The 125,628-nt window shown below is 37.9% G+C and overlaps 3 protein-coding genes across 20 annotated transcripts; 1 reads left to right on the top strand and 2 right to left on the bottom strand.

Annotated features, from left to right (window-relative positions):
* Positions 1 to 2,575: 2,575 nt before the first annotated feature.
* On the bottom strand, positions 2,576 to 4,969 carry CXCL11 (C-X-C motif chemokine ligand 11). 2 transcript variants are annotated; one of them, XM_012447053.2, is made up of 4 exons: positions 4,777 to 4,960; positions 4,071 to 4,197; positions 3,900 to 3,972; positions 2,576 to 3,679 (listed from the first exon to the last, which is right to left on the bottom strand). In XM_012447053.2, exons 1-4 carry the CDS (start codon positions 4,835 to 4,837, stop codon positions 3,656 to 3,658), a joined length of 285 nt encoding a protein of 94 aa, XP_012302476.2. In that variant the 5' UTR covers positions 4,838 to 4,960; the 3' UTR covers positions 2,576 to 3,655. The 2 variants fall into 2 exon arrangements, with proteins under 2 accessions (XP_012302476.2, XP_064220565.1); XM_064364495.1 differs by having other exon boundaries at positions 2,730 to 3,675; positions 4,777 to 4,969.
* Positions 4,970 to 13,559: 8,590 nt separating this feature from the next.
* On the top strand, positions 13,560 to 78,301 carry ART3 (ADP-ribosyltransferase 3 (inactive)). 16 transcript variants are annotated; one of them, XM_064368057.1, is made up of 13 exons: positions 13,560 to 13,704; positions 14,416 to 14,508; positions 41,716 to 41,793; positions 46,732 to 47,443; positions 62,563 to 62,595; positions 63,845 to 63,877; positions 65,172 to 65,201; positions 65,367 to 65,396; positions 68,685 to 68,717; positions 69,344 to 69,376; positions 70,588 to 70,620; positions 72,834 to 72,866; positions 77,905 to 78,301. In XM_064368057.1, the coding sequence occupies exons 3-13, from the start codon at positions 41,725 to 41,727 to the stop codon at positions 78,033 to 78,035; spliced, it is 1,170 nt and encodes a 389-aa protein (XP_064224127.1). In that variant the 5' UTR covers positions 13,560 to 13,704; positions 14,416 to 14,508; positions 41,716 to 41,724; the 3' UTR covers positions 78,036 to 78,301. The 16 variants fall into 16 exon arrangements, with proteins under 16 accessions (XP_064224127.1, XP_012302458.2, XP_012302457.2 ...); XM_012447035.3 differs by lacking the exon at positions 14,416 to 14,508 and having other exon boundaries at positions 13,561 to 13,704; XM_012447034.3 differs by lacking the exons at positions 13,560 to 13,704; positions 14,416 to 14,508 and adding an exon at positions 40,417 to 40,528.
* A 7,441-nt stretch (positions 78,302 to 85,742) lies between these two features.
* On the bottom strand, positions 85,743 to 116,860 carry NUP54 (nucleoporin 54). Of its 2 annotated transcripts, XM_012447022.2 has the most exons (12): positions 116,709 to 116,856; positions 113,131 to 113,214; positions 112,886 to 113,032; positions 104,615 to 104,841; positions 102,612 to 102,799; positions 101,313 to 101,509; positions 100,018 to 100,072; positions 99,432 to 99,525; positions 94,521 to 94,628; positions 89,130 to 89,249; positions 88,735 to 88,845; positions 85,743 to 86,586 (listed from the first exon to the last, which is right to left on the bottom strand). In XM_012447022.2, the coding sequence occupies exons 1-12, from the start codon at positions 116,773 to 116,775 to the stop codon at positions 86,458 to 86,460; spliced, it is 1,527 nt and encodes a 508-aa protein (XP_012302445.2). In that variant the 5' UTR covers positions 116,776 to 116,856; the 3' UTR covers positions 85,743 to 86,457. The 2 variants fall into 2 exon arrangements, with proteins under 2 accessions (XP_012302445.2, XP_064224175.1); XM_064368105.1 differs by lacking the exon at positions 94,521 to 94,628 and having other exon boundaries at positions 116,709 to 116,860.
* Between the last annotated feature and the right edge of the window lie 8,768 nt (positions 116,861 to 125,628).

Below are 125,628 nucleotides of genomic sequence, written 5' to 3' on the forward strand. Positions count from 1 at the left end.
TTTGCCTACTCTAGATATTTCGTATAAAATGAAATCACACAATATGTGGTCTCTTGTGTCTGTCTTTTTTTACTTAGCATATTTTCAAGGTTCTTCCATGTTGTAGCATATATCAGTACTTCATTCCTTTTTATGGCTGCATAATCTATTGTGCTTATACCACGTTTTATCCATTCACTTGTTGATGGATATTTGGGTTGTTTCTGCTTTCTGGCTGTTGTGAATAATGCTGCTATGAGCATTGGTGTAACAGTTTTTGTTTAAAGAGTTGTTTCAGTTCTTTTGGGTATATACCTAGAAATGGAATCGCTGGATTATATAGTAATATGTAATTACTATAATTCTGTTTAACTTATTGCAGAGCTAGCCCTATTGCTTTTCACACCAGTATTTCCCAAAATGTGGGATACGACCATGTGCATTGATATTGACATTTAATGTCAGTGAATTATTCTCTTTTTAACTTCAATCCCTCTGATTGATTAAATCAGGGAGAATATTAGTATTTTTTCATTGTATTTTGTTTTGTCATTACATTTTATTTCCATGATATGTATTACCGATTTCACATGTACAGTAGTGAAAGTTTACTTTTCATGTAAATGTATATAAAATAAAGTGGTACACAGTTTGTAAAAATATAATGAAGATCAAACGAAATGTTTAAAAAAATTGATAAAGATGGTATGAGAATGCCTTGAAGCTTTGGAAATCCAGACCTGTGCTATTGCAGCTATTGCAGCAAATCCCAGCTGATTTTCCTTCTCCAGTCTTTCCCACTTTCAATCAACCATTCATGGCAATTCCCAGAATATGCAATGACTTGGATAGGGTCACTCTCTTCTTCACCAACATTTAATGAATCCCCATTTTGTACAGAGTAAAATTCAAGGTTGTTTATCTACATGTTTCATGTCTTTCATCCTTCCAACCAAACAAATCTAATTATGATTCCTAAAAATCACTTATACTTCCTACTGCTATACATTCCCTCATGTCATTCCTCTGCTGTAAATTCCTTTTCCCTTAGTTTATATTGCCATTCAATAGAGTCTGATATGTACCAGACACTGTACTGTTGGCCTGGACTACAATGACTTTCTTTTACACTTATGAGAGAGTAGGTATTAGGCACAGGAATAATCCATTAATTACAATTGCAGTAAGTAGTATGATGCAAACGTAGAGTGTGTTATGGAAATAAATAAACAGGGCACCTAATCTAGTTGAAGCTGAAGGGGTGGTTTCAAAGGCTTCTTGGAGAAAATGTCATTTAAGCTGAGACCTAAGTAATTAGGAGGCATTAGCTTAGTGAAGAAATGGGCAGAGAGAATAGTATGTACACAGGTACCAAGGTAGGGGGGATCTTGGCTTAAATATGTTAATTATTAATATTTCATATATTTATTTTGCTATAAAGAACTTTAGGTGTATGTTTTCTGCTCAATAATAATATACTGGCCTATAATATTTAATAAACTTACAAATACCAATTTATCACACAGCCTTAATTCTAAAATTGTTTTTTTGAGACAGGCTTTTGCCCAGGCTGGAGTGCAATGGTGTGATCATGGTTTACTGAAGCCTCAACCTCCCAGGCTCAAGTGATCCTTCCCAGCTAATTTTTGTATTTTTTGTGGAGATTAGTTTTTGCCATTGTTGCCCATGCTGGTCTTGAACTTGTAGGCTGAAGCCATTCATCTATGTCAGCCTCCCAAAGTGTTTGGATTAGAAGGTGTGAGCCACCACACCCAGCCAACTATGTGAATTAAAAAAAAAATCACTAAGTAGTCAAAGATTAGATTCCGGTCTTAAAACTATCCAGGGAATTTATATGGAAGTCCCAATCTCTACATACACATTTATTATAAATCTATATTATATCTATAACCTATATAATAATACAATATAGATATACCTGATTATAATCCTCTAATAAATATTTTTATTTTTCAAACATATGGGTGCCTATATAAAGAGTACTGCTGTCAGTCAAGGCTTTTGGTTACATGAAGAGAAACCAGCTCTGGCTCTTTTAAGGAGAAAAGGAATGTAGTTGGAGGTTGAAGAATGCACAGGACAATGGAGAATAAGGCTTGGAAAATGGACAAAGACCTAAGGGAGCTAGGTGATAGAAAGGACTAGCCAGAGTATGCTACGGGAACACACGTTGGGAAGCCACTACTGTAAGCCTTTCATTGTTGCTGCTGCTGCTGCTGCCAGGCTTTAAATAATTTTCTTACTAATAGTATCTCTGTGATGCCAGCTGGAGTTCAAAATCTAGGGTACAAACAGCTTGGCTGAGTCCTTGTTATGGCTACAGGAAAGGATCTTCTCTCTTTTGGCCTCCCATCAACCCTCACATAAGGGATTTTCCCCAAGTAAGAAGGGGGTTTGGACTATCAAGATCGCCCACCCAGCCAGCAAAACAACTATCTTTCCCATCTACCCATTAAAATATATTTCTAAACAGTTTTTCATGATGACAGATAGTTGTATGTTTTTTAAAATATAAGGCAAAATTGTTCAAGAAATCTCAAATGTCCTGGAAAGTATATAGTTGGGTTTTTTTTTCAAGAAAGGTTGTGGTAGTTTATTAGAGAAAAATGATTTTTATTCTTTAAGCTAATCTTGGGTATACCTAAATTTATATAGGCATGACCAAAGAAATTGATTAAATTATCTATTTTTCTAAGAGACAGAATCACAAAAAGTAAAGGTGATTGCCATATATATATATATGTTTATTTTCCAACATTTTTCTTTTGTAGAAAAAAATTTTATATTTCAAATGTATCCAAGATATTGCTAACATTTATACAGATAGATAAAACCAAAATGTACAGTAAACACACATATCGCTTCAAAACAATGAAAAAAAGTTGAAAAACATCAAATTAAGGCCAGTGCTACTAATTTGGTTATAAAATATGTGCACTCTTGCCAGTATCCCATAGCGTATAATTTTTTTCATAGTACATTTTATGAATTACATTTCATGAATTGGTTATAAAACAAAGCAAATGATGCATAAGAACTTTTTCCCTACATATTCATGTGCGACATGATATTTGGAGACAGAAATGTGAATTTGCATGAAAAAATATTTGAGGAACGTTTTATTACACATAGATGTTTTTGACTCATAAGGGCTTGACTCCGATAATAATGTCAATATCTCCACTGTAACCACAGATAGTAATATGGCATAAAGATCAATACAGACAGATGACTTCTAGAGATAGAAATGTTCTCATAATCACAACAGAATAGTTATAAGCATCAAATCTAGAAGATTCTCTAACCTAGAAATGCATGAATGTATAATGCAACAGGTAAGAATGTGAAAGCACTTTGTAAACCCAGACAGTAACCAGCCTTCTTAAAGTAGATTTTCCTAGAAATCGTTTTAATTGTTGGACTACTTTGGGCAGCGGAATTCTGATTGCCATTCATTCAGGAAGACTATGTTTCTGTTTTTGGTTCTTTCACCCACCTTCCATCCTTCACATAACAGTATAAAAGTTTATAGTCACAAAACTATGGAAAAATCTCAGTTTCCTACTGCAGAATTCTTGTCATTTCAGTAGTCACAATTAAACTTGCTCTAGGTTTTCAAATCCTCTTTTCCAGGACTTCATATGTTTTGTTATTTTTAAAAATTCTTTCTTTCAACTTTCTGGAATAAGAAAACAAGAATTTTACTTTCTTGGGCTTTCCCTCATGACATCTAAAAACATGTAGTAAGAAAGAGAAGCTGTTACAACCAAGGACCCCTTAACAATATTTCACACAGGATCATAGCAGAATCTATCTGTAGTTGTCCACTTTATTTTCTTTTTCAAAAGATCTGTCTTGGATAAAACAGATTATAACATGGGAATAATCTGGTAACTTACTTTGATTATAAGCTTTCCTTGCTTTGATTTGGGATTTAGGCATCGTTGTCCTTTATTTTCTTTCAGGGTAATACTGTTAAAAGAACATATAAAAGAGTCTTAAAGTTTAGATGCAAATACATAAACAAAACAGCCCGCACCATTGTCATCTTCAGCAAGTTCATTACTTACATCACTTCTATTTTGTCACAGTTGTTACTTGGGTAAATTATGGAGGCTTTCTCAATATCTGCCACTTTCACTGCTTTTACTCCAGAGCCTATGCACAGACAGCGTCCTCTGTTGAACATGGGGAAGCCTAGAATAGATCACAGCATTAGTTAGTAATGCATCTGATTGCAACAGATGGCTGTGATTTATAATCCTGGTGGTGAATGTGAGCAGAATATTCATTAAGGATAAAGATAATGATTCGTCAAATAGCACTTGACACAACTGTTACTGGGAAAAGGGTTAAGTAAGACGATGATTTTCTCTTTAAATTTGTAAGTGAATCACTATAACACTAGAAGCGTGAAAGAAGTTTATTGGAGATGAAGCTTCTTTTGCCCCTTGATTTTATCAAGTATTTTCCCAGGAAGCTTGTTAACATCGCTGTATAAAATCTTCTTAACAAACATGTAAAACTGTTGCTAAAGGCTTTTTGCCAGATGTTGTAGCCAAATAAAAAATTCCATGAAGTTCATCATTTCTAGTTTGAATAATCATCTCTAGTACCTTAAACATGTCCACCATTTCTTTGCCAATGCTGTAGTAACTTCTCATCTGTGAGATTAAATAAAACTTTATCATGTCTTTTACGATAAAAGTGGAAGAAAAGACATTTGAAACATTAGAAAAGGAACTTTTAGGTTGAGAAATAAAAAGTACTACATACCTTGAACAACCATAGCACCGAATATCACAGCCAAGGCTACAGCCATGCCCTTCACACTCATGTTTGTTTTTTGCTGCTGCTGCTGCTGTTGCTGCTACTTCAGGTTTGCTACTCTTCTTGGAAGGAGTAGAAATGCTGAACGTGAAAGGAAATTCAAAATTGGTATATATAGAGCATTTTATACACCAGTAACTTTTTTATGGCACAGGAATTTCCCTCTTTGAGTCATGTACCTTTCTTGCTTCCATGAGTTTCTGTTTTGTTCTTTTCTAAAGACTACTGTCCCTTCCTATTTGTAGTAGTGTTGAAAGTGGTAAGAATGTGAAAGCACTTTGTAAACCCAGATAGTAACCAGCCTTCTTAAGATAGCTTTTCCTAGAAATCCATTTAATTGTTGGACTACTTTGGGCAGCGGAATTCTGATTGCCATTCATTCAGGAAGACTGTGTTTCTGTTTTTCGTCCTTTCATCCACCCTTCATCCTTCACATAACTACAGAAAAAAAAATTCTGAAAAGTTTTTTTTTCTCACTTTTGCTTTTCAGTCCAAACTCATTATAGATAAGGCCTATATTATTTGACACGAGATGACCTTTATTTAATTTCATATTTTTGCCTATTAATGAGTGTCTAAAGAAGTTTTCCTGCATTTCTGTATTTATGTCCATATTGTTTTGCATTTTCATCAATTTTTTTTTGAGATGGAGTCTCTCTCTGTCACCCAGACTGGAGTGCAGTGGCACGATCTCGGCTCACTGCAACCTCTGCCTCCTGGGTTCAAGCAATTCCCTGCCTCAGCCTGCCAAGTAGCTGGGATTACAGGCCCCCGCCTAACTTTTGTATTTTTAGTAGAGATGGGGTTTCACCATCTTGGCCAGGCTGGTCTTGAACTCCTGACCTTGTGATCCACCTGCCTTGGCTTCCCAAAGTGCTGGGATTACAGGCATGAGTCACCGCACCCAGCCAACAATTTTTACTTTATATATTTTATTATTTATTTTATTTCGCTTTATTTTTAAATTAAATTGTATTATTTTATATTTATTCTGCAAAGTTTTTATTCTGGGCAGATGGCAGGGGGCTCAGTCCTTCTTGACGATTGCTTTCCTCATGGTGGCCAGGATGTTGCCCGCTCCTCCTGCCTTCTCTTGGCACAGATGTTTGTCCCCACCCTTGTCTTGATTAATTTGAGGGTGCGTTTGCCCTTGGAGACCATCAGTAACTTCATGCCACATACCTCTGGGATCATGTCCCGCACGAACTTAAGTGTGTTTGGTCAAGCGCCCACCGCGACTGTGCCTGGGCTTGCTCACGTTCTTGGTCACCTTGTCGAGGCCCACAGCTGTAAGATAGCGCAGAGTCATGGCTGCTGCCCTCAAATGGCGGCAGTGGTGGAAAACTATTTTATATATATTTTAGCACTGTTACTTAGTACATGAAGTTGTAGGAGTTGTGTTAGGGATCATAAAAAAAAGTGACCCTCTTTCTTCATGTGGTAATTTTACCTCTGAGATTCTACTTTGATGTAATTTCTATTTTTTTATCTTTATCTTTTCCTCTTAAGCTTCCTAAATCTTTGTCTTAAGTGTGTCACTTGTGAACACTTAAGAAAATCATATCCAAGGAGCTTTCTAATAAGTAAGCTTAATAAAAATAAAATATATTTATCGTATAACTGGTAATCTGTAATTTTTAAAATGATACCTTGCTGATTCTTTTTTATGTTTCTTTGATTTCTTTCTAAATTTAAATGTATTTTCTTTAACTTTTTGAAGCATTTGTTTTTTAATGAGATGGGTTGCACTCTGTTGCCAGTCTGGAGTCCAGTGACACAATCATAGCTCATTGCAGCCTCCTGTTTTCAAGCAATCCTCCTGTGTTGGTCTCCGAAAGTGCTAGAATTACTGGCATCAGCCAGGGTTCTTGGCCTTCCTTAAGTAATTTGAAATGAATTCATTGTTTTACTTTGATATTCTTAAATTTTTTTAAAAAAGTTTGTACCTGAATTTTTCTAATTATTTACATCAACTATCAATATTTTTTAGCTCCTGTCTTTGTAACATGAGAACACCACTAAATTTCTTTCAAACATTTCCTCTTATTTCCTAGTTTTACCAGCAAAAGTTGGTGTAATCTGGGAATTTGTAGCTGGTTTATTACTTTTAGATTATCATTTTATGTTATTCAGCTTCTTTTTTTGAGGAATATAATTTGCATTTTATCTTGAAATCATGTTTATTTAGATATAATCCTACATTTAAATTCTTTAACAACCATTACTAGTCTTTAAAACCTTTGAAAGTCTTTACAGTAGTACCCCATTAAATGAGAAATTCTAGAAATAATTCATAACTTTTAAATTGTGCACTTTTCTAAGTAGCATGATGAAATCGCACATCACCTTGCTCCATCACTTTATCCCATCACATAGACATTTTATCATCCCACAGCATCACTAGAATAGTGAGTAGAGTACAATTAGATATTTAAAGAGAGCGACTACACAATCACTTAACTTTTATTACAGAATATTATTGTAATATATTCTATATATTACTGTTGACGCCCTTACTGTGCCTAATTTATAAATTAAACTTTATTATAGGTATGTATGTATAGGAAAAAGCACAATATATACAGGGCTCAGTACTACCTGCAGTTTTAGGCATTCACTGGGGGTCTTGGAACAAATCCCCCAAGGATGGGGGGAGAGGGTGCTACTGTATTTTAATTAATTTCCAAATAGCTGGAATATTCTTTCCCTCTTTTCCATTCATTCATTTAATGTATGTAAGTAACATACTTACATATATTTTCCTATAGGAATATAGGAGAAAAAGAGACTAATTTTCCTGTAGGAATATAGGTAAAATAAAAGGAATATGTTCTTGGAGCTCATAAATCCTTATCCATTTTTTTTTTAATGTTGCTTTTAATTTTCTCAGCGTTAAACACATTAGAGCATAATTGTTAATAGGAAAGGCTCTGGAGTCAGCCTGTGTTCAAATCCACACTTGATTATTTATTTATTTATTTATTTAGAGATGCAATGCAATCTCGGCTCACCACAACCTCCGACTCCTGGATTCAAGCTATTCTCCTGCCTCAGCATCCTAAGTAGCTGGGATTACAGGTACTTGCCACCATGCCTGGCTAATTTTTATATTTTTACTAGAGACAGTGTTTGGTCATGTTGGCCAGGCTGGTCTTGAACTCCTGATCTCAGGTGATCCTGCTGCCTTGGCCTCCCAAAGTGCTGGGATTATAGGCGTGAGCCACTGTGCCAGGCCCTCATTCAATTATTTATGAGCAAGTTACCTCAACTTTTTGAGGCTGTTTTCTTATCTTTAGACTGGGGATAATAATAGTACCTTTTCTTTTTTTGAGACGAAGTCTCACTCTGTCACCCAGGCTGGAGTGCAGTGGCATGATCTTGGCTCACTGCAACCTCTGCCTCCTGGATTCAAGCAATTCTCCTGTCTCAGCCTCCCAAGCAGCTGGGATTATAGGCATGCATCACCACGCCTGGCTAATTTTTGTATTTTTAGTAGAGATGGGGTTTCGCCATGTTGGCCAGGCTGGTCTTGAATCGCTTTTTCATAGGGCTATTGTAAGCTAGGTATTAAAAGGTAATGCATATTAATCACTTAGAAAAATATGTGGCTCTCAAAAAGTATTAACTGTGGTTATTATTATCAGTGCTCTTTCCTAAACAGGCATACGACATCTAACTTGTTTTCAGCTGTTTTTCAGCATTAACACAAACACAACCACTTAATAAAAGATGAGTTGATATTGTTATAGCATACACAAATATTTTAAATTATAATAACCATGAATATAAAAATAGCACACTAATCATAAAAACCAGTTACAGAAAGTGCACGAAGGCAACAGCATAGTTCACTTCTTCAGGTGATAGATCCAAAATTATGCAAAGTAAGGAGAGGGATTGGTTTTGTGCTGTAACCTTTTTACTTCATCTCCTTGAACCACAAAATAAGCCTAATTAGGCTTTAGCAGGTGCTAATACAGATGTTCTCTTCTTTGATAACACTCTCTCCCCTCTTTACTGCTCTTCCTCCCAGTATTCCTGCCTTAGAGTTTCCTGGAAAGCACTACCCTTTTTTGTAGTAGTTCATTTGTTCATTTACTCATTCATTCAGCAAATGTTTATTTTAGCTGTCTGTCACATGTCTGGCACTCTTTTGGGTATTGGAGATACAACAGTGAACAAAACTCACCAAGTTCTTTCCATGTGTTGCAAATTTCACAACTTTCTGCCTTATTACAGAAGTTAGTCTGCCTGATTTCTGCTGGCTCTGTAGATGTGTGGGGTAAGATATGTTTTCAGGAGTATGACTTGTTCTGGCTGTATACTCTCTGACATCACATGAGGAAGATTACCTTCCTTCATAGCATCCCCCCCATCTGGTGAACCTGAGAGATCCCTGTCTTTCATATTTGTATACAAACATGGTTTTTTTAGCATGGAAATGCACTTTCTTCTCCTCTTTTGAATCCTTTCCTTCCTTTAAGTTTTGATATCTTCGTGAAGCCTTTTTCATTATATTGTGGTATCTTCTTGTCCCTTATACTTTGTAGAACTTACTGTCTTTTCTAACTTTATCCAGTAGAAATATAATGAAAGGCATGTACATAATTTTAAATATTTTGATAGCCACATTTAGAAAGTAAAAAGAAACAGATGAAATTAATTTTAATATATTTAATAAAGCATGAAAATATATTATTACAATATGTAATCAATGTGGATATGAAAACATTAAATGAAATATTTTACCTTTTTATTACTAAGTCTTCAAATTGAACCAGTCACATTTCAAATGCTTGATAAAGCATGTGTTTAGTGGCTACCATATTGGACAGTGAAAGTCTAGTTATTTATTTGGCATGTATTATATATGGACTCCATACATATTTTCAGCTAAAGCTGAGGTTGGAGAGGCAGAGAGATAACTGATTTTTTTTTAAACAAACTTCTGTAAGTTTCTTCTTTCTTTCTCTAAGTCATTATATCTCATTGTTCTTTTCCTTTGATTAAATGCAAAAAAGATCAGATACATTCTCTGTATTCTTAGTAGTGCTGGCCTTTTTTGTTGTTTCCAGAATTGGACTATTTTATTTTATTTTCCCAGGTTCACCAATTCAAATAAGTTTCCCTTTGAATTTAAAGACATGGGAGCATCCCAGGAAATGATGGAATCTGGTGTTCATAAGTAATCACCACAGTCTCTTTCAGCTTAAGGAGTCTGTAATCTGTGATTCATCTGAAATTTTATAAATGCTCCCAAATTAGCCAATTAATGTAGAATTTTAAAATGTTTCCAAGTTAGAAGAGATTAGGCTATTTAAAAATAATTTCCAACTCACCATTCACCAGGTCTCTGAATAATATATTGCCTGCCAAAAGAAAAAAAAGGTAATATCAAGGCTATTTTGTTTAGTCAAGTTAGTGAAAAGTAGGTTGGAAATGGAAACTAATGTTTCCATTTATTATAAATCAATATGACTTAAAAGAATCCTGTTTTGTGTGTTAGAGGGCAGATGACTCACTCCTAGGGAAGAGGCTGGCAGGCATGTAATAGACACCTAAAATAATGTAAATAGACTGAACAGATTGATGTAAAATCCTAAACTCTTAAACGGAACAGTAGTATAGTACCAGATGGTCTTTTATGCAGGGATTTAGATATGCCAGTGAATTTAGGGAGATGCCAGTGGATTTTTTGAGAGCTCTTAATAGAATACTACTGTGAATTTCACAAATTCTGCAGGCTATATTCAAGGCAGCCATTAGGCACTGGGTAAGACTCTATTTTTTTTTTTACCAAAAACTTGGAGTAAATTGTATGAACGACATTAAAGTCATTAAAACATTGAGGAATAGTGCATGTTTTATTGCCATTGAAAAGAGTTCCAAAGTGATGATGAATTTTTCTTTTTGAGACAGAGTATTGCTCCATTGCCCAAGCTGGAGTGCAGTGGCACGATCTCAGCTGACTATAGCATCTGCCTCTCAGGCTCAAATCATCTTCCCACTTCAGCCTCCAGAGTAGCTGGGAGTATAGGCATGCACTGCCACAGCCAGCTAATGTTTTTGTAATTTTAGTAGAGACGAGGTTTTGCCATGTTGCCCAGGCTGATTTCCAATTCCTGGGCTCAAGTGATCTTCCCACCTCAGCCTCCCAAAGTGCTGCGATTACTGGCATAAGCCTGTGCCTGGCTGAAAATTTTAAATAAGCATGTTTCTGAGTTTTTGTGCGGGCTCTCTCTCTCTCTCTCTCTCTCTTACATTCTCTCTCTCTCTCTTTTTGAGACAGAGTTTTGCTCTTGTTGCCCAGGCTGGAGGGCAATAATATGATCTCGGCTCACTGCAACCTCCACCTCCTGGGTTCAAGCGATTCTCCAACCTCAGCCTCCCAAGCTGGGATTAGGGGCGCCGCCACCACGCCTGGCTAATTTTTTTTGTATTTTTATTAGAGATGGGGTTTTGCCATGCTCACGCCTATAATCCCAGCACTTTGGGAGTCTGAGGTGGGTGGATCGCCTGAGGTCAGGAGTTTGAGGCCAGCCTGGCCAATATGCTTTATCTCTTTGTGAGACTTTGACATAAGAAGACATTTCCAAAGGTTGTATTCTGCTAATGTAGTCTGGTATTTGAGAATGAGATATACCAGAACTCACATTTTATAAGGATGACTTCATCCTTGATATGTGCTACCCCAAACATTGCAGTCTCAAGTGCATGCACAAAAGAAGGGCCAGTTTTCAGTGTCTACCCCATCAACATATGGACCTTCCCATGCTTGAGAGAACCACTAGTAGCTATCTGCCTTTCCTTCCTTGTCAGTATAAATTTGGGGGATACAAATACAATTTTGTTACATGGGTATATTGCCTAGTGGTGAAATTAGGGGTTTTAGTGTATCCATCACCAGAATAATGTACATCGTACCCATTAAGTAGTTTCTCATCATCCACCGACCCCAACCCTGCCAAGTCTCCATTGTCTATCATTCCACACTCTACGTCTATGTATACACACCATTTAGCTCTCACTTATAAGTGAGAACATGTGTGTATCCAATTTCTTTTTTTTCTTTTTTTTTTTTTAGGACAGTCTTGCTCTGTCACCCAGGGTGACATGATCACAGCTTGCTGCAACCCCTGCCTTCCAGATTCAAGCAATTCTCATGTCTCAGCCTCCCAAGTTGCTAGGATTACAGGCCTGTGCTACCACCCCAGGCTAATTTTTGTATTTTTGGTAGAGACAGGGTTTCACCATGTTGGCCAGGTTGGTCTCAAACCTCTGGTCTTAAGCCATCCACCTGCCTCAGTCTCCCAAAATGCTGGGATTATAGGCATGAGCCACTGTGCCCAGCTGGTATGTACCGAATTTCTGATGTTAAAGGAAAGGCAGTTATTTGTTCCCTGAAAGTTGAGCACAAAAAGAACTAAGCTTTTAGTTTTAGTTTCCAGTGATTAAGGATTTGAAAAATAGTTACTGGATAGTTCAATTTCCTTTGCTTTTTTTTTTTTGAGATGGAGTCTTGCCCTGTCCCCTGAGCTGGAGTGCGATGGTAAGATCTTGGCTCAATGCAATTTTCGCCTCCCAGATCCTAGCGATTCTCCTGCCTCAGCCTCCTGAGTAACCCAGCTAATTTTTGTATTTTTAGTGAGAAGGTTTCACCATGTTGGCCAGGCTGGTCTTGAACTCCTGACCTCAGGTGATCCACCTGCCTCGGTCTCCCAAAGTGCTGGGATTACAGGCATGAGCCTCCTCACCTGTCCCGTACTTTGCTTTTAACTATGCCTGTTCATGCTGATCACATACAGGTTATTTCTATCTTGTTACTGGAATCCAGATTTCTCATTGGCTTAATTAAATTTATTGCACAGGAGGAGGCTTCCTGAAACATTTAAGCTATACCTGATTTATTAAACTACAGCTCTTTCATTTTCTTATAAATCAATTAAGAATTTGATCTACCATTCCTCTTCTGAAAAGAAAACAGTATTTCTCTACCATTTTGGTAGAAGAGTTATTTAAAAAACAACTGTTATTTGTCTCTTTTTACAACCTGGCAAAGCACAGTGTGTAAATATTGTTTGTTTTATCTATAACCAAATTTAATTGTCTTGGAATATTACTTTTTGCCAAGTCTACTGCCAAGCTAATTTCATTAGGGTATAATTAACAGTTGTCAAAAAAAAAAAAAAACTGCTTGATTTGTTTCCACAGTAATTCAGAAAGAAAAAAAAACATGGATTTAAAATCAATTTTGCTTCCCTTTCAAATTGTAGGCAAAATTCAAAGTTGCATATGTTAAAATTTAGAACACAGAAGTAGAAATAATCAAGTTTTGTTAACCCATTGAATAGACTAACCCTCTTTTCTGTGTCTTCTATACCTCTGTCAGAATGTTTGCTGTCATTTGCATGTATTTGAGCCAGGAGCAACGGGTTGTACAAAACAACTTCAGCATCACCATAAACTTCAGAGCAATCGTTTTTCTCACAACAAAGGCAGTTCTGTGCATGGCCTTCAGTTGGCTGCCTGGAAAATGACTGCACTCGACAACTGCCAGGTCAATGTAGACGTTCATGTTAATTTTCCAAGTTGGGGAACAACATGCCTATTGTTAGGAGATAGAAACATGTGAGAGATTAGCAATGAGCAACTTCACAAACAACTAGCTGAAGGAAGCTTGATTCAATAAGAAAGGAGAAAACTGTACAGTAGCTTCACTTATTGCCTCTGCTACTCAGAGAAGCTGGAGGGGAGGAGAAAATAGATCTGGTTGATATTATTTCAGGGCTAGTTGGAAAGAGAGTAATGCACAAAAGGATATTGCTTGGAGAGATGACCCCTGCATGTGAATGTTAGAAGTGCTATGTCTGCAAGGTATGAAGCTGCATGGGATTTATTTGTATTTTTTAAAAATAGAATATAGTAAAATGGCCATTTATAAGGAGTAGTTCAGGACCCATGGTTTGCCAGTTTGAACTAAGTGTTACTAAACTTAATGTTTTAAGTAGATATAGTTGAGAGTGCAAATGTAAAAAAAAAAAAAAAAAAAACGGACGGGAAAGATATTTTTTGTTCTAGCTATTTTTTTATGTAATAATGATACTTTAAACAAATTATGTTCTTTTGGATTCAAAACAGAAACACTTGAAAAATATTTAGGCTGGGCTTGGTGGCTTATGCCTGCAATCCCAACACTTTGGGAGGCTAAAACAGGAGGATCACTTGAGCTTAGGAGTTCAAGATCAGCCTAAGCAACCATAGTGAGACCCCATCTCCACTAAAAATTTGAAAAATTAGCTGGTTGTGCTGGTGTGCATCTGTAATCCCAGCTGTGTAGGAGGCTGAGGCTGGAGGATCACTTGAGCCCCAGAGATCAAGGCTGAAATGAGCTATGATCATGCCACTGCACTCCAGCCTAGGCTATAGAGTGAAATACTGTCTCAAAAAATAAATAAATAAAAATTAAATATTTAGATAGGCTATGTTTTCTAAAATTTTGTACAGTATGCTGAATGCTGTTTTCCTTTTAAATAAAAAGCCAATAAAACATTTCTGTCAATTTTCTTGCTTTCTTTCTTTTTTTAGAGACAGAGTCTTGCTGTGTTGCTCAGGCTGGTCTCAAACTCCTGGCCTCAAGCAAATCTCCCACCTTGGCCTCCTAAAGTTCTGAGATTACAGGTGTGAGACACAATGCCTGGCCTCCTACCATTTTTCTATTTCTAAGACTTTCCTAACATCCTGGTTTCACCTTTGAACCTATAACCTAGCTTACTTTCTGTATTTCTTACTTCCCTGTTCTTTCAGTATGAGTAGTAAAAGGTGTGGTCAGAGAAATGTTGCTCACTCTTCAGCTCTGAGTGCCTACCTCTCACCTTGTATTTGTGCAGTTGATGGCTGGGTATGTGGTGGTAGATGGATGATGGATGGAGACCAGAATAATTGCCATCATTTGTTTAATGTCTGCCATGTGGCAGGTAATGTACATAGTGTCTCATTAGTCCTCACAATAATTCTGTAAGAAAGGGCACTATTATCCTCTTTTAGAGAAGAAGAAAATGGGCCTTTAATAGATTATATAACTCTCCCCCAAATCACTTAACACATTTAGTTAAGAAGTGGGATCAGGGGATAGCAGCAATGAAAAACACAAGAATTTTTTTCTGGGATGAAACAGGGGAATGAAAGGCAATATCAAAGGTCTGACAATGTAACTTCCAGACCCAAGCCTCCCTGAAAAATAGAAAATGCAAAAGAAGATCAGAGCAGAAGACGTAAGTGTGGAACAATTTGGGATAAATAGAATCTGAGAGTCCTGGTGAGAAAGCAATTAAGAAAGCTAGAGAAGGTTTACAGCCCCATTTAATTTACATTTCATTGAATAACAGGAGAATGATTATTGTGAGACTTGTTAAAACTTGCACTTTGTTGGTAAAGTTTATCCTCTATTTCCCCATCGTGATTAGTAACCCTCAGAAAATCTTAGAACAGCCAGTGTTTATTCCAGGGACTGGGTAAGAAGGGACAAGGCTGTGTTCTTTTCTGCATTTAGCTGTGATGAACAGAATCTCTGATGAGGCAGTAACTGATGTTAGTGCAATAGGTAGCTAGCAGGTCAACTCCTGTCCCTAAGGATTTATATAAGATGAAGGTCTTGTGACCTTCCAGAAGAAACAGGAGAGGATAGAGAAGGAGGCAAAGAAACTACTTTAAGACTTTGGTGACAGTGCTGCTCCGTCAGTGCCATCCCTCTATCCCACTACCTTTCTCCTTCTTCAGCTTTTGTTCTAAATCGTTTCTTAGAGTCCTAGTAACCCTAGGTGTTACCTCTCTCCTCATTCCAGGTCCCTTTCCTTCCAGAACCCTTGAAGTTTGAGTTTACATTCTTGGAAGGATGCCAGGGATTAGCTCAATTAGTAGATCAAGTTTGTAAGGGTTAAACTAGTAGAGGGAGACATTTTACCTGTACCTATGGGGTCTTCCCACAATCTGACAAATATGCAGAGCCCAAAGCTGAGTCTGGAAAGCCAGAGAGGCCTGTGAACATATTTTAAAACCAGGGCCTCCAAAGATAGGTTTCCAAAGCCAGGAATCAAGGGGAAGGGGAAGAGAAAAAGAGTTACAGGTTTAGAGCCAGGCCTGAAAATTGCCAAGAACCAGCATTATAGTTTAATAGCAGCAGAGTAATGGGAGAGTGTGTGTGGGGTGTGGAGGATGTGTGTGAAGAGACCAGGAAAGGGGCAAGTTCCTGTTGCCTATTAGGGTAGCGAGGAGGAAGAAATGTATTCCTGACATCTCATGTTGAGATTTAGAATACACTTCTCCCTAGAAAAACAATACATACGAGATTAGATTTCTAGGCTAGCCTGCTAAAATAGTTTCCTCATGATGAACTTGAAATACAGATTCTAAGTATCATGAGAAAAATCTTGGTAGAAAACAGTGGGTTATCAAATGAACTTTCAAATCAGGTTCCACTAATAAGAGAGAACCCACCTGTATATTAGAATTAAAGAAGAGTTAGCCATACTTTGATATTTTATCATGGCTTACACATATTCATTAAGATTATTTACTATTCTAAAAAAGTTTAAAAAATAATAGCGACACTTTTGAAGAGTATTGGTTAGTTATTTTATCAGATATCCCTCAATTTGTCTTATCCAATATTTTCTCATAATTAGAATGAGGTTTTGCATTTTTGGCACAGAAACTACAAAATTATGTTTTCAGTATGTTGTATCAGGGTTCGTAATATTGATATGTGTTATTATTAGTGATGTTTACTTTGATTATTTTATTACACTTGCCATCTACCAGGAAATACCTTACAGGTTGGAGGAGAGTAAGGAGAAATAACTAAATGTAATGTGGGTTCTGATAGGATCCTAGAAAAAGGACATTAGTGGCAAAATTGGTGAAATTAAAAGAAGGTCTGAAGTTTAGTTAACAATATTCCAGTGTTCCAATTGGTTCCAGTGTACCAACATTCATTTCCTATTCTGGATAATTGTACTGTGGTTTTAAAAGATGTTAACATTGGGGAGGAAGAGTGAAGGAATACGAGTACTCTCAAGGGTACTCTCTGTACTATTTTCTGTAAATCTAATATTAACTCAAAATAAAAAGTTAAAAAATAATACTATCTAACACTTACGTAGTGCTTCCTATTTGCTACATGTACTCTGCATCTATTAACTCTGGTTCCTGTCAACAACCCTGTGAGGGGAACTGCTATTATCCCCATTTGACATATGAGGAGACCTAGATATAGAGAGGTAAGAAGCATGTCCAATGTCACATGGTTGTGAATTGGTCACATAGTTAGAAAGTGGCTGAGTTGGGATTTAAACTGAGGCATTTTGGATCCAGAAATCGATTACAGCATACTGGCTTTCAATGTGCTATATATGCACATAGTTTAAAAAAAATCAGATATACTCTTCTCTGAAGCAATCTCTGTTACAAGTTTTTTGGCTTTTCTTTTAATCCTTCAAAGAAGAATTTACCCTTAAATATTGATAGCAAAGCAACTCACTTTGGTTTTTATTTGTAATATTCAAAGCTATGCTATGGCCATGTTTTGTTCTCTTTCAGTATCTTTTCATGGCATGCTAACAATTGTAGATAGCAGCTGTGTTGGAAACTAGGGAATTTCATCTAAGTTGGTCAGTGTCTGTGACTGATTGCTCATAACTACTGTGTTCAGTCTGTACAGTATGATTAAGTAGACTTAAACTTCATTCAGAATTTAACCAAATTCTGCAGTTGCTCTCATGAGTATTTTTATTAGTATGAGTGGCTTTTTCTTTTTACTATTGAAATTACATATTTGTTAACTCAACAACTGCCAGCTGTTGTAACAATGGCTTTGTTTGTAGTCTTTAAAATTGGAGAAAGAGTACAATGTGAATTACTATACATTGGACCTCTGGGAGTCTGAATGAATTGGTTGATTTTGGTCTGATTAGTATATCTCATGTAGAGACTGAACTTCCTTAATTTGCCAGAGGTAGAAAGTTTCACAAGGTACTGGTTACTCTAAAGGAAGACTGACTTTGAGTTAAATAGAAAGTTGATAAAATGCGTATATTGACAGTCACTGACTCAGTAATCATAATTCTAGGAATTAATCAGTGCTGATTCATATGTTTCGATATATTCATTTCTGTCTTTCTGTTTCTTAGGCCAAAAAATAAAAACCAATGTTTAAGAGGTGAGAAGAGTAACAAATTTCCTATTTGTACACCTGCCCACAAAACACAACAAGCCTTTAATCTTACTGCAGAAGCAGTTTGTCTTTCTTTTCAAAGTTAGGGCATTTTTTTTCTGTGTGTTGAATTAAAATTTGTAAACAGCAGGAATTGTGACTTGTTAAAAGAAAAACCTTAGACAAATTAAATTTAGCAGAGCTTAATTGAGCGAAGAATGATTTACGAATTAGGCAACCTCTGAACCAGAATAGAGAGGCTCCAGAGCAGCTGCGTGGTGAAAGAAGAGGACAGAAAAAGGCAAGTGATGTGGAGTAAATGGAAGTGAGGTACAGAAGCAGCTGGATTGATTACAGCTTGAAGTTTGCCTTATCTGAGCTTAGTTTGAACAGTTGGCTGCGCTTGATTGGCCAAAACTTGGTGATAGGCACAAGAGTAGGTCACATTCTGTTTATGTTTCCAGTTAGGTTATAGTTCACTGTGTATGGAGAAGCCTTTAGTTTATAGCTCACAATGTAGGGAGAAATCTTTAGACTGAAGTTAAAATATATAAAGTGACAGCTTTAGGCTAAACTTAATTTAGCAGACTTTTCTGTTGCTTTTGGATTGGTGGTACAGGGGAAGAATCTAATAGCAAATATTTACTTTGGAAGGTCCAAAGATCAATGTTACTTTTGTTTTCTTGCTGTCTTCTCCTTATTTTATCTTGTTTGTTTTTTTTTTTTTAATAATCTTTATTTGCATCTTTAGTCCTTTTCGCTATCCTTACTTTTTAATTGACTATAATATGAAATTGAATTTAAAAAAAAATAACTGAAGGCTGGGTACAGTGCCTCACACCTGTAATCCCAGCACTTTGGGAGGCCAAGGCTGGTGGATCACAAGGTCAGGAGTTCGAGACTAGCCTGGCCAATATAGTGAAACCCTGTCTCTACTAAAAAAATTACGAAACTAGCTGGGCATGGTGGTGGGCACCTGTAGTCCCAGCTACTCAGGAGGCTGAGGCAGGAGAATCGCTTGAACCCAGGAGGCGGAGGTTACAGTGAGCTGAGATTGCACCACTGCCTTCCAGCGTGGGCGATGCAGAGGGCGACTTTGTCTCAAAAAAAAAAAATCTGTAAAATTCATTTTTTAAAGTTTATTTCTTGGTCTTGCATTTAAAAGGCTGTGAGTTGAACCTTTCTTCTTTCTTTAACTAAAAAAAAAAAAAAAAAAAAAGGCAATTAAATGGCTTTTTGCTTAAATATATTCCCAACTGATTTTTCCCCTTGTAAGTACCTCAAAGGAAAAAGAAATGTCCTTCCAGTACTCTTATTATATATTCAGGCAATCCCAATTTGTATGGACAACTAAATTAAAGTAACAAGTAACTCTGACAATTTAGAGAAATGAAGTTAGTAAAGTTTAGTAGCATTAAGCACAGGAGAATTAAGAGATAAAGCAGCCAAACTTGTATGAGTTGGAGAACTATCAAGTTTGTACATGTCTGACAGAAATGAAGAATACAGAATAAACCACTGGCCAAACATGTTAGATACGTAACACTAACACATAAAATTGGCAAAGAGGATGTTGGTGGGTTTACATGGAATAAATTTGTTTGTGAGTCACTGGTTAGGAAATCAGAACCTACTTTTCTATACATGTTAAATGGTGAGAGCGATTGTTCAACCTAAGAGGTCCCTCCAGAGCAAAGAACCCTGGCTGATTCATCTTCCATCTCATCCTATTGCCTTGCATGAAGTAAGGCCTTAATAAACTCATTTCTGTAGTTCCTGGCTTATAAAGTCTAATTTATAAAATATTCCAGATTCAAGCCTTTATCCTATATTCTTCTTAACCTGCTGATGTTAGATATTTTTCTATTTTGGAACGTAATACTGTTGTAGAATATTGTGGAATCATAAGTTACTGATTAAGTTACTGATACTCGTAAGTACACTGGTAGTATATAATCAAGCCCAAATAATCCTTTTTATTTTATATCTAGTTTGATTTCTTTTGGCCTTTGACAAGCAACTGTTTTCTCTCTCATGAAAATCTCTCTTCTTGAAGCTTCTTATTCTCCTTCTTAATCTCCTTGAAATCTTGTCTCTCTGCACCTAAATGCCAGTGTTCTCTAGGGTATTGTGCAAGCCTGCACACCTATCAGCTAACATGGTAGGCAGAATAATTGTTCCCCAAAGATGTCCTTGCCCTAGTCCCTGGAATCTGTGACTATATTATATTACATGGCAAAAGGAACACTGGAGTTAGTTATGGGCCTCAAAATATGTGTGTGCACACACACACACACACACACACACACACATTGGGTGGACTCCATGTAATCACATGGCACTTAAAAGTGGAAGAGTAAGACAGTAAGTTATAGAGATGCTGTGGAAGAGCCAGGAGGTATTTGAATATGAGAGAGATTCCATTTCCTGTTGTTGGCTTTGAAGATGAAGGAAGAGGACCACAAACCGAGGAATGTGGGTGGCCTCTGGAGTCTGTGAATAGCCCTCAGCTGACAGTCAACAAGGAAACACAGGTCTCAATCTTAAGTCTTCAAGGAACTGGATTCTGCTAACGACCTGAATGAGCAAAGAAATCGATTCTCCTTTAGACCCTCAGAAAATAACTTAGCCCTGCCAACACCTTGATTTTAGCCTAGAGAGGCCTATGTTAGGCTTCTGATCTAGAAACTTTAAGATAAGAAATGTATATTATTTTAAGCCACTAAGTCATGATAATTTGCCACAGCAACAGTAACAAATGAATGCAGCTAATGGCTCTCAAATTTAACTTACTATCTCAGGTTTTTTTCTGAACTATAAAGTCAGTTGCCTGTTGGCATCTGGCTGGGACCTCAAACTTGTTACGGTGAGATAAAGCTCTTTTCCCTAGAACCTGCTCATATTTTTTATCTTGGTTATGTTGCTCCTAATCATTCAGACTCCTTAGCCAGAAATCTTGGGCTCAGTTTAAATTCCTTCTTTTCTCAAACGCTATTTCTCTATACATCCCTACCCTATATGATTGATAGCAAATCATTTTGCTTTGGGGTTTATTACCACTGATTTAGGTCAGGCTCCCACCACTTTTCACTTGGATTTATCAGGTAATGTCCCAACACATCTTCCTCCCTCTAGTTAAAATGTCTTGATAATTCTTCTGTTCTATGAAAGTGATCTTTTCAATCAGATTACGTTTCTCCCCTGCTTCATGGTTTCCCATTGCCATTTCAGTTAAGTTCCAGCTTGTAAACATTATACACAAGGCTCTTTATGATGTGGTTCCACTTTTCTCCCCAGCTTTAACTCTTTGTGTTCCGTAAAACATATCATGCTGTCTAGATGATACGTTTTACCGAACACAAGCAGTTCAAGTTCAAAAAAATGCAATGTATTATGTATGCCATTAGTGCCTTGTACATACTTTTTTATCTACCTGGACGGTTCTCCTTTCTTTGTCTCCTAACTGCACTTCTTCAGTCTTCAACTGAATTGTCACTTTAGTTAGGGGCTCAGTAAATGTTGGTTTAAAGAGTGAATGAGAAGAATGCCAAAGAATAAGGACTGTGAACCACTGAAGTGGATTTCTACATGAATTTCTAGAGTCTGTTTCCCTAAAGGACAATTTTAGATGGCAACGTTTCTGGAATAGTTTGAAGGTAGCCTTTTGTCAGTTTTATGTAAATGCTAAGAAGAAAGCATTTGAGTTTGATATTTGGAGGAGTAGATGGGAACTCACTGGAGAGTTACTTCAGAAGAGAAAGTCATTATGGATGATGGTCTCATGTAAGAAAGCTACCAGACCTACTCATGTAATCATCCACTGTTCTTATTTGCAAGAGGGATTACCCCTTTTAGTTTTGCTTCCCATTTTTTAAAAGCTAAGATTTCCTGTTCTAGAGGGTGTAAGCTTACATTAAAAAGCGTTAAGTATCTTTAGTTTTCTTTTAAATTTGACTGATGCTCTAATGATACTTACTTCGTGGGGGTTTCCAACCTTGGGAAAAAAGTTGATAACTAACTTTTTTTTAGGTTTATTATGAGGACTGTACAGTTTAATCAATATAAAATTGTACAGTGCTTTGTATGTAATTAAGTAGTCAATAAAGGCTAGCTATTAATAGTTACAAATTATCGTTATTGCTACACATTTAAAAATGATCCACCATTTTGCAGAGACTTAAACATCACCTATATGCAGAGTCCCTGCAATGGCATGTTAGGCCACATGTTGGAAAATGAATGGAAATGGCAATTAAGGAGGAGGCAAAGAAGAAGTTTCTATTTCCATTTAGTTGGAGGAAGCTTATTAGGGGAGAATCTTTGCAGCTCTTAAGGACAGAAGATATATAAATTGGTAGCCTTTGTGGAGACAAAGTAGAAAGAGACGAATTCACAAAGATGAGGAGGTGAATAATGGAGGAAATGAAAGGTAAGAGGTTTACTTTTGAGGAAAAGAAAGGTGGATAGTGGAGACAGAAAAATAGTCAGATAGGCCAGCATGGTGGCTCATGCCTATAATCCTAGCACTTTGAGAGGCTGAGGAAGGCGGATCACTTGTCAGGAGTTCAAGACCAACTGGCCAACATGGCAAAACCCCATTTCTACTAAAAATACAGAAATTAGCTGGGCTGCGTGGGAGGCTGAGGCACAAGAATCACTTGAACCTGGGAGGCAGAGGTTGCAGTGAGCTGAGATCATGCCAGTGCACTCCAGCCTAGATGACAGAGCAAGACTCTGTCTAAATAAATAAAAATAATAACATAAATAATTGTGAGCTATCACAAGAATGCCATTAAAACTGTATTAGTTATGACAGTGCTAGCTACTATAACATGAAAATGCTGAAATATCAGTGGCTTAACACAAAAGTATTTTCTGCTTATGTCACAGCATAGTAGAGCAGTTCCTGGTTAGGCAGCTTTCTTTCTTTTATTTTTAATATATATTTTATTGCGTTTTAGGTTTTGGGGTACATGTGAAGAACATGCAAGATCGTTGCATAGGTACATACATGGCAATGTGGTTTGCTGCCTTCATCCCCATCACCTATATCTGATATTTCTCCCCATGCTATCTCTCCCCAACTCCCCACCCCCAGCTGTTCCTCCCCTATTTCCCACCGACAGACCCCAGTGTGTGATGCTCCCCTCCCTGTGTCCATGTGTTCTCATTGTTCAACACCCGCCTATGAGTGAGAACATGTGGTGTTTGATTTTCTGTTCTTGTGTCAGTTTGCTGAGAATGATGGTTTCCAGGGTCATCCATGTCCCTACAAAGGACATGAACTCTTCATTTTTTATCGCTGCATAGTATTCCGTGGTGTATATGTGCCACATTTTCCCTGTCCAGTCTGTCATTGATGGCCATTTGGGTTGGTTCCAGGTCTTTGCTATTGTAAACACTGCTGCAGTGAACATTCGTGTGCATGTGTCCTTATAGTAGAACGATTTATAATCCTTTGGATATATACCCAGTAATGGGATTGCTGGGTCAAATGGAATTTCTATTTCTAGGTCCTTGAGGAATCGCCACATTGTCTTCCACGGTAGTTGAACTAATTTACACTCCCACCAACAGTGTAAAAGTGTTCCTATTTCTCCACATCCTCTCCAGCATCTGTTGTCTCCAGATTTTTTTAATGATCGCCATTCTAACTGGCGTGAGATGGTATCTCAATGTAGTTTTGATTTGCATTTCTCTAATGACCAGTGATGATGAGCATTTTTTCATATGTTTGTTGGCCTCATATATGTCTTCTTTTGTGAAGTGTTTGTTCATATCCTTCACCCACTTTTGAATGGGCTTCTTTGGTTTTTTTTTCTGTAAATCTATTTTAGTTCTTTGTAGATTCTGGATATCAGCCCTTTGTCAGATGGGTAGACTGCAAAAATTTTTCCCATTCTGTTGGTTGCTGATTCACTCTAATGATTGTTTCTTTAGCTGTGCAGAGAAGCTCTGGAGTTTAATTAGGTCCCATTTGTCTATTTTGGCTTTTGTTGCCAATGCTTTTGGTGTTTTGGTCATGAAGTCCTTGCCTATGCCTATGTCCTGAATGGTTTTGCCTAGGTTTTCTTCTAGGGTTTTTATGGTGTTAGGTCTTATGTTTAAGTCTTTAATCCATCTGGAGTTAATTTTAGTGTAAGGCGTCAGGAAAGGGTCCAGTTTCTGCTTTCTGCACATGGCTAGCCAGTTTTCCCAACACCATTTATTAAACAGGGAATCTTTGCCCCATTGCTTGTTTTTGTGAGGTTTGTCAAAGATCAGATGGTTGTAGATGTGTGGCATTGCCTTCGAGGCCTCTGTTCTGTTCCATTGGTCTGTATCTCTGTTTTGGTATCAGTACCATGCTGTTTTGATTACTGTAGCCTTGTAGTATAGTTTGAAGTCAGGTAGTGTGATGCCGCCAGCTTTGTTCTTTTTACTTAGAATTGACTTGGTTATGCGGGCTCTCTTTTGGTTCCATATGAAGTTTAAGGTGGTTTTTTCCAGTTCTGTGAAGAAAGTCATTGGTAGCTTGATGGGGATAGTGCTGAATGTGTAAATTACTTTGGGCAGTGTGGCCATTTTCACGATATTGATTCTTCCTAACCATGAGCATGGAATGTTTCTCTATCTGTTTGTGTCCGCTCTTATTTCGTTGAGCAGTGGTTTGTAGTTGTCCTTGAAGAGGTCCTTTACATTCTTTGTTAGTTGTATTCCTAGGTATTTTATTCTCTCTGTAGCAATTGTGAATGGCAGTTCGTTCTTGATTTGGCTCTCTTTAAGTCTGTTATTGGTGTATAGGAATGCTTGTGATTTTTGCACATTGATTTTGTATCCTGAGACTTTGCTGAAGTTGCTTATCAGTTTTGGGAGATTTTGGGCTGAGACGATGGGGTCTTCTAAATATATAGTTATGTCGTCTGCAAATAGAGACAGTTTGACTTCCTCCTTTCCTATTTGAATACCCTTTATTCTTTTTCTTGCCTGATTACTCTGGCTAGTACTTCCAATACTATATTGAATAGGAGTGGTAAGAGAGGACATCCTTGTCTAGTGCCAGATTTCAAAGTGAATGCTTCCAGTTTTTGCCCATTCAGTATGATATTGGCTGTTGGTTTGTCATAAGTAGCTTTTATTATTTTGAGATACATTCCATCAATACCTAGTTTATTGAGAGGTTTTAGCATAAAGGACTGTGAATTTTGTGAAAGGCTTTCTCTGCATCAATTGAGATAATCATGTGGGTTTTGTCTTTGGTTCTGTTTATGTGGTAAATTACGTTTATAGACTTGTGTATGTTGAACCAACCTTGCATCCCCAGGATGAAGCCTACTTGATCATGATGGATAAGCTTTTTGATGTGCTATTGCAATCGGTTTGCCAGTATTTTATTGAAGATTTTTGCATCTATGTTCATCATGTATATTGGCCTGAAGTTTTCTTTTCTCGTTGAGTCTCTGCCGGGTTTTGGTATCAGGATGATGTTAGTCTCATAAAATGAATTGGGAAGGATTCCCTCTTTTTGGATTGTTTGGAATAGTTTCCGAAAGAGTGGTACCAGCTCCTCTTTGTATGTCTGGTAGAATTCGGCTATTAACCCATCTGGACCGAGGCTTTTTTGGTTGGTAGGCTATTAACTGCTGCCTCAACTTCAGCCCTTGTTATTGGTCTATTCAGGGTTTCGACTTCTTCCTGGTTTAGGCTTGGGAGGATGCTTGTCCAGGAATTTATCCATTTCTTCCAGGTTTACTGGTTTATGTGCATATAGTTGTTTGTAGTAATCTCTGATAGTAGTTTGTATTTCTGTGGAATCGGTGGTGAAATCCTCTTTATTGTTTTTTATTACATCTATTTGATTCTTTTCTCTTTTCTTTTTTATTAATCTGGCTAGTGGTCTATTTTGTTGATCTTTTCAAAAAACCAGCTCTGGATTTATTGATTTTTTGAAGGGTCTTTTGTGTCTCTATCTCCTTCAGTTCTGCTCTGATCTTAGTTATTTCTTGTCTTCTGCTAGCTTTTGAGTTTTTTTTTTATCTTCCTCCTCTAGCTCTTTTGATTTTAGATCTTTCCTTGCTTCTCATGTGGGCATTTATTGCTATATATTTTCCTCTAGACACTGCTTTAAATGTGTCCCAGAGATTCTGGTATGTTGTGTCTTCATTCTCGTTGGTTTCGAGGAACATCTTTATTTCTGCCTTCATTTCATTGTTTATCCCGTCAACATTCAAGAACCATTTGTTCAGTTTCTGTAAAGCTGTGCGGTTCTGAGTTAGTTTCTTAATCCTGAGTTCTAATTTGATTGCACTGTGGTCTGAGAGACTGTTATGATTTCCGTTCTTTTGCATTTGCTGAGGAGTGATTTACTTCCAATTATGTGGTCAATTTTAGAGTGGGTGTGATGTGGTGCTGAGAAGACTGTATATTCTGTGGATTTGGGGTGGAGAGTTCTGTAAATGTCTATTAGGTTTGCTTGGTCCAGGTCTGAGTTCAAGTCCTGGATATCCTTGTTAATTTTCTGTCTTGTTGATCTGTCTAATATTGACTGTGGAGTGTTAAAGTCTCCCACTATTATTGTGTGGGAGTCTAAGTCTCTTTGTAGGTCATTAAGAACTTGCTTTATGTATCTGGGTGCTCCCCTATTAGGTGTGTATGTATTTAGGATCGTTAGCTCTTTTTGTTGCTTTGATCCTTTTATAATTATATAAGGCCCTTCTTTGTCTCTTTTGATCTTTGTTGGTTTAAAGTCTATTTTATCTGAGACTAGGATTGCAACTCCTGCTTTTTTTTGCTCTCCATTTGCTTGGTAAATCTTCCTCCATCCCTTTATTTTGAGCCTATGTGTCCTTGCACGTGAGATGGGTTTCCTGGATATGGCCCACTGATGGTTTTTGACTTTTTATGCAATTTGCCAGTCTGTGTCTTTTGATTGGGGCATTTAGCCCATTTACATTTACAGCTAATATTGTTATGTGTGAATTTGATCCTGCCATTTTGATGCTAGCTGGTTGTTTTGCCCATTAGTTGATGCAAGTTCTTCATTGTGTCAATGCTCTTTACCATTTGGTACGTTTTTGGAGTGGCTGGTACTGGTTGTTCCTTTCTATGTTTAGTGCTTCTTTCAGGAGTTCTTGTAAGGCAGGCCTGGTGGTGATGAAATCTCTGAGCAATTGCTTGTTTGTAAAGGATTTTATTTCTCCTTCGCTTATGAAGCTTAGTTTGGCTGGATATGAAATCCTAGCTTGAAAGTTCTTTTCTTTAAGGATGTTGAATATTGGCCCTCACTCTCTTCTGGCTTGTAGGGTTTCTGCTGAGAGATCTGCTGTGAGTCTGATTGGGCTTCCCTTTGTGGGTAACCCAACCTTTCTCTCTGGCTGCCCTTAGCACTTTTTTTGTGGTGTTCTCTGTATTTCCTGGACTTGAATATTGGCCTGCCTTGTTAGGTTGGGAAAGTTTTCCTGGATAATATCCTGAAGAGTGTTTTCCATCTTGGATTCATTCTCTCCGTCACATTCAGGTACACCTATCAAATGTAGATTAGGTCTTTTCACATAATCCCATATTTCTTGGAGGCTTTGTTCATTTCTTTTCACTCTTTTTTCTCTAATCTTGCCTTCTCATTTTATTTCATTGAGTTAATCTTCGATCTCTGATGTCCTTTCTTCTGTTTGGTTGATTCAGATATTGAAACTTGCGTATGCTTCGCAAAGTTCTCGAGTTGTGTTTTTCAGCTCCATCAGGTCATTTATATTCTCTAAGCTGTTTATTCTCATTAGCATTTCATCAACCTTTTTTTCATGGTTCTTAGTTTCTTAGAACATGTTCTTTTAGCTCAGAGAAGTTTGTTATTACCCACCTTTTGAAGCCTGTTTCTGTCTATTCATCAGACTCATTCTCCATCAAGCCTTGTTCCTTTGCTGGTGAGGAGTTACGATCCCTTGGAGGAGGAGAGGTGTTCTGGTTTTGGGTGTGTTCATCCTTTTCGCACTGGTTTCTTCCCATCTCTGTGCATTTATCTACCTGTGCTCTTTGTAGCTGGTGACTTTTGGATGGGGTCTCTGAGTGGGTGTTCTTTTTGTTGATGATGAAGTTATTTCTTTCTGTTTTTTAGTTTTCCTTCTAATAGTCAGGCCCCTCTGCTGTAGGACTGCTGGAGGTCCACTCCAGACCCTGCTTGCCTGGGAATCACCTGCAGAGGCTGCAGAACGGTAAGGGTTTCTGCCAGTTTCTTCTTCTGTTATCTTAGTTCCGGAAGGATACCTACCAGATGTCAGCCTGAGCTCTCCTTTATGAGGTGTCTCTTTGGATATATGGGGGTCAGGAAGCTGCATGAGGAGACAGTCTAAGCCTTATAGGAGCTCAAGTGCTGAGCTATGAGCTCCATTGTACCATTCAGAGCTGCTGGGCAGGTATATTTAAGTCTGCTGCAGTGGAACTCATAACCACCTTTTTTCCCAGGTGCTCTGTCCTGGGAAGGTGGGGCTTTATTTATAAGTTCCCGATGTGCTGCTGCCTTTTTTTCAGAGATGCCTTGCCCAGCTAGGAAGTAGCCTAGTGAAAGTCTGCCAGCAAAGGCATTGCTGAGCTGTGGTGGGCTCTGCCCAACTGCTGTGTGAACTTCCTTGTGATTTTGTTTATAGAGGTATAGTTAGAACTGCCTTGGTAATGACGGTCTGCCTCAGTAATGGCAGACTGCCTCCATAATGGCAGACTGCCTTGGTAATGGTCGATTGCCTCGGTAATGGCAGACTGCCTCGGTAATGGCAGATTGCCTCAGTAATGGCAGACTGCCTCAGTAATAGCTGACTCCCTTCCCCTCACTGAGCTGGACCATCCCAGATCCAGCTGCACTTGCTGTGAAACTCTCAATCCAGACCGTTTCAGATTGCTGGTCTTTGTGGGGGTGGAACCCGCAAAGCCAGATCACCTGGCTCCCTGTTGCAGCCCCTTTTTCAGTTGAATGGGCAGCTCTGTCTTCCAGGTGTTCCAAGTGCCATTTGAAATGGCTGCCTAGATTTGTGTGAGTTTTTGTGCGGAGACCCGCTGTACCAGCTGAAACAGCCATGCTGGAAACTCGTGGTGCTTTTCAGCCCAGGAATCTCCTTGTCTGTGGGCAATAATAAATCATTTGGAAATGCAGTGACCACTCACCCTCCGTGTTGTTCTTGCTGGGAAGTGCACTCCAGAGCTGTTCCTATTTGGCCATCTTGGATCCGCCCTCCCCAATAGGTATTTAAGTAGTTATATATTTATATATCATTAACTGTTTGACAGAGACTTAGAAAACATAAAAACAAGAAAGCTAAAAGTATTATAAAGCCTGCACTTGAAAATTACTTTACAACAATGATAGTGAAAGATGGAATAATTTTGGCATTAAACATTGAATTTATACAAATCTTTTAGAGATTGATGTATTAAACAAAGTTCTGAGGATAAATTGTTTTGAACCTAGAATTATATAATCGCCAAACTGTTCATCAGATTTACATTTCAAAAATGAAAACACTGAAAATGTTTATCTTCCATGCATTCTTCTTAATGAAATAATTTCAGAATATATTCCTACAAAACAAAGACAAATATAAATCAAAAAGCTGCAGATGCAGTAGCATGAGACAAAAAATAAATTTAAAAATACAACAAAAAAGCACTGTCAAATACAAGAAATGGAAAAAGTACCCAGGAGTTCAATTCAAAGATTTTCTAGTTTCCTAGTTTTTGGCCTGGAAAGCAGTTGGTCCAGATTAGAACTGGTCTTCAAGAATAAGAACGAAATGGATTCCAAGCAATAGAATTGGAAATAGAAGCAGAGTAGATGTATAATGGAGACAATATTACTTTTCCTAACAACCACCACTATCACCACTACCATCACCACCAAAAAAGGCACTCAGAAACTAAAGGAAAAATAAAACATTTTAATCATCTGAATATGAAAGAGACAAAAAGTGGGACATGATTTTAAGGGATTAGTGGAGTATGGGAAAGAAGTTTACATTTGATCTTGACATAAAGATGTTTTCTGTTGAGTGTAAATAGTGATCATGACATTGGAACAACAGATGGAAATAAAATCTTGTGTCTTGTGTTTATACTAAAGAGTATATACCTAGTTGCAATAAACTTGCAGTAAACTATATTTTTGATTTTTAATTTTAGAATAGACCTGTACTTAAAGCATAGCTACAGAACAGAAAGCAAATGTTAGTACGTTTTGACAATATAAAGATAAAAGAACTACTGATGGAAGTTGGGAGGTGAAAGGCAGAAAGGAAATGAAGGGTAATAGTGCTGATGTCCTCTTATTACAAAATGAGTACCAAAAAGAAAATATTGAAAATGGATGCTTAAAAATATAGTAAAAATATTTTTTTTAATTATCAGTGTTGGTAGAAAGATGGGAGTTGGAATACTGAGTAAAAAAAAATTTTTGAGACAGGATCTCACTGTGTTGCCCAGGCAGGAGTGCAGTGGCAAGAACATGGGTCACAGCAACCTCCACCTCCCAGGTTCAAGCAGTTCTCCTGCCTCAGCCTCCTGAGAAGCTGGATTACAGGCACCTGCCACCATGCCTGGCAAATTTTTGTATTTTTAGTACAGACAAGGTCTCATCATGTTGACCAAGCTGGTCTAGAACTCCTGAGCTCAAATGATCTGCCCACCCCAGCCTTCCAAAGTGCTGGGATTACAGGTATGAGTGATGGTAGCCATAGCAGTGGTGAGTTCAATCAAGGAGGTAGTGTTTGCAAAGCAAAAATTATGAGGAGCACCTCTTAGCACCACAAAATTAAAAAACAATCACAAGTACGGCGGGCTCACTGAGTGCTTTTGTACTGAATCATTTAATCTTGTGCATCTGTATGATTATTGTATGCTTTAGGAATTTTTATTATACAATAATTGGTATTCATTCATTCATTTCCAAACCTGTTCACCTAACATGCTTATCTTTGAAATGTAGGTGGACACCATAGTCCCTAGAGAAAACCCACACTAACATGGGGAGTATGTGCAAAATCCACACAGACAGTGGCCCTGGCTGAGAATCAGGTTTTTTTCTCATTAATGTTACAGTGAAATGGTCTTATTCAAGGATCTGCTTTACCTCCCACACTCTGATACAATCCTGCAGGACACACACCCACACACCCCAATCTCCCTCTCTCTCTTTGAAATCATTGCCATAGAGACTCCTTGTCCTTGATAAGAATATGGGTCTCACACTGCAACAGGGGGAAAGAAAGTTGAGAATTAAAGCCTTGAGGCCTAAAATCTACCAATAAGATGTTTCCACAAATATAATAATATACTACATTGTAATAATATATACATATATGAATATGTTGCATTATATAACATCAATATATCAAATATAATAAAGCAATATAATCATTATATATTGAATGTTATAAGGATAATCTGCATTATTTTGAAATACTGAATTTGTATTTCATTCCCTTTATAAAGTCTCTCTGTATTCCATTCACCTTTAGATTATGATTAGTGGTCTTGTAATAACCTAACTAGTGTTAGCCTAACTGACTCCATCTTAGCAGTAAGCTCCAGCTTAGCTTCTCCCTCCCTGCCACAGCCCTCACAGGTGCATTACTGGGTCAGGCTGCACTCAAAGCTTTGAACAGTTAAGAGTGGTTCACACTGTTCACAGTACCTGTAACCACTGTAACTGCATCCTGCTTGGCAAGTCTATCTGCTATTGTGAATACCTTCCTTGGTGATTGATTGTGTGGAAAGTTCCCCCTGCTGCTCCCCTTAGCGATTGTATGGAAATACCCTTAGCAACCAACAATCCTGGGACCCTCCTGCCCCATGGTTACCAGCTTCCTTATCTAACTTGCTTGTTCTGCTTCTGTAAAATTCCAATTCAGCTAGGTACCCCTTCCCCCACCTAAATCAAGGTATAAAGGGAAATCAAGCCCAATCCTCAGGGCCGAGAGATTTTGAGCATAAGCTGACTCTCGGTCGCTGGCTAATTAATAAAGAACTCTTAATTTGGAACTCAGAGAGTGGCGCATTTCCTTCTAACTTGCTCAGTTATTACAGTCTAAAGGAAGGAAAAGGTTGATAATGCCAGAACAAGAAGTACGTAGGATAAAGGCGAAAGAAATAGCACATAGAAAGTACCCCTAACAGGAATTGGGAGTAGAAGACCTGATTGTAGAACAGAGAAAAGGAGAAAAGAGAATTCAGACTCCTGTGGCTCCTCTGGATTGAAACCCTGGAAAGGGTTGATGTAGGGGTTTAGAAATGCCCTAGTAATTTTCAGGGAATCCTTTAGCAGCAAAGATTTTTTTCTTTTCATACTTCTGTGTTATAGGATCTTTGGGATACTGATTTTCTTCCCCCATAAACCTCTGTTGCCAGTGGGGCCTTTGCCTGAGTTGTTGTCCTGCATCCAGGAAGAATGATGTATGCAGACAAATGAAGGGTGAGGAAGAAGAGGAGCTTTATTTAGTGCTAGAACCACTCAGAAGGAGACCCACAGTGGGTAGCTCCCTTCTGTAGGCCCGTAGGTCATCCATCAAGTGTTCAGTTCTCACTGGAGAGGAGGCCCTGGAGAGGGCAACTCCTCTCTGCTCACTGGTTGTCCTGAGGTCTGCTCCTCTCTGCAGGCAGGTGGTTCAGCAGTCTCTGCAGGTCTCTGAAGGTATTAGCAGAGAGAGTAGCTCCTCTCTGCTGCTGGTCATCCTGTCGTCTGTTCAGCTCTGGCTGAGTCTGGCTGTTTACCGGCCTCAGAGGAGAGGAAGTGCATGCCGGTTGACCCATGGGTGGTCATGGGCAGGACTGGAAAAGGCACCAGTTCTCACTCTAGTCAGTGGGACTGGCTTATCTTTGAATGAGCCTGGCCCACGGCCTTCAGGCCCTCCCTGACCTGACAGACCTTACCGGGGACCGCCACCTTCCACCTGGGACTCTGCCTCCCACTGTTCATGAACTTTGCTCCAAGATTGGAGGGGGAGCCAACAGCAGAGAGAAGCCAAGCAGTGGGAGTGGCACTTCCAAGCTTGTAAGGGCAGTGGGGGGCCTGAGTCTGCTGCCATGGTTTGGGCAGTTGCACCCCTGGCCAGGCAAGCCCTGGCCACACCTTCCTGCCACAGCTGGGATGATGGCAGGCCAACTAGAGGGGCTGCCACTGTCACTTGGGCACACTGGAGAATTTTTAAAGTCTCTTAGCAAAAGCACCATGTTTAACAAGTTGAATATAACAAAGTAGCAGATGAGTTGAGAAAGGACAAAAGATCCTCTCCAGTTTTCTAAAATAAAAGTTGTCATGATAGAATTCCTAGGTTTCCCTTTGGGTTTAGGGAAGGTAACTGGGATACAAACTAGTTTACAATCTTATGTAAGAAGATATCCACCAAGGGCAGGGAAGCACATCTGGAGTTTGTAGGAGGGCCACCCAACAGGGTGAGAGGGTCTCACCACCCTGTGTGAGATAGAACACAGCTAGAACTAACAGAGAACAAAGAACAAACTACAATTTTTCCCACTGTCGGATTGTCGTAGTGTGGGGAATCATGTGCAAAAAGGAATATGTATTTTTCTTTATTGGAAATCAACTTAGTTCACAAACCCCCATGTAAAACATTAATCTTGTCTGTTAAAACTTGGTAACAGTAAAAACTAATGGTAAAAACACTTAAACTTGTCAATTAAAATGTAGTCACTTCTAAGTTGAAACAGTTTTCTTGAATAAATATTTAAATTCAGAGTTTTTTTTCTTCCTAAAAGCAGTGGCCTGCCATTGGAGAAGTATCTTGTTCTGGTGCTGACCTCTAGTGTCATTGGCCTTCCCTGAGGTATCTGATCCTGCTTGGTCTTTGGGTGACAGAAATTTGCATTCACTACTGTAATGTCCTGCCTTGGCATCCAGTCTCTAAGATACATGTACCTTGTATTTACCTTACCACAACCCTAGGTTCTTTCGGCTCACCTAGTTCTCTTTCCTCACCTTTCATGGGCCATTGCATTACAGACGCTTTACTATGGTAGTCTTCTAATTGGGATACATATATTTCTGGGGGTACAAAAATTTCAGGGAGTATGTAGGCAAGATAGTTTTTGTTGTTGTTTGTTAAATTCAGCTTATTTAGATATAATTTATATAAATAAAATTCACAAATTTGAAGTGTACAGTTCTGTAACTTTTGATGAATGTATATCATCATGTAACATCTACTACAATCATCATATAAAACATTTCATTACCCAAAAAACGTTCCCTCATGCCTATGTTGTAGCATGTATTAATAGTTTATTCTTTTTCAAAGTAGGTTTATTGAGATATAATATAAAGAAAATGTGGTACATATACACCATGGAATACGATGCAGCCATAATCTATGTTTAGACATTATCTAAAAAGAATTAGATTATGTCCTATGCAGGAACATGGATGAAGCTAGAGGCCATTATCCTTAGCAAACTAATGCAGGAACAGAAAACCAAATACCACATGTCCTCACTTGTAAGTGGAAGCCAAATTATGAGAACACATGGACATAAAGAAGGGACAAACAGGCACTGGGGCCTACTTGAGGATGGAGGGTGGGAAGAGCAAGAGGATCAGAAAAAAATACCTGTTGGGTACTAGGCTTAGTACCTGGGTGATGAAATAATCTATATAACATACCCGTGTGACACGAGTTTACCTACATAACAAACCTACATGTGTACCCTTGAGCCTAAAATAAAAGTTTGAAAGAAAAAAAAATTTATTCATTTAAAGTATTCACTTGTATAGGTTTGTTTTAGTTTTAGTCTTTAAGAAATGAGGTCTCACTGTATTGCCCCAGTGACCTTGAACTCCTGGGCTCAAGTGATCCTCCTTTAGCTACCCCAACCACTGTGCATGGCTTAAATAGTTTTTAGTGTCTTTAACAGATTTGTGCAACCATCACTGCAATCATTTTTAGAACTACTGATATATGCAACACATGGATAGATTTCATAGTGTTATACTAAGAAGTCAGTCATAAAAAAACTACACACTGACTGTATAATTAGTTACATGTCATGCTAGGAAAGGCTAAACTGGTGACAGGAAGAAGATCAGTGACTTCCAGAGCCTTGGGTGAGGGGAGGAGATTGACTGCAAAGGACATGTAGTGACATTTTTGGGGCGATGAAATGTTTTCATTACTCTAAAAAGAAGCCTGGTATGCATTAACAGTCTTCCTCATTTCCTCATTGTATGTCCAGCACTATAAAAACATTAATCTACTTTCTGTCTGTATAGCTCTGTCTATTCTGGATATTTCATGTAATGTATCAGTACTTAATTCCTTTTTTTTTTTTTTTTTTTGAGACAGAGTCTGTCTCTGTTACCCAGGCTGGAGGGTGGTGGTGTGATCTCAGCTCACTGCATCTCTGCCTTTCAAGTTCAAGCGATTTGCCTCAGCCTCCCAAGTAGCTGGGAGTATAGGCACACGCCACCACACCTGGCTAATTTTGTATTTTTAGTAGAGATGGGGTTTCACCATGTTAGCCAGGCTAGTCTTGAACTCCTGACCTCAAGTGATCTGCCTGCCTCGGCCTCCCAAAGTGCTGGAATTACAGGCATGAGCCACCACGTCTGGCCTTAATTCCTTTTTATGGTAGAATAATATTCCAGTGTATGGCTGTATCACAGTTTGTATATCCATTTACTAGTTGGTGGACATTTGGATTGAAATCTAGACTACATTTTGCCTATAAATTTATAGATAATACTGCTATGAACAGTGTTATCTATAAATTTAGATATGTACATTGTGTATATGCTATGTACAGAAGTTATGTGAACATAAGATACAAGCCTCAGAGTGGAATTTCTGAATCTTGGGCATATACCCAAGATATGTGCCTAGGAGTGGAATTTCTGGATCATGTGGTAACTCTATGTTTAATATTTCAAGGATGTTTTTTCCTTTTTATTGCTGAATGGTAATTCATTTGTTTATCCATTTACCAGTTGATGGACATTTGGGTTGTTTCTAGCTTTTGACTATTATGAATCAGCCCGCTATTAACATTTGACATATGTGAACATATACTTTAATTTCTTTTAAGTATAATAAATTCCTATAAGTGGAATTACTGGGTCATATGGTAAATACATATGTTTAACTTTATGACAACTGCCAAATTGTTTTTAAAAAATAGCTGTATCATCTTGCATTCCCATCAGCAATGTATGAAAGTTTGAGTTGCTACATACTCTCATCAACATCTTATGTTGTTAGTCTTAATTTTAGCCACTCTAGTGGATGTATTGTGTTTTTTTTTTTTTTTTTTTTTTAATTTATTTTGAGATGGAGTCTTTGTCACCCAGGCTGGAGTGCAGTGGTGCGATCTTGGCTCACTGCAACCTCCGCCTTCCTGGTTCAAGCAATTCTCCTGCCTCAACCTCCCAAGTAGCTGGGACTACAAGCATGCGCCACCACATCCAGCTAATTTTTGTACTTTGAGTAGAGACAGGGTTTCACCATGTTGGCCAGAATGGTCTCGATCTCTTTACTTTGTGATCTGCCTGCCTCAGCCTCCCAAATGTATAGTGTATCACCTGATGCTAATAATATTAAATATCATTTTCTACCTGTTTGTCATTTATGTATCTTCCTTTGTGAAGTGTCAATTCAGATCTTTTGCCCATAATCATTAAAATAATCATTTTTTTTCTTGCTTGGAAAAACTACAGTCTTTATTCAGTACAATTTTGCTTGGTCTGCATCTATCATGGAACGGAATGTAGCCGGAGAAAAACACAACCATCTTAACTGGTTTCATTTTAAATTCAAGTAGGCCTTTAATGCAGCCTAGTAATCATAATGCATTCACTCTTCTCCTTTTCTAGATGACCAGTTGATTCTTTCTCCAATTTCTTCAAATCTCTGTCACTTCAACCTTCATCTTTTGTTGATACTTTTTTGAGAAAACCGAAGTAAGTAGGAAAAAATTCTTATTGCAAACCACTACTTTCCAGCACCTGCCAATATACTGTGCCTTCCCTCCTCTTCACGTCAGATGAACTGTTCCTGCTCTTCTCTAAGGTCACGTCATCTGCTTGTATACTATGTCTCATCCCCTTTTGCCTATTCAAGAAGATTGACCCAGTCATTCTACCCTCTCTCTTCTATTATTTTTTTCCTCTATCTACTGGATCATATCCAACATGCTGGCTTTTTCTGTCTTAAAAAAAAAAAAATTCTGGCCTCATGTGGTGGCTCACATCTCTAATCCCAGCACTTTGGGAGGCCAAGGCAGGTGAATCACTTGAGGCCAGGAGTTCGAGACCAGCCTTGCCAACATGGTAAAACCCCGTCTCTACTAAAAATACAAAAATTAGCTGGGCTTGGTGGCAGGCGCCTGTAATCCCAACTACTCAAGAGTCTGAGGCAGGAGAATCACTTGAACTGGGGAGGTGGAGGGTACAGTGAGCCAAGATTGGGAGGTAGAGGCTGCAGTGAGCCAAGATCGTGCCACTGCACTCCAGCCTGAGTAACAGGAAAAAAAAAAAAAAGAAAGAAAAAATTTTTTTGGACTCTCTTCTTTACCTTTTCCCTAATCCCACTGTCAAGGTACTGCCTCATTCCTTTTATGTCCTTTATAGAAAAACTCCTTGAAGGAGCTGAAGATATCAACTGAATCTCCAATTCCTCTTTTCATTCTTTCTTAGGCCATTCTAACCAGGGTTTCATCCCCACTGCTCTATCAGACTTGCTCTTATTAAAACCTTCAACGTCTTCCACATTGCTAAATCCAATGGTCAGTTCTCCGTCCTCATTGTACTTGACTTATCAGAAGCTTTTAACACATTGGATTGTTCCTTTCTTTTGAAAATATTTTCTTCACTTGAGTTCCAGGATACTTTTTCCACACAGTCTTCTCCATGGCAATCAGTGACAACTCCATCCTTCCATCCTTCCAGTTATTCAAGTTACAAATCTTGAAGCTATTCTTTATTCTCCTCTTTTTCTTGCAGCCCACATCTAGTTTGTCAGTGCATCCTATTGCCTCAGTGTTCAAAATATATCCTGTGTTTAAGTCTAAACATTTTTTTGTTTTTGTTTTTGAGACAAGGTCTTACTCTGTTGCCCAGGCTGGAGTGCAGTGGCACCATCATAGCTCACTGTAATCTGGAACTCCTGGGCTCGAGAGGTCTTCCCACCTCAACCTCCCAAGTAGCTAGGACTACAGGCATGGGCTGCCACACCTGGCTAATTTTAAAATTTTTTGTAGAGACAAGGTGTTGCCCAGGCCAAGACTCTTGCCTTCAAGAGATCCTCCTTCCCTGGCTTCCCAAATCTCTGAGATTACAAGCACTTTGATTGTATAATACATTGGTATCTTTATAGATGGTTCCCATTTACTTTTTTGTGAGTTACTACATTTTTGAAAATACAATAGGCTTTTAGAACCCTCAAACGCTTTTCACTCAATCACGTCACACCACCATCCACTCAGGTATCTGTCATACCAACTCAGCAGTAGCAACAACACACATACACACACATCTACTTCTCATTATGTTTAATGCTGCCATCCTGGTTCAAGCCATCATAATCTCTGCTTGCATTATTATAATAACCTGTAAATTAGTCTTCTTACATTCACCCTACAGACCATTCTCAGCATAACAGCCAGAGTGATCCTCTTAAAAAATAAATCAGATCATGTTATACCTCTTTTCAAAACCTATGATTTGCTCCTCTTCTCTTAGAGTGAAAGCCGGTGTTCTTACAGTGGCCTACAAGGATTGACATGATCTTCCCACCACCCCCCTTACCTCTCTGACCTTATCCTGTACTGTTCTTCTGTTCCAATCATATTGGCCTGCTTACTATTCCTCAAACAAAAGTAGGCATTCTTGTCTCAGGACTTTAGTATGTGCTATTCACTGTGTTTGACAACCAGAGTCTTCATGGCTGATCTCCTTCAAGTCTCTGCTCAAATATTACCTTTCATTGAGTCTTCCCTAGCCATCCAATTTAAATTGCAAACACTCCATGCACTCCTAGTCTCCTTTGTGCTACTTATAAACGAAAGCCAAAACCATAGCACTCACTACATTCTAACATACTTACATAATTTACATATTTATTTTAGTTATTTTACTGCCCCCTCTCACGACAATATAAACTTTACAAAGGCAAGATATTTATCCATTTTGTTCACTGGAATACCTCTAGTACCTAAAATAGTTCCTAGCACTTTTTAAGGACTCAAATATTTGTTCAATGAATGAATGAAAGAAATTGAGTTAAAAACTGGAACAAAACAGAATGGAGCAAAATCATATTGGGGATAAACAAGGCCAAACTTGCCGTGAATGTCATCTGGCATTTGTTATATTCTCTTTTGGGTGAACGTTGGTTTTTTTTGTTTTGTTTTGTTTTTGCCACCTGTAACTGTCTTGATCCGAGTTATAGGTTTTTTTTGTTTTTGTTTTTTTGAGACGGTCTTGCTCTGTCTCCCAAGCTGGAGTGCAGTGGCACAGTCTCAGCTTACTGCAATCTCTGACTCCCTGGTCAAGCAATTCTCCTGCCTCAGCCTCCCGAGTAGCTGGGATTACAGGCACGCACCACCACACCAGCTAATTTTTGTATTTTTAGTAGAGACGGGGTTTCACCATGTTGGCCAGGATGGTCTCGATCTCCTGACCTTGTGATCTGTCTGCCTCAGCCTCCCAAAGTGCTGGGATTAAGGTGTGAGCCACCCCACCCAGCCATTTTTGCAGTTTTTTTAAATCCACAGTCATTAAAACCATAAGTGTTCTTCAGCATTGGAGTCAGTATATTTACCATGTATACATTACTCAGATGAGAGCTATAGTTGCAGGCATTACCAAATCCTTCCGTCCTTAGGGATATCACTGGACTTTGTCTATACTTGGGATTCTTAACATGTGGTATTTTGGTTAAATGTGCATATTCATGTCTTTTATTAGATTGTGAGTGCTTTTTAGTACATGTTTTACTTGCTGTGTACCCTCGCATCTGACACAGTACCTGAAATACAACAAGCTAGTTGAGTGAATGGTGATAGCTGTCACCATTGCCAGTGATTAACAAAGCAAGGCCTTTTAGCTATGTGAATCATTTAGCCTAGAGTAAAATCCATGCTTTAGTTTGATATCTCAGTGTCAAAGGATTAGGAATGGGAAGTGATTTCTCTCTGAGTGAAGCCCAGAACTGTGGGCTCAGAACTGAAAGAGCTGTGTGGTTAAAGGGAATTGCTATGGCTTTACAAGCCTCTTGGCGATTTAAAGTGTTAACAGCAGTGATTCCAAGGCATAGTGTGGGGGCCAGATATAAATAGCAGAACACAAGTAGGGTAATGTGCCACTGCCAAGTTACTGCTGGGGGTGTTTATAAAAAGAAAAGCATTCCCTTCTCAGTTCTCACTGTCAACAACATCCTATCCTGAAGACTCGCTTACCACAGCTGAGAGTGGGGGAGTCAGTTTGAGGCCTAGCATCATTTAAACTTCCTCCAAAGGCATAAAAGCCAGGTAAACCTTTTGACTTCTTTACACTCAGACTAAAGAAATGAACAATTTTTAGGAAAATCCTGATCCAAAGCTTGCTTGGTAATATTGCCTTGTGACAGATAACTGTTATCTTATATTCCAAATCTTTTTTGGAAAGAGAGGCTTAACACGAAGGAACATGTTGGTACTATATTTTAGTATTTTTAGTAAAAACAAAACTGCTTCAGAAGAAATATGGGAAATTGAGGCCCAAATGATCTATAAAAGGGAAAACTATCTCCCTTCCCCTGTGCTGTTCATTCTTATTTTTAGAATCCAGAATATGGTGATCGGTAGGATTAAATAGAAGCTTCATTTGAGTTACAGTAATGTCACTTTGTTGGAAGTATGTGGAAGGAACTGTAGGTTGACCTGCTATAGCTTTTAATAGAGTTAGTTAATGGCTCTGGGATAGCTTTAGCCTTTGAGGGCCTCTTGACCCCCTGTTTACCCCTTTCAGTATCATAAATACTAGGCTGAATATTAGGCATTCAGCCAATAGTTGTATAATCTTAGAATTGCTGCCTACCCAGTTCCTTCTTATTCTTGTTCCCGCCTTCAGAAAGTTATGCAAGACATTTATTTTACCCTTGGGCTTCTCTTGATTGTGAATATTTGTGGGAAGGGGGCCATCTCTAATAATCCACTGCTTTGTACCACTACTGGCCTCATCATCTCCTTCATCCCACTGAAAAGGGCATGACTTAATGTGCAAAGAGGTTAGAAGAATGGATAATGTGTATGGACATAATCCTGGGTAATTCTTAGAAACTGGGAGCTGGGGACCAATTTGAGACTGCTGTTTTTTAGTCTGATTGTGTTATTCCTGTGCATGCAGAGGGGAGATTTAAGAGATGGGAAGAATGTACGACTATGGTGGGAGAGATGACATGTCTGAAGGCGTATGGAAATAGACAGATTTAATCTTGAGCAAATCACTGAAATTCTCAGGAGTTTTTGTTTCCTTGTCTGTAGAATGAGGGTGTTAGACCAGTAGATGAAGCCTAATGGCTCTGGAAGCCCATTTGGAATTTATTGAGAATCACTTCCTGACCATCATGCTATCCACTTGCATTCTGAATGAAAAAAATATACAGTATCGTTCTATACTACTTCCCTAAACCTCTTTTTTTAGTCTACTGAATTGAAATTTCTTTATTTTAATTTAGAAGAGAAAAATGAAGACAGGACATTTTGAAATAGTCACCATGCTGCTGGCAGCCATGATTCTAGTGGACACTTTCCAGGTAATGTTGGGAATGGGAAGCATGTGGTCATTGGAATGGAAATTCTTGATATAACATGACCTGAGACATCTGATGCTGGAAATGAAAGTAGGTAGGATAGGTAAATGAATTTATTATAAGTAGCTCTTTTCACTTTACATATGTGGCACGTTAACTATAAAAAGTTGAAAAACTTAAAATTAAGCAAAAAGAGGAAAGTAAAGATTATTCATAATCCCTCCACTCAGAGGGAATGATTCCCAACCTGTTGGTTTATACAGCCTTCTTGGCTTTTTTCTATGTGTATACTGTTTTTAATTTACAAAAATGGGTTTGCACTGAACATAGTATATTTTTCTTTGCTTTTTAAGTTAATACTATGCTACATGTCTCTCCATGTCATCAGATATTGTGAAAATGTTTTTCTCCAGATAAAATAATGCTGCATTGTTTGATTGCATGTTTTTAAATTAATGACCATTTTCTCACATTTTTTTTCTGGAAGAACTTTTATGATTGTATTTGCAATTGACTCTTTAAGCATCCTGTAATATATTTTTATGTAAAATATAATATTTCACTTGATTTTCCCCCCACATTGTTAGCTGTCACATTACTTCTGGGTATTTGTGCACCATTTTAAATGCCTTCTTTAAAATATCTTAAATTCTTAAGATATTACCCATTTTTAAATTTAATATTCTAATCCATTGTCTATAGAATCATTGTGTATTCTGTTGCCTGTATCGCATTTTTTATTGAGATATAATTTACATACCATAAAAATTCACCACTTTAAGCTGTATATCTCAGAGGTTTTAGTATATTCATTATGTTCTGCGACCAACACCACTATCTGATTGGAGAACATTTCCATCAACCCAAAAAGAATCCCTTATCTCCTAGCAGCCAGACCCAATTTTCTCCTTCCTCCATTCCCTGGCCACCACTATTTACTTTCTGTGTCTATGGATTTGCCTCTTCTGGATATTTCACCTGAATGGCATCATATAATCTCTGACCTTTTGTGTCTGGCTTCTTTCACTTAGCATAATGTTTTCAAGGTTTCTATCAATACTTCATTCTTTCTTATAGCTGATATTCTATTTTATGGCTGTACTGTATTTTGTTTATCCATTTATCAGCTGATGGACATTTGGGTCATTTCCACTTTATGGCTATTCTGAATAGTGTTGCCGTCAACATTTATGTACAAGTTTTTGTGTGAACATAGGTCTTATTCTTCTTTTTTAAAAATTTTCTAATCATATAATCTGTACATATTGAGATAATACAAACAATATTTGGTTATTTGGTAGCATTACAGAGTAAAGTTTACTTATATATATGGAAATATATATATGTAAAAATGAATTTGGGAGGTTATGATTTATGATACATAACAGAATTACCTGTTGTGAACATATGTTTCACTTCTCTTGCGTATATACCTAGGAATGGAATTGCTGGGTCATATGGCAATTTTGTGTTAACTTTTTGAGGAACTGCCAAACTTTTTCACACTAGCTGCATGGTATAACAGTCCCACCAGCAATATATTAGGGTTCTAATATCTCTGCATCCTTGTGTTACATGCTACTTGATTTTTCATTATTTATAGCCATCCTAGAGGATATGAAGTGGTATTTCATTGTGGTTTTGATTTGGTTTTCAATATACTCTTGCAACATACTTTAAATGTTTTTGTTCTATAATTATTTCATGATTTGTTTAGCCAATTTCTCTCCTTAACATTTAGGTCATTTCCATATTTTTGTAAGAAATTTTTGGTAATTGAATTTTATCAGTACTGGATTTTTTTTTCTCAGTGGATGTATCAGAGGAATATAATCAGCTTGTTCACCTAGCCTTTTGTACCTGTTTTTAAGTATCTGTTCAGTTGTCCCTAAATAGTGGTGGCATTAATGAACTCTGTTACTGCTCGAGGCACACACCATACAAAATACACAATCAGCTGAGGTGTCTGGCCAGAAAGACTTGATGTCTAAAATTAGATATTTGGAGACTTGTTACAGGCATAGGGAAAAGACAGGAACATGGTAGATCAACTCTTACATAATGCAGGGAATGTGGGAGGTGTTTTCAGGGTCTGATGTCTTACACTGTGTTGAAGTCTTGAAGAGAAATCAGCCATTGGTGCCCAAGCTGCACTCTGGTACATTCTGTGCTGTAGAGGAAAGTGCATTTCTTGGCCATGAGATGGTAGTGATTTGATCTTCTGAAGCTCAAATTCCCATGGCAAGAAACTGACCTACAAACCCAAGAGTACAGGAGTCTCAGTGACTTCCATGGCAGAATTCTGTGTGACTAGTAATCAAGACAGTTTCTGAAGCTGGCACAGTTCCCTCATTCGTAAAATGGTGTTAACGATTGTCTTTTCAACCTTTTATAATGGTTGTTACGAAGGCAGAATTACGTTCTTCTTCAAGTGCTACATAAATGTTTGTGGTCTTCATCATTGGAAAATTCTCATCCTTTAGAGGCAACAGAACAGTTTGGTTAAGAGGACAAGACTCTGGAATTAGACTGCCTGAGTTCAAATTCCAGTTCCATGTAAGTCTCAATCTCTTAGTTTCCTCATCTTTGAAAAAAGGAAAGGGGGCTAATAATAGTACCTACCTCACAAGGTTGCTGAACACTTAGTGCCTGGCATATAGAAAGAACTCTGGAGATGTTTGTTAAGCTTAGTGAGTGGCCACAGTGTGTCTGAGAAGGAGATATCTAGGAAAAGTTCACAAATGAATAGATGATTTTAAATAAGAACCAGTTCGTTGTGGTTGTAAGATTATAAGTTTCATCTTAGTCGTGTTACCTTTGAAGGGTCTTTGAACATTCAAGTGGAGGTGTTAAATAGGCAAATAAATTTTATATATAGGACTGGCACTTACAGGATAGGTCAGATATATTTAGAAAATAATTGAAACTGTAAGCATGCATATAATTGCCTGGGGAGCATAAAGTTGAGAGTTAGAAAATACATAGCTTTGAGAAACTCCAACATTTAGTGGCTAACTGGAATATATTGTGTCTACAAAAGAGTCTAAGAAGAAATTCCCCCTTAAGTGAGAGCTGTTTGGGTGGTGAAATCCGTGGGAAGCCATAATTGTGAGGGTTGAGATATAAGTGAGAAATTAAGTGGAGATGGCAAAGATAGACATCTCTTTCAAGATGTTTGTCCGTGAGAGAGAAGAGAGACAGGGGAAAGGAGATAGCTACAGCAGGATATGGAAACAAGTTTTGTTTCTGCTTTTACAAGTTAGTATTTCTGTCCCTCTCTGTCTCTGTCTCTCTCTCTCGCTCGCTCTCTCTGTCACACACACACACACACACACACACACACACAAACACAAACACACACACCACAGAGTGAGAGAGAGCGTTTTTAAGAATCATTCACACAGAATCTGTAACTTCTTTTTTAATCTGTAACTTTAGCAGCTTCTGGCTCAATGTGTCTATAAAGTCTCCAACTGAGGTCCCTAAGCAGACTTGTGCAACTATGCAACATACAAATATAGAATAATGGAAAAAGAGGCATTATCCTTTTATTTGTAGATATCCATAAATAGTATTCCTGGGGAGATTTGATCATCTTAGTTTTTAATCCGTAAGGCAGAGTACAGGGTTCTAATTTAGTTCACTTGAATATTTTGCCAGGTTCTATGCTAGGTGCTTGGGATTCAAAGACAAATAAAATACAGATCCTATCCTTAAGGAACTAACAGTATAATACATATATTCCTAGCATGAAGTAATATAAAATAGTCACATCACACTGGAGAAAGGCCTTATGAAAAAATAATAATAATCACCATATGTTAAAGACACTTGATATTTGCCAGGCATGGGGCAAAGGGCTTTGCATATATTCATAATGTAATTTAATTCTCACAGCCATCTCGCAGTTAAAATATTATTCCCTCCACTTTATCCTCATTTTTTTAAATGGAAAACTTGAGGATTAGAAATGTCAAGTAACTTCCACACCTAGTTAGTAACAAATGGGATTTGAACTCAGATCTGCCTGGCTGCAAAGTAGTGTTAATTACGTTATACCACCCTGCTTCTTATGGTATGTGAACATATGTATATGTATAATTTAGTTGTATGTGGCATTATGCCTCTTTAGTTGTATGTGATTGAAATACAATTCAAACTAGCTTAAGCAAACAGGGAATTTATTGATTCTTACAACTGGCACAGTCTTCAGGTACAGTTAGGCCCAGTGTCTCCGGTATGTTTTCAGTACCTCATCTCTACCTCTCAGCTCAGCAAGCCTTATTTGTTTCTTTATTTTCAGACAGAATTCTCCATGGCACTAAAAGTAACTGTTGGAAACTCTAGGTCAATATTATCCTTAGAGCTTACAGCTTTAGAGAAAGAAATACATTTTTTTCCTCTGGGAGCTCTGATTGCTAGGCTTAGATCTGCTTATCCAGGAGGTGCAAAATCAGTTCTACCCAAGCCATATGGACAAGGGAGGTGGCAACCCTAAAGGAAAAGGAGTAACATTTGTCATTATGTGTTATAGATCATGAATAATACTTTCCATGTGATGCTTCAAATTCCCAACAGCCTTGAAGGGTTGAGGAAATCTAGCTAAGAATATTGTTCAAAGCCAGGACTGCCACCCCGTTCTTTAGCTTCACATTCATTGTTCTTTGCTCTGTGCTATAAGGTCCAGATAAATGAGCTACAGGCACAATCCCACCCATACCTCTCACCCGTGACATTTACCCTTTCACACAAATATGTCACAGCTAAAAAGTTATCAGTAGCAATGGAATATACTTCCTACATTAAAAAAGTACTCAAAATTGCTTATAAGTAAGGAGAGAATTTTGGCAAGGGATGAGAAGGTGGGGGTAATAATGTAAGAGAAAATGATAGTCATTAAATATCTTATTTCAAAAGTATTAATTTCTTTTTCCTTTGAAGGTGAAGCCTGAAGTGTTAGACATGGCAGATAATGCATTTGATGATGAATACCTGAAATGTACTGACAGGATGGAAATTAAATACGTTCCCCAACTGCTAAAGGAGGAAAAAGCAAGCCACCAGCAATTAGATACTGTGTGGGAAAACGCAAAAGCCAAATGGGAAGCCCGAAAGACTCAAATCTTTCTCCCTATGAATTTTAAGGATAACCATGGAATAGCCCTGCTGGCATATATTTCCGAAGCTCAAGAGCAAACTCCCTTTTACCATCTGTTCAACGAAGCTGTGAAGATGGCTGGCCAATCTCGAGAAGATTATATCTATGGCTTCCAGTTCAAAGCTTTTCACTTTTACCTGACAAGAGCCCTGCAGTTGCTGAGAAGACCTTGTAAGGCCAGTTACAAAAATGTGGTATATAGAACAAGCCAGGGCACTTCATTTACATTTGGAGGGCTAAACCAAGCCAGGTTTGGCCATTTCACCTTGGCATATTCAGCCAAACCTCAAGCTGCCAATGACCAGCAAACTGTGTTGTCCATCTACACATGCCTTGGAGTTGACATTGAAATTTTTCTTGATAAAGAAAGTGAAAGAATTACTTTAATACCTCTAAATGAGGTTTTTCAAGTGTCACAGGAAGGGGCTGGCAATAACCTCATCCTTCAAAGCACAAACAAGACCTGCAGCCATTATGAGTGTGCATTTCTGGGTGGTAAGTGTCTGCTCTGTCTGTGCTTGTCTGGGAGAGAAGGAATGGGATTCTTAGGCTTAAGGAAGGGTCAGTGAAGGAGAGTGAGAAGTGTTTGAAAGGTGAAATGACATTTGTCAGTTTCCGATCTAGCTCCTTTCATACTGTCTCTTTACCCATAATTTAATTTTATGAAAATCATATATTTGTAGAATTACTAAAAGTTAAAAAAAAAGTACTAAAAGGCAGTGGTTCTTAACCAAAGGCAATTTTGCCCTGCAGAGTCATTTGGCAATGGTCAAAAGTATTTTTGGTTGTCACAGTTCGGGAAAAGGGGGATTGCTACTGATACATCTAATGGGTGGAGGCCAGAAACACTAATAAACAATGCACAGGACAGCTCCACACAACAAAGAATTATATGGCCCAAAATGTTGGGAGTGCTGATGTTGAGAAACCCTACTATAAGGCTTATAATAAAAAATAATGCAGCTTGGGCAACATAGGGAGACCCCTATCTCTACAAAAATAAAAATAAATTAAAAACTAGCCAGGCGTGGTGGCACATGCCTGTGGTCAGCTACATGGGAGGCTGAAATGGGAGGATCGCTTGAGCCCAGGAGGTTGAGGCTGTGGTGAGCTGTGACACACCACTGCACTTCATCCTTGGCGACAGAGTAAGACCCTGTCTCAAAAAAGAAGAAAAAGAAAAATAGCAGTCGCCAGCCCTACCTTTCCCCAATTTCCACTCCTCAGTGGCATCCAGTTTTAATTCTTTTAGCTATTTTTTTCAGGTGCTTACTGTCATGTTTCCAAGTAAACAGCATGCTTCAACTTGTTATTTCTTGGTTTTTAAATCTTTAGACATCATGTATTGCCTTCCCACTATAGCGAATGAGTATTTAACCCTCATCTACCATGTGTTAGTTACGAATTTTTGTGTTCAGCAGTAAGTAACAGAAAACCCGACTGATAGCTTTCATTTAATAAGTCTTAGAAGTAGGCTGTTGAGAGGCAGCGCAGTGGCTCATCTGTGTCATCAGTCACTCATGCTCTTTCTTTCTATTCCACCATCCTTAGCATGTTTTATTTGTTGATTCATGTTTGCACTTGTGACTGTTGCAGCTCTAGACATCAATCCATGTCTAAGACAAAAAGAAAGGAAAGGGATGACAGCCAGATCTGCTTGTTCAATAAGGAAAGTAAAAGCTTTTCCAGAAACACTTACTAGACTTCTGATTACAGAGCATTGACTTGAACAGATTTTTAGTCACCCATAGCTACCAGAGAAGTTTGGAAAGGGGGTAATTAGCCTTTCTCCAGTCAAGGGAACATAGTGTGTGTGTGTGTGTGTGTGTGTGTGTGTGTGTGTGTGTGTGTGTGTGTGTGTGTCGGGGAGGCGGAGGTGGAGACAAAGGAAAAGGGAATTAGAAATGGCTGTTAGATCAGTAAACCAGAAGTTTCTGAAAACCACCACCCTCCTTCCCACTGTATGTCCATTTCCCCCTTCCCATTCTCCCAGCATAGTAAAGACAGGGCATAGCTGAGTTAGAGTTGTTTTTCTGTGCTTAAATCCCTCTTTTACCCCAGGGTTATTGAATGATTTTTTTGTTTGTTAGTTTTTTTATATCCAATCAGTAATTCATCTCAAAATCCTTTGACAGAAATACAAATTTCCTCTTTCCCCTGGATAATGCCCTCATCATACTGCTCTACGATATGTTCTTTAGGCCTGCTGAATGTCCTGAAATCTCTCCTCACTACCATTCTGAGATGTTGCTTCTTCCCCATGAGAGATCTTCTATTTCTTGGATTTGCAACTCTTTCTTGGATTACTCCTTTGTTTGGTGTGGTTGGGGATGGGGGTTCTGCGGGAGTTTCTGAGAAATGGTCCATTAAGGAAAATTTTCTAAGTCTCTGCATGTCTGAGAGATCTGCTTTTAAGCTCAATTAATAGTTTATATAGATTTGCATTTCTATTTTAGAAACTAATTTTTCTTGGAATTTTGAAGATATTACTCCAATGACTTCTAGGTTCTGTAGATGTTGTTGAAAGGTGTGAAGCCATTCTGATCACTAAAACTTTGAATGAGACTTAAAAAAAATATATAGAAGGTTTTAGGTTGTTTTCTTTATTCCTACCATTCTGAAATTTTATGGTGTTGTGCCTTACTGTGTGTGAGTAGAGGGTTAGTAAACCCTTTTTCCTGTCTCCTATGAAAATGACCTGGTGATCTTTCAGCATTCTTTCTCTGTAATCTACTAAAGGTGGAATGACAGCTGTGTGACCTTACAGCATTGTCTGTGGTAAACATAACCCTTGATTGGTAAAGTGCATCTGAGCTGGGAGGATTGTGAATACTTGAGGAGAGGCCGTAGCTTTGGGTTTTCCTGAATGTGATGTGACATACCCAGGTGTTCTCCTTGAGTCCTGGAAGGAGAGCAGTACTCTCGTACCAATCCTGCATAGGTTCAAAAGATTGTATTTTAAATGTGGCATGAGGCTACACACCACAGTATGATGATGGAATTATCCATGAGGCTACATGCCACAGTATCATGAGGGAATTATCCAAGGGAAAGCTAGAGAGGCCCCTACACCCACCTGTGTAATCTTGTTTCCTTGAACCTGAGCTGTAATTTGGAGGCAAAATAACAGCCCTGGACTCCTGTGAAGACTTGCGTTGAAGGAACACATCTGATGCTGCTCTGCTTCTAGACAGTATGCTTTATTCACTGCCATAGATTCTTCTGCAAACTGAGTAAACCGGTAAGGGGTTGGCCTTTTTGGCTCTTGCAAGTATGATTGCCTAACTGAACCAAAAACTATCGCTGCTGGGTCAAGTAGAGTAATGCATGCCGTAGGCCTCCAAGTGGGATAGACTTTTAGACCTTGACTCAATGTAGCCAAGGGTACTATGAGATAAAAAGGCTGGGTGGTAGGAAAGTGTTAATGAGACATTGATGCCTGGGTGGGGGCGGATCCACTTATGATTGGACGGCAGAAGCTGTGTGGATTGAGGTGCCTAGGGTAAAAATTTTAAGGAAGTCCTCACTCTTAGGGCTGTAACTGGACTTGTGTATTCCTGAGACTGCCTCCTTAAATTTTCTCTAGGCACCTTATTTGCCTCATCCTAGTCTTGGATCTGAGTTGCACCTGAGAAGGGCGATTCTAGAAGGAGCAGATGAAAGTTGGAATGAGAAAATTTGTGTTGAAAGGAAAAGTGCTTATTAAAAAGACAGGGGAAAAAAGACGAGATAAGAAATGCTAGCTCAGGTTTGGAGAAAAGGGAACCCTAGAATACTGTTGGATAGGAAAGTAGATTGGTGCACACTTTATGGAAGACAGAAATTTGTACATAGAAATTAAAAATAGAACTACCGGCCCGGTGCGGTGGCTCATGCCTATAATCCCAGGATTTTGGGAGGCCAAGACAGGCAGATCACTTGAGATCAGGAGTTCGAGACCAGACTGGCCAACATGGTGAAACTCCATCTCTAATAAAAATATAAAAATTAGCTGGGTGCAGTGGCACACGCCTGTAGTCCCAGCTACTCAGGAGACTGAGGCAGGAGAATCACTTGAACCCAGGAGGTGGAGGTTGCAGTGAGCCAAGACCACACCACTGCACTCCAGCCTGGGCAACAAGAGCCAAACTCTGTCTCAAAAAGGAAAAAAAAAAATAGAACTACCATATGACCCAGTAATCCCTCTCTTGGGTATACACCCCAAACAGTTGAAATCACCACCTCATAAAGATACTGCACCACCATGTTCACTGTAGCATTATTCATGGTAACCAAGATACGGAAACCACCTAGATGTCCACTAACAGACAAAGGGTATATGTGGTATACATACAATAGGATATTACTCAGCCTTAAAAAAAAGAGAGAGATTCTGCCATTTGCCACAATGGATGGACCTGGAGGACATTATTCTAAGTGAAGTAAGCCAGACACAGAAAGCTACCGCATGATTTCACTTACATGAGATCAAAAACAAAAGAGAGAATGAAACAGTAGTTACCATAGGTGTGGGGATAGGAAATGAAGAGATGTAGATCAAAGGATACAAAATTGCAGACATGGAGGATAAACAAGTTTAGACATCTAATGCGTAACATGAGGACTAAAGTCAATAAAATTATACTTAAATAACTGGATTTTAATGGCTCTTGTTACACATACAAAAATAACTGAGATGATAGCTATGTTAATTCACTACAGTAACCATTTTACTATCCATATGTATTTCATGATATCATGTAAACCTTAAATATATACAATAAAGTTCATTTTTTACAAAGGAAAAGTGCTCATTCTCACCAACCATACATTGGACCTGACCCAAAACCAAGCCAGCTGGGGCCAGTTCATATGAGCTTGTGGGAACTGATTGTGGGTATGTATGTCTTCTTCCCTGTTCCTTTTACATGACAGTAGCTTGAAATTGTTAGAGTTTTACCATGGAAATTAGAAAACACTACAAACCAGGGTCTCCCTCCCTCCCTACGCTAATCTTGTGAAACTTTACCAGCATAGCACAGCCAAAAACCTGCTTGCAGCTGGGCTGACAGAAATGATACCGCTTTTGGTGCTTTTGATGCCTTTGGGCAGATGCCATTTGTGGAACCATTGGTTATATCAAAGCCCCGGCTGCAGTGGCTACAAGCTAAATTTAGCACAGGGATCTGTTTGATGAGCTGAGGTGCACAATGGAGCCCACAGACTCCATGTTTGTGAGTGGGATTATGATAGAACCGAAGAGATTCTATTGGATTGATCCTGAAAGCGCTCGAGTTCAGACCCGCATGGAGAAGTGCAGGTCATTGTGGAGGTGCACATGTATCATAGGTTTAGGGAGTTCTGACAAAGTCAGCCATTGTACTTGAGTGTGTTGATTTAACCCTGGGCTGGAGTCCTCTGCTGCCATCTAGAGATAATTAATGGGAAGGCAGGATCAAAAACTCCTGGAGTGACCTTTGAAGACAGGCAGTTTGAAACCGTATGAAGAACAATGGCCAAGTGTTTTAAGAGCCCTAGCTAAGGAGGATGTAGTCAAAATCTTGTTCCATTGTGACTGGATATAACTGAGCCTCTGGATTTTAAAAAGTCAGTATTTCTAAAAGGGGTAAAAAAAAATTTACTGCATTAAATTTAGTGTGCTATAAACATAGTCCCACAATAGTGTTTTAAACTTGGCTATGATTTCCAATATAAAAATATGTCATGAGTTTTTCAAAAACTAGTTAGCTGAAAGAAAACTTTGTTCATTAGGAAGTGGAGAGAACATCAGTATCTCTTTTTAGCTAATATAATTCCAGGTGGTCATAGGCATTAATCTTGGTATTAATCCAAGCTGATGTGAGTGAACTCTGAGAAAAAGAGTAACAGAAACCCTTCTCCTTCCTCGATACAAAATTAGCCTAGGTTAACTATCTTTTATGCTATTTTTCTAGAAAATATGATAAAGTTGAAATGTTAGCTGTATAATCAAGCTATATCCATTATCAGGAAAAATTACTCCATTGGGACTGGGTGCAGTGGTGTGTGCCTGTAGACCCAACTTCTGGAAAGGCTGAGGCAGGAGGATCCCTTGATCCCAGAAATTCAAGTGCAGCCTGGGCAACATAGTGAGACATGCATCTCTTTAAAAAATTACTCCTTTAGAAAGTTATACCTCGATTGGGAGGACGGTGAATGAATTATAAATACCTGGAGGGAAGCCATGGTTTTGGGACTCCTTGCACCCTACAATGCAAATATATCAGGTTTATAGAAAGAAAACTTATAAGCAAAGAGATAGAACATGTATCATCCCCTGAACTCCATTTTTTTTTTTTTTTACTGAACAGAGTAGGCAGAGATTATCTTGCATTTTAGTCAGTGTTTGCATAGAGAGAGGTCAGCCTGTATAATGCTCTACGTATTTATAGAGTAAGAGGGCCAGGGGATATTGTTCCCTGGTTGGAAAGTAGCCTTGTTAGAAAGGAGGAGCCTCTAGTAGTATTTTGTACAGTTCACTGAGACCTGTTGAACCAGCTCTCTGCTAAGCCATCAAAAGGAGGAAAGAAGGTGAGCCTACAGGACTATCTGGATTTATTTGTTATAAATCTACCCCAGCCCTTGTGCACTCCTTAAATGTTAAGGATCTCCTTTGGTTCTGATTGACACCTTTCTTTAGCATTTCCTGGGAGTAGCATAGTTTCTGTACCAGTGTCTGGAATTGTCTAGGATTGAGACATTAATAAGATCCACGTTGCCAGGCCCAATAGGAAGTGACATATCCAACACCACGAGAAATTCATTCTTCTGAACAGTGACTGAAGTGTCCCTGAATGCTATAGCAAATTCACTGGGCTGCCAAAGAATATTTTTAAATTTCACAACAGACACTGCCATACTTGATATTTGTCAGACACTGTGTGAACTACTGGCTTGCGGTAGAACTCAGTTTAAAGTTACGTGTTGTATCATAGTACATGCTGTTTGATGGCATCATAAATTTGCAAAGTTGAATCTTTAGCAGTTGTAATGAAACCAAGTATATGTGAAAATCAATGTGGTATTTATCAATATGACAGATCAATGAGTATTTATATCTTAACACCTTAGTAAACATTTGAAAAAATAGCACATACTTTTAAAAAGCGCTATTATTTTACTCTTAACCACAATTACTTGCTAATGGGATGTGTGTGCTTTTTGGACATTCACAGCTTCTCAGACCTTGGAATCAGATTAGGCACTATCTCATTTCCTGTTCCACACTGATTTTCACATATGCTTGTTTTTTGTCACAACAATCGCTAAAAAGACCTAGCTTTGCAAATGATATGGTGTGGATCTGTGTCCCCTCCCAAATCTCATGTCAATTGTAATCCCCAGTGTAGGAGGTGGGGCCTGGAAGGAGATGATTGGATCATGGGGGCAGTTTCTAATTATTTAGCACCATCCCCCTCGTGCTGTTCTCATGATAGAGTTCTCACAACATCTGGTTGTTTAAAAGTGTGTAGCACCTTCCACCTCTTCCTCTTCCTCCTGCTCTGGCCGTGTAAGATGAGCCTGCTTCCCCTTTGCCTTCTGCCATGATTATTAGTTTCCTGAGGCCTCCCCCACCCTACTTCCTATACAGCTTGCAGAACCATGAGCCAATCAAACCTCTTTTCTTTATAAATTACCCAGTCTCAGATATGTCTTTATAGCAGAGGGAAAACAGACTAATACAGCAAATATATGTCATCAGACAGTGTGTAACATGATGTAACATGTAACTTTGAAACTGAGTTCTACCTCAAGCTAGTAGTTCACACAGTGTCTGACAGATATCAAGCGTGGCTGTGTTTTTATTGAAATTTTAAAATATTCTTTGGTGGCTGGCCATGGTGGCTCACGTCTGTAATCTCAGCACTTTGGGAGGCCAAGGCAGGTGGATCACCTGAAGTTAGGAGTTCAAGGCCAGCCTGGCCAACATGGTGAAACCCCATCTCTACTAAAAAATACAAAATTAGCTGGGCGTGGTGGTGGGCACTTGTAATCCCAGCTCCTCAGGAGGCTGAGGCAGGAGAATCACTTGAACTTGGGAGGCAGAGGTTGCACTGAGCCGAGATCGCACCATTGCACTCCACCCTGGGCAACAAGAAGAAACTCCATTTCGAAAAAACAAAGTAAAAAAATAAATATATATATATATGTATTCTTTGGTAGCCCTGTGAACACCTCAGCCACTGTTCAGAAAAACCACAAATCTAATGGCAGGGCAGCCACCTGTTTGTGAAAGTGGATTAGGTCTTAGGAGCCAGGTTTGGCCCTTTATTGGAGGTAAGATTTCTATATGACAAAGGAGATTTTGAGAGTTTGTCCGATTTTATGGGAATGTAGTTCAGAGAGAAACTATTGCACAATTATAAGATATTGGTTTAGTGAATCATGACTTTTCTTTCAATAAGACAGTTTTTCTCAATAGCCAGTTAACAGGCTAGCAGTAGCAGCCCTGCAGAAAGAGGAAGTCCCTATGACCTACAAATTCTAGTGCAGTCTTGTTTCCAGAGATTCTAATCAGCTGTGAGTATAGTCGTCGATATTTGTAATTTCTTTGGATCTAAAAGAGATAGGGAACTTGTGGGAGGGCTTTATTTACTCTTGTCCAGACTGCTTCTAAGGTTTCTAACTGTAGACTTCTCTGTTGAAATGACAGCCATGTAATCTCCAGTATTTAGCAAGTCAGGGATGTGTAGGGTTTCCTTTGGTAGGGAACTAGAGACCAGATCCAAAACCTAGTCCTGTCTTGTTCCTCTCATCCTCATAATTGAAAAAAAAATCTAACTGCTTACTGAGTTATACTATGCAGTAAATGGCACATAAAGTAAAATTTAGTAAGTTTTGATATATGTATATGTCAATGAAATTATCACTACAATCAAGATGATAAGCATTTTATATTTGTTGCTTACAAAAGCGTCATGCCTCTTTGCAATTCCTTTCTCCTCCCTTTCCCTGTTTCCCAATCCTATCCCCAGGCATCTACTAATATACTTTCTGTCACTGCAGATTAGTTGGCACTGTCTAGAGTTTCATTCAAATGCTATCATACAGTATGTTCTCTTTTTTGCCTGGCTTCTTTCACTTGGCGTAATTGTTTTGAGATTCATCTGTATTGTTCCATGTATCAATAGTTTATTCATGTTGTTGTAGAATAGTGGATATGACACAATTTACTTGTCTATTCACCTGTTGATGAGTACTTGGGTTGTTTCCAGTCTTTGCTATTACATATAAAACTTCTATGAACATTTATATGCAAGTCTTTATATGGACATATGCTTTCATTACACTTGAGTAAATGCCTAGGAATGCATTGGCTAGATTATATGATAGGTATATGTGTAGCTTTAAAAGAAACTTCCAAATGGTTTTCCAGAGTACCTGTACCATTTTACATTCTCACCAGGAGTGTGTAAGAGTTCTAGCTATACCACATTCTTGCTAACACTTGATACAGGTCTTTTTAACAGTTCTAATAGAAATGTGATGGTATTTTATTGTGGTTTTAATTTGCCTGTTCCTAATGAGTAACAGCGTTGAGCATCTTTTCACATATTTATTTGCCATTTATATGTATTTGCTGAAACATCTGTTCAAAGATTTTGCCCATTTTTAATGAGATTTTTTTTTATCTTTTGAGAATTATTTTTGTAGATATAAGGTGTATGATATGTGGTTTGCAAATATTTTCTCCCAATTTGTAGCTTATTTATTTATTTATTTATTTATTGAGACAGAGTCTTACTCTGTTGCCCAGACTGGAGTACAGTGGTGTGATCTTGACTCACTGCAACCTCCACTTACCGGGTTCAAGCAATTCTCCTGCCTTAGTCTCCCAGGTAGCTGGGACTACAGGCATGCACCACTATGCCCAGCTAATTTTTTTTATATTTTTAGTAGAGATGGGGTTTCACCATGTTGGCCAGGCTGGTTTTGAAGTGATCCACCTGCCTCAGCCTCCCAAAGTGCTGGGATTATAGGCGTGAGCCACTGTGCTTGGTGATTTGTTTATCTTTATCCTAGTATCATATATTGAGAACTATGGCTATATAATAAACCTCAAAACCAGGTAGTGTTCATCATATTCTAAAGTTGTTTTGGTGATTATATGTTCTTTATGCTTCCATATGAATTTTAGAATCACCTTGTCAATTTCTATAATTTCTGCTTGGATTTTGATTAAGCTTGCCTTGCATTTATAGATCATTATGAGAAAAGTTTTTAAAAAGTCTGCTTTTCCAACTCATGAATATAGCATAAAATCTCCATTTATTTAGGTCTTAATTTCGGTCAGCTGTATCCGAATAGTGTTCGGTGTGTAGGTCTTTCCCGTCTTTTGTCAGATTTACCTTTAAGTCTTGTATGTATGAAAAGTCTTTATTTCACATTCAGTTTTGAAAGCTATTTTCACTGGGTATAGAACTCTAGATTAATCTTTTTTTTTTTTCTTTCAGTAGTTTACAAATTTATTGCTCCCCTGTTATTTTACTTAAATTTTTTTGACAAAAAATGCTGCGCCTCTTATTTCTGTTCCTCTTTATTTAGCCTCCTTCTTCCCCCCGGCTGCTTTTAAGACTTTCTGTTTATCATCCTTATTTGAGCCAACTTGATTACGATGTACCTTAGCGTCTTTTTTTCATGTATCTTGTGCTTGGAGTTCATTGAACTTTATGGATTTTTACGTTCATAGTCTTCATCAGATTTGGAAAGTTGTGACTACTGTTTGTGCAAATATTTTTTCACCTCTTCTTCCTTTAGGGATTCTGTTTATACATATATTAAAGTGCTTGAGGTTGTCCCACAGTTCAATGAAACTCTAACGTTTTTTGTTATTAGTGTTTTTCTCTGTTTCATTTTTAGATGTTTTCTATTGTATATCTTAGTATTTCATTGCTGCCATAACAAATTACCACACATTTAATGGTTTAAAACAACACAGATTTATTACCTTACAATTCTGTATTTCAGAAGCCTAACATAGTCTTGCTGAGCTGAAATTAAGGTGTTGGTAGGGCTGCATTCCTTCCGGAGGGCTTAGGCAAGAATCTGTTTTCTTGCTTTTTGCAGCTTCCAGAGGTTACCTGCGTTCCTTGGTTTGTGGCCTCCTTCATCCATCTTCAGTCAGAAACAGCATGTTGATGGCCAGGTATAATGTCTCATGCCTGTAATCTCAGCACTTTGGGACGATGAGGCAGAAGGATCATTTGAGCTCAGGAGTTTGAGACCAGTCTAGGAAACTTAATGAGACCCTGTCTCTACAAAAAAAAAATTATCCGGGCATTGTGGCATGCATCTGTGGTTCCAGCTACCTGTGGTGGGCTGAAATGGGAGGATTGCTTGAGCCCAAGAGTTTGCTGCTGCAGTGAGCCATGACTGTGCCATGACCGCACTACTGTGTACTCCAGCCTAAGTGACAGAGGGACATCCTGAGACCCTGTCTCAAAAAAGAAGCAGCATGTTGAGTCCTCTGCACATCTCTCTGATTCTCTCTTCTACCTCGTTTTTTCCGCTTTTAAGGATTTATGTTATTAGATTGAGCTCACCTGGATAATCCAATATTATTGCCCCACCTGAAGGCCAGCTAATTAGCAACATTATTTGCATCTGCAACCACAGTTCTCCATTGCCATGTAAAATAACATATTCACAGGTTCTGGGGATAGGATGTAGGCCTCTTTAAGAAGGGTGTTATTTTGCATACCACAATGTGTCAAGTTTGCTAATCATTTTTCTGCAGTGTCTAGTTTGTTAGTAATCCTATCTAGTGTATATTTCATCTCAGAATTTTTATCTCTAGAAGTTCAGTTTGGGTCTTTTTATATCTTTCGTGTCTGTACTTAACATCCGTTAGTAGTACTGACATTCACTACTGAATGTATTCCCCCCAAAATTCATATGTTGAAGCCCTAATCTTCACTATGATGGTATTTGGAGGTAGGGCCTTTGAGAAGTAATTAGGTTTAGATTAGGTCATGAGGGTGGGAGCACTTATGATGGGATCCTTATAAAAAGAGGAAAGGAGACCACAGCTTGTTCTTTTTCTGACATATGAGGATATAGTGAGAAGGTGGCTATCTGCAAGCCAAGAAGAAAGCCTTTACCAGAAATAGAATCTGCCAGTACCTTGATCTTGGACTTCCCAGCTCTAGAATTATGAGAAATAAAACCTGTTATTTAAGCCACCCAGTCTGTGGTATTTTCTGTGGCAACTGGTGTAAGACAACACCTTTAGTCTGTTTTTTGGAATACAGTTGTAATGACTAATTTACTTTTCTGATAATTCTAACGGTTGTGTTTCATTAGATTGGGGTTAGTTTCATTAGATTGAGTTCTCTTGTCATTAGGAATTGTTATTTTCCTGCTTCTTTGCTGGTGGTTGTTTGGGTGCCAGACGTTGTGAATTTTACCTTGTTGTGTGCCTGGTAATTTTATATTTCTAAAAATATTCTTGAGCTTTGTTCTGGTACAGAGTTAATTTACTTTAAAACAGTTTGATTATTTTAGGACTTGTTCTTCAGATTTTCCAGGCAGAACCAGAGTCACTTTAATCTAGGGCTAATTATTTCTCACTGCTGAGGCTGTACCCTTCTGAATACTCTACCTAATGCCTGTGAATTATAAGGTTTTCCAGCCTGGTTGGTGGGAATAGACACTATTCTTGACCTTCTGGGTTCTTTCTCTGGCCTTGGGTAGTTTTCTCACATGTAGAATCTGATCAGTACTCCACTGAATACTTGAGGGAAACCCTTTGTAGATCTCTGGAGTTCCCTGTCTGTGCCACTCCCTTCTCTCTGGTTCTCTGTCTGTAAAAACTGAATTATCTTTGTATGTTCTTTCTGGAAAAATTTTAAACTCTTTAATGGTTGGTAAGTTACGTTTTTCTAGGAATTTGTCCATTTGCCTTTGTATTTCAAATTAGTAGGCATAAAGCTGGTCATAGTATTCTCATCTCTTTTTATATCTGCTGACTCTTGTTATGTTTCCTTTTTCATTCCTTATATATTTATGCCTCTCTCTATTATTTCTGGACCAATTCTTTTATCCATTTTTAACCCTGCTACTTCTTTAGAAACTCAAAATAGTTTGATTACTGCTATTGAAAATGCGAAACCGAAAATTAAATCCAGAGTTTAAATAGGGAGGAGAAATACAGTCTTAACAAAATGGCTCTGTGTTAAACATTAAACAGGCTGGCACAGTGGCTCATGCCTGTAATCCCAGCACTTTGGGAGGCTAAGGTGGGCAGATCACCTGAGCTTAGGAGTTCAAGACCAGCCCCACCAACATGGTGAAACCCTGCCTCTATGAAAAATACAACAATTAGCTGGGCGTGGTGATGGGTGCCTATAATCTCAGCTACTTGGGAGGCTGAGGCAGGAGAATCGCTTGAACCCGGTAGGCAGAGGTTGCAGTGAGCCAAGATTGCAACACTGCACTCCAGCCTGGGTGACAGAGCAGGACTCCATCTCAAAAAGTAAAAGAAAATTAAAGATATCCATTCTTTTCTATTCAGGAAGCTTTCAAAAATTTTGTGCATAAAAATCACTTGGAATGCTTGTTTAAAATGCAGATTACAAGGCATCCCCCTCTAGAAAGTATGTAGCAATAGTAGTCTTGGCTCTGGTCCTGGAATTTGCCATTTTAATAAGCACTCAGGTGATTCTGAAGGGTGTGGCGGGAAAATTACACTTTGAGAAACATGCTCTAACTTGTGCTACAGACAAAAGACAAAGGCTTTTAAAATCCTCCTGGTGCCTGGTCCCCAGGCTGCGTCTTTCAACTTACACCTGTAGCCTTCTCATCCACAATTCCCCTGACCTTCACCTCACCCTCAAATAAGCTCTCTGGATGAGGCTTGTATTCAGTCATCTCCTGCTGAGACAACATTCTTTTTTTTTTTGAGACAGAGTTTCGCTCTTGTCCCCCAGGCTGGAGTACAGTGGTGTGATCTCAGCTTACTGTAACCTCTGCCTCCCAGGTTCAAGCGATTCTCCTGCCTCAGCCTCCTGAATAGCTGGTATTACAGACACACACCACCACGCCTGGCTAATTTTTGTACTTTTAGTAGAGACAGGGTTTCACCATGTTGACCAGGCTGGTCTCGAACTCCTGACCTCAGGTGATCCACCCGTCTTGGCCTCCCAAAGTGCTGAGATTATAGGCATGAGCCACCACACCCTTAGACAACATTTTATAATAATCTCTAGAACTGATTTTTAAATTTCTAATCTAGCCAAATGCCTGAGTTTAACCTCAGGGCACTGTCCAGATTATAACAGATCTGTTATTTTCTGGACCAGTAGAAACTGGACCAAGTCACCTGGATTTTTGGTTCAGACACTCACTACAGATGGAGCAGGACTTCAGAGCAGATTATAGAAGTGTGTATCTCTTTTAGGAGCCAGTCCTCTCCAGGGATTCTCCTATTGTAGGTGAAGAGGCTCCTCCTCAGGTAGCTGAACTTCCAGATTAGATTAGTGAGTTAGCCAGGTATGAATAGAGACCATGAGGCATCTGGACCTTCGCTGTGCATTCTGGTAGGCCTTCCATGTGGCTCATACTGAACCAAACCTCCATGCTGTCTCCCTAACCTTCTTTCCCTACTGCTGTTGGCTGGTAGATTCCCCTTTCTGTCAAGTCTCAGGGGAATCACTGCAGCACTGACAACTTTTTCTAGGGCATCACCAGTGAGAGCACCTAGGGCCTTACAAAAAGTACTGTTGGATGCCATGTTTTGTTCTCCAAATATTGTGGATTTCCTCATATACAAATGAATATTCTAGGGCATACCAACTCATTTTCCTGTATGAATGTGAGAGGGATCCTTGTTCAAATATTAAAGGATGTTGAAGGTCTGATTGAGATTCTTTTTCTTCAAAGGATAGGAATTGTAGTAGTAGAGGGATAGGTTTGCTGTTGAGGACATTTAGTATCTGAAGAGAAGATTAATTTGATAGGTAAATTTTCTCCAAAATTTTGCAAACTAATTATAGAATAGAATGATAAAGTATTAGCCCTGGATGGGCTCTTTAAAGTCATTTAAAGCAGTCTCCTAGTAAAAGATACAGATAAGAAAACTGAATTCCAGAAAGCTTAGGTGTTTTGTCAAAGGTCATACGGCTATTTGGTGGCTGTACTATAAATATTAAAATATAATTGTTCAGCAATTTTTAAAAATAATTGAGACAGGGTCTCACTCTGTTGCCCAGGCTGGAGTATAATAGCACAAAACTCATTGCAGCTTCAACCTCTTGGGTTCAAGCCATCCTCCCACCTCAGCCTCCTGAGTAGCTGGGATGATAGGTATGTGCCACCATGCCTGGCTAATTTTTTTTAAAAACTTTTTGTAGAAATGGGGTCTCCCTATGTGGCCCAGGCTGGTCTTGAACTCCTGGGCTGAAGCTATCCTCCTGAATCAGCTTTTCAAAGTGCTGGGGTTACAGGCATGAGCCACCATGCCCAGCCTGCAATTTGCATCTCACTAATTATGACAGACCAGGAGCTGACAGATTAGGTTACCAATAGCCATAAATTAATTGAAATATTTACTAGGGTAGATTATGTCTAACTAATAAAACTTTATCTTTGTGTTTCAGGACTAAAAACTGAAAACTGTGTTGAGAACCTAGGTAAGATATGCTTTAAAGTCTTGTCCCTATAATAGGAATTTTATCAGTTACTTCTCATAGGTATGGGTCAGAGCCACCTCACCACTGTACTGTCATACTGTCAAACATCATTTTCTCACGGCTAAATTGCACTTCTGCTAGTACCCTTTCAGGTGGAGAGCCTAGGAGCCTTTGCTGCCAGCTCCCCACTGCCGCCCTCATCCCCACCCCCAGACTCACCAGTGGCTCTTCTCTCAAACACTGCATTGGCCTGGGCATGAAGGGAACATGCTGAGCCTGACCTTACAGGAGTTTAAGGCCTCCTTAATTCCCCCACACCTTCAGCCATTTCCCACTGGACTCCTATGCAGAGAGCTAGCTCCTGTTCCTGTATTTTGTTATCTTAGGAAATAACATTTGGGAGACCAGTGAAGGAATGGCATGAATATAGCTCAAGGAAAGAGGAGAATGGGATGACAGAAGGGTAATGTGGTCGATTTTAACTTCCTCGGGGAAAAATAAGAGGATGTAACAAAAAATAATCTTTCTTAGAGAACTGTGGGAAAGATTTGGTAGGGTAGACAGAAAATTCTAAGAGTATTCAGGAACAGCATTATCAAATGGGCCTAATAAATTTGAATTAAAGGTGCCAAAAATGCCTTTAGATTAAGACGTGCTTTGGGTGGATCATTTTGAAATTTCCTCATTAAAATGTTTAAAAACATACCAAAGGTGTCAGAAGAGAGAGAAGAAAAGTTCAAAAACAAGGCTCTGTTTCTAGCTGTCTTCCTGGTTAGCTTTCCTGTGAATTTTTTTTTCATGTAATTAAAATGAATCTACATTCAGAGGCAGAGGCAGGTGGATTGCTTGAGGTCAGGAGTTTGAGACCAGCCTGGGCAACATGGTGAAAGCGTCTCTACTAAAAATACAGAAATTAGCCAGGTATGGTGGCGGGTACCTGTAATCCCAACTACTTGGGAGGCTGAGGCAGGAGAATTGCTTGAACCTGGAAGGTGGAGGTTGCAATGAGCACAGATCATGCCACTGCACTCCAGCCTAGGTAACAAAGCAAGATTCTGTCTTTAAAAAAAAAAAAAAAAAAAAAAAAAGTGAATCCACATTCATCTTTGAATTGAAATTTTATATTCTTATAATAACCATATTATGTTTCTTAAATATAAGCCAACTCAAATCTGTTATTAAAAAACAGACAACCTAACATTCACATCTGAGCATAGTACCATGTATTAAAAACATGTCTGTATTTCAGAATATTTTCAACACATCTATGTCTACAACCCTGGTGAGTATGCTCTAATTTTTAAAAATAATCTTGGTTGGTTACTGTGGCTCATGCCTATAATCCCAGAACTTTGGGAGGCCGAGGTGGGTGAGTCATTTGAGCCCAAGAGTTCAAGACAAGCCTAGACAACATGGCGAAACCCTGTCTCTACAAAAAATACAAAACTTAACCAGGCGTGGTGGTGTGCATCTGTAGTCCCAGCTACTTGGGAGGCTGAGGCGGGAGAATCACTTGAGCCTGGAAGGTAGAGGTTACAGTAAGCCAAGATCGTGCCCACTGTACTCCAGCCTGGGTGGCAGGGCAAAACCCTGTCTCCAAAGTTAATAATAATAATCCTTACCTGGATGTTTAGTAGCTCTTTCTTGTTTAGCAAATGTAATTCTTAGTTGAAGAAAATTTGCAGATATAAAGCAGGGACTTGGCCTGTATAAGAGGAAAAAACAAAGAACCTATTCTAGGGAAATGTACCTTCCTGAAATGAGAGAACTAGATTCGTGGAGATTTGAACAATATGGAAAATTTCTGGAGAATAAGGGTGGTGAGAATAAAGAGCTAGTCATTCTTGACCAGTTCTGGGGGCTTCTTAGGTATAGCTCTGTATTCAGTCATTGAAATGAACCTGTGTGACTCCAAATATTCAGACGAAAATACAAAATTCAGCAGATTTGCATCTCTCAAATATACCGATGCTTGATGTTTAACACGATTTAACTAAAATATGTGGGTGATTAGATGTTCTTAAAGTTTCCACTTAAGGATATATGGCCCAAATCATTTCTTTGCATGTAAGCTCCATATCATGTGTTTGGCTTATGTGGCCACAATAAATTTTTCTGTTGAAAAGAGAAAAGGTTCCAGCCTTTTTAAAATATGCAATTTGCTCCATGTTTGGGAAGATACCTCCTGTACTGATAGAAGTGCAGCACTTTATGCCTTGAGGACTTGCTTAGCCGCCCTTCTTTTTATTGTTCTGTTGCAGTCACAGGTTCTACTGATCACTTCATGGGGACTTCAGCTGACTCTTCAAAACAGACATTTTCTCATCTCCTTGAGATCCCTGGTAGACTAGCTATTTGTAATGACTTTTCTTAATAATGGGGCAGAGAATATTCCAGCTCATTAGCCAAGGCACATTTAGATTTTGGCCAGCACTTAAGTCTAGTAGGGTAGTTTCCTGGACATATCAAATGGTTCTTTATAGTCATATTTCCTAAAAATAATTTTGCTATAGCTATGGTAACTGCCAGCTCTTTTGTTCCATCGTTAAACTGATGAGTTTCTTTTTGTGACTCAGGTAAGAAGAAACAGAAGCTTGAAGACCATGGTAAGACATTTTTTATAAATTCTGGGGGCTTAAATTTTGCAAGGTATCTCCCTTTACAGATGGGAATCTTTTCATATTTTCTGAAAACAATTTTGCTGTAGCTCTAGTAACTGCCAGTTCTTTTGTTCCATTGTTAAAACTGATAAGCTTCTTTTTGTAACTCAGATGAGAAAAACCAGAAGCTTGAAGACCATGGTAAGGCATTTATATAAATGCTGGGGGCTTACGTTTTGCAATGTCTCTCCTTTTACATGTGGGAACAGGTAAGAATGTCATGGTAAGAAAAGCGAGAAGAAGGTAGAGCCCACCTTAGCTTACTGGTTTGGTATATTAGAGATCCTCCTGGGTTTCAGATAGAATTCTTTAGAAAAATGACACAGCAGGTCTGTATCTCCTGTCTAACAATCTTTAGGTCATCCCGGCAAATAGAGGAAGGCGTGACTAATTATTCCCTACGTTCTTGTGACATCTAGGGGATTGGGCAGGGCATAACAAATAGTGTTGTTTTTCTAAATTAAAATGATGATTCTTTGTGTTTATTTCTGTCTCCAGCAATCTGATTAATAGATGCCATTAGCTATATCCATTTGATTATTTAGTACATTCCAAAGTATTACTCATCCTCAAGTATTTGTTTTTGTTTTATTTTTAATATTACTCAAATGGCCAGGTGCGGTGGCTCACACCTATAATTCCTGCACTTTGGGAGGCTGAGGTGGGTGGATCATGAGGTCAGGAGTTCAAGACCAGCCTGGCCAACATAGTGAAACCCCTGTCTCTACTAAAAATACAAAAATTAGCCAAGCATAGTGGCACACACCTGTAGTTCCAGCTACTTGGGAGGCTGAGGCAGGAGAATCACTTGAACCTGGGAGGTGGAGGTTGCAGTGAGCCAAGATTACACCACTGCACTCCAGCCTTGGTGACAGAGTGAGGCTCTGTCTTGGGGTGGGGGAAGTACTCAGATATCCTCAAGGGCACTGGGACGGGAACATTCTCATAAATTACTGGTGAGACTATAAATTGGAACTTTTTTGGAGAGCAATTTAGTAGTATGTATTACTAGTATTAAAAACGTTTATACCTTTTGACTTGTTTATAACACTTTTGGATATTTGTCCCAAGGAAAGTAGAGATGAACACAAAGATTTTTGTACAAAAGATGTTTATCACAGTGTTATGGTGGTGTCAGAAGACAAAATTACAACAAATTTAAATTGTCAATTGGCTTTGAGATTCTACAATTGGGCAACACTTTATTCCATAGAGTAAGTATTCCATTCAGCTGAGCTCAGCAGCGATTCTCCTGCCTCAGCCTCCCGAGTAGCTGGGATTACAGGCTTTAAAGACAGAAGAGCCAAAGAAAGGAGAAGCAAAGAACAGAGTGTATTAGTTACTTTTAGACAGAACAGTAGAAAAATAACTGATTAGTTAACATCAGTTTATTTCAGGCTACCTTTTTTGTGTGTAAGGATTGAAGCAGAGGGAACTTCATTTATCAAGCTGATGACTGAAGATTTTAAACTGGCCTGTTTGGGAAATTCTGTTACTTCTTTCTCCTAATTTCTTGGAAGGTCAGACAACTTAGTTTAGGTCATGTAGAACTTTAGCATGGGTGATTCCATTTCAATTTTTAGTCTGGTCTGTTGGGGCCTACTGCAGAAACTTAGTCCAAAGCAATGGTTTCCTGAAATTTTTATTTGACAGCAAAAATTTAGAAAGAGCCTTGGTGTCAAACCATTGAGTATTGTTAAGTAAAATACCATATATATTATGAAACACTAAACAACTTAAAAATCATGTATTTGAGGCAGGGTGCAGTGGGTCACACCTGTAATCCCAGCACTTTGGGAGGCCGAGGCAGGCAGATCACGAGGTCAGGAGATCGAGACCATCCTGGCTAACACAGTGAAACCCCATCTCTACTAAAAATACAAAAAAAATTAGCCAGGCGTGGTGGCACGTGCCTGTAGTCCCAGCTACTCGGGAGGCTGAGGGAGGAGAATCACTTGAACACGGGAGATGGAGGTTGCAGTGAGCCAAGATCGTGCCACTGCATTCCAGCCTGGGCAACAAAGCGGGACTCCGTCTCAAAAAAACAAAACAAAACAAAACAAAAAATCATGTTTTTGAAAACATGTAAAGATATAAGAAAGTGCTCTTAATACAGTGGTAAATGATAAGATATAAAACAGCATATAGAGTATAGTATTAACTTTTAAAAATATATGTGCACATATATGTATGCATAGCAAAATGATTGAAATACACCAAAAATGTTAAGAATGAGTAGAGTAGTTCTGAGATCTGCAATTTTAAGAGAATTTTAATTTTTTAATGATTTTCTGTATTTTTCCAAATTATCTATAATGTATTATATAATCAGGAAGCGTATTTTATATATTACATATAACAACAATTTGGGTCAGGGTTTTGGGGTTGATTTTTTAAAAAATGAACAAGAGCTGCTTAACCTAGGAGAGATTCTGGGTCACTAGCCATAGTTTCTACCATCAATTAGGCTCCAGTGGGTTAAATCTCTTCTTTTTGTTACCTTATCCCCCGCCGTTTCTCAAAAGGTTCTGAGTTTTCTACTACAGAAGTCAAGTATAAGGTTAAATTAGTTTTCAAGTTGATTGTGTTTTTTTTTTACTAAATAGCTCTTATTCTCATCCTTAGGAATAAAAAGCAAGGGGCTCAGTCTTTCACCTGGTAAACAATGTATTTACAGAGACTAGCTACACGGTTAGGAGACAGTGAGAATTCCTAGGGTGAAGAACACTGTGGAAGGCCAGCACAGTGGCTTACACCTGTAATCCCAGATCTTTGGGAGGTGTAGGCAGGAGAATCATAGTGAGTTATGATCGTGTCACTGTACCCCACCCCAGCCTCCCAGCCTGGGTGACACAGCGAGACACTGTCTCTCAAAAAAGAAAAAAATTACTGAGCCTGGAGAGTTTGAGGAATGAGTTAGACTAGAATGAAGGGACTTGATTTTTTGTTCTATGCAATGTACCAAGCACTTTTATGCAGACTTTCCTTTAATCCTCACTAACTACAAACCTACAAGGTAAATATTTCTTTTGCAAAATGAGAAATTGAAGTGAGGAGGGATTAAGTAGCCTGCTCAAAGTCATAGAGCTAGTAACTGTAATTACAGTAGAGCTAAACCAAGCAGAAATGTAAAACCAGTACTGTTTCATCCAAAAACTGGTGCATTAGGACTGCCTTATGAAGATAAGCTTGGAGAGATGAGTTAGATCATGGAAGTTCTTGAAGTCCAGGCTAAGGCATTTGGACTCTGTCACATTGGAGAATGAAGAGTCATTGAAAAGTGTTTTTGTTGTTGCTGTTTCTTTTTTCTTTCCCCCCACCTTTTTGTTTTTTTGAGAGAGTTGGAAATGGAAGAAGTATAGACAAAAGAGAGCATTACCAGTATAAGAGAACTGATTAATACAAACCAATATTCACTTCTGCCTTTAGGTATGAAAATCCTTGAACCCACCCAAATACCTGGTAAGACAACTTTTCTGTTTACTCCTTGAGCCCAAGAATGAGGTGAGCAGGATTCCCCAGGCATGAAAGAGAATACTGTCATGAGACTGTTATTCATGAATATTTCCCTTATAGCTGCCTGCCAGTCATCTGCAATATTTAGCTGGGGAAGAGGAGAGAAAGTGCCTTTCCTCCTGCACATTCGTGTGCTCCTGGAACATTGTCTCTGGGGGCGGGAAAGTTTGTTCTGTTAGGGATATGGCTGAGGGAAAGGCTCCAGGCATCTGGATGCTTCAATCTAGCACCTTCCAGGTTCTACAGCTAAAGTTATTCAATAGAAACCTAACTTTATGCACAAGTTGACTGTTAGTCTTGGCTAACATTTCATTGTCTGTATCTCCAGGTAACAAAACACAGTATTCTCCTGGCATAGACACACTCAGTGAAGTGCTATGGCAGAAGACTCCTCTAATCTTGGTGTGGAGTTGTAGAATGAGAGTTTATATAGACAGAACTTTTAAATAAAAAGCCAGAAACTAGTGCAGTGGGGCCTTTGGTGCTTGCATCTCTTAAGCTCATCAAACAAGAGTTTGAAAATTATACTCAGTGGAGCAAACTGTAAGTCACTGAAAACTTTTCTCATTTAGGAATGAAAATTCCAGAACCTTTTCCATTACCTGGTAAGCGACTGATAGGCATGCCAGAGGGGAAGATGCCAGTTTGGTCATCACCATTAGACATGCACGGGACTTCCTATGCCTCATAATTGTCATCTATCAAATGTAGCCATCAGTAGTCATATGTACAAGACAGGAATATTTATAAGGACTATAAACCACAAAATCTCAGGGTGCAAGCCACTGTCCAATGCTTAAAACCCTTTCTTCTCAGTTCACTTAGTACTTTGAAAATATTTTTTTGCAGATTTTGTTATTATGAGAATGATGATCTGTTAAATAAATTAGATAGTTGGCATCTTAAAAACTATATCCAGCCGGGCACGGTGGCTCACGCCTGTAATCCAAGCACTTTGGGAGGCTGAGGCAGGCGGATCATGAGGTCAAGAGATAGAAACCACCCTGGCCGACATGGTGAAACTCCATCTCTACTTAAAAAAAATATACAAAAATTAGCTGGTCATGGTGGCGTGCACCTGTAGTCCCAGATACTTGGGAGGCTGAGGCAGGAGAATTGCTTGAACCTGGGAGGCGGAGGTTGCAGTGAGCCGAGATAGCGCCACTGCACTCCAGCCCAGCGCCTGGCGCCTGGCGACAGAACAAGACTCTGTCTCAAAAAAAAAAAAAAACTGTATTCATCCACACAGTGCTGAACTTCATCTAACGCTGCTGTCAGTGGAAACTGCATGCTGTATACAGAAACAGTATGTTCTATTAGTTAAATAAAGCACAAACATAGGCTCAGAGAAAAGGGTCCAGGTCCTCCTTTATATTGACCCAAATTTGTGCTGTTGATTTGGCCACAACTTTGAAGTGAACCTCTAGTGACATTGATGACACACCTTGTGCATCTATATCTCTTCAGCTGGCTGGTCCTGAGTTTGCACAGTGCCGTCATTGGGGTCTTGCTCATCACACTGTGGTTATCTGAAAGGCAGCCACTGAACATAGTGGACGATGAATGTGAGCTGTTTAGACAGACAGACCTGGCGTCAGGAAGGTCTCTCCTCTGCCACTTTCCTCTGGGTAACTTTGTATAAGTTACTTCACTTTCTATGCCTCTGCTTTCACATCTGTAAAATGAGGAAAGCTTCTGTCTTGCAGGACTGATGAAAGACTTACTGAGATAAAGTACCTAGCAAAATGAATGGTAGTAACATAGTAATAAATGGTAGCTGTCTTTGTTATTATCTGACAACCTTTTTCTCATTTAGGAATAGAAGTGACACAACTGAATGAAAAACCTGGTAATACATTCTTTACTGGGGGTGGAGGCACCACAGAGTCTAAGTTCTTTACCATAGTCATTCAGTTAGCTCAGTCTTACGGGGTCTGGGGAAGATATCTGGGCCGTACACTTTCTGATACCCCAGTTTGCAAGCCAGACCGGGAAAATGTTGAGAACTTCTTCCTTCAGTGTGAGCAGCAGGCTGTTGTTATTGTTCTCTGGGCCAGACATCATAAAAGGCACTTGATCTTAAACTGGAACAGTTGGCTTCCAGCTGGGCCTGTCTATTCCAAAATGAGGCAGGAGGCTTCCCAGGGTGAGGGAATCTGTAGACATAGAAATAGCATCATCCAAGAACTGTGAATGAGGACTGTGCAGCCTGCCAGTATTGGGACCAGCCATTCTGTATTCTTCACTGCACTCTGTATCCTCCAATAGGCCACTCGATTTTGCTGGGACTAGTGTATTGTGTCGTCTCCCGGAAAACTGTGTGTAGCTTTTTAAAAGGTGATGTGAAAACAGTACACAGGATCTCGTTTAATCCAATAAGGTACATGTTATTGACACTTCAGAGATGAGAACATGGAACATAAAAAGGTTAAGGAATTTATAATAGGCTAGAAAGAGACACCCAGGACTCAAACTGTTCAAGCTCTGTTCACTTTGTGGTACACTTGTATTCCAGCCAGATTTAGTTATTAACCCCTATCCTGGGCTCCTAGAACTGGTATTTGGCTTCAAAGCTGTTAAAATATGGTGCTATCATAATATTTCAATGCTGGGCACACACTTGGTAGTACAGATGGTCTCCAACTTACAATGGTTCTGTTAGAATTAAAGAGGAAAGAAACATGAAAAGGTGGCTTGCCAGTTAGGACAGATTTATTTTAGATAAAACGAACCTGAGAGGCACACTCTCTTACAGACCAAGAGTTTTTAAGGATTTATGGTGGGAGAGTCTGTCAGAGGCTCGAACTGCTTCTGTGTCTCCTTGTTGTGCTTATCTGGGAGAAAGAGTTGTGTGTCTGTCCCATACGTCTTTCTACAGCTGCAGGCATATCCCCAAGTCTGCTTTTAGCTTCCCTATCTTAGTGCACCTGAAGGGAAAGGAATGTGCTTATTAAGGCCCACTGTTTTACTGGGGCCCATTGTATGAGGGTGAAGTTTGGCAGTTACCCAAGAGACTTTCCCGCCACCTCCTTCTGTGCCCAAGCTGTTTTATTTGTGTTTTACTGTTTGCTCTTTCTGGACACCTGTAGTTAGAAGAGAAGTGATTTCCCTGAAATGCGTGAGTCTAGAAAGGGAGCTAGAACTTAAAGTGGCGGTATTTGTCTGAGATGACAGTGCTCCTGCTCTGTCAGGTTCAGCTTAGGATTTGTTGACTTTGCAATGGTCTGAAAGCCATACACATTCAGTAAAAACCATACTTTAAATACCTATACCATTCTCTTTTTCATGTTCTGTACATTATTCAATAGATTACATGAGATATTCAACATTTTATTATAAAATAAGCTTTATGTTAGGTGATTTTGCCCAACTGCAGGCTCATGTAAGTGTTTTGAGCACGTTTAAGGTAGGCTAGGTTAAGCCATGATGTTCTTGTAGATTGGGTGTGTTAAATGCATTTTTGACTTATGGTATTTTCAGCTTACATTGGATTTATTGAGACACAACCCCACTATAAGTCGAGGAGCATTTGTATAGCATAGTAATTCAGAACAAATTTGAAATTAGATGTTTCTAGCACCAGTTAACTCTGTGATTTTATGCATGGCATCCCTCAAAACATTGCATAAATGTTTTCAGGAATACCTATGAAATATGGATAATTATACCTGCCTAATAAGACTGTTAAGAAGTAAAGGTGACAGTGTACATAAAGCATTTGCACAATGCATGGCACACAGTAAACTCTCAATGAATTGTAGTTACTCATGTTGTACTTGGGAATCTGAGTTCACTATGTAGAAAACACCTTTTTGTAAACAAAATTTTAACTTTTATTTTAATGTAAACACATATTGATGGTAAAAAAAAAAAAATTCAAAGAGCACAGATGAGTACAAATTAAACCCTTTCCCCAACCCCACGCATACCCATAAACTTATTACCCTGCCCCTCAGACCCACTCCCAGAGATAACCAACTTTGCTTAATTTTTAATCAGATCTTTGTCTTCTGAATGAACAGATGTACAGTGTAATTAACTCAAAATCTCTTTATATTTTAGAAGATAAAAGTCAAGGAAATACCAACAATCCTAGTAAGAAATATCTCATTTCCTCAGTTGATAAATGCCTGCTTCTGTAATGTAGAAAAAGTGAGAAATTTATTTTTCCTCATAAAGGGAACAAAGTTGCAAATGTTTAAGGCATCCTAATAACAGAGTATAATGTCATATCCAAAAGCTTGTGTGTGCATGTGTGTGTTGGGGACGATATAACTTTGTTTCTTAAATAATCATTTTCTATTGTATCTAGAGTCTCTATTCTTTAGAACAGTGGTTCTCACCAGTCTGGAGACTAGGAGCAAAATATAAAAAGAAAAAAAGAAAAAATACATTGAAAAAAGAAAGAACAGTGGTTCTCAACCCTCTCAACCCAATTCTCCCTTTTTATAACTAGTATTTTATAAAGTCCTTATATTATCCTGACAGAATAAGATGCACCTGTAACCATAAAAACCATCATGTCATATGTAATTTATGTTAAATTACATATATTCCAATATGTAAATGCTGAGTTTATACTAAGAGGTTAAATAAAGTAGACAGATGTTTACATTTATTTATGCAAATAAATTTGGGCTGAAGAGAACATTGGAAGCTATTCTATACAGGAAGTATAAGAAAATGAAAGTGAAGAAATACAGTAGATACTAAATAAAAACTGAGTTTAATGTTTATCAAAACTATTAAAAATATTTTTTAATACATAAAACTGCTTTAGGTTCTGAGTTTGATTATTTTAAATAGGTTTTAACTTACATACATGTCTAGCAGTACAATTAAAAGTTGTGCAGGAAGTCAGCCAATTTTTCAGGGTCCAGGACTGGAGCACTGTAGGATATTTAGTCCTCTACCTCCACCCCACTGTTGGCAATGTTAAAAAAAAATACTCTTGGCAATTGTCCAAACTGCCTTTTGGAGCAATACTGCCTCCTGAGAACCACTGGTCTATGGTAACATACCATCATCATGCATTGCTTAATGATAGGGACATGTTCTGATTAATGTGTTGTTAGGTGATTCTGTCGTTGTGCAAACATCATAGTGTGTACTTACCCAACCCTAGATGGTAGAGCCTGCTACACATGTAGGTTACGTGGTACAGCCTACTGCTCCTAGGCTACAAACCTTTATAGCATGTTACTGTATCGAGTACTGTAGGGAACAGTAACACAGTGGTATTTGTGTATCTAAACATAGAAAAGGTATGGTAAAAAAAGATAAAAAGTGGTACAGGTGTACAGGGCACTTAACATGAATGGAGCTTGTAGGCCCAGAAGTTGCTCTGGGCGATGAGTGTTGAGTGAATGTGAAGGCCTGAGACACTACTGTACACTCCTGTAGACTTTATACATACTGTACAGAGGCTACACTAAATTCACTAAAACATTTCCTCTTCAACAGTAAACCATAGTTTAATGTGACTTTTTTACTTTATAAACTTACTTTTCTTTAACTTCTTGATTCTTTTTTGTAGGAACACTTAGCTTAAAACACATTGTAGATTAGTACAGAAATATGTTTTCTTTATATCCTTATTCTATAAAGCTTTTTTATCACCTTTTTCTTTACCTTTTTAAACTTTTGTTAACAACTGAGACACAAACATATAGATTAGCCTAGGCCTGTGGTTAGGATCGTCAGTATCACTGTCTTCCACCTCCATGTCTTGTTCCACGGAAGGTCTTCAGGGTCAGTAACATGCAGCATGCATGGAACTGTCCTCGCCTATGCTAATGGCTTCTGGAGTATCTCCTGAAGGACCTGCCTCAGGCTGTTGTACAGTTAACTTTTTTTAATAAGTGGAAGTACAGTATAAAATCATGATTAAAAGTGTAGTAAATACATAAAACAGTAACATAGTTGTTTATTATCAAGTGTTATGTATTGTACATAATCGTATGTGCTATAGTCTCATACAGCTGGCAGTGCAGTAGTTTATTTACACAACCATCACCCCAAACACGTAATATGTGACAATGGCTACGATGTTGCTAGGCAATAGGAAGATTTCAGCTCTATTATAATCTCTGTCATATATGTGGTCTATCATTGGTGGAAACATCGTTATGCATTGCATGACTGTACTAATGCACGTGTGCATCTGCCTGTCCATTTCTCCATGTTTATACACCTAACTGCATGTTTACAACTATGGCAAGTAAATTGATGATATGAAGGCTTTTACAGATCTTACAGGCTATTTTTCTTGGTTTTATTTATGAAATCTGAGTGGTGATCCCATTTGGATACTTTCAGTCAACACTTCCCTATAGTTTAAACAAAAACAGTTATCTGAGTTTAGAGCAGCATGAAACAGTTTCTCCTCTGGATGGACTCCACTGCTCCTCTCCACTAGTTCAAATGAAAGGGAAGGAGTTTCTCCAGCAATGTATGTATGAAGGGAAAAACATTTATTTATTTTTTATCAGCTTGCAGAGATTAGTGTTTAAAAAACAATGCAGCTATAGTTAGCCCTCTGTATCCTCTGGAATTCAACCAACTGTGGATCGAAAATACTTAGGGGGAAAATAATACAAATTTAAAAACCCATTCAGTGTAACAACTACTTACATATCATTTACATTTTATTAGATATTATAAGAAATCTAGAGATGGTATAAGGCATACAGGAGGATGTGTGTAGGTATATGGAAATACTGTGTATGCTATTTTATTAAATTAATTTATTTATTTTTGAAACAGGCTGCTCTGTCGTCCAGGCTGGAGTTCAGTGGTGCAATCTTGGCTTACTGCAACCTCTGCCTCCTGGGTTCAAGTGGTTCTCATGCCTCAGCCACCCAAGTAGCTGGGATTACAGCATGCCCCACCATTCCAGGCTAATTTTTGTATTTTTAGGAAAGGTGGCATTTTGCCATGTTGCCTAGTTGGTCTCAAAGTCCTAGCCTTGAGAGATCTGCCTGCTTCAGTCTCTAAAAGTGTTGGGATTATAGGCGAGAGCCACTGCGCCCGGCTGTGTATGCTATTTTATATAAGGGACTTGAGCATCTGTGGATTTTGGTATCCTCAGGGGTTCTAGAACCAATCCCCAAAGGATACTGAGGGATGACTGTATATCCAGGTGTATGTTGGTGGTTATCTTGTTTGAAACAGAAGAGACACAGAGTTAAACTTTACCTTGCATGTATATACAGAAAATGGAAATAGAAAAATTGCTAAAAAATGCTAGAGAACTTGAACAACATAAAATCATTATCTTGCCTACATAGAAATGTAAAAGCATGTGAAATCCTAGAGAAAACCTTCAGTCAGCCGGGGATGGTAGCTCACGCCTGTAATCCCAGCACTTTGGGAGGCTGAGGTGGGTGGATCACGAGGTCAGGAGTTCAAGACCAGCCTGACAAACATGGTGAAACCCTGTCTCTACTAAAAATACAAAAAAAAAAAAAAATTAGCTGGGCATGGTGATGCACACCTGTAATCCCAGCTATTCAGGAGGCTGAGGCAGGAGAATCCCTTGAACCCGGGAGGCGGAGGTTGCCATAAGCTGAGATTGCACCACTGCACTCCAGCCTAGGTGACAGAGGAAGACTCCATCTCAAAAACAACAACAACAAAAAACTTAAGAGTCGCAGACCTTCATATATAGTCCACCCTTGAACAACACAGGTTTGGACTGCATGGGTCCACTTATACACAGATTTTTTTTCAATAAATATGCTGGAAATTTTTTTGGAGATTTGCATCAATTTGAAGAAGCTTGCAGACAAACTGCATGGCCTAGAAATATTAAAAAAAAAATAAGAAAAAGATACGTCATGAATGCATGAAATATATGTAGATACTAGTCTAGTTTATCATTTACTGCCATAAAACATACATAAATCTATTGTAAAAAGTTAGTATTTATCCAAACTTTTGCACACAGACCCTATGTGGCACCATTCAAAGTCAAAAGAAATGTAAAGATATGGTATCTTAACTGCATAAAATTAACTATAGTACATACTGTATCACTGTAATAATTTCATGGCCGCCTCCTGTTGCTATTGCAGTGAATTTAAGTATTTCAAGTATCCTTTTAAAATACCATGTGTTGCTCAGCGTCTCTGAGGAGTTCACTGCCAGTAAATTGCACATCAAGGTAAAAAGTGATCTCTCACAGTTCTCGTGTATTTTTTGTCATGTTCGGTGCAATACCATAAACCTTGAATAACACCACAGGACTCACAGGAAGTGCCACTAGTGATGCTGGAAGTGTTCACAAGCAGAGAAAAGTCATGACGTTACAAGAAAAAGTAGAATTGCTTGATATGTAGATTGAGGTCTGCAGCTGCAGTTGCCAGCCATTTCAGACAGATAATTCATCTTGTAAACAGATGATGTAAACTTAGGGTATTAATATATACAGTACAGTACTATAAATGTATTTTCTCCTTCCTATGATTTTCTTAATATTTTCTCTACTTTATTGTAAGAATGCAGTATATAATACATATAACTTTCAAAATATGTGCTAATCAATTATTTTTATCTTTTTAAAAATAGAGATGGGGTCTCGCTGTGTTGCCCAGGCTCAAACTCCTGGTCTCAAGCGATCCTCCTGCCTTGGCCTCCTAAAATGCTGGGATTACAGGTGTGAGCCACCCTGCCCCAACCAGAATACAGTATATAATACATATAGTCTACAAAATATAAGCTAAAAAGCAAGCATGGTATGCATGATGAGTGATCCATCCACTAGATTATATGGCTCAGTGAGTAACAATTCTAATTAACTATTTATATTATCAGTAAGGCTTCCAGTCAATGGTAGGCTATTAGTAGTTAAGTTTTTGGGAATCAGGTTACATGTAGGTTTTCATTGTGTGGGGATTGGCACCCCAACACCAATATTGTACCATATTATACCCATTCAACTGTACTTGGAAATATAGCCTGAAATCTGTAATGAATTACATTTATTTGAAAATTGTTCTTGGCTGGAAGTATTTCAGGTAAGTTTCTAATTCAACTTTAGGGTCATCGTTTAGATATTCAGGATATATCGTATAGGTGGATGATACTTGATATAAAAAATGATGTGTCAGTGACTGTGTATTCTTGTTAACAGCTCCAGGTCCAGTTCCTGTTCCAAGTCCCAAAAGCCATCCTTCTGCATCCTCGGGCAAAATGCTGCTTCCACAGTTTGGGATGGTCATTTTAATCAGTGTTTCTATTATAAATCTCTTCGTTGCTCTGTAGTATGATACACTGTTTATCTTTCTTATTCTTGAAATAACTATAGGGATTCCACAGGAGATCAAAAGGAACGCTTTATTTTCACTTGTTGGCCAAAGTCCCTTGAAAAAATGAGAATTGTATATTTGTTACTCATTTTGCAAATTCAGAAAGTTGGTCCAGATATATGTCACAGAATTAACTTTTCACTTCTATACTAACCTTATAATTGAAAAAAATCCTGAAAACTGTATATTTCTGATTGAATTCAATAAAAGATTTTGATTAGATATTTCAGAATTGCCAGTATGCTCAATACTGTTAGTTTAACATGAATTTAATATCTGAATTAGAACTTTAAGGATAGTCTAAAGTTCTAAGTCATCTGTCTTAGTCTGTTTGTATTGCTGTAACAGACTACCATAGACTGAGTAACTTATAAGCAACAGAAATTTATTTCCCACCAGTTTTGGAGGCTGGAAAGTCCAAGATAAGGTGCCAGCAGACTTAGTTCCTGGTGAGGACTGTCTTCTCACCACCTCACATGGCAGAAGGGGTAAAAGAGATAGAGCACTAATCCCATTCATGAAGGCTCCATCCTCATCATGATCTCCCAAAAGCTCTACTTCCTAAAATCACCATATTGAGTGTTAGGATTTCAACATGAATTTTTTGAGGACACAACTACTCGTCTGTAGCACTTGGTTATTACTTGCTTGGATAACTGAGTCCAGTTATCTAACCAGCTATATGATCAAGGACCACAGGCATGCCTTATATATGCAGTCACTAATGGGAGAGAAATCTAGCAGGATGACTGGGTCTATCTTTAAAAGGCTGACCTTAGGCCCTGTCTGGTATATTTATCTGGTTGAACTAGCAGCAATATTAAAACATGAAAAATGAAAGGCTAGAGAAGTGAGCATAGTATGCATGATGAGTGACGCATCCACTAGATTATATGGCTTAGTAACAAGTCTCATCAATTAGACCAACTCTTCCTACTATAAGGAGGTATGCAGAGGGACAGAAACTCCTCTACTTGGTTACATGGGTAAGAATGATGGACATCCCTATCTTCTGGGCCAAGGAGAAAACGTGGACATGGAGAGAAATTCCTGTCCCAACACTGTTGGTATTGCAATATAATGGGTAGGAAAGAATGATGAGAGGTTAGTAGTGTAACAAATTTGCATGCCATTAACTTGGCAAAAGTAGCTGCATACTTCTGGCAGTCAATCTGGAAAGAAACATAATCAGTTTTAAAGTCCCTAGTCTTGGCCAGGCATGGTGGCTCAGGCCTGTAATCCTAGCACTTTGGCAGGCTAAGGCAGGATTGCTGGAGTCTAGGAGTTCAAGACCAGCCTGGGCAACATAGCCAAGACCCCATCTCTATAAAAAACAAGAAATATTAGCCGGTTGTGGTGGCACATGCCTATAGTCCCAGCTACTCAAGAGTCTGAAGTGGGAAGATTGCTTAAGCCCAGGAGGTCAAGGCTGCAGTGAGACGTGACTATGCCACTGCACCCCAGCCTGGGTGACAGAAAGACTTCTCAAAACACCCCACAAAAATTCATACTCTATACAACTGTAATCTATACAATTGAGGAGAAATCTCTTCAGTGGGTTCTCAGAGGATGGACTTCAGATATACAGTGCATCACACTTCTCACCATCCCCATAGTAAATACAATAGCAAGATTCATGGGGCTGTTCCTTATAACACCTGTCAATATAAGCCAAAGCATCATAGAGAAGTGCAAAGTTAGAGCACCTCAAGAGAAGTCAACATGATACAGCCCAAATATATAGTGTATAGTCAGAAATACTGTTTAAAATGATCCAGTGGTTAAAGACCTACTATTTAACATACAATGTGTAACTCAGAGTTTCTAGTATTTCAAATACTATTGACATGCTAGGGAATTCTTAATACTACATGATATCTGAAGTTTTATTTATTTTTTGTTCAATTAACATGCTATTTAATTATTTTATTAAATGATAGCCGTGTGTGTGTATATATATATATATTTTTTCTTTATAATTGTACTTTAGGTTCTGGGGTACATGTGCAGATCATGCAGGACTGTTGCATGGGTACACACCATGGCAAGGTGGTTTGCTGCCATCATCCTCCCATCACTTATATCTGGTATTTCTCCCCTTGTTATCCCTCCCCACCCCCCGCTGTCCCTCCTCTAGCCCCCACCAACTGACCACAGTGTGTGATGCTCCCCTCCCTGTGTACATGTGTTTTAATTGTTCAACACCCACCTATGAGTGATAACATTCAGTGTTTGGTTTTCTGTTCTTGTGTCAGTTTGCTGAGAATGATGGTTTCCAGATTCATCCACGTCCCTATGAAGGGCATGAACTCATCGTTTTTTATGGCTGCATAGTATTCCATGGAGTATATGTGCCACATTTTCTTTATCCAGTCTATTGTTGATGGACATTTGGGTTGGCTCCAGGTCTTTGCTATTGTAAACAGTGCTGCAGTGAATGTATATGTTCATGTGTCTTTATAATAGAACAATTTATAATTCTTTGGGTATATACCCAGTAATGGGATTGCTGGGTCAAATGGAATTTCTCTTTCTAGGTCCTTGAGGAATCGCCACACTGTCTTCCACAATGGTTGCACTAATTTGCACTCCCACCAGCAGTGTAACAGTGTTCCCATTTCTCCACATCCTCTCCAGCATCTGTTGTCTCCAGATTTTTTAATGATTGCCATTCTAACTGGTATGAGATATTTCTCAATATGGTTTTGATTTGCATTTCTCTAATGACCAGTGATGACGAGCATTTTTTCATGTTTGTTGGCCTCATGGATGTCTTCTTTTGTAAAGTGTCTGTTCATATCCTTTGCCCACTTCTGAATTTTTTTTTTTTCTTATAAATCTGTTTTAGTTCTTCATAGATTCTGGATATTAGCCCTTTGTCAGATGGGTAGATTGCAAAAATGTTTTCCCATTCTGTTGGTTGCCAGTTCACTCTAATGATTGTTTCCTTTGCTGTACAGAAGCTCTAAAGTTTAATTAGATCCTATTTGTCTGTTTTGGCTTTTGCTGCCATTGCTTTTGGTGTTTTAGCCATGAAGTCCTTGCCTGTGCCTATGTCCTGAATGGTTTTGCCTAGGTTTTCTTCTAGGGTTTTTATGGTGTTAGGTCTTATGTTCAGATCTTTAATCCATCTGGAGTTAATTTTAGTGTAAGGTGTCAGGAAGGGGTCCAGTTTCTGCTTCCTGCACAGGGCTAGCCAGTTTTCCCAACACCATTTATTAAACAGGGAATCCTTTCCCCATTGCTTTTGTCAGGTTTGTCAAAGATCAGTTGATTGTGGATGTGTGGTTGGTGTTGCTTCTGAGGCCTCTCTTCTGTTCCATTGGTCTATGTCTCTGTTTAGTGTAAGCAGTACCATGCTGTTTTCATTACTGTGGCCTTGTAGTATAGTTTGAAGTCAGGCAGCATGACGCTTCCAGCTTTGTTCTTTTTGCTTAGAATTGACTTGGCTATGTGGGCTCTTTTGGCTCCATATGAAGTTTAAGGTGTTTTTTTTTTTTTCCAGTTCTGTGAAGAAGGTCATTGGTAGCTGGATGGGGATAGCATTGAATCTATAATTTACTTTCGGCAGTATGGCATTTTCATGATATTGATTCTTCCTAACCATAAGCATGGAATCTTTCTCCATCTGTTTTTGTCCTATTTTGTTGAGTAGTGGTTTGTAGTTGTCCTTGAAGAAGTCCTTCACATTCTTTGTTAGTTGTATTCCTAAGTATTTTTTTCTCTTTGTAGCAATTGTGAATGGGAGTCCACTTTCAATTTGGCTGTCTGTTATTGGTGTATAGAAATGCTTGTTATTTCTGCACATTGATTTTGTATCCTGAGATTTTGCTGAAGTTGCTTATCGGTTTCAGGAGAGTTTGGGCTGAGACAATGGGGTCTTCTAAATATACAATCATTTTGTCTGCAAATAGAGACAATTTGACTTCCTCTTTTCCTAATTGAATACCTTTTCTTTCTTTTTCTTGCCTAATTGCTCTGAATGCATATTAACTAGAAGTGGTGAGAGAGGGCATCCTTGTTTTGTGCCAGATTTCAAAGGGAATGCTTCCAGCTTTTGCCCATTCAGTATGTTATTGGCTGTGGGTCTGTTGTAAATAGCTTTTATTATTTTGTGATATGTACCATCGATACCTAGTTTACTGAGGGTTGTTAGTGTAAAGGGCTGTTGAATTTTGTCAAAGGCCTTCTTTTCATCTATTGAGATAATCATGTGGTTTTTGTCTTTGGTGCTGTTTATGTGATGGATTACATTTATAGACTTGCGTATGTTGAAGCAATCTTGCATCTCCAGGATGAAGCCTACTTGATCATGATGAATAAGCTTTTTGATTTGCTGTTGCATTCTGTTTGCCAGTATTTTATTGAAGATTTTTGCGTCGATGTTCATCATGGATATTGGCCTGAAGTTTTCTTTTATAGTTGCATCTCTGCCCGGTTTTGATATTAGGATGATGTTAGTCTCATAAAATAATTTGGGAAGGATTCCCTCTTTTTGTATTGTTTGGAATAAATTCAGGAGTGGTACCAGCTTCTCTTCGTACGTCTGGTAGAATTCAGCTGTAAACTCGTCTGGACCTAGGCTTTTTTTTAGCTGGTAGGCTATTAATTGCTGCCTCAACTTCAGCCCTTGTTATTGGTCTATTCAGGGATTCAACTTCTTCCTGGTTTAGTCTTGGGAGAGTGCAAATGTCCAGGAATTTATCCATTTCTTCCAGATTTACTGGTTTGTGTGCATAGAGTTGTTTGTAGTAATCTCTGATGGTAGTTTGTATTTCTGTGGAATTGATGGTGATGTCCCTTTTATTGTTTTTTATTGCATCTATTTGATTCTTCTCTTTTTTCTTTTTTACTAGTCTGGCTAGTGGTCTGTCTATTTTGTTGATCTTTTCAAAAAACCAGCTCCTGGATTTATTGATTTTTTGAAGGGTTTTTTTGTGTCTCTGTCTCCTTCAGTTCTGCTCTTAGTTATTTCTTGTCTTCACCTAGCATTTGAGTTTTTTTTATCTTGCTCCTCTCTTTCAATTTTGATGATAGGGTGTCGATTTTAGACCTTTCCTTGCTCCTCATGTGGGCATTTATTGCTATGAATTTCCCTCTAGACGCTGCTTTAAATGTGTCCCAGAGATTCTGGTATGTTGTGACTTCATTCTCGTTGGTTTTGAAGAACAACTTTATTTCTGCCTTCATTGTTTATCCAGTCTACATTCAGGAGCCAGTTGTTCATTTTCCATGAAGTTGTACGGTTCTGAATTCATTTCTTAATCTTGAGTTCTAATTTGTTTGCACTGTGGTCTGAGAGACTGTTATGATTTCTGTTCTTTTGCATTTGCTGAGGAGTGATTTGCTTCCAATTATGTGGTCGATTTTAGAGTAAGTATGATGCAGTGCTGAGAAGAATGTATATTCTGTGGATTTGGGATTAAGAGCTCTGTAAATGTCTATTAAGTTTGCTTGGTCCAGATCTGTGTTCAAGTCCTGGATATCCTTGTTGATTTTCTGTCTTGTTGATCTGTCTAATATTGACAGTGGAGTGTTAAAGTTTCCCACTATTATTGTGTGGGAGTCTAAGTCTCTTTGTAGGTCGTTAAGGACTTGCTTTATGTATCTGGGTGCTTCTGTACTGGATGCATATATATGTAGAATAGTTAGCTCTTCTTGTTGTATTGATCCTTTTACCATTATGTAATGCCCTTCTTTGTCTCTTTTGATTTTTTGTTGGTTAAAAGTCTGTTTTATCAGAGACTAGGATTGCCACCTCTGCTTTTTTTTGCTCACCATTTGCTTGGTAAATATTCTTCCATCCCTTTATTTTGAGTCTATGTGTGTCTTTGCATACGAGATGGGTCTCCTGAATATAGAACATTGATGGTTCTTGGTGTTTTATCCAATTTGCCAGTCTGTGTCTTTTGATTGGGGCATTTAGTCCATTTACATTTAATGTTAATATTGTTATGTGTGAAGTTGATCCTGCCATTTTATTACTGGTTGGTTGTTTTGCCCTTTGGTTAGCGTAATCTCTTCATTGTGTTGTTGGTCTTTACCATTTGGTTATTTTTTGCAGTGGCTGGTACTGGTTTTTCATTTCTGTGTTTAGTGCTTCCTTCAGGAGCTCTTGTAGGGTAGGTCTGTTAGTGACAAAATCTCTCAGGAACTGCTTGTCCATAAAGGATTTCATTTCTCCATCACTTATGAAGCTTAGTTTGGCTGGATATGAAATTCTGGGTTGAAAGTTCTTTTCTTTAAGGATGTTGAATATTGTCCCCCACTCTCTTCTGGCTTCTATGTTTTCTGCTGAGAGATCTGCTGTGAGTCTGATGTGCTTTCCTTTGTGGGTGACCTGACCTTTCTCTCTGGCTGCCCTTAGTACTTTTTCCTTCCTTTCAACCCTGGTGAGCCTGACAATTATGTGTGTTGGGGTTGCTCTTCTAGAGGAATATCTAGAGTTGTATTTGAATGTTGGCCTGCCTTCTTAGGTTTGGGAAGTTCTCCTGGATAATATCCTGAAGAGTGTTTTCCAGCTTGGATTCATTCTCCCCGTCATCTTCCAGTACACCAATCAGGTGTAGATTAGGTCTTTTGACGTAATCCCATATTTCTTGAAGGCTTTGTTCATTTCTTGCCTTCTCATTTTATTTCACTGAGTTGATCTTCAGTCTCTGATATCTTTTCTTCTGCTTGATCCATTCAGCTATTGAAACTTGTATATGCTTCATGAAGTTCTTGTGCTGTGTTTTTCAGCTCCATCAATTCGTTTATGTTCTTCTCTAAGCTGGTTATTCTAGTTAGCATTTCGTCTAACCTTTTATCAAGGTTTTTTTTTTCTTTGCATTGGGATAGAACATGTTCCTTTACCTCAGAGAAGTTTGTTATTACCCACCTTCTGAAGCCCGCTTCTGTCAATTTGTCAAATTCGTTCTCTGTCCTGCTTTGTTCCCTTGCTGGTGAGGAGTTGTGATCTCGTGGTGGGGGAGAGAGGTTCTGGTTTTTGATGGTTTCATTCTTCTTGCGCTGGTTTCTTCCCATCTCTTGGATTTATATAGTTTTGTTCTCAGGTAGCTGCTTGGGAGGTGGCCTTTCCTTTGCCTGCAGAGGCACTTCTAGGCTGCCACAAATTCTGTGGAGCTGCTCCATCTTTTATTTACTCAGGAAAATTAGGCCGGCTTTTGTCCGGCCACAGATGAAGGGATGAAGAAACTGCAGTGTATTTGCACAACTCTTCATCCATCACAAAATAATGGAATTTTCATTTGAAGCCATGCAATGAACCTTGGAATGATGTTGAAAGATTACATATTCTCAGAGTATGCAGGGTGGGTGCCTGCACCTGCAGTGTCTGCTGGGGCAGCACAGAGGGAGGTGGCTGATGGACTTGGGGCCTTGCACCACCATTCCTGGCCCAGCGTGCTTTCCCAGGGTGGCGCCTTGCCGAGCCAGCCACCTGCCTGCCAAAGGTCCCTCGCAGTGGGCAGGAGAATCGATATCTGTAGTTTTATTTGCCACACCCTAATCAAAATGTATTAGTACTGACAAAAATCCCTAAGAGGGAAAAATCAGACTTCTTAAGACTAAAATTCCTGAATTGTGATTATGAATTTAGTACTTTTATGTGGACATAAATGGTCATTCCTCAAAAGCCAAATAAAGCACAAGACAGAATATATAAAATTACAAATTAAGAATTTATTTATAAGTTTTCATCTTTTTAGAAATAAAAAGGTTTAAAAAACAAAATCGTTGAAAAAAGGGTTAAGTAATTTTGTTATATCCTAATTGCTTAGGTGTGTTCTGTAAATTCCAAATAAGTAAAATAATATAAAAATACATATTCAAATCTTTATAGAACAAAAAGGAAACAGTAATCATTAAATACTTTTGGATTTACTTTACTCCTCCCACAGATGAGTTCACATATATAAAAACTGGTGTACAATTACACTCTGAAGTACAAATCTCCAACAGTCAAGTAATTTAAGTTTCTTCTGTTATGTGCAAAGTAGATTATTTTGTATTTACTTGGTATGGAAAGCAGCGTACAGGCTCAGTGAACAATAATCATTAAACGCAGTTTATGTTTACGAAAATGCTGTTGTAAAAATGTACAATAGTACATATAATTTTGGTAATTATGCACTTCTCCTTTTAAAGTAAATACAGCTTTTAGATAAAAATCATTCAGAGGTTTTCTTTGAAGAGCTGTGAGGTGACTATGTAACTTCAGATTTGATGAACAGTAATTTGTCAGTAAACTTCTCAAAAAACCAAGCCAAGAGAGAATTGTTTTCTTTTTCCCCTCCACATGGTCAGTTTCTTAAGGAAGGGCTGATGCAGTAAGAAGATGCATTTTCACAAACCTCTACTACACAAGTTGTGAACTGTCAACTAAAGACACCACCTCTGATGTGGATGGGTTCATTCAGTCCATGTTCAACCAACTTTATGTCTTCTAGATCATCTTTAATGATGCTAATCAAATGGCTAAGGCCTTCCTGTTGTTGTTTCAAATGCTAGAACAAATTAAGAAACAACATATTAATGCATTAATGTATTAAAACTGCAAGCTAGTCACAAGAAAAAGGATTCCACTTTGACTATTTTACTAGGAACACAGTAAGTGCTCTAAATATAGAAGACATGCATATTTAAACATTTGTACTACTTTTTGCTAACAGTGAAAGACAATCTTTAAAGAATGAAATCAAACAAATACATAATGAACAATATCTTCTAACAAAAATGTTTTATAGAAAGCTATTCCTTTTATCAACTTTTGATAAAGGCATGATGATAAAACAGAACTCAAAGAAGGTATTCAAATATAGATGACTAGCAAAATAATATTCTGAAAACTGAGAAATTCATGTTTTGAACTACAAAGTACATAGTGATAATAATGGTGATGATGACTATGGATGCTAACATTCTTAAGACTCTTCCTTATGGGTTAAAGTGCTGTTTTAATAGCTTTACTGGTATTCACTCACTTAACTCATTTAAAATCCTTCTGAGCACCCTAGCACCCTTTGGGGTACTGTGACTATTTCCACAGTTAGTTAAAGAAACTGAGACACAGGCAAATAACCTGCCCAGGGACATAAAGTAGATGGTAAGCCATGATTCAATCCCAAAACAATACACCACTCATCCTTTATTCCCAGTTTTATTGCACATATCAACTCTATTTAATACAACTATTTATTACAATATACTGGAATCTGTTAATTTATTGCAAATACTTAAAACAATGGAATGTAATTGGTTGTGTGTGTAATGTCCAAGAACCTAGAAGTCAAACTAGTTTTTGGCTGCACAATACCAGCCATATTAATTCTAAAGCACATAATAAAATTGGATTTGTTGATGACATAACCTTAATCTGAAATCCTCAGGGTCATGCTAACAGTCATTAGTTAGCTAGTATATTCCACAAAGTTCATCATCTTAATATATTTTCTTTAGACACAACTGTTCATTTTCATTAAACCAATCTGCATTTATACTAATGAAAATAAGCCAAAGCAGTGTTTCTCAACTGTTTCACACAAGGTGAAAACCCTAGAAAAGTGGTTGGAGATTCTGGCCACCTCAACCTACCTCCATCCAGGTCACCTGAGGGCTTAAGGGCTAGATCAATGACAACATGTTCGTAACTTACATGCAGCAGACAGGCAGGGAAGGTATTATCTACAGCAGTTGCTTCTCAAACTTTAAAGTGCATACAAATCATTCTATGATCTTGATAAAATGCAGATTGAGTACGTCTGGAATAAGAACTGAAATTTTCCATTTCTAATGACCTCCCAGGTGCAGCTACTGCCTACATTTTAAGGAGCAAGGTCTAGGGAACTTTAGTGTCTCTACTACCTCTAAATGCATCTTTTTGGCAAGGAGAGGGACAATTCACTTTTTAAAAATTGTGGCAAAACAGGCGTACCATAAATTTTGCCAGCGACTATTTTTAAGTTTACAGTTTAGTGGCATTAAGTACATTTATGCTGTTGTGCAATAATCAACACTATTTTGTTTAGAACTTTTCATCTTCTCAAGTTGAAATTCTGTACCAATTAACAGTAAGTTCCTTCCATCCCTTCCTCCCCTCACACCCTGGCAACCACCTTTCTACTCTCTATTAATTGGACTACTAGGTACTTTTCATAAGTGAAATCATAAATATTTGCCCTTTTACAAGTGGCTTATTTAATGAAGCATAACTTCAAGGTCAAATTGCATTGTAGCATGTGTCAGAATTTCCTTCTTTTTTCAAGGCTGAATAATATTCCATTGTGTGTATATATACTACATTTTGTTTATTATTTGATTGACTCAGGTTATCTCTACATTTCAGCTATTGTGAATAATGCTGCTATGAACACAGCTGTACAAATACCTGTTTTGAGTCCCTGTTTCCAGTGTACTTGGGTATATATCCAGAAGTAGACCTGCTAGATCATATCGTAATTCCATCTTTAATTTTTTAATAAACACTACACTATTTTCCATAAATGCTGAACCATTTTATGTTCCCCCAACAGTGCAAGAAAGTTCCCATTTCTCCACATTCTCACCAACACTTTTTTATTAGGATGAGAGCCATCCTAATAGATGTGAAGTGGTGAGCTCACCCTTTAAATAATGCACCCTCATCTAACACTTACCTGCTTGATTTCTCTTAAAAGATCTGCATCTATGTAATACCTTTCTTCAGATCTGACAGCTCCAAAATGATTCTGCATCCTGATTTGAGACATCAGTTCATTTAGTCGGCCCTAAAAGTAAGACTGAGTCAAATTACAACTGCTGACGAAGACTTGTAAAAGAGAATGTTTTCTTTTAAAAGGATGGTTTCAAAACCATCTATTAAAAATTTCTATTTCTCTCTCTGTACATTATATTTGAAACACCAATGCTAGCCAAAAGTACCATGACTGAGTTTACTTTACTGGCAATAACAAACACAAGTTTACAAAATTCCTGCTTGAAGATCACGTAACATTTTGTCCACAGATCCACCTGAAACAAATTTTAGCATTATAGTCTTAGAAGTGGTTACCTTGAACTGAGTAGGTGCATTTAGTTCACCCTGTATTGTATCCAGCTGAACTCGCAACTGCTCTTCATCAGCCTGAATGGCATAACCACTCTTCCTTTGAATTTCCTGTTTGATTAGGACCTATACAAATAAAAACCAAATAGAATTATCTCTGTTTAGTTATGCAAGTAATATTACAATTAGTTGCTGAAAGGAATCAGTGGAAAATTAGGAGGGTTCAACAGTTCAAGATTTGGATCACGTTTCTGTCCATTTTAACTAGGCAAAAGTTATCAGATAAGTACACTGATGTACACTTAATTGTTTGAGACGGGGTCTTGCTCTGTCTTCCAGGTTGATTTCTCTTAAAAGATCTGCATCTATGTAATACCTTTCTTCAGATCTGACAGCTCCAAAATGATTCTGCATCCTGATTTGAGACATCAGTTCATTTAGTCGGCCCTAAAAGTAAGAGGGCCGACACCACTCCTCTGAAGAGCAGTGGTGTAAACACAGCTCACTGGATTCTTGACCTCTGGGGCTCATGAGGTCCTACCACCTCAGCCTCCTAAGTAGCTGAAACCACAGGTGTCCACGACTGCACCTGGTTAAATTTTTAAATTTTTTGTAAGGGTCTCACTATGTTGCCCAGGTTAATCTTGAACTCCTGGGTTTAATTAAGTGATCCTCCACCCTTGGCCTCCCAGAGTACTGGGATTACAGGTGTGAGCCACTGTGCCCAGCCAACAATTAAGCAAAATGTATTCTTTAAGAAACAATACAATGTAAGAGTATAAAAGACAAATTTCCTCTCAGACCCCCAAGACAAATAGTACTAACTGATGTTCATTCTCCTGTACCTTTCTCCTTGCTCCTACAGAGAGAGCATACATACACAGATCCAAAATAAAACCATACTGTATATATCACTCTGTGACATGCTTCCTTTGTTGTTGTTGTTTTGAGACAGGGCCCCACTCTGTTGCCCAGGCTGGAGTGCAGTGGCACAATCATAGCTCAATGCAGCATTGATCTCCCGGGCTCAAGCAATCCTCCCACCTCAGCCTCACAAGTAGCTGGAATTACAGGTGCTCACCACCATGCCTGGCTAATTTTTCTTTCTTTTTAGTAGAGACGAGGTCTCCCAATGTTGCCTAGGCTGGTCTCGAACTCCTAAACTCAAATGATCCTTCTTCCTCAGCCTCTCAAAGTGCTGGAATTACAGGCATGGGCTACAATGCGAGGCTGCTTCTATTTCTTTTCAACTTAACAATACATTGGAAGAAAGAGTCTAATGTAGTGGCCTCTAAAGGCAGACTCGTGGTTTGCTGCTACTCTCCAAGCCCAGCTTACTCTGTTAAAAACAGTGCAAGCCCTTCCATACTCTCATCCATGTTCCTACAACTGTATCTTTTTCATAAACACATGCACACACTGACTCCTTTTTGCTCATCTAAATTAAAAAAAAAATTGATATGTATAATAAACAAAATTAAATTTTATTATAAATTAAAATTATAATTTTATTATCAAAATCTCATGAAATTCCTTAAGAAGTATAGCTCTAATTTGTTATTTTTTTGTTATTTTTTTTAATGGTAGATTCATTGTACCATTAATTCTGGTATCTTTTGCTATACACAATTTTTTATGTGGCCAATTTTGGTTTATAGTTTCTAGCTTTCTGATCAAGTGTCTTTCAAATCCCAGATTGTACATACAGCTTAGAAAGTTTCTTAGAGTTAAGTCTTTAGTCCACTTTATTTGTATATGATGCAATGGTCTAATTTTATTTTCTTCCTTATGGATAGTTATACTCCAGCATTATTTATTAAATAAACCCACTGAATTGAAATACTGCCTTTGTCATATATTAAATTTTCAGCACACTTGCATCTATTTATAAATTCTCTATTCTGTTCCATGTGTCTTTCTGTCCAATCTCATGCAAATGTTACATGGATTCCATTACAAGAGGTTTAAAATAGGTTCTGAAATCTGCTAAAGAAGTCCCCTTCACTATTTCTTTTTTGTTCCTGAACAAGCTAGTCTCGAACACTTATTCTTCTTTATAAACTTAAAGAAATTTTAATCAAAAACTTTTTAGAGACAGAGTCTCACCATGTCACCCAGGTAACAGGTGCAGTGGCTATTCACAGGCACAATCCTAACTCACTATAGTCTCAAATTTCTGGGCTCAAGTGATTCTTCTGCCTCAGCATTCTGAGTAGCTGTGACTATAGGCGCCATGTCATCACACCCAGCCTAAATCAATTTTCAAAAAGCTGTAATTCATTTTTAATTTTGTAAAATGGATATTAAGTATTCTCATCAAAGAATATAGTTTATTTGTAAATACCTATACTTTCTTCATAAATATATTCCTGAGTATTTTACAATTTTGTCATCATAGTGAATGGAACATTTTCCTATTTCCAGATAGTATAAAGAAAAGCTGATTTTTGTAGTTTTATATCTAGCCAGCTTACTACACTAATTCTATGGTTATTCCCTCGGGTTTTCCAGATATACAATCATATCAGCAAAAAGAGATCACTTAACCATTTTCCTAATGTTTATATTATTTCTTTGCTCATTATATTTATGAAAACCTCCAAAATAGGAATGAATAATGATGATAATATTAGGTATCAGTGTCTAGTTTCTAAATGTGATTTTAGTGTTTTGTCTTTTTGAGTATTTGCTATTCATTTTTCGTTTCAGTCTCTATATTTTCTGATTTGAGGTATACTCCACATATAATTCACCTGTCTTAGGTGTACAGTTCTATAAATTTGGTAAATACAGTCATGTAACCACCACCATGATTAAGTTACAGAATACTTCCATCACCCCAAGCTCCTTGTAGTCACATTTCTCTCTTCATCTATAGTTCCTGGTAACTACTAATCTGTTATCTGTCCTTAATTTTCTTTTGTATAATGTTATATAAATAGAATCATGCCTTATATAGCCTTTAAGTCTGGCTTTTTTCACTTAGCATAATTTGCATGTCTTCAAAATAGCTGTTTGTAAGTTCTTTTTTTTTTTTGAGGTGTTGCAAACAGAAATGTAAAATGCTACAGCTGCTTTGGAAAACAGTTTGGTAGTACCTCAAAAAGTTAAACATAGTGTCTCCATATGACACAGCAATTTCACTCCTAGGTTTACACCCAAGAGAAACAGATGTCCACAAAAACACTTGAAAATAAATTTTAATAGCAATATTACTTATAATAGCCAAACAGTAGAACCACCAAAATGTCCATCAATTGATGAGTAAAATGTGGTATAATCATATGATGGAATATTATTCAGCAATAAAGAATAATATTCATTTACTGGTACCTGAAGTACTATTACATACCACAACACAGATGAACTTTGAAAACATTATGCTAAGTATAAGAAGCTAGTCACAAAAGACCATATATCATATGATTCCATTTATATGAGGTTTCCAGAACAGGCAAATCTATAGAGGCAAAACTGGTTGCGTGGGGCCGACAGATTTGCAGTGAAATGGGGAAGTGACTGACAATGGGTATAGGATTTTTTTTTTTTTTTTTGAGATGGAGTCTTGTTCTGTGGCCCAGGCTGGGGTGCAGTGGTGCAATCTCAGCTCACTGCAACCTCCGCCTCCTGGGTTCAAACAATTCTCCTGCCTCAGCCTCCCGAGTACCTGGGACTGCAGGCGCATGCCACCGTGCCTGGCTAATTTTTTGTATTTTAAGTAGTGACAGCGTTTCACCGTGTTAGCCAGATTGGTCTTGATCTCCTGACCTCATGATCCGCCTGCCTCAGCCTCCCAGAGTGCCAGGATTACACGTGTGAGCCACCTGGTATGGGATTTCTTTGTAGGGTGATGAAAATGTTCTAAAATTGATTGTGGTAATAATGGTTATATAAGTCTCTGAATACACTAAAAACCATTGAATTGTACCCTTTTCATGAGTGAACTGTATGGTAATGTAAATTATATCTCAAGCTGTGAAAAAAAGAACAAATGAGGCTATATACATTATTCCTCAATTGTCTGGAATAATTAAAATAACACTGGAATTAGCTCTTTAGTGGTTAGACAAAATTCGGCAATGAAACTATCTGTCCTTGAGGCCTTTTTCAGGTTATATCTTTCATTTTTCCAGCTGCTTCTGTGGTATTTGTTTAGTTCTCTGTAGATTAATTTTAGTAATTTTTATTTTCATAGAAAAATCAAAATAAAACTTCCTCTGAGTTCTAAAATTTGTTACCCTAAAGTACATGCAGTATCATCATTTTTTTTTTTCTTTTTTGTGAGACAGAGTCTAGCTCTGTTGCCCAGGCTGGAGTGCCGTGGTGTGATCTCGGCTCACTGCAATCTCCACCTCTCAGGTTCAAGCAATTCTTATGCCTTAGTCTTCCAGGTAGCTGGGACTACAGGCACACACCACCATGCCTGGCTAATTTTTTGTATTTTATTGGAGATGGGGTTTCATGTGTCAAACTGAGCTGTCTCAAACTCCTGAGCTCAGGCAATCTACCCACCTCGGCCTCCCAAAGTGCTGTAATTACAGACGTGAGCCACAGTGCCCAGCCCATGCAGTATCTTCTTATTCTGTTTTGTGTATCTATCATGATGTCTCTTTTCTGACTACTAATTTTGTATGTTTTGCTCTGTTTTTCCCTTCTTCTGGCTGATGAGATGCTTAGCGATTTTAATGGTCTTTTCAAAGAACAGTTTTTCAATTTATTCTTTCCACTATTACTTGTTTTAGTCTTTCACTGATTTTACATTTATATTTATTTCTTTTTAGTTTCTTTTGGCTTATCTTGATAATCCTTTTCTAATTTAACAAGAATACCAACTTCCTTTATTTTTCACATTTGATTTTTTAAAATTAGACTTTTTTATGGCTGTAAGTTTTCCCCTGAGTACAGCTTTTGCTGTTTCCCACTAGTTCTGGTATGTAATATTTCTGTTTTCATGATAGTTTATAATTTCAGTTTTTGTTATTATTCTTTTAATTCCTCCCGTTAATTTGGAAATTCTATTATTGTTTTTCAACCTTACAGTTACACTCCTTTTTCTAGCACTCAAAATCAAAAATGTTTCTTAACTATTTTATGAAATTTATGAGACATCGATGATCTCACAGAAGCTTCCTTGCACTAAGATGCTGTATTTCTTCAGTGCTTTCCCGCAAACTCTCACTAAAATATGAACTTTAGGATATTTTTATTCTCCTCACTCAATCCTATGAGATCTGTTTTCCAATTTCAAAGTTTTACTGAAAAAGTTTGGTACTCCTAGTTTCACAATGTTATTATTTCATTTTAGTCTGTTATTTTCTATTATAAAAATCTATGTTCACCACATTATTTCACACACATAGCCTTATAAACACTGGTGAAAAAAATCCAAATTACTACCTGTAAAGTTCTATGGGAAAGATCCATGAGTTTCCTCTTGTATTGTGCAATTTTGGCTACAGATGTAGTTTGATTCTTTTGTAGCTCACTAATATCTTCAGATATGATCTGTTTAAAAAAAATTTGGGGGGATGGTAAATCAAATATCACAACTATTTATCAGTTACACCTATATGGAAATTCTTGTCGGAATAAGCCTGAGATTCATCCCTCAAAATATAAACTCTTTTCCTATAAATCTGTGCTTATATTTCTTCCCTTTTTACATACCTAAAATTTTTTAAAAAGAATCATGCAAAGATATCTTTAGAGCTCTAGGAAATTTAGCAATGAGGCAATATATAGAAAACATAAGCCAGGCCAGGCGTGGTGGCTCACTCCTGTAATACCAGCACTTTGGGAGGCCAAGGCAGGCAGATTACTTGGGATCAAGAGTTTGAAACCAGCCTGGCCAACATAGTGAAATCCTGTCTCTACTAAAAATACAAAGAATTAGCTGGGCATGGTGGCATGTGCCTGTAATCTCAGCTACTTGGGAGGCTGATGCAGGAGACTCGCTTGAACCCAGGGGACATAACTTGAAATGAGCTGAGATTGTGCCACTGCCCTTCAGCCTGGGCGACAGAGTGAGACTCCATCTCAAAAAAAAAAAAAAAAAAAAAAAATGGAAAAAACTAGGCTGGGCACAGTGGCTCACTCCTGTAATCCTAGCACTTTGAGGGGCTAAGGCGAGAGGAATGCTTGAGACCAAGATTTTGAGACCAGCGTGGGCAACATAGCAAGACCCTGTCTCTATACAAAATAAAAAATTAGCCAGATATAGTGCTGCATGCCTGTGGTCTCATCTCCTTAGGAGGCTAAGATGGGAGGATCGCTTGAGCCCAGGAGTTTGCGGTTGCAGTGAGCCGTGATCATGCCACTGCAGTCCAGCCTGGTCAACAGAGAGAGAGAGAGAGAGAGAGAGAAAGAGAGAGCCCAAGACCGTTTGAACTATTTCAAAAGGAAAAAAAGAAAACACTTATTTCAGAAATAATTAAGGAATTTGAAGTAATATGGAATACAGCCAACAACCATGCCTGAATGGAAAAAATAAGATGACATCTAGAGGGTATCTTAATAGACAATTAGCCCTGTATATAATTACTGATAGAAAGTACAGTACAGTTCAACATTAACTATTACAGAATACCTGGAGGGAGTAATCAGAGTGGAGAGGAAAAGGAATGATACTGATTGATTATACAACAGGATACATTTTTATGCCTCTAGATCTTTGACTTGCTGTTTTACCTGGCTGAAATCCCACTATTCTGCCTTAGGAAGTCTTAACCTTACAGGCTAGGTTAAAATCTCGCTATTTCATTAAAGCATCCCAATCAGAATTAATCCCATAATTGTCTCTATCATAATTAATCATTCTATGCCACTGGTTTATATTAACATGTCATAAGAGAGAGGATAAGAAGATGTGCAAGACATATTTTAGAACATCTACCTGTGCACATCACCTCTTAAATAAACTTTCCAATGCCAGGCCATGCTGAAAGGACAAAATTAGGTCGCCATGTTATATATTACATAACCCAGGCAATCTCCCCATCCCAAGTTTGAAAAATCAGCAGGGTTTTTATATTTAAGAATAATTACGACATTATTTTCTACAAGCAATAACCAAAAAAATTAGACATGTTACCAGCCACAGTATTAACAAATACTAAAACCATCTAGGAATTGATCCAAGAAAGAATGCACAAGATTTTAAAAGGGGATATTTAAAAGTTATTTCAAAGGACATAAAAGACCACAATGATTAAAGAGACACACCATATTCTGGATGAAATGATTTAATATTAAGATTCAATTCCCACAAATTAAGTCTTTGCATTTAATGCAATTCCAACCATAATTCTAGCATTCTGGACAAATTGATTCTAAAGTTTTTATGGAAGAATAAAGATCGATAAAGACACAGAAAACTTTGAAAAGAAGAACAAAGATTAGAGATTCATTCTACTAGATATTAAGATACACTACAAAGCCATAAGAGTAAAAAAAAGTGGAATGAGTGCATAACAACAGACCAACTGGCCACTGAATCATAAGTGAGGGTCTAGAAATAGATCACATATATATATGAAAACGTTGCATAATTAAAATTCTTTGATAAATCATTGAGGAATATCAAATTTTTTTATGAGCAATATTAAAAAAAAAGGGACCCACTATGTAGAGAAAAATAAATCCAGGTTCATACCACATACTTTATATAAAGGTAAACTCCATGATGACAACAAAAGACTCAAATGTGAAAGGTTAAACTCTGAAAATTTTTTTAATGTAGGAGACTCTCAGACTTTGGGATGAAAAATTAGGACAGAGTTAACAGACAGATGAGAAACTAGAAGATATTTACAAGGTTATAAACAAATAGGGACTAAAATCTAGGACGATTACTGAAGTTCAATAAAGAAAACATAGGAAGCCCAATGGAAACACTGGCCAAATATATGAATGATTTCAGTTCCGGACAAGATGGACTAAGCACATGCAACCCCAATCTCTCCCATTTCATATAGCTATAAAACTTGGATGGACTACATGGGGCAAGCTATTTGAGTACTCTGGCAGGAAGAACAGGGAAGATATAAAGTACCATGTAACTGGTGGTGAATTTACCCATTTTTTCCCTCAGGCATCCCTGGTCTGGTTTCAACCCAGCCTCAAACCTGGAAATGAGCATACATGCTGAAAGGGAGCTCCAAGAAAAGTCTGGTAGTTCTAGTGGGAAGAGAAATATCATATTATCTAGTGAAAGGTTTCTCAACTTCAGCACTATTAATGTTGGATAATTCCTTATTGTGGGATTACTGTTCTGTACACTGTAGAATGTGTGCAGCACATTAGATGACTGCAGCACTCCCCAACCGAGTCTCCAGACATTGCAAAATGTGCTCTGGGAGACAAAATCACCACCACCACCACAAGCCACTACTAAGAGGTACTGCTCTAAGACTTGAGATGATAATGAAATGAAATGCTAAAGAAAAGTCCAAATAACCCAAAAGAAGGTAGAAAAGGGGAAACAGAAATGAAAAACAGAGACTACAAACACAAAACAAATAATAAAATGATAGGACTAAATCCAAACTTTATGCTGTCTACAAGAATCTTCAAATATAATGATATAGGTAGCTTAAAGGCAAAAAAGATGGACAAAGGTATGCCATACAAACACTTTTTATCAAAAAAAGGTAGCGTAGCTATGTTAATATCAGACAAAGACTTCAGTGTCTAAGTGTCCATCAACAGATGGATAAAGAAAACATGGTGTGTACACATATATACACATACAATAGAATGCTATTTAATCATGAAAAAGAATGAAGTGCTACCATTTGCAGCAACACAGATGAACTTGGAAGACATTTTAAGTGAAATAAGCCATGCACAGAAAGATAAATCCTGCACGTTCTCACTCATATGTGGAAGCTAAAAAAGTTGATTTTGTAGAAGTGAAGAGTAGAATAGTGGTGGAGAAAAGAGTAGGAGTAGGGCACTGCCAAAGGTTGCTTAACAGATACAAAAGTACAGCTGGATAGCAGGATTAAGTTCTAGTGTTCTATAGTACTATAGGTAACTATAATTCACAACCATTTATTGTATTACAAATAAGTATAGGAGTGAATTTTCAATGATACCAACAAATCATAAATATTTGGGGTAATGGATATTCTAATTACCCGTATTTGATCATTACACACTATATGCATGTGCTGAATTATCACACTATGCCCCATAAATATGTAGTTATATGTCAATTAAAAATAATAAAAGGAAAAAAGCCATTAGAGGGATTAAGAAGGATATGATATAATAATAAAAGGTAAATTTGCCAAAAAAAAAAACCTATATAACAGTCCTTCAAACTATTAATACATGAAGCAAAAACTGAGAAATGAAAGGAGAAAAACACAAATCCATAAGTGTAGCTGTAGATTTCAACTTTCTTTCCCAACTAACAAACAGAAAAATCAACAATACAGAACTAAATACTATCAACCAACTGGATCTCACTGACATTAATAGAAAACTTCACCCAGGAACTGCAGAATACACATTATTTTCATAGGCTCCTGGGTTATGAAACCTTAGCAAAGTTAAAAGAATTGAAATCATACAAATTTCTCTGACTTTTAAGAATCTTTAAGAATATTTAATTATGAAGATCTACTCTTTTTTTGGACGGAGTCTTACTCTGTCACCCAGGCTGGACTGCAGTGGCACGATTTCTGCTCACTGCAACCTCTGCCTCCCAGGTTCCAGTTATTCTCATGCCTCAGCCTCCCAAGTTGCTGGCATTACAGGCATGTGCCACCACACCCAGCGAATTTTGGTATTTTTTAGTAGAGACTAGGTTTCACCATGTTGGCCAAGCTGGTCTTGAACTCCTGATCTCAAGTGATCCACCCGCCTTGGTTTCTGAAAAAAGCCTACTTTATGAAATAAAATATCAAGTATATTTAAGTATTAAGTAATTTTAAATTTGCTTCATCAACATACAGTAATATACCAAGACAATTATAGGTTATGTCAACATAAAAAATCATAATTATAACCTTCACTTTCATAAGGCCCCATAAATAATAATATACAATCCTTGACTAAAACTAGAAACACAGTTTAATTAATCCACTAAGCCAAGAATTCTAAATTCATTATTATTAAATCAGATTCATATGATTTGGGGACTTCTAACATAAAGAAGGTAGTTGTATAAAACTGTAATTATTAATCTACAGTGTATGCTACATTGTTTCCTATAAAACAGTAGCACACATAGTAAAAAGAATTAAATGTCTTTAATCCTTTTCCCTACTTCCAGGGCCAAAGAATGAAAAGCTAAATGCTTACATCTAATCTGGTTTGATGCTGCTTAGTCATCTGATCTTGAACCTTCAGTCTTCGGAGAAGTTCCTTAAAACCCACCATTGGTACAGGAATTAACCTGAAGAAACGCAGTGAACAATTTTCAGATCTGAAGCCTATTACTACAAAATTCCAGAAGTTAAGGTTTTAATAATAACATTCATGTAATTTTATATTAACTTTCTAGGGCTCTAAGGCAGATCTACTATGCCTATGAGATAACCATGTTACACCAAAGAGATTTTATTCAACCTTCGTATTTTACAAATGAGGAAATATAGTTCAGTCAAAACATTACATTATTAAATGCAAATGCAATTAGATTTTTCCATTCCTAGTTAGTTAGTTCTCACTATGCTATGCTGCCTTACCATACTCTTTTTTTTTTCTTCTTAATTTTTTTCTTTTTGTTTTGGCTGAAGCTTTAGCTGGACAATAATCAATACTTTTTTTAAAGCAATGAAAATAAACTTGCCTCATATGTAAGAATTATAATTAATAGCTCTTATTTATTTGCTCCCCTAGTAGCAAATATTAGTTCTTATATGAAACAAGATGAAGACATACTTACTTTTCAGAATCAGGGTTATCTACCTTGGCCTGTTCCCAGATAATAGGATCAACACCTACCACAAATAAAAAATATTTTTTCTAAAACAATTTTCTGTTTTTATAATGTGTATGACAAAGGCTTTCCTATAGTAAGACCCTAAACCCAGAAGCTATAATGAAAAGTGACTGTCAAATATGATCATGGTAAGAATACACATTTTTGCAGGATAAACAAAGCTCAAAAAAAGTACAAACCAAAAGGAAGAATCTATAACTTATAAGATAATAGATTAACCTCTGGAATACAGAAAGAGTTCCTATAAATCAAAAAGAAAGACAAAAAATCTAGAAAACGGGCAAAGGACACAAATAGATAACTCAAAAAAAATACAAATGTAGCTAATAAATGTAAGATAATTAATTTTTAAATTATTTTGCCACCAGTGACCAGAAAAATAACATTCCTGTTATGAATGTAATGGTAGAACTTCCCTGGAAGGCAATTTGGTAATATCTAACATACATAATATGGACTCAAAAATTTCATTACCAGAGATCTATTCTAAAGAAATACATACCAATGTATTCTAAGACATGTTTACAAGGATGCTGTTAATTACTGCATAGTTTTTAATAGTGAAAACATAGAAAACAACTTAGAGGTGTTAAGTAAAGGTGTATCTGTGGAATACTATGCAGTGTTAAAATAGAGTAAGATTTATCTTCACATGTTGACATGAAAAGTACTAAGAAATACTGTAAGTGAAAAGGCAAGCTGCAGATGTATATGCAGAATCCTTTTTTAAAGGACCTACATGTAAATATGCTTACATTTCAAATCACAGATAAAGGATTAAACAGAGTACCATAAATTGATAGTAGTTACTTCTGGTGAAGGGAAGTAAAGGTAATCTATCACACAGTCAATCTAGTTATGCCATCCAGAATATTTTACAGTAACAACACGATCAGGTTTTACTTGAATATTCAGTTAAAAATGAGATAAGTTAGAAAAAAATAAACCAAAATTTTACTAGTAAATTACCTTTAGGTAGATGGATTATGGACTATTTATCTTCAGTTCACAATTTCTCAAAATTTCTATTTTAACATACACATATTAGCTATATAATAAAAAACTAAATGAATGAATACATACAAATATTCAAAACTATTTCCCAAATAAGTGGATATGTGATGACTAGTTTTATTAACCTTAATAACCAACCAACATCTCTGAAATAGGGGGAGTATTTAGTTCTAAATCTTTTTTTTTTTTTTTTTTTTTTGAACACTGTGATTCCAGAAACATACCAGCAGGAGGATTCTGTAAAAGCTGTTTGATCTGTGCAGGAGAAAGTTCTGTTCTAGTCATAGAAAGGGTTACACCAAGTTGCTGCAACTGTGTTTTTATATTGGCTTGTTCAAAATGCGCATATAGTGTTGTAGCTGGAACTCTTCTTGAAGTACCATTTGGTGAACGCTCAACAACATAAATGACAACTTCTGTCCTGAAGGAAGAATAACCAATTTATAAAATATGGAGCACAAAACTCATAGCCACAAACTTCAGCATAGCAGAGCATGTGATTTCAGAAGGGTATACGTTGAATTCAGAAATGGTTGTTTTAGGAGGCAATTAAAATGTTTCCTTTTTTTTTTTTGGAGCAAGGTTTGCTCTGTTGCCCAGGCTGGAGTGCAGTGGCATAATCACTACAACCTCAACTTCCCAGGCTCAAGCAGTCCTCCCACCTCAGCCTCCAAGTAACTGAGAATACAGTTGCACACTATTGCATTAAGCTAATATCTATTTATCTATATATTTTTTTATTTTTGAGAGACGGAGACTCGCTATGTTGCCTAGGTTAGTCTCAAAACTCCTGATCTCCAGCAATCCTCCCACTTCGACCTCCCAAAGTTCTGGGATCACAGGCATGATGAGCTGCTGTACCCAGCTGTTTTCTTCTTAAATCTTGGAAAATAAGAAAGTTTTACTTAATGTAATGTTCATTTACAAATCAACTTAAATGATAAAATTAAAATGAGCCAGGTAAATACGTAAATATTTGTAAAGGGTTTTGCTTAGCTGCAAAATTCTATGTAAACGCTATTTATTATAGGAGATTCTGAAATTTATGAGTTGCTTCTCTGCAATTAAGACAAGTAAAATCTGATTCAATTACTGCATCTCATTAATAATCATTCTTCCAAATATCCTAAAACAAATGTCTTGCCACTAAGACTGAGAATTATACTTAGGTCAAGGGAAGTAAAGCAATATTTATCCAAGAATGAACATGAACAGTAATCAGTTAACATTTTCCAATAATGTCTTTGTGGCCCTCAATTTGCACACAGCTATGACAAATGGTCCCTTCCTGGCCTGAATGAAAATCAAGAAAATTATTAGTGTCATTCAATAAGTTTAAAAATCGAAATTTTTAAAAAAGCTTTCAAGTAAATGTTTTTATAAATACTGAATAATCACTAGCTGTGAAAAGGCATTCTGCTCTGAGATTTAATTTGTGCTTTAGCAACAAAAACATTATTGATCACTCTCTTTGGACCAGAAATAAATACACAGAAATAAAGAGTATATTTATGTATACTTACTGATCATCTGGCAATGTTTTAGTGCCCTCTACATTTACAGTAAGGGTCTGGTTTCCTCCCAAAACTTTATGCAATGATTCTACCAACTGTTGTTGTTGGCTTCGAATCTCTGTTTCTTTTTTGTTGAAAACTAAAACCACTAGCCCATCTTCATCTTTATTACTGGGCATGCAACTATAACCTACTGCCTGTGGAATGACAAAATAAACAATATAAAACATATGTACAGATCTTAAATCTGGTGTTTAATATCAATAGCTTAGTATCTGCTAAAATGTAAAAAACAACTTAATGTCTGGTAATGAAGGGAATAATGATTCTTTCCATTATTTTGTGCCCTAGGAGGTCACAAAATTATAAAGGGAAACTATTTTATCCAGGAATAACATAAATCTATAGAGTAAAATTAAAATTTCCTCTTTGAGAGAGTAACTAAAGAGCTTTCTCCCTAAAAAATTTTGATATTCATCATTGTTGGTTGTTTCTGAACCATATGCATGCCACTATAAAAGTAACTGCAAAAATCAACAAGTAATTATAATTTATTTCACTATACGGATGGTTCCCAGCTTATGATTTTTCCATTTTATATGGTCTAAAAGCAATATGCATTTAGTAGAAACCATACATGAAATTCTTTTAGTTTTTATTATAAAACTGTTATTAATATTATTATAAGATGGACTTGGCGTTATATTATTCTGGCCAATTGTACACTAATGTAAGTGTTCTGAGAATGTTTAAAGTAGGCTAGGCTAAGCTATGATGCTTGGTAGGTTAGGTGTAGTAAATGCATTTCTGAATTACAGTATTTTCAATTATGATGGGTTTACTGGGATGTAAAGCATCATAAGTTGAGGAATATCTATATATCTGATTCATGGAATTTTAAACTAAGTTTTAAATATATAAAGAACTAATTTACAAATAAATACTTTTAAATCACAGTAATGACACTGCCAACTTACAAATACCATAAAGAATGTCTTTATCACTTTGTTTATATAATACAAAACTTTATGAAACAGGCATTTTTTTACCTATTAATATGACCAACTATACTTTTCTAAATAATTGCTCCTTTAGCTAGAAGCCTTGTATCTCTTTGCATACTTATATGCAACTTTTAAAAAAGAATTTAAATTAACTCAAGTGTACATTATGCATTTTACATTATACACTAACTTTAAAAAAAGAAAGTTTAAATTGTTAGATTCAACTTATGTCTATTACTGAATACCTCTTAGCGACTAAATAAATCTATCAAAATTTCAACTACATGCACTCAATATACTTTTTGTTAGTGATGAGACAAAGAGATATTCTGTAACAAGACAGGCTGACCACTTTAAGGGTCTGATCCTCAGCCTTACAGCTCCAAACACAGGGTTATGTACACATTGATTAGGTTTAAGAGACCAACTAGGCACATGTAACTCATAAGCAGCTGAGGTATAAACTGGATTGCAATACATAATTTGTTATGTAAAATGCATTACCAAATGAACCTAAATACTCTCACTGGCTGATAAACATGTTCTGAAAAGACAAATGAGATTGTTTGGTAGGCAAGGAATAAGAACAAAGAAAATGGGCAATATTGTTTTAATAGCTTTGGGATTATACATGCCAAGGGGAATTCCTGTCCGCTAGTTAGGGTATACTTTCCTGGCCAATGTTAAATGAATACCACTAAATTCTAGTTTGGTGGCTCCCCTTTATAGGTGCCAAGCAAACCATTCTCCTGTTTACATTTTTTTCTTCAGTTACAAATCACATTCTAGTCACACCTTCCTTTAGTCATATTCTGGTCACCTTCAATCACAAATATGTAAGAAATCACTTCAATTTTACAATTTCTATATTTTCAAAATAAAAGCATACACATACCATGTTCAAGGAGAAAAGACCCCAGCAATTGTTATCTTGATATCAATTTAATCTAAATATATCTTCTGTTATACATATTCTTTAATTGAAGACAAAAACAGTATTAATAATACCTTAAATCGGCAAAAGGGATTTTCCTGTGTGAATTCCACTGGTGGAATATTATTGTTGAAATACCCTTTTCCTGTTCCCCAAAAGGCCTGCAGTTGATTCCATTTTGCCAAAATAGCGTCTCTCTCATCTCCCAATAGCGTTGGAGCAGAAAGAGCACTTGCAGTATTTATCAGCTGGTTGGACTGGGTAGGAACTTGTGTAGGCTGACTGAAGAGACCACCTAATGCTAAAAAGGTACCCAAAATTAGTATTAAAAACAAAACAAAACTTAATCCAGATCCTAGGCATGGTAGGCAAAATAATGCCCCCCCGACAAAATGCCCACATCCTAATCTACAGAACCTATAAATGTGTTGTCTTATGTAGCAAAAGGGCCATTGTAGATGTGATTAAATTAAGCATGTTGAGAAAGAGGGTTATTCTGGGTTATCAGGATGAACTCAATCATAAGATTCTCAAAAGTGGAAGAGTGAGCTCAGAGTCAAACAGATCTGAAGATGCTATGCTGTTAGGATATGGCAAGACAGAAGGAGCTGCAAGCTGAGAAATGCACGAAGACTCTAAAAACTGGAAAACGCAAGAGAATGGATTCTCCCCTAGAGCCTCTAGAAGTAACACAGTACTGCCAAGACCTTCATTTTAGCCCATGAAACCCATTTCTGGACTTCTAATCTCCAGAAACTATAAAATAATAAACTTTTATTAAGCTAGTAAGTTTGTGGGAATTTGTTATGGCAGCAATAGGAAACTAATACACTAGGACAAACCTTATAACATTAAACTTGCTTTTCTAAAATATTTTTTCTTGAGACAAGGTCTCACTCTGTTGCCTACGCTGGAGTGTAGTGGCAAGATCATGGCTAACTGCAGCCTCAACCTTCTGGGCTCAAGCAGTCCTCCTACTTCATCATCCTGAGTCGCTGGGACTAAAGGAGTGCACCAACATCCACCTGGTTAATTTTTTAAAATTAATTTTTGTAAAGACAGGGTCTTACTATGTTTCCCATGCTGCTCTCAAAACTTCAGAGCTCAAGTGACCCTCCTTGCCTCAGCCTCCCAAAGTGCTGAGATTACAGGCATGAGCAACTGTGCCCAGCCCTAATCCAAATTAATTCCATTACCAGAACACAAATTGAATCCACAATATTAAAAGAACACAAAAGAAAGAGAGAGGAGAGAGAAGAGATGAGATAGGGGAGGCGAGAGAGGGAAGGAGGAGAGAAAGAGGAAGGGAAAAAGTCCATGTGGATAAAGAAAAGTTTGTAAAGATGTAGAATTAAAACAACCTTTATTGCTGTTATATTTGTATAATAAATATAAATTGGAGGATACGAAGTAAGCTTAAAAATCATTGTTATATCAATACCAGCTTACCAAACATTTTCCTTTCTCTTATTGTTAAAAAACATATATAGTAATAACAAATGGATTAACCATTGGTATTCTAGCCTGAAACTTTAGATGGCTGTGTAACTTTGGGCAAATCAGTTAACCTCTCTGGGATACCAACTGCTCTAATGGAAAGAAGGGCCAAGTTCTTAGGGTAGATAAATATTTCCCTAAGTGTGAGATAAGTATGTCATTTTTTAACAAAGGGAGGAGCAAGTCCAAGGCTCAGAACTTAAGGCAAAGGTATCTACCTACAATTTATTAACACTATATTTTCTTTGTAATTAATTTCAATTACCTTTTCCTTACAGCAAATACTAGTTTTCTACTTATAGCAGCAAGGTAAATTTTACTTTAAAATAACTGTATTTAGTGTTTCTATGTAAACTGATTTAAAGAAAATTCTTAAATAGTAATACAAATGGTATGTAGATAAAAAGAAAATATGAATACCAAAATGTCCTGAGTTTTAAAACACTGTATTAGATATTAATTAATTTCTCTTTCAGCTCTAAACATTGAAAGTACCACAAGGTCATGGGGCTTCTACAGGGTTAGAGAGAGGCTCTTTTACTCTCCAGAAAAGTATTAATTCCCAAATGAGTATATATAAACATTGGCAAGCACTGGACTAGAACTCACTTGAATGCTGGTTTATTATAAGCTCACTTTCTACCCTTCACCAAGAAATTCCTGGGCTTTATCTTCTTCCTCAACTTTTAAATGAGATTAATCAACTGTGATCTCTATACTGAGATATACGTAGTTGGCCTCCCATTTTACACATCACACTGAATTATGACTGTACCAGTTTACTTCAAGTTCACTAGCTGGAGGGCGTTGAACTCAAATTATGAAATCCAATAGACTCTTTTCAAGACAGAATAATATTCGACTTCTTGTACTTTCCTACTTTTTCAGAGCCCTCCTGCTGCTGATTATTCCTTCAGCCCCCAAAAGAAAATCTTCAACTTCTGTTGAATAAATATCCTCCTTGAAAGCCCTTCTCCCTTACATTTCCTGGTAATACAGTCTCTCTTTATTAAATATATAAACACATTCATTCATTCACTCACCATTAATTCATACAACAAATATTTACTGGGTACCCACTAAGTGCTTAGAGCTAAATATTAAAGATACAGTGGTAAATAAGATGGACAAGGTTCATTAAAGAAAGTGAACACATCAAACAATAATATTAACAATTGTTATAAGTCCTTCAGAGAAGTACAGAGGTTCTGGGAGTACTAAATAAGGGAGCTGAGCAAGCCTGAGAGAGGGATCAAGAGAAGACCATCAGCCAAGGAAGGAGTCAGCTAAGCCAGGGGGTAGAGGTAAATGCAAAGAGTATGTGTAAGATCTCTGTAGAGACAGAGAGAGGAAGATGAGTGGGCAAAAGCAATAAGGAAGACTAACAATGAGGTAAAAAAAAAATAGAGTGTCACAGAAGTTAAGGTCTCCCATTGGCCAAATACAACTAACTGAAACATTTATCAACGCCTATGCTTTCAAAACGGTAATTTTATAAAGATCAAATTTTTTAAAAATTCTAACTCCTTAGATACCATTAGAAATAATGAAGCCACCAACTCCTTTTTACAAATATTGTCCATTAAAAAGAAAAAAAATTATCCTGCCTTTCCTATACAAACTATACACATCAGGATGATCAAGCAGTCTTGGAGGATGAAGAAAAAGTTCCTTTTACAAAAGAAATTTCAGTGTGATAGAGAGGAAATTAGAAAATCACCATCTTGCAGCTCCTAATAAGATAACTGATTGAGGCAATGATCATCAAGGAATGAAACCATTAGGTTAAAGTAGTAAGATAAGGATATGCTGTCACCATCTGAACCTACTGATCAATCTTAGCATCACCAAAAGAGAGATAGCCTCTTAATGTGATGTGATATGAAGCACACAGCACCACTTGCAAAATATTCTTACCAAAAAAAGCAAGCACCAAGTCCCTAAAGCAAACTATTTACCACAATTATGAGAGAGAAAGTTAAATAATATTACAAGGAAGCAAAAGAAAAATACAGAATGGGGGATAATTAACAAGACAACTGGAAAATTCATGAGGGAAAAAACAGAGTTGGGAATTCTCTACATTAAAAAGAACTTAAGGGACATGACAAGAAAATGAATATGTGGTCCTTGTTTGGATCATGATTCAAACCAAATAAGAAAACACTTTTGAGACATATAGGGAACTCTGATTATAGCTGGGATATTAGATAGTACCAAGGAATTACTGTGGGTTGGAATGATGTACACCTTCTTAAAAAGAGAAGTATAGGTGTTCGCAGCCGCCGCCACACTGCCGTCACTCTCCAACGCCAGCGCCGTCTCTCGCTCGCCGAGCTCCAGCCAAAGGAGAAGGGGGGTAAGTAAGGAGGTCTCTATACCATGGCTCGTACAAAGCAGACTGCCCGCAAATCTACCAGTGGTAAAGCACCCAGGAAGCAACTGGCTACAAAAGCCGCTCGCAAGAGTGCACCCTCTACTGGAGGGGTGAAGAAACCTCATTGTTACAGGCCTGGTACTGTGACACTCCAAGAAATTAGACATTATCAGAAGTCCACTGAACTTCTGATTCGCAAACTTCCCTTCTAGCGTCTGGTGCGAGAAATTGCTCAGGACTTTAAAACAGATCTGCGCTTCCAGAGTGCAGCTATCGGTGCTTTGCAGGAGGCAAGTGAGGCCTATCTGGTTGGCCTTTTTGAAGACACCAAGCTTTGTGCTATCCATGCCAAACGACATCCAGCTAGCACGCCGCATACTTGGAGAGCGTGCTTAAGAATCCACTATGATGGGAAACATTTCATTCTCAAAAAAAAAAAAAAAAAAAATTTTCTTCTTCCTGTTATTGGTAGTTCTGAATGTTAGATAATTTTTTTTCCATGGGGTCAAAAGGTACCTAAGTATATGATTGCGAGTGGAAAAACGGGTCAGAAATCAGGTATTGGCAGTTTTTCCATTTTCATTTGTGTGTTAATTTTTAATATAAATGCGGAGACGTAAAACATTAATGCGAGTTAAAATGTTTCAGTGAACAAGTTTCAGCGGTTCAACTTTATAATAATTATAAATAAACCTGTTAAATTTTTCTGGACAATGCCAGCATTTGGATTTTTTGAAAACAAATTTCTTATTGACGGCAAAAAAAAAAAAAAAAAAGAGAGAGAGAAATATAGTAAAGTAAGCATGAAACCACATGCTTGGGATTTGTTCTCAAATACTTCAGCAATTTCAAAAAAAGGAAAAAGAAGATAGTAACAAATATGGCAAATTCTGATATTTGATGACGTCAGCTGGTAGGATTCACATCACTATTCTTTTTTTCTTTGTTAGCATTTTTCATAAAGAACAAGTGTTCACTGGATTTACTGAGATGATTAATGACCTTAACTATTTAATAAAATAAAACAGAAACCAGCTTAGCAAATAGTTTATGAAGAGTAGAAGAGTGGTAGCTCAAGTGAAATGTGAGATTAAAGTAGTTTTTCTGTTGTTGTTATTACCGTTTCAAGAAAAAATAAACTTTGAGTTACTTAAATGTGGATGAGAACAAAGTGAAGATTTCTGGGGAGGGAATGCAGTTAGAATAATCAACAGTACACAGGTCCTGAGAAGACAGGTTATCATATCCTGAGATAGGTAAAAAGAGGAAAAGGTGAATAGAGGGAGGAAAAAAAATAGATTTGGTGGAGGGAAGTTGAAGGAATTGCAATAAGGAATTCTATTTATTTTCTCTTCATTTTGTTGTTGTTGTTGTTGTTGTTTTTGAGACAGAGTCTTGCTCTGTCACCTAGGCTGGCTGGAGTGCCGTGGTGCAATCTTAGCTCACTGCAACCTCCGCCTCCCGGGTTCAAGCAATTCTCATGTCTCAGCCTCCTGAGTAACTGGGACTACAGGTGCACACTACCATGCCTGGCTAATTTTTGTATTTTTATTAGAAACTGGTTTCTCCATGTTGGCCAGGCTGGTCTCGAACTCCTGACCTCAGATGATCCACCCGCCTTGGCAACCCAAAGTGCTGGGATTACAGATGTAAGCCACTGCGCCCAGCCCTATTTTGTCTTTGAAGCAGCGGTCAAGGCCATCTGCTAAAAGTAAGAACAGAGAAATTTGAGACTTGAAGAGAATAAAGGTTTAAAATTACTGCTATAGAAAGTGGGAGAATTAAGTTGAAAGTAGGTACTTCACAGGATTACCAGGCAATATTGAGACCTGATGGTGGTGATCAAGAATTTATAGAGGTACTATCCACGCTTCCATAATGTGTGATTTTTCTCAAGCAGTATCTAGATAGACAGTTGGGCTTACAATGGCTTGGTTTTTTTTCAGGCAGATGTAATACAAAAATAAGGAAGTTTAGCACATTGGCAAGAGACACTGAAACAGAAGGCCATGGAATCCAAACTAGAGTAGTGAAGACAAAAAGAGCTAACAGAAAGAGCAGAAAGTATCAGTTGCCTAAAGATCCAACAGTCTTTTGAAGGATCCTGGATAACGAATGCTTTGGCTTGAAAAGGACTTCTGTCGTTTGTCAGAAAAGCCAAATGTGACTTTTCCCCTTGATTCACTGTTATTGCCAACTGACATAGGTATAGCTGTGATTAGTAAAATGGAGCTAATGAGTATGAGGAATACACAGATGGGCATCTCTCTACTGAGACAGGACAAGCAGTGGTCCTAACCATGCTGCTCAGTGTTTTACAGTCAATATCCTACTTGACTTGCAAGTAGGAGATGGCAGCATTTAAATGTTAGTGTTTCTAAGAGTTTTGTTCTAGTACTCTCCTCTATCTTACTCTGGAATTAAGTCTCCTAAATGACATCATCCGTATCTACCACTTTAAATACTACTTATGTTTTGATGGCTTTCTTATGTTCCTCCTGAGTTCAAACCCATATATGTAACTACCCAGGAGACACCTCAAACTCATTATTCTACCCACAAACACCTGCCCTTGCTTTAGTATTCTGAATCTTAGTGAAGAGTAAGGGATCCTTCGGTTATGCCATCTAGAAGCCCAAGACACCTTTGTCCAGTCATTTGCTTTTGTTGATTCTACAACTTAAATCTCTCTCAAAGCCACATCCTGTTTTTTTCTCTCCACTCGGAACTGTCACTGCCTTAATTCGGGTCTTCACTATTTCTTGCTTAGATTTTGGCAACAGCTTCAGAACCCATATCATATCTCTGCCTCCATTCCAACCCACCTATAAGCTATCTTCGTATTTCTCTAAGAGATACTTCTAAAAATCTGATTATTTTCCTGTCTAGCTTAAATCCTACAAGGGTTTAGAACTGCTTAAAGGACAGGTCCTTAGTAAAGCATACAAGGCACACTAATAATCCAATTCATATCTATCTCTCCCATTCTCACCACTGACTCAGATCATTTATGCAATAAAACTACCCTGATCTAGTTACTGGTCCCAAATGTATTATACTCTGCCATAAACCATGCCATGTTATTTCCTCTGCCTGGATACCCGAGAATCTCCTTGACTATGAGCAGGGATTGTGGTTTTCAACCTTGTACACCCAATGCCTGACATACGATATACACAATAAATGGCTACTACATAACAAAATGAGCCCTTGCATTTTTAAAATAGCACCAGATTCAAATTCCCATTTTCCTAAAGAAACTAAATGGAACTACAGTTAGTCATAGTTTGAGAGACTTTATTTCAAGAAATAAAGAAAACACTTCATTTTTACTGTCCTGTCCTTAACTACTTAAATATTTCATCAAATTTTGCATTTTTCTAGGATTGTAGAAAAGATGAATGACTGGAATAGCTGAAAGAATAATTCTGAGAATACTATTATCTTCATCCTACTGTTAAGCAATCCTTGAAATTCATGTTTAATAAGTTAATAACTAATCTTCAATGACTAAGTAGAATGAATTTTAGTTTGTCAATCAAGTTATTTAAGAAAAATGAAACAAGTAATTTAAAGAGGTGTCAGATAGGAAAAGTGAAAAGAGCACTAGAGGGAGTAGTTGAATTCATGTTGCTGTACTTCTTGAGAGGTATGCGCGTAAGTCACAATCTCTGTTTTCTCTCTTCATCCATAAAATAGGGATAATAAAAGTATTATTTCACAGGGTACTTGTGAGAATAAGTTAATCCATACAGGACAATAGCAGAACCTATTGCCATACCAACTGGCAAGGAAGCCATCAAAGACTAATAACCAGTGCGTCAAAGGGACTTGGGAGCCAACTTGAAAAGGCTCGCACTAGCTAAAGATCTAACGATTTAAGCATCAATAAGAATGATAACTGCTATGGATTAAAAAACAGCAAATAGTTTAAAGGCTGCAGTTTCTGACATTTAAAAAAACGGGAGAATACTAGACAACCAAATCTTTATTCTGAAAACCAGTAATAAAGAGAAAGAATCAACCACACAGATGAGGTGAAGTTTCTCCTCATAGAAGTAGTCCAACAAATAAATGAATCCAGGTGGAATAGCACTATTTGTAACCCCTAACGAATTAATGGATCTAGGTAATGATCACCAATGGCTGATCACTCAGAAAAAGAGATAACCAGATATTTTATGTCTTCTGATAAAAAATATAATACCTATAAATAGTCTTGTAAACAAACAATAAATGTAAGTCCTAGGTCTAACTCAATCATCAAGAAATACAGAGAACAAAGGAATGTGTTAAACTATACCATACGAGTGCAATCAAAAAAGTCTTACATGAAAAGTAACATTCCAAATCCTATGGAATATGTTTATAATTTTTTTTTTAAAGTCCACTAAAGTATTTTGAATACACTCAATAATATCAGCTAGTATTGTTACGGTTTTTTATTTGAAACTGAAAACTTCATACTTACTAGTTTGCTGCTGCTGCTGTTGTGTATTAAATCCTCCAAATCCCAGTCCAGTTCCCAAACCAGTACCTAAACCAGTACTAGTTCCCGTTGTTGTGCCAAAACCAGTACCAAATCCAAAACCTTTGTTTTGAGTACCACCGAAGAGTCCTTTGAATGAAAAATTGGAACTCTGTAAGTTTAAAAAAAAAAAAAAATCTGATCTCTACCTCATTTACTTCTACGGATGACTTAAAATGGCCTCTTACCCGTAGTGCCTGTGTTAGTGGGGGCAGAAAAGCTGAATGCAGAACCTGCAGTTGTAGATGTTGTCCCAAATCCTCCAAACCCACCTAATTAAAAACAAAAATAGAAAAGAAGAATCTTTTGTATATATAAAGGCAACTTCTTTTAAAAATTATTTTATAATTGCTACATATAAAATCAAAATACATTGATCTAATTTTTCCTTTCTCTACTTTCAAGATCAATTTTTTAGAAAACTATACTAATCAAGAAGTCAAAATGTTACAAGAAATGAACAACTAAGCATTTAAAATAGAAATATCACAAAATATATACCCTTCAATTAAAGGGGTGGTTAACGGTTACAGCTGAGAAAACACATTAAGCCTATTGCCATAATTCTAAAATGACTATGTATGTACTTTTAGAGGAGGTGTTGCAAATTCATACCTACAAGATTTAGACTGATAACAGTAATGAGCAGACTATGTGTTTACTGACAGTGGAACTGTTTAAAATGAACCATTTTTTAGACCAGCAGTTCTTAAATTCCAGCAGATTTATAAGACAGGTAGTTTTGGTAGTGTCACATATTCCCATTTTTTTCCTCCAAGAAAAACAGGAAATTTGGATTTTCTATGTAAAATTTATTGGTTTTTAAACCCTAATTCAACTACTTTTTTGGGGGCAAGGAATTAAAAACAATGTGCCAAACATATCACATTGGCAGACTTGTTGCAACCTTGGATTTGGTGAATAAATTTATGTCTAGATTAGCTTATATTTCTACTTAGTCTCTGTCAAGACTAAGTACCTTTTCAAAGGTAACATACCAATATACTTACCCTACACAACAATTTGTTTCTTGAAGGAAGAGATTTGACAGATAAATGGAATGCTAGCCAATTTAAAATAGTTTTATTGTTATTTTTGTAACTTATTGTCAGTCTTCAGCTGATTACCAATGTGATACCAAAAAGTCTTTCAAGACAAATGTTTGAACCATTAGTGTCAAATTATATTGCAGGTTTTTTAGAATTTACCTTTAATCTCCTCTATTTCTGGTATACAATACAGATTCATCAATATTGTAATATAGAAGATACAAGAAGAAAAAAATGCAGCCATTTTACATTAATTCTGATTTAGAAAACTACTCAAAAGTAAACTGCATATTGCATGCAGGCACAACTAAATATTCTATTTACTTGTAGCTTCTATTGCAGTACTACAAACTGCGAACATTTTCATAAAAATCACCTAAAGTACTAAGCACTGTTCTAATCTATTTTCACTACTCTTCACTTCCATTGAATAACTATTATATAATCTGAAATGGCTACACAATAGAAACACTAGTCAGTTTCTCATCATGCTCCACAACATTAAAAAATGTTTTAGTAATAGTGGATTTGCAAGAATACAAAATAAAAAGTAAACAAAGTAAACATGAACTTCTATCAGCCCTTTGCTGAAGGTTAACACATATAAAAGTAGTTAAAACATGTTACAGTATCATAACTCAAAACTTAACAGTGATGACTCCAAATGAACATGAAATCAAGCAAATACCAACAAGTTTATTGTTGCTGAATTATGAGCTGGGGTGGCTTTATTTGGAAACACAAATTTCAAAATAAGATTTCTGTTTTACCCAGTGCCAATTTTAAGCAAACAGGGAAAAGGAAACATATCAAAGGACAATGATATGTGATCACTTCAAATACATCTTAACTAAAATGGATCATCTTGTCTTTGGAGTTTTCAAATATTCTTCTAACAGTTTTCAATTCAGATGCTAGGGTGATAATCACATTGCAGTAACAAGTGAATGACCAAAACACCAGTCTTCCCAAGTAAGTTTTAGGGAGTAAATGACATTTATCAAATGCATATAATTGGCATGGGCATAAGAGGCATAATGTAGACTATGGACAATAAATTCATATACGAGCAGCTGAAGAACAAGATTTTTTCTATAGGGTCACTATGTAAAGTACACATAAACCTATTTTAAATGCATATATAATATCCATTATTGTGTTTTGCAAAATTTTTAATGAACTTCAAACAACCCACATGCATACAAAAATTTTCATAATTTTTGAATGCAAAGACAGCTACCCTACCTTTTAGAATTCGGTGCTATTTGACATAAAATTAATTACTGCTCTGTTTCAGCATTTCCCAAAATTCTAGCAAAGAATTCTGGATTCTTTCTATAATTACATATCTTATAGAAATTACGTATCTTATAGTATCTTCATCTGCTGAGTTGACCAAAGAAATTCATTATTAAGTTAAAAAACAAAACAGATTACTGCTGTTCGTATAAGATTTGTTTCTCTTTGGAAACACAAGGACAATAAAATGAAATCCCAATGAAAGATGCAGAAAAAATGAAATATGACTGCAGGAGTCCAAGAATCCCAGGATGGGCTTGGATGGTGGTGAATTTATACTTTGGAAGTTAAATCTAATAATTTAAAGATATAGTCTCTTCAAAATTATAATCCAAATGCTTAACATTGGAAGATAAGTGCACATTTAATAAAGGAACATTATAACTTGCAAAACTTTTCCAAACCACATCTTTTAAGGCAGTAAAAACTTGATACGAATGTTTTTGATTTGACATAAGGAAATAAATTTCCTTTCCTTATTAGACAAGTTACTGTTTTTTCCCAAACTCCAGGAACCACAATATTCTTGGACTCCAGCTCCCAATACTTGTTACACATACAACCCGCAGTATCTACCTGCACTTGCCAGACTGTTACCAAAATTGAACGGAGTCGCCGAGGTAGTAGAAACACCGAAATTCCCAATATTAAAGTTCACTGCAGGATTAGCAGTTAATCCGAAACCCCCAAAATTAAACCCACTGGCGGTGGAGTTGGCAGTCTCAAGCCCACCAAATCCTGATAGGCATGTAGGCAAAGAAACAAAATTTTAAAAGGAGGGAGAGGGAAAAAGAAAAGAAAGCAAGATAAGGATTAGAAGAATCGGCAGAAGGTTTCACAGAAGTGAACAAACCTGGTTTTGCTCCAAACAGGTTAAGAAAGCAGAGGCGAGTGGTGGCGGGTGGCAGGTGGCGGGTGGCGGGGAATGGAAGAAGCACGACCTATATAAGCCCCATAGCGAGGACCACAAGGGGCCAGGGCTGGAACTAAGGGAGGCAAAGGACAGTGCCGGTGGATCGTCAGCCCTATCCTCGCCGAGTGCGGCAGCAGGAATCACGCTAGCGTTCCCGCCCATCCAGGAGGCTGAGACGCAGAAGCGAGGGAGGCTCTCGGGCAATGGGAGAGGGGAGCAACCTCCAATTAGTAGGAATCCCTGGCGGCGGGAAGAGCACCGCTGAAGCCAGGGCCCTGCAAGAACTCAGGCGCAGCACGCGGGCTTCTGCTGACACCACGAGTACACCCGCGGCCTCCTCCGGAGCCGCCTTGGCCCATTCTGCCGCCGCCCGCCCTTTTCCAATGTTTCTAAAGTCTCGGTGCCGGCGGGAGATCGCAGGATCCCCAAGCCGGAGAGTCTCGGACAGGGGGCGGACCAGACCCTTCCCCTCCTTCCCGGGTGAAGGTCTAGGGGGATCACTCACCCGCGGGGGCCGCGGTGGCTGCAGCGGTGCTGGAGGTGCCCGAGGGAGCCCCAAAATTGAAGGCCATGTCGCGAGAGCAGGAGACCAAGGAGGTACTCCCGCGACCCGCGGTGCGCTCCTCTTCTCAGTCCGGCGGGGAAACCGCCAGTCAGATCGCCGAGTTCTGCCTCTTTTCCGGCCGAGCCTAAAAGGCCGGAAAGCGCCAAGGGCGTAGGAGGTGGGTGGTTGTGAGGGAACGCCCCCAGCCGGCTCACTTCCGGGGGGTTTCACAAGGTGTTAGGTATCACAATTAAGGTAAAAGGCTGGGATGTTCGCGAGGTTGTGCCTCCTGAGAGTCCTTTAAAAACAGCCGTAGGAAGGTTCTTTGGGAAAGGTATGCAGGGGCTGACGTTGTTACTGTAGGGATACGCGGTAGACAGTTAGAATTTGCATGTGATAGGGTTGAAGTTGCTGCCCCATCAAAGAGCGGGCCTGGGAGGTCGGGAAGCTGGACTGGGGTTGAGAACCCCCCACCACCCACGAGGAGGTGGTATTTGAACCCTGTGCTGAAGGATGAGTAGGCGGAGCGGAAGCAGTAAAGAGGAGGTACGCTGGAAGATATAAAGAGAAGAGAATGGAGTTGTAGCAGACATGTTGCGTTTACTATATGCCAGGCACTCTTCTAGCCGTTTTACGTAATTTAATCCTCAGCTGTCTTGTGAGGTGGGTTACTGCCATCCCCAATTTATTGAAGAGGAAACAGTTACCAGAGTGTCAGGCTGTGTCCAGAATCTGTACTCCTAACCACAGCTGTTAAGGGAAGCACTGAAAAAGAGGGGAAGAGTGGCCCTCCTCCACTATACTTGTAATATCATTTAATCTTCAGAATAACTCAATAAAGGAGCTTCTGTAACTAGATTTTGAAGGTGAGATGAGAGGATTGAGGTTTGGAGTTGTTAAAGCAGCTTGTTCAAAGTCACCTTACAGGTCGTTTCTGGAGTCGTTTTGAACTGATGTTTCTCCACTCCAGAGTGTCAATTTGTAAAAATTACCATTACATTATATTGCCTTGTAATTTATGGTAAGGATTTCAGACTATTTCTGGTGGGTAATGGAAAACCTTTAAGGGGTTTTAGGCAGAGGACTAGTATGATTAGAATTTTATTTTTAGAAGATCCCTCTGGCTGCCATGAGGAGAATGGCTTGGAAGGAGCCAGCGTGCCTCAGGAAGGTAGAGCTTTTAAGAGTTTATTGTAGTTGTACAGTTAAGAGATGATAATGACTTGGATTATATCTGGCAGTGGAATTAGAATAAATTTGGGAGATACTTAAGAAATAGCATATATAAGACTTGTAGTATTTGGACATGAGAAGTAAGGATTCAAGGACAACCTCTTGCCTTGTATCTTGAGCAAGTTGGTGAATGGTGGATCAGTGTCTGATACCTGCAAACTAAATATGCTCTCATACCCACTACACTGCCTTCTTTCACTGTTTGTCACAGATAGATTATCAATCTAATCTTTCCTCACAATAATATATATTCCATAAGTGCAAGAACCATGTCCCTCTTGTTCCATGCCCAGCACAAGCACCTGGCATATAATAGGGGGAAATGACAGATAGGTGGAAACCAGATCTTGAAAGACCTTCCTTAGCATGTTAAGGAGCTTTGATTTACCACCAGTTTGTCCAGCCTGCGGCCCACAGGCCACATGTGGCTCATGGCTTAGGATGACCTTGAATGCAGCCCAACACAAATTTGTAAACTTTATCGAAACATTGTGAGGTTTTTATGTGATTTTTTTTAAAGCTCATCAGCTATCATTAGTGTTAGTGTATTTTATGTGTGGCCTAAGACAATTCTTCCAGTGTGACCCAGGGACACTAAAAGATTGGACACCCCTGATTTAGCACATAGTCTAATGGTAAGTACTTAGCTTACCTTAAAAAAACAAACAAACCCCCTAATCTAGCAGAAAGAAAAACCAAAGATTAATTTATGGACTCTGCCAAAAGGCTGAGGAATTGGAGGTATCATGTATTTTCATAAGTTAGGGTAAAGGGAAGATAAAATGAGAGGAACTGGTTGGAAGTCTTTAAGAAGCAGTTAGAGCTCCCCAAATCCTCTTCTGACCTAGTGCAACCAAGTGAATGCTTTCTTACTCCAGAAAAATAATGGAGGCTTCTTCTCCACAGTGATTAAAATAGTATTGCTTGCCAGGCACAGTGGCACCAGCCTATAGTCCCATCTACTTGGAAAGCTGATGTGGGAGGATTGTTTGAGCCCAGGACTTCAGCCAGCCTGGGCAACACAGTAAGACCCTCACCCCAATGTCAAAAAAATAAAATAGTAGTGTCTCTGGACTTGAGGGCACCAGACATTATTGAGAATGGGTAGTACCCTACTGAATGCTGGACGACTGAGTGGAAATGCATACCTATACACCTTCCCCTACTGCTCCCAGAGCATTGGCAGCCTGGCCTTTACCCTCCAGGAAGTTATAGGAGAATCTTCTATGGCTCCTATACTGAAATGACCAGTATTAGAGAAAGACAATCATCTGACATCAGAAATCCCTAAATAAATGATTCAGCCCACATCACTTATAGCAGTGGTTCTCAACTGGAGCCAATTTTTACTTCTACTCCTCCCACCCCTGGTACATTTGGCAGTGTCTATAGACAGTTTTGGTTGTTGCAACTAGGAAGATCCTACAGGCATCTATTGGGTAAAAGTTGAGGATGCTGCAAAATACTCTAGGACAGACTTCCTTCCTCTCCAAACAAAAAATTATCTGGCCCGAAATATCACTGTTGCAGAGTTTGAGAAATCCTGCTTTATAATAAAGCTCACACTTTGCAGGCCTCACTAAGGCACTCAGAATTTACATTCAGCTTTTAAGTCCCACTCTTAAATATGAATAGACCAGCAAGGATTACCAAGCTGAGGAGAGTCTTTAACACAAAGTATAGAGATCAAAACAAATAGAGCAGCAAAAGCAGCTTGGAGGAAACTAACTGCAAGGAGAGTAAAACTTTAAAAAAGTGAACATATCCACAAAGAGATAGCAAGAGATACTGTAAACATGAAATAATATCAAGATATTGTTATTTTCAAAGAAAGGTGTTCTTAGCAGAACAAAAGAGAGCTATTGGAATTTTAAAGATATTACCAGAAACGAAAAACCCAGTAGAAGTGTGAAGATAAAGGTGAAGAAATCTCTCAGAAAGTAAAACAAAAAGACCAAGGATGGAAAATTTAAGAGAAAGTAAAAGTAGAGGACTAGTTCAAAAAGTCCTCTATCACGCAAACTGTTATATCATGCACACTGATACAATAATTCCTGAAAAAGTACAGAGAAAAATCTGTTCTTGAAAGTCCTTCAAGATTTGCTCTCTTCCTATTTTTCATTCATTTAGGGTTTATTGAGCTCTACTGTGTACTTGGCAGTATTCTGAGCACTAAACAAGAAAGGTATGGTTTGTGCCTTTGGGAACTTAGTTGAGTGAGGGAAAACCAGATATTAATAGTACACTTGTGGACCAAGTGCAGTGACTCACACTTGTAATCCCAGCACTTTGTGGGGGGCCAAGGCAGGACGGTCACTGAGCTGGGGAGACTGAGACCAGCCTGGGTAATATAGGGAGACTCCATCTCTACAGAGAAATAGACAAAATCAGCCAGGTGTGGCACACGCCTATAGTCCCAGAGGTTGAGGCTGCAGTGATCAGAGATTATGCACTCCAGCCTGGGTGACAGAGTAAGACCTTGTCTCAAAAAGAAAAAAAAAATAGTACACTTGTGAACTGTTCAAGAAGGCAGTATAGGTAAGGAAATTGTTAAATAATTCAAGAAAATTTATCATAATTGAAAGACACTGCTGGGTTGAAAATGGTTCACCAAATGCTTATTACAATTAATGAAAATAGACGCACACTAAGGCACTTTCCAAAATAACAGAACCATGATAGCATAGAAGTTTCCAGAAAGTAAAAGAGGTCACACACAAAAAAACAGCATCAAAATGGCATCAGACTTCTCAGTAGCAACGCTAGCTAGAAGGTAGCTGAGAAATGCCTTTCAATTTCTGAATAAAAATTATTTCCAGCTACAATTCTATTCCCAGCCAAGTTATAGATCAACTGTGAAAGGAGAATAATAGCTCAGGCAGTTAATTACTAGTTAGTTACTAGAGGATGTTTGCCACCAAGATGGAGCCAACACTGAAAGAGGAAGACATTAGGAGCTCCAACACAGATGGCGGGAATTCCCAGGATGACTTGGAGAGCAACCAGTCCAATGTAGCAAGTCAGGTTCTGGGGAAGGCTACTTCACAAGGGTGAGCAATTTGAGAGCGACTTAGACAATCGGCAACAAGGTTGTGGTTGAATTGGTGATAAACACATGAAAACTAAGCCAATGAGACAATTAAACAATATTAGATGAGAAAGGAAAAGTGTTGAAAGGTTACTACATGGCTCAATTATGCAGTTTTCACATAATCCCAATAATGTGAATTGAATAGACAAAATTATGACATAAGTATATTGGAAAGATGGGGGAATGAAAAGAATATGTGTGTGCATAGAATAGAGCTAAACCCTCATCCTCCACGGCAGGGAGTCAGTGGGTAACGCTGAAACAAAATTCACCAAGCAGCATATGGCTAAATTAAAAAAAAAAAAAAAAAAAAAAAGGCTAAAAGAGGTGCCTGCAAGCACTCTGAGAGTAGTGTCTCCTTTTCTTATCTTTTTTAAAAATAACAATTGTAGAATTGTTTGTTAAATCTTTGTGCTTGTATGTATAACTTTAATAAAAATGAAAACAAACAACAATATCTAAACACCTTTGTACCTGTCAAAATTACCAATGCCGTTAGACTCAGCAATGCTACTTCTAGGAATTTATCTGTAAATGATTTGGCAAAATAATGGAATACAAGGTAATTCATTACAGCACTGTCTATAATAATGATTGGAAATAAATCAGGATTTAGTTAAATAAATTGTTGCCTTTATACAAAGGAATACTATTCCACTATGAGCTGGGAACAAAGAGGCTTTTATGTACTGAAAAGAAAGACCTCAAAGATAAATTACACATGGAATGTTCATCCTTGGAGTTGAAAAAAAAATTACATGAAAAATGCACAATTCAGAACACTGTGTATTTGTGCTACAATCTGAGCTTTTTTAAAAAAAGAGGGCTAGAATATATAAATACACATGATTTGTACAAAATATTCCTGGAAAAATACATGTACAAAGCCAAATAATATTGGTCGCATCTAAGAAGATGTATTGGGTGGCTAGGAAATGGATAGAGGAAAACTTTTAACCTAAACCCGTTTTAAGTTTTCTGAAAATGTAAAAGGGTTACTTATTTTAAAAACTAAATAATGCTAATAGTGATTATTGCAGGAGTCCTAGTGAGAGTGCAGATATGCAGGTGAGAACAGCAGGAATAAAGACAGATGGATGATTACTTAATTGATTGTATGTGGAGAGGAAGGAAAGGAGCAGTCTAGCATGAGTCCCTGATTTCTGGCTGTACAGTGAGATACAACTGTAATGCCATTTTCTTATAATGGGAATTTGGGAAGAAAAGAAAAATGAGTTTCTTTACTTACTGCATTTGAGGACAACCTGGCTAAGGACATCCAGCAGGTATCCAGATACGTGAGGCTGAAGCTGAACAGAGAGGCCCGTGTTTGAGTTGTAATTGAAGTCTGGGAAGTAAATGGGATTGTCAGGGAGAGAATATCAAGTGAGAAGAGGTTGTAGCCGAGCACCCATTTTGCATGCCCATTTAGACCTAGCACGACAGCTCCTAATTGATCTCCCTGCATCCATGTTGATTCTCTTCAAGTGTAGTCTTCATCTTGCACCTAAAATGGGCCTTTCTAAACAAACTTCTAAACAAACTTGCCCACCTTCCTCCCACAACCCAATAGAAAACACAATAGCTCCCCACTGGTCTTAAGGCATACCAAAATACCCAAATCTCTAATACAGTTTAATGAGACTCAAAATGATTTGGCCTCTGCCTTTTTCTCCAACCTTATCTCCCACCATTCATCCCTCTCTGCAGCCAAATATTTTCAGTCACTTGTAGTAAACATGTTTCCTCCTACCCTTGAGCATGTCTTGCTCCCTTTGTCTGAAATGCTTTGCTTTGCTTAATAAACTCCAGCTCCTAGTGATGGTCCCAAAACATGAAACTCAGTTGAAATTTTACATTTATCTGTATGATTATTTGGTTACTGTTTCCCACACTAGACCATAAGATCCATAGATCTCTTTTAAACCAGTAGCCCAGTTTATATTCATAGTGCCTAGCATAAAGTGGGTGCTTAATGAAATTAGTTGAACACATTTTTAGGTGTAATGTAGAAAGAAGCCAGGATCCAAATACTACGTACTGTATGATTATATGAAATGTCTGGAGAAGGCAAATCTATAAAGACAGAAAGATTAGTGGTTGCCAGGGGCTAGGGTTGGCAAGACTCAGTGGCTATAAACCGGCATGAGGAATTTTACTGAGGTGATAGAAGTGTTCTAAAACTGCACAACTGAGTAAACTTACTAAAAATCATCGTATTGTAAATGGGTGACTTTTATGGTATATAAATTATACCTCAATAAAAATGTTTAAAAACTTGACTAAATGAAAAAATAGTTGTTATTGGAAATGGTATCCTTATCTTGTGCTGAATAGTGTGTACGTTTTTGTACTTTATATTCTATACCTCTCATCCAACACTGTTTTCTTATTGTTAATGAATATATGTTTTAATATACCTTATTGTTTTAATTTTTTTTTCTGGATTTTTCTTACTCTCTGATTTGAAATAATTAGACTTGGCATGTTACAAAGTTCCAGGTGTCTCTAACTACCTTGGGTAAGAAGAAATAGGTACAAGGAGCTTCTCTGAGACATAAACCAATTACAGAATTAGGATTCCTAGGAAGTATGTATCTTAGGGATCAAATATCCTTAATATATGACATTTGTAACACTGAGCTGGATATTTTAAGACTGATCTAATCAGGCAAGAAAAAGAAATAAAGCGTATTCAAATAGGAAAGGAGGAAGTCAGATTGTCTCTATTTGCAGACGACATGATTGTATATTTAGAAGACCCCATCATCTCAGCCCAAAATCTCCTGAAACTGATAGGCAACTTCAGCAAAGTCTCAGGATACAAAATCAATGTGCAAAAATCACAAGCATTCCTATACACCAATAACAGACTTAAAGAGAGCCAAATCAAGAACAAACTGCCATTCACAATTGCTACAAAGAGAATAAAATACCTAGGAATACAACTAACAAGGAACGTAAAGGACCTCTTCAAGGAGAACTACAAATCACTGCTCAACGAAATAAGAGAGGACACAAACAGATGGAGAAACATTCCATGTTCATGGTTATGAAGAATCAATATCATTAAAATGGCCATACTGCCCAAAGTAATTTACAGATTCAACGCTATCCCCATCAAGCTACCAACGACCTTCTTCACAGAACCGGAAAAAACCACCTTAAACTTCATATGGAACCAAAAGAGAGCCCGCATAGCCAAGTCAATTCTAAGCAAAAAACAAACAAAAACAAAAACAAAAAAAAACAAAGCAGGAGGCATCACACTACTGGACTTCAAACTATACTACAAGGCTACAGTAATCAAAACAGCATGGTAGTGGTACCAAAACAGAGATATAGACCAATGGAACAGATCAGAGGCCTTGGAGGCAACACCACACATCTACAACCATCCGATCTTTGACAAACCTGACAAAAACAAGCAATGGGGAAAGGATTCCCTGTTTAATAAATGGTGTTGGGAAAACTGGCTAGCCATGTGCAGAAAGCAGAAACTGGACCCCTTCCTGACACCTTACACTAAAATTAACTCCAGATGGATTAAAGACTTAAACATAAGACCTAACACCATAAAAACCCTAGAAGAAAACCTAGGCAAAACCATTCAGGACATAGGCGTAGGCAAGGACTTCATGACCGAAACACCAAAAGCATTGTTAACAAAAGTCAAAATAGACTAATGGGACCTAATCAAACTCCACAGCTTCTGCACGGCAAAAGAAAACAGTCATTAGAGTGAATCAGCAACCAACAGAATGGGAAAAAATTTTTGCAGTCTACCCATCTGACAAAGGGCTGATATCCAGAATCTACAAAGAACTAAAACAGATTTACAGGCAAAAAGCAAGCCCATTCAAAAGTGGGCAAAGGACATGAACAGACACATTACAAAAGAAGACATACATGAGGCCAACAAACATATGAAAAAATGCTCATCATCACTGGTCATTAGAGAAATGCAAATCAAAACTACATTGATACCACCTCATGCCAGTTAGAATGGCGATCATTAAAAAATCTGGAGACAACAGATGCTAGAGAGGATGTGGAGAAATAGGAACACTTTTACACTGTTGGTGGGAGTGTAAATTAGTTCAACCATTGGGGAAGACAGTGGCGATTCCTCAAGGACCTAGAAATAGAAATTCCATTTGACCGAGCAATCCCATTACTAGGTATATATCCAAAGGATTATAAATCGTTCTACTATAAGGACACATGCACACGAATGTTCATTGCAGCACTGTTTACAATAGCAAAGACCTGGAACCAACCCAAATGCCCATCGATGATAGACTGGACAGGGAAAATGTGGCACATATACACCATGGAATACTATGCAGCCATCAAAAACGATGAGTTCGTGTCCTTTGTAGGGACATGGATGAATCTGGAAACCATCATTCTCAGCAAACTGACACAAGAACAGAAAATCAAACACTGCATGTTCTCACTCATAGGTGGGTGTTGAACAATGAGAACACATGGACACAGGGAGGGGAGCATCACACACTGGGGTCTGTAGGGGGGAAATAGAGGAGGGACAGCATG

Source organism: Aotus nancymaae, unplaced genomic scaffold (genome assembly GCF_030222135.1).
Source record: "Aotus nancymaae isolate 86718 unplaced genomic scaffold, 86718_ANA_hifiasm-v0.15.2.pri h1tg000006l, whole genome shotgun sequence".
In the NCBI taxonomy this organism is placed as follows: domain Eukaryota; kingdom Metazoa; phylum Chordata; class Mammalia; order Primates; family Aotidae; genus Aotus; species Aotus nancymaae.

Coding starts and splice junctions, on each gene's coding strand:
- CXCL11 (XM_064364495.1), bottom strand. CDS start 4,837: ATGAGTGTGAAGGGCATGGCTGTAGCCTTGGCTGTGATATTCGGTGCT. Junction 3,973..4,070: donor TGTGACAAAATAGAAGTGAT/GTAAGTAATGAA, acceptor TTCTTTTAACAG/TATTACCCTGAAAGAAAATA. Junction 3,676..3,899: donor AAGGAAAGCTTATAATCAAA/GTAAGTTACCAG, acceptor TATTCCAGAAAG/TTGAAAGAAAGAATTTTTAA.
- NUP54 (XM_012447022.2), bottom strand. CDS start 116,775: ATGGCCTTCAATTTTGGGGCTCCCTCGGGCACCTCCAGCACCGCTGCA. Junction 113,215..116,708: donor AGCCACCGCGGCCCCCGCGG/GTGAGTGATCCC, acceptor GTTTTTAATTAG/GTGGGTTTGGAGGATTTGGG. Junction 86,587..88,734: donor TTTTAAGAGAAATCAAGCAG/GTAAGTGTTAGA, acceptor AATTTGTTCTAG/CATTTGAAACAACAACAGGA.
- ART3 (XM_064368057.1), top strand. CDS start 41,725: ATGAAGACAGGACATTTTGAAATAGTCACCATGCTGCTGGCAGCCATG. Junction 65,202..65,366: donor ACAGAAGCTTGAAGACCATG/GTAAGACATTTT, acceptor TTTGTAACTCAG/ATGAGAAAAACCAGAAGCTT. Junction 70,621..72,833: donor ACAACTGAATGAAAAACCTG/GTAATACATTCT, acceptor TTTATATTTTAG/AAGATAAAAGTCAAGGAAAT.